The following is a 144179-nucleotide window of genomic DNA, read 5'->3' as shown; positions in this document are numbered from 1 at the left end:
CCTATAGTGTAGAAGATGATTCCGTTGTGTATTATGTGGTGTATTTGAACAGAAAGGAACGTGCGTTGCTTTGAAGATAAGGAACGCACAAGGACTGAGTTGAAGAATTTTTTTCTCTACACTCTAATGTGTTGGTTTTCCACTATTGTATTACATGGGAACAATGTTCAGGATTTCCTGTCTTTAATTTATCGCTTTTAGAATGTATTTAGGAGTTCCTTTGTATACATCTCGTGTACAAGGATTATGCCTATTTCATTCATATATATAATATCTCTCTTTTTACTGATAAAAAAATATATATATAAAATTAATTTATATACATTTTTTTCCCAACCGGTTCGGTTCGGTCCCGGAAACTACAGAACAGAAACCAGACCAGGTCCGGCCGGTTCTAATAATATAGGAACTGGTCCCGAACCAGACTGGTTTAAAACCGGACCAACCGATCTGGTCCAGTTTCCCGATTTAAATTTACACCCTTAGCAATGATTGTATAAAAAAAACACCTTTATGGTAGTTCCATCCTTACTTCGTTGAAGAATCTGAGCCTAGACCATATAATAAGGATAAGGGTAAGTGGTGTATGATATCCCACATTGCTTGGGAATGAGAAGTTCTTGTTTTTTATAGGATTCTAATTGGGGCTCCAATTGTATCATTGACTAGTCCTTTGGAGTATAGGCCATGTGATTTGGGTCTTCCATTGGGGTGTTACAAATGATATATGAGCCTATCCCAACCAGAAATATGGGATTTTAGCTGTGCCACCAATGACGACGAACCCGACGAGGACATCGGGAATTTAAGAGGGGAGATTATTTTTTTTATAAGTAAAAATATTATATATATATATATATCAATAGGAGTAACCAAGTACACTAAATGTATACAAGAAAATCTCTAACCCATACTAAAGAGCTCCTATTGCCCAAAAAGCCCACAAAAAACTACCCAAAATACATCAAGCCTGAGTTAGAATAAAACACACCTCCCCAACCCCAACCCAATGTATCCCGTAGCCCATATGATTGTGATACCCCATATGATGAGTAAGATAGGTAGTGTATGGGATTCCACATTACTTGGGAAGGAGAAGTTTTTACTCTTTATAATATTCCAATAGGGCTTCAATTATATCATTACCTAGTCCTTTTAGAATGTAGACCAAGTGGTTTGGGCCTTCTATTGTGACGTTACAATTTGAGCCTAGACTATTTTCCGACTCCATGGGCCCTTTTTTTCTAATTTCTATGTATTGTATTTGTTGTAAAAAGATATTTTTTCAGGGCCCACCCTCTTCTTTTGCTACAAAATTGAAAGACGTGGAGCCAATGATGCCACAAGTAATGGTGGCATTGAGAGTATAGATGGGAATGGGGGGTAATGATTGCAGTGAAGATGGTGGCAGTAGTGGCAGCAGTGGCAGCAGTGGCAGCAGCTCATTTGATGAAAACAAATGTATGCTAGAGGTAAACCATTAGCAGAACAAAACGAGGTAAAACCAATGATGCCATTAGTTATGGTGGCATTGAATGTATAGGATGGGGATGGGTGGCTATGATTACCGTGAAGATGGTGCCAATGGTGGCAGCAATTGCTATGGCATCAAAACATGGTTGATGCCATGGTTGCAGGGACCATGTTGGTGATTCAAAGAAAAGGAATAGCCAGGCAGTGGAAACCATAGTAGTGAAAGTGACGAAGCAATAATTTTGATGATAGAAAAGTGGAGAAGGTGGACGCAACAGCGATTAAGGTAGCACAATAATGGTACTGCCGGTGGTGGGTCCTTGGTGGTTACAGTGTTTGTAATATCAGAAATGACAGCAATGGCGGTGCTGGTGATGCGCCAGTTCGGAGGCACAAACTTGCGGGGTAAAGTTAAACAGTGAAAATGGTGACTACTGTTATATATAAGGGAATCACCGCCTAGCAGTGCCAGTGTGGTGACAACATATTTGAGCTCGAGACGACGAGACCCAGGCAGAGTGGTCATTGGCATTTTCGAGGAATTTTACCAAACAGTTGGTGCGCTATACGGCTTTGGTTCCATTCTTTGGGGGAAAAAAGGATTAAACAGACACCAAACAATTGACAGCCATGAATTGACGTAAGAACAAAAAAAAAAAAAAAAATACCACTTAGAATTCCATAAAACCTAGAGCTGGATGTAGTAGCCTCAGAGAAGTTCATTTTTACCAAGAAAATGCTGCAAATTAGATACCTGCCTTTCCCGATTAGCTGCAGCAAATATCATTGTCGTTGTAACTTGCAAGAGTTTCAGCCGTCCTACTGGTCTGCTTCACCCTTTGCGGTTTTACCTTTTCGGCCTCTCATCGGTTATTATGAATTTGCAGTATTATTTAACAGTTTTCCTGGAGAGGGGCCAAAAAATTTTATAATTCTCTTTACAATCTTGTTTTAAAAAAATAAAACGATGATATTTATTATTTATATAAAATAATAATATTTTTTATGAATTACTTTATAAAAATATTCATAATTTAAAAGATAACTGTATAAGAAGTTATAAAAGAAATTATATCATTATATGTCTATTATTTTGCCAAAATTCAAGCAATATGAGGGAAACCTACAAAAAAAAAAAAAAAAAAAAAAAACATAACCTCAAAATTTAAGTTTAGGAAAAAAAAACCAGAGAGAAAATTTTAAGAAAACATAAAATTTCAAGTGAAAAATAATGTTTTCAGCACTTTTTAGATTTCATTGCAAGGCAAGTGAAAGTTCTTTGGCATAGATTCCCATTAAATATAGCTTGCATGAGCTAATGACTGATCTACCCCTTTCTAGGTCTCTTTGCCGACATAGTTTCCGTTAATTGTCGGAAGATCGACGGAAATTTTGAAGGATAGTGATAGAGTTATTATTCATCTACTATTTAAGGGCATTTCAAATTTTTTATTTTTTATTATTTTCTTTTAAGTATTTTTTTAACATCCTTAATCATTAAAAAAAATTAAAAAAATATATAAATTTATTAATACTCACTTTCTTAATCATTAAATAAAATAAAAAATTAAAAAAATTAAATATAAAAAGAATAGTAGATGAGTAGTAGTACAATAGTAACTCTATCATTATTCAATTCCGAATTGTAGATTTTTCATATTTATGTATCAATTTTGCAAAAGATAAAAATTGATACCTTGAATTACAAAGAACTTAAAATTTAATTATACTGTTCACTTTGCCTCATTGACGTGGAACTATCACATAATGTCACGCAGTTTATTAAAAATTAAAAAACATATATATTCAAAATAAAATGACATTTAAAAACATTAAAAAAAAAGATTAAGGTTGTTTAAATTCAAAATCCAGCTCAACTCATCTCATCTTCATTATTATAACTTTTTCAAATTCTCATATAAATATAATAAATAATTCAACTTTTTAAAATCTCAAAACAACTTTTTAAAATTTCTACACAAAATATAATAAACAATTCAACTTTTTTAAATCTCAAAACAATAATAATATTAAAAAATAATATTCTAAAAATATTTTATTCTACTATTCACAAACCATCTCAACTCATCTCTAAATCCAAACCGTTCCTAAAATCTTAAGTTTCCTCTATTTTTTTATGTTTGTGTTTTTATTTTTATTTTTAACAAATAATCATATATGTGATACGTTGACAAAATGAACGATATAACTGATGAGACTCCTTTTGAACCCTTGTGGATACAAGTCATATTATCAAACCGCTTATTAATATTATCTCAAGTTTTGTTCAATCAATTATGTTCATTTATCTTGTTAGATTTTTTTATTATATGATACCTTAATCTCCACTATCTTTCAGGCATTCAACCATTGTTAACTGTCACGTCCAACATCCAAATTTTTTTTTTTTAGTTCACTGATTAGGAAAGTAACTATTAATGTATCGATATATTTTTATATTTTTTAAAAATATTAAAAAATATTAAAAAAATATGAATAAAAAAAAGAATTAAAGAGAAAAATTTTGTCTAGAGACACACCCAACAATCACTGCTAGGTGGCACTCTAGTAGCACTCAAATTTTATATATCACATTATCATCCTATTTTCGTTCCACTGTGATCAAGTTACATTATCCATCAATTTTTAAATTTTTCAGAAGATGGCGCAGACATACAAATTAGGTATATATGTAGCATTTATGATTATAACTCTTCCCTATTTCTTTTTTGCGAGTACTATTCAATAGCAAAGTGAGCTTAGGGAGGAAAGGAAAATCAGTTCATAAATTATATTTTTAAACTATATATGGAGAATCGGAATATTTTTGACGTGGTGGAGATCTACGTAGACTTTAATTTGTAGATCACACCCAGGTTTCCTAATTATGATCATTTGTATGGGAAAAAAAAAAAAAAATCTTAAAGCTGTTGCGTTTGGACAGTGAAATGATTTCAGATATTCTGTAAATAATAATAAAAAATAATAATAAAATAATAATAAAATATTGAATAGAAGTGAATAGTAGTTAAAAAAGTGAAAAATAATAATAAAATAATAAATAGTAGTAGAGTGTTCTCAAAATACTTTACCACTCAAATAAAGCTTGTGCTCGGTAAGTGAAGTAATCTTAGAATATTTTACTACTATTTATTACTATTTACAAAGTACAATTCATTATTATTGATTAACTATTCACTATTTTTTACTACTATTTGTTATTTTTTTAATTATTATTTACATATAATTTGAGATTAGCTAAACATTCAAACGTAGCCTAAAACAAGCATGCAGGCGCTGTAGAAATTGACTGGTCCACAGTACTACTTGGTGAAATGAACATTAAGCGTATACGGCTTGTCAAGCAAATGAGACAACGAAGAAAAACATGTAGACTGTATCCCAACAGCCAACTAGACAGGCATGGAGTTTGGCCTCATCCGCATGCAACAAAACAACATGAGGCAAAGTTCTCCGGCCGGCCTGTTCTCACGCAGCAGTTGAACATATACACACATAAATATCTATAAAATACGTATGTTTGTCTCATGCACGCGTGGTTCCAAAGTAATAAATACATTATCATCTATGTTGTTTAATTACCTATATATGATCTTTTGTAATCATCCAAGACAGGAAGAGTTGTTTCTTTTCTCAGGGGAAGTACGTACTGCAGATAAAATTATGCAGATTTCTGGGTCTTCTTCCCAGCTAGCTGCTTGTTCTTTCTGGCCGTAGAGATCATAAATTAATTAATGTTATCTTAAGCAAATAAAGAAGTAAACATTATATATATATATATATATAGGCGTGGAGTGATGGCGCAACAGCTAGCAACTGGGACATTATAATCATGACCACCTTATCATAAGCCATAATTAAATAATAAAATTAAGGAAAAAAGGTACAAGCATATCATGATAGCCATGCAAGTCGACATTCGTTTCAACTTTCAGGTTAACAAACCAGGAGACAACTCATGCGCGAACATGTCAGCAGGCCTCCCACAAAACAATCATTTCTTTAATTTGCATGAGTTTCTTGTATTTTGAATAAATGTTCCCTTCCAACATCCAAATTAAAAGAACGATATATATACATAGAAATCACAGATTCCACGCAGCTTAAGCTTGACCCTCTCTCCCTCCCTCTCTCTCTCTCTCTCTCTCTCTACCGGTTATGCAGAGGATTAGCTCCTGTTGGCACACCTCTCTTATCTTCCAAAGTGACATTGCAAGAAACATTGCGAGAAGAATCCAACTCGGGGAAATTTGAAAACCCTCGAGCAACAGCAAGAAATCCATTGTTTACAAGAAGCAGCAGAACCAGTACTAGGACAGCAAGCACATGAGTACCCATGATCACGACCGATATTAACGCAGATCTTGAACAACTCAATTACTAATTAACAAAAATTCAGGTGATCATCGACTGGACGATGGAGAAACAGCTCTAATACGTACCAATTAAGTAGTAGTTTCATACATAGCAGCTCTTTACATTATATATATGATGCTAGGCGCTCCACCTTTGCAGAAGTGAAGCATCATTAACATGTACAGATCAGACAAGCATGCATTATATATATCTGGCATACCAATAAAATTGCAATTAACCAGTAAAATGCAATGGGCCGGGGAAGCCTGGATGGAAGAGTATATATGTAAATTAGCAGCGCATGCAGACTTTTGAAGGAACGGGAAATCAGATAGAACCTGTGAATTTTGCAGATTGATCACCTTCTCAAGTATATAAGTTTCTTTGGACATAATACATGCTGCTCTAGCTAAAGTTTGGAACCCAACAACCATGTATATATAGCATGCAAGCCAGTTGAGAGAGAGATTATACACCAATATATATCTTGTCAGGCTAATAAGGGAACACTGATCACCTGAGCGGCTGAGCCTAATAATAATAATACGGTAACAGGACCCATGACCTCCAACGACGGTAGCACCAATCTCTAGACACCAAAGCTCTCTTGGAATTTGAAAAGGACCCGTATTTCAGAAAGACACTTGGAATCTGTTTTTAGGTTTATGTGCATGTAAAAAAAAATGATGAAGAAAGCGAAATCTCTAACCAATATGCCCCACAAGAACTTCCCTTTTTTCTTCTGTGTTTGAATGGTCCATCATCCTTCTGGCTCTTACCCTGGCCCTTAACATTAAAATAAAGAAATTTAATTCTGTATTCATGCAATAATAGAACAAAAAGATCTGGGATATTATATGTTTCCGAGTAATGATACCATACAACACATTTTTATAAAATGTTAATAGTTTTATAAGGTATTTTACAAAAATAGCCATCATTTTAAAACATTATTGTGTAAAATGTTGTGAAAAGTGACGTGTGTTTATTATTTTTCTATGTTAATATTCCTAATTGAAGTTGTCTGCATTCAAGTAACAAGGGTTTTGAGCGTACTGCAGATTAATGAATATAAAAAAAAAATGGCGAAAAAGGAGTTCAAATGTACAAATTAGTTAATTTTCATACAAAAATAACAATGCATCGACCATGTATCAATCAAATTGGGCTCCATTGTTTTCCATTATGGGCTTTAAGCCCAATCCAAAATGCCCAATACCAACATCTATTTACGTCACGACATGGGCCTTAGTTTTCGGGCTTCTTAATCATCCCCACCTAAGTTAAATAAGAGTGACCGATGGGTTTTTATGCTATACCCGAAATGGGATTTTGCATTTTGCTTCATAAACTATTAAAACTGACACATCGCACCATTAAACTATTAAAAACTAATAAATTGCACCATCAAATTAACATTTCTAATCTTAATGGTCGAATCTTAATACAGAATTTAAAGTGTTTTTTTTTTTTTTTTTTAATAGTTTAAGTGCATAACGTGTTGATAGTACTATAAGGGCTCGTTTGGATGGTAAGATGAGATGAAATAATTTTAGATAAGTTGAATAAAATATTATTATAATATTATTTTTTAATATTATTATTATTTTAAAATTTGAAAAAATTAAATTATTTTATTATATTTTGTATAGATTAAGAGTATTTCTATATTCAAACAGAACTAAATATGCAAAGCGGGAAATAATTTGGGGGTGTAAAATTTATTCATATCTAATCTCAATAATCCATGCAATCGGATAATAGTGGGCCCAGTTGTGGATTTTTTTAATTTTTTTTTTAATAGATCCAAGTATGCGGCCAGTTGTGTTACCAAACTACGTTATTGTCGGCTCCAATATCGACAAGGTAAAATCTTGGGCCGTCCATACGTTATCTGTTGGGCTTAGAAATCACCGTCCCCACCATTTATGCTACTACATGGGCTGTCACGGGCTTGGGTTCCATCTACTGCTTAACCTTAGGCCCACACATTTATGGTCGACAAAGACTCCTCACATGAGGTGGTCGAAAACAAAAATAGTGCGGTCTTTGTTCTATTTATGAGTCCTATTTTTTTTAAAATTATTAAATTTTGGTTATAATACCTTTCATCAAGTTATGTTAATAATTTAAAGTTCCTATTAGAAATATATATAATAATTAGACAGTCTTATACACTATACAGTGTCGTAAATATTTTTCGAAAGACCTAATAATCGGACTCGATTTCAAACTGGACTAACCGAAAAAGTAAATTCCGAACACCATTTGCATCCAAGTTATTAGATAAATGCTTAAAAGGATTTATATTCATAAATTAATGTGGTACGTCAGATTGTAATATTATTTTTATCGTAAAATAAATCTAATATATCACATGAAATTATATAACTAATTTGTGAATTTACTTTTATAAAATTTCTTTAGAGCTATTGTAGTTCTCGAGTTATTATCTTTACGATCCAATATATCCAAAATGTACTGCATTCCATCCGAATCAATTTGAAAGTTTATTTTTAATATGGCCATTTTTTTATTAAAAAAATGTATATACAGGAATGTCGCCTCGGATGGAGTTGGAGGTGTGCCGAAAGGAGCATTTTCAGTTTGGTTTCTGCTCACACTATGTCTGACTCGGAGGGGATAAATGATGGAGTTCATCTCCAACTAGAGAAGGATTTCCATTCGGATTCGGAATATTTAACGGGCTGTAATGAGCATAAAGTGGGAAATAGGGTACGAAGTTCTACTAGGGCTAAAAGCAGGCATGTAGATTTGGACAGTGAGAATACTTGAAAAGTGTTGAGAATGTTTGTGAATAGTAGTGAACAAGTAATGAAAAGGTAAAAATAAAATATTGAATAGTAGTAAAAGAATGTGTTTGCACTGGTTGAGCCTTTTGTTGATGATCAGCATATGGTTGGGCTACAAATTAAGGTGTCGTTTGAGGGTTGTATCTCTAAAAAGTAAAAATGAGGTAAAATCTGGGTAGTATGGAATCATGGAGTGCAAGTTTCTATGGTGAATTTATCTAAGCAATGCATTAATATTTCTACGATTTTGGATGGAAAGCATACGTTGATATCATTTATTTATGCGAAATGTCAATATGGTGAATGAAGAAGTTTAGGGAATGAAAATTTGAGTTTTAATCCTGGTAATGGTCCATGGATGGTTTTAGGTGATTTCAATATTATTTGATCTGATGATGAGAGAATTGGGGGAAGACGTAGGCCTAATATTGCTATGGAGGAGTTTAATTTCTTTATAGATGGGGCGGGGCTGCCGAGTTGCGATTTCTTTGGAAGAATATGTCATGGGGTATAATGGACATCAGGGGCGAGCTAGAAGCTGGTCCAGATTGGATAGGGCGCTAGTGAACCCTGCTATGGAATTGGCTTTTCCTTCAGGGGAGGGGCAGTACTTACTTGGATTAACATCGGATCATGCAGTTTTATGGATTATTTTGGCGCCTGAGAACTTGAAGTATGGTCATTCTCCTTTCAAATTCCAACAAAAGTAGACATCTCATGATAAGTTTCGTTGCTATGTATTAAGGGCATGGAATAAACCTCAGTTTGGAGGGGGGTATGTTTCGACTGTCTAGAAAGGTGAAAGGGTTGAGAGGAGAACTACGAGCTTGGAATAGGGATACCTTTGGCTAGACCACTAGTCATATTTGGCAGTTGGGGAGAGGGTTGGTCTCTTGGAGGAATGACTATAGGAAGGGTGTTTAGAGGATGCGGAGCTGGATCTTTTAGCTTCTAAAGTGGAGCATGGAAGATTTTAACAAAAAATTATTTTTGATCTAATTTCTTTAAGGCCAAATACATAAAGAGAAACCACACCTCTCTAGTAGATGGGAGTAAAGGGTCAAGATTTTGGAGAAGAATTCTGAAGTGTCTTCCGGGGATTGTTGATAACTCAAAATGGAGGCCAAAAGAAGGAGAGGTTTCCTTTTGGTATGATAAATGGATAGGAAGCAAACCTCTTGGTGTCAATCATAACATTTCTCAACCAATGCTTATATTGAAAGAATGTGGATTGGAGGAAGGGTGGGACATGGATCTTTTGGTTCGGTTGGTGGGGGTTCAAAAGGCGAAAGAGATTGTGAAGATAATGTGTGGAAAAAAGGAAGGGAAGGGATGGACATGTTGGTTTGGAAGGCTAATGAAGATGGCAAGTTCACAACAAAGAGTGCTCGGGAATGTGTAAGGGTAAGAGCTCCGAAACTTAGATGGGTAGATTGGGTGTGGCATCCTATTCTTCCAAAAAATATGGTGACCATTGTGTAGAAAAGTTTTAATAATGCTCTAAGTGTGGATGATAGAGTATGTCGTATTGGTATCCCGATAGTATCTAAATGCAATTGTTGTGTGTAAGGGGCTTATGAGAATTTAGATAATATGTTGGCTACTGGAGAAGTGGTACAACAGGTCTAGAAAATCTATGCTTTACATATTGGCTTGCTTCGATATCAATATCGTACGTGGAAAGAAACGGTATAGGCATAGTTTTATAGAGCCTCAAAATCTTCGACCAAGGGGCAGCTTATTGGACTTATCCCATTAGTAGTAACTTGGAGGCTTTGGATTCAATGGTGCAAAGCTCTAATGGAGGACATGTATGAGACGACAGAGGAGGTTTGGCATAGTGTCAAATTCTGGATTATTAAGCTAAGTGAGAAAATCACTGCCAAGAAGACATTGTCTTTGCGTGATGAACAAATTTTGGCTGCTTTGAATGTGACTAGCAAGGTAAAAAGGTGCAGGCCGACGCAGCTTGTGAGGTGGCAGAGACCGAAGGAGGGCTGGGTAAAATTAAACTTCGATGGGAGTAGTAGAGGTAATCCTGGAAAAATAGGGGTAGGTAGGATTATAATGGAACTTCGGGGTTTGATTCGGACTGATAAGTTCCTTATATAAGGAATGATCATTAGTTTGTTGTTTATTGTTTGGGGTTGTTGAGCTGGAGTTGATTTTTGTTTTCTTGATGTTGTTTGTTCTTTCCATGGAGTCATTTGTTAATAAAGTTTTCTTCCGCCACAAGTGATAGTGTAATAAAATAGGAGGTCCTGCCTCTTTGATTAATCTGATCTTTGTAGCTCATGATCCTATTATGGTTTTATAATTTTGGTATACAAGTAAAGTACGTACTGCCATTTTGGTTTTTCAGATTAATTTATCAGAATAAGAGGCTTAGGTAACTTATCTAGATATTAATGGTGTTTATTAATAAGTAGATAAGCCTCAATTTTTTCATATATCAATATTCGGTACTCTTTAGCTGGCCGGCCGCTTTCCAGTCAGAAATAGACTAATTATTTCATGCGTGGCTAATTCTAGTTACCTTCATGCATCATGTATCGACTTTAATCCAACTAGAATCCAACTATAAACCTATATAATTAATTATCATGATCTTAAGATCACGACAAGTACATGATGAACAACAGTTCTTTAGCTATATAGCGCCTATATATATATATATATATATATATATTTGATATTTTCCACTCAAATTAAAACTATATATATATATATATTATACAATTTAGTCAAATGGGTTATTTAAATAATCTCGAATAAATTGAGATTATTAATTTGTCAAAAAAAAAAAAAAGTCTGATTAATTAACATATATGATGGTATAATATATAATCATGTGGTCTCCATGAAAAGCAGCGAGTTGCTTTCAACCAGCGTGAATGACAACAGTAGATTAAACTAAGCTAAAAAATGATGCACAATAATGAATAAGATCAATGAAACTCATGAGACAGGCCGACAAAGTAGACAACATATTACATGTGTCTTTTGTTTTTATGTTTTTCTTAAACATAATCATATACGTGTGCGCGCACGTAAAGCAAGTCCATAATCATGAGGAAAAGGAGATAATTAAACAATCAAAATCTTTACTCTAAAGATCAATATCATATTATATGTTTTCTAATGAATATTAATGCAACTTAGACCATGATCTATATATATTTTGAATTATATATAAAAATATGCATATATATATATATAAAAGAAAATATATCACACGTACAGCTTTATATAGCACTTTGATCAAGCAGGGTTCAAAAAACAAATAATTAGTAGAGATTAGAAATTAAAGGGGCTGAAGAGTCCATATCTATCATGACGATCATGATGGAAAAATGATGATGAAAGTGATAATATGATGAGGGGGAGTTTTCCGGGAAAGTACCTCTCATTATTTATAATTTTTCTATATATAATTGGTCCACCCCATTATAGAGTGATGTGTGGAACTATATATTATTATTATTATTATTATAATTATGGCAGTTTCGTCTCATCTCTTTCTACACTAACACCGTCAATATTCATGCATTGTCAGCCCTAATTATGATGGCGTGCCTCTAACGTTTACATGCTTATCTTCTCTTTCCCCCACCCTCTTCAAAGAAAATGAATCTGGGCCGCTCATTCTTGACTTCAGTAGATCTCAACCTAAGATTTTCGTCTCCGCCATTATAAGGTGATGGAATATCTGGCTTTTGAACAGGATGGAGATTAGGAATTTTTAAGCAAAAAGCAAAGGGGTGGGACTTTGGGCCCACAAAATATATAGTCTGGTCTTGACTTTGATGGAGAAAAAAAAAAAAAAAAAAAATCAAAAATCAAAAATCAATCTCATTATGGAGATTTTGTGAGGAAAGGAGGGAGAGCAACTAGGAGATGGCCATTGGGACATCACGTGGGCGTTGGACCCACTAGTCCCCTCAAAGGGAAGAAGAGCATCTCAAGAGACCATAACACATGACAATCCTCTCATCTTTTATCTGAATTTTTATACTTTCTTCAAGTGAATCATCCATTCCTTTCTTTCTCTACACGCCTTGACCACCCATTTCTTAGACCATAACTCTCTCTCTCTCTCTCTACACACACAACAGAATCAGAGACATATACTCGTGAGCTAACCTCCTCCCCACATCTTTACCCTCCCTTTTACTTAATCATAACCTGCAACTGATTTATAACTATCCCATCTTATTTTCTTCCTTTGAATGACACTTAAAAAAATTCATAAATTAACCTAGATGTGAATTAAGACAGCTAAAATTATATAATATAAATTCACAAATTGACATGATTTTACGAGTGAATCAAGACAGTTGAGATTATATAACATAAACTCACAAATTGATATAATTTTACGAGATTTATTAAATTTACTTTATAAAATAACATATCATATCGAATCATATCACTTTATAATTTATTTTTATGTAATCATTACAATATTTCATAAGTTAGACTTTTGTATCTTCCTCAAAGAAGTGTAATATATTTGAGCCAGATAATTAGGTTAGCTTCTTTTATAATTTATGTATAAAGGACTCATGCAAAATCCTTCCCTTTACCCTCCAAACCAAGTTATCATTCCTGATCATCTGACCTTTCATTTCGAGTTGATTTTTGCGTCTGCAGAGATAATTACCTTTAGGAGGTTTTTAAGACACACAAATGAGTCTTACGTTCTCTATCCGTCATACATATATATATATATATATATACCCACCGATCAAACTCACAAACTACGTGAAAGGATGGAAAAAGAGGGAAGGGGAAGTGTTTGAACTTTCAAACAAAAGGGAAAAAAATTAAAAACAAATAATAGTTTTCCCTTCATAGATATAATGTTTAACGATCGATTTACAGGCATATATATAATGGAAAAAAAAAAAGGTAAAATTGATCAGTAAGTACTGCTATTTTCTACAACTTAATTACACTACTTTGACTACGTACGTACGTACAATCCCTCGACCAAAAAAATATAGGGGTTATCATGCGGATCTATTAATTTTTCTCTAATCCTAACACCCTAACAAGCAGCAGAAGGATTGTTGAAGGGATTGTAGAAATGAGGCTTGGGAGCCATTGAGAAGGGGCTCTTGGAACCAACGTTTTCGCCGACACCGCCAATCCTTTCGCACGATGGGCACATGGTGAGGGTGGCTGCCGGCATATGCATGTACAAAGGTTGGGCTAGTTTCAGTGCCTTGAGTTCTTGTAGCTCTTTCTGAAGCCTCCTATTTTCATCTGTCAGTGTTTCGCAGCACTTTTTCAGGAACTCGCAGTCCACCTCAGTTTGCTTAAGCTTTGTCCTGCAAATATTAGCAGTAACCTCATTTATTTCTCATGGAAATTTGTGACTTGGAAAGAAAAAAGAAACATCTTGGAATTTTGAACTTCTCTATCCAGAAACTGAAGCCCGCTAGCTACTGTTATTCTATTGTAGGGTTAAGGATGGTATATATATTATATATATACATACCTGGCTCTCCTGTTCTGGAACCAAACTTCAACCTGCCGAGGCCGCAGATTTAACTGCCTTGCTAAAGCTTGCTTTTGCTTCTGTAATTCAATTAGTATTAGTCTAAATAGCCATAACAAATCAACCGATACCCCTCAAAATATATAAGAATATACATATATATATATAGAGAGAGAGAGAGAGATTAATTACAGGGTTGAGAGTGCTATGTTGCTTGAAGCTTTCCTCTAAAAGAGCAGACTGTTCCTTGGTGAGCCTAAGCTTCTTTCTTGCATTAGGACCATCTTCGTCTTCATCACTGACTCTTGAAGAGACTCTCTCTGCCTCAACTTCTTCACTGCTAAGGTCTCTCTCCCTCTTGACCCTACCACTAGAGAAGGATGAAACAGCGCTGTGAGGGGAAGCTTGTCGATACAAGTCTACCGATTCTTCACAGCCTTTGTTCACATCAATCTTTTTGGGGACTTGGTTAATATAACTCTCACCTGAAAGACCCAAAGTCAAGGACAGCTCAAAATTATTAGGGGTCGTGAAGTTTGAGCAAGCTGGTTTCTTCGGTACTACTGCCGCCCTTGATGGAGTATTAATCTCTTGCGATGCTGTGAGGCCTAACCCTAGAACAAGGCCTGTATTACAAACATCATCAAAACCCATTTTTGCTAATAAAGAACAGCAAGCTAGCTAGCCCTTCTGGAGAAGACACAATCTGTGTTTTGTGAAATGGGGATGGGAGAAAATATGGTTGAAATTTATGGGAGCAAAAGGGTTATATGGAGGGGAAAGAGAATGAACGAGAGTTTTGTGGGGGCATTGGGTGGGTGGGTGGCTATGATTATTAATCAAAGGTGAGAATGAGTATTGAAACGAATCTCAGCACTGGGAAATTATGAAAGTCCCCCCATCTCTCTTTACATAGGTTGACCATTTGAACCCCCCTAGATAGCTATATACTACTACAGTTATCGCCACTATATAATATAAATATATATATATATATTAATAATATAATTACAAAAACTAAAAAGATCGCAAAAAGAAAAGCCAACAGAGAAAGTTCTCTCCCTCTGTTTGTGTGTGTCATGAAATACTTGGAATCCTACAGTACTACTTCTAAATGCTAGTGGGAAACACATCAAGAGGATGATTTGCCAGCCCCTTCGCCACCCATTAGCGTACCAAATTTAACTATTACGACCCACTTTCTCTTTCCTATGCTTCCTTGAGTGTAAAGTGGAACTTTACATGTATCAATTATTAGCTCACTTTTGCCTCGTTTTACTTATGTCCAAGCAGCCTGCCTTGATATTAATCATCTCTCTCTCTTTCTCTACCACTCTCTTTTCCATTTTGTTTTTTTTTTTTTTTTAAATTTCTTGAAGTTTCATGTAATTGCCAAGCCAAGTTTTCCCACTCATTTAAAGATTACTTAAGAGATTGCCAAAAAAGAAAAAGAGGATGTCAAAGCCATGATTGGATATTAATGAGTTCTTTTTTATAACAGGCCACATGATCTGTCTCCCACTGATCATTAATGCCCAATTCAACTAGCTAGCTAGATATCAGATGGGTACCATGCCATGACCTTGCTTGATTACCAATATATATTGCATTCTTTTGATTAATGAGGATGGGTGGGCCGTTTCTTCATACCCATTATGAATGCTAGCTAGCTGAGACTAGAAAGAGATGTGCACTATCTATCTCGAGTAGTACTTCTAATCAGATTGGTGTGGTTTTTGGCTTCCTATGTGAGATGATGTGTGAAAAGCAAGGTAATAAATAAAAAAGGAAAGTAGGTAGATAACACCATTGGAGTTTCAAAGAGCGATAATGGTGCCAGAATATGATTCATCAACAAGAATTGATGAGGGATCTTTGCTTAACTAGAAAGTTGATGTGAAGCGTTTGGGACCTACTACTCTGTACACGAACAACGAGCACTTTCAATAATGCTTTGTCGGCGATGCTGATGAGAAGTTAGGTCACCCACAAAACATGATAAACCTAAAATAATCGAAGAGATCAAAATAACAGCAATAATACCCACCATGCGCACACCTCAATCTATCAAAAATTTTTCTCATCATTTACTATTTATTACCCTATATTTTATATATTATAAAAAATATTCATATATATTAAAAAAAATATCCTCATACTCTATAAAAAAAAATTATAAGTCTAAACTGTGAAAATAAATAGTAATTAATGCATAAAATTCTTCATCTGTATATTGATTCTCAAGCCTTAACTGTTAAGTATTTGTTCAGAATTAATAAAAACCATTAATATGTGGAAGGAGTAATTTTACCTCATACAGCATTAATTCTGCTTGGTACCCCAGACCCACTAGTCGATTAGATTAAAGAGATCTGCTCATAAAGTAATGGCCGTAATAGTGAGATATCCTTCCAGCCGTTCTATTTAATTAAATTAATTGGACCAAAGTTGCACTTTTCTACTGATCAAGAGAATATATAATAATTTATCCTACTATATAATTAGTAGTAGTACTACTCGTTCATGAATAGCAAGCATGCATGTGTACTTTGAGCTTTTATATCTATAACCATTTTTATATTGAGTTGGAATGCATCATGATGCAAATCATGATCGGAAAGCGGAAGGAAACACCTAATTAAACCTTCTACTTGATATCAAAGGATTAACCTTTTTTCCTTTTTAAATCTTAATTTCTAAGCAATGATATAAAAAAGAACAGAAAAAAAATTGTAATATTTCTTTACAAATAATTGTAGATCGAGTATTGGACTCTCGTGATCTGTTTTTATAAAATTATCAATTGTTTCAAAAGTTTAAACTGATGGAAAGAGATAGATTTATTATTTATTTTATACCTTAACACTCTCTCACGTGTGGGCCAAACTAACCTTTAATGGGTGGCCTAACATGTCAAATATTTAAATAAATGTAGTAGAGTATAGAGTTAGAGTTTGAACTCAGGACCTCTACTGATCTGATACCATATAAAATCATCACTTATCTAAAAAACTTACAATGCCAAAAAAGGCTGCTAATTTATTTTAAATATACATCACTAGAAACCCTTTTATACTTTTATTATTCTTATATATGTATAGAGACCGGCGGGGAATTCATAACATTAATCACATCGATCTTGTTCAGGTATTTCGATAATTATGTGTATGAATTATAATATATATATATATATGAAGATCAATATTATAATGAGGGGCCTTATAAAAATGAGTTTTAGATACTATTGTTATATGATATTATAGAGCATTGGAGACAAATATAAGACATAAATTTTAAAAAGGAGGTTATCCAAAGTTTTTGTCTGCAAGTGGCTGCTTAGCACAAAAAGTAGGTAGATTTCTTACACACATATTTTTGCACCCAAGTGGATATATAGATGTTGACTTTGACACAGTTGAGAATATTAAAAAAAAATATATATTAATGGTGCATAATAGCCAACTTTCTCTTTAATGGATGATGGGCATGATAATCTACGAATTCATTAAACAAATCTCCTTTCTAATTAAAAAGCAAGTAAACTCCAAATCGATCTCATCGATCCTCTCATCCATCCATGTACATTAAACCAAGTTAGTAGTGGTTCTCATGTGATCATCACCAGCCTCATCTCTCTCTCTCTCTCTCTCTCTCTGATTAATTAGTTAATTTCTCATATTAAGTTTTTTTAGAAACGTGTCGTGTGGAGAGAGGGTGACACGTGGATGGCTAAGAGAGGGAGAGATTGTGTGAGACACGAGGCCCCCACCAATGATTTGGCATGATGGGCATTCGATTCCGTGGGGATCTGATGATTGTGGAGCGCAGAAGTTGGCAATGACGGAGGTGATGAGGAGGAGAGAATATCATGAGATAAGGTTTTTGTTCGTGATTTTTTTTTTTTTTTTCACCCTTTAATTAAAGGCCATCCGACCATATATGCATATAATGTTTGGAGATTTGATATAATATTGTGTGTTAGTTACAAAAACTACATGAATTTGGGTGGTGCTTAATTTTTTTCTTTTTCTTTTTATCTAAATATTGTGTGGGATTTTTCTTAGTCTCTCTCTCTCTATATATATATATATAAACGAAAAAAATTTATTCATCATCAATTTTCTCATCAATATTTCATGATGTGACATTAGATGATAGGTTTACAAGTGAAATACAATAAATAAGTTCTAATCATAATTTAATACTACATCATAGAATGATAAAAATTAAGATGATAAATAGAATTACTCTATACCAACCGTCATAATCAAGGAAACCAATTAATCTGGCAGCTTGCTCGATGTCTACGTCGATCATGATATTTATACGTACATAACAACTTGAGTGATTTATTATATTTATACGAACTATTAATTAAGAACATGATGATCACATGATCCATCAACATGCATACATCTTACAAAGCCTCTCTCTTTTTATCTCTCTGTGGTCCAAAAATAACCCATTGACATAAAATAAACTTTATTAATTAGTCTCTTAATTGTAATTTTTCTGGGGTTTAATTATTAGAGATAAGTACTAGTCTAATAACTATATATTAGTATAATTAATGTATCAGTATACTGAGTTTGATTTATATGCAGTACTAGCTAGAGACCAACTTATAGTAGTACTAGTAGTAGAGGGGGGGGGGGGGGGTGATGATTTGAACAACCCATTAATGACAATAGGGCTAATAATTTACAGTACTAATATTATATTGTACGCAACTTGCAATTAAGTTCAAATTTTGGGTACCACATATATATAATATCATGCATGCCCTATAATTCATGTGGGACTATTACTTTTGTTATGTGACTCATGTCTAGTAGTACTACCTATTCTAGATAGACTAAAAAGAAGTATCAAATAGATCATGATCATGTACGTATGTGATTATTAAAAGCTCACATGAAGATAACTATTAATTACTTTCTGAACTTAAAGATCTTATTTATTTATATTATTCCTAGTACATTGGTACACAGATTAATTATCCTCTATCAGTTTACACCAGCAAAACACAAAGATCATTAGAAGCTGGTGTACTCCTCTCTCTCTCTCTCTCTCTCTCTCTCTCTATATAATATATATATATATATATATTCTGTGTGTGTGAGGTGTGTGTACACCCTCGTTCTCCGGAGAGAAGTGTACACAGTACATGAGAGTGTTTTAGCTGAAGGTTTTTTTTTTTTTTTTTGAAAAAAAAGGAAAAGCAAAGTACAAATGACCCATAGTTGAAAGAATAATACATAAAAAGTTCATGTCTAGAGAGAGAGAGAGAGAGAGAGTTGAATTTGGAGACGACAGAATCATAAGGCATTGGACAACACTGATCCTAGTCAGAGTAAAAACATAATCTGGTTTGATATATATATTTTATATTCATGAGAGGATAGCATCAACAAACGCACCGACTTTGCATAAAGCAAAAGGCTTTAGCTTGCCGCCTAGCCCCACTTGAACTATCTTTTCCAAGACTTGTTCGGGTGAAGCTTTCCTTTCATACACACCCATCATGCTTGCGTTTAAAAGTGGAGAAAGCTGAGACCCATGTCACCCCCACTATGGTGACTGCTGCCCCTCCCATCACTCAATGCATCAGAGAGAGAGAGAGAGAGAGGTACCCTAGAATGGACACTTGAGGTGGGGTTGCAGCAGAGCTCAAATTGACTTGGTGGTTGGGGGTAAGAAGCAAACAGAGTCAAGGCTATGCCGGCTATATTGTAGCACAAAGTTAAGGCAAAAGGGCCCCATCAATTAAGCATCATAATATACACATACATGTGTGTGTGTAACGTCTAGGGTTTCTGTTGGAATGGAGGTGGAGTCTCGTTGGTGGTGAGATATAGGTTGTTTCTGGTGGAGTAACATTAACATATATATATATATATATGCTTTGTATATATATATATATATATATATGCTTTGTGCACGTCCGATTCTTATGGTAATTATGAAGATGGGCTTAAAAATCTTTTTTAAATGCCTTATCAGTATCCTAGCAGCTAATTAGCTTAGTTAGATGAAACATTTTCCATGAATACGCATAATGGAATTGAATTTATGCTCCCTGAAAGTTATCATTATTGTACCCTTTAGCATAGTGGGGTCCACATATATTGGGACTGATATTTCAGCCAAATCTCCCATCATTTAACTTGGTAGACCCCTGGGGCTTCATGTATATGTATATGTGTGTATATATATATATGATGCAATTATGCTCAATTATTGTATCATTCTTCTAGATGGAAGGTTTGAAGAGAGAGACTTTTTTTTATTGAAATGGCTGGAATAAATATAAGCATGAGAGGTTTTGAGTTCTTTCCATTTGGTTTATTTTGCTTTCCTTTCATGTTTTTGGTCTATTTATTATTATTATTATTATTAGTAGTATAATTATGATATACTTGCAATATTTTTATAATTATTTTTCAACTCATTTTACAGTAATAATTATTGTTATTATTATTATTTGGTTTAGTGACGTTGAAGATATGATATTGGGAAATGATAGTTGTACTCGTAAGTGTATAAGCATCTCGCATTCACTTTGAAAAAAGTGAATATATATGAGACGCACGTGAAAAAAAAAATTAATTTTTTAATAATAAATCTCTCTTTTTCAAAACGATTGTACGATATTTATATATTCCACGACTACATGTAGCATTTGGTTTGGAGCACAAGATAAAATATAATATTCTCATCTCATCTTATCTCATTATTATACTTTTTTCAAATCTCTATATAAAATAAAATAAACAATTCAACTTTTTTAAATCTCAATTTAATTTTTTTAAATCTTAAAATAATAATAATATTAAAATATAATATTTTAAACTTTTAAATAAAACACAAAATTCTCATCTCACTCTCAATCAACAGAACTTAACATCTGAACGGTTAAAACTTTAAAAGGCGTAGAGAATCGGGAATCTGTTCATGAATAAGTAGCCTAAAGATTAGGTGCATGAGATCATCCACGGCCAAGAGATTTGACTTGAGCAAAAAAGCTGAAAAGTCCCAACAAATTAAGAGGTGCCCATCATCATAATGCAGGAGAGAATATATATGTGCATATCGATGAACAGTATATATCATAATATATATATATTCTGTATTTTGCTATTCAGCATGTACAGTTCGTCGTGTCCTCAATGTATTTATATATTTTTTTCTTTCAAACTTAAACGTCTTTAAATATTTAAAAAAAATATACAAAATTATTAGTAATGATCATTTTCTTAAATGTAAATTAAGAAAAAAAAATTAAAATACATAAACGATCAAATCCATGGAACTACCTAACAATTTTCTATGCTATATTTTCTCGAGAAATGATTTGTATAAGTCCCAAACAGACAAATCCCATACAAACTTTTATAAAAAAGTAGACTCCACCTTAAAAAAGTATAAAAAAAACTATTATTTATTAGTGAGATCTATTATTTTACAAAAGATTTGTATAGAACTTGTCTATTTGGAGCTTGTATATAACATTACTCTATTTTCTCGCCTCTCGTACGAATTAGTAGAGATCAATATGGAATATCAGTATGGCTTCGATCATCTCTCCCTGTTCGGTTGCATTTGGGAGCCGTTTCGTACTTTAGGTATGATCAAGTGGTTCATGACACCCACTCTAGTAAATGGGAAATTAATATGTATTTGCCATGCGACTTATACATTAAAAAGTAATTGGAAAATGACATGAAAAACACAATAATTTTTATAACAAATAACCTCTATTTAAAATAAAATTAAAAGGGTTCAGCAGTTGTTAGCCGATTCTAATTAGGGTGCTATGTCTCTATCATTACTACTCAAGTTAAATATCATGTGGGGGGAATAGATTTATTTTTATTTCAAATTGTCACTAATTTTGTAAAGTGCAATCTCCATTATAAAAAATTGTAGCAGCATACATCTTAAATACTAATAGGTTTTGAGGTATATTATATATGAGAAATGATATTTACAGTCATAAAGTACGCAAGCGCCGCACAACAATATTTCTATTAAAAAAGAGTGATATCCACTATTAAAAAATTAATGGAGTGTGTGGCGCTTGCAAAACTCATAACTATATCTAGCATTACTCATTCCCTAAAAATATTATTACATTTGTTACCAAACAAATAGAATAGAAAAATATAAAGCATAGAATCAATCATCTGAGAGACCAGAGAATAAGAAAGATTATTTTTTTTCTTTGAGAGTTCTATTAAAGCAATTGTGTTAGCTTCTTCAAAAGTTCAGCTAGATTTTAGCTAAAAAATTCACTTTCTCCATTTTAGCTATCCACCTTTCCAAAACACCATATATACATCTCTCTAATTGAAAATTTGAAGATGAGAGATAGGAACACTGAGAAAGGAAGGGGATGAGCTCCTCCCTCTTATCCAAAATTTAACTTGATAACACCATCCTAGAAGGCGATTGAGGATGTATCTACTCACTCAACCCTTCACCTCACATTGTATTGGAATGGATTGGAACTTGATAACACCATCCTAGAAGGCAATAAATCAACCCTTGGAATTCTAATTTCCACTTCTTCATTGATCTCTGCAGCCATTACACTAGATTGGACGTGACTTCTTCACAATCACATAATTCATCACATACAAGAAGTCCGGAAGTACTACATGATCTTGAATTGGATTATAGATCTAATCAAAAAACATTTATAGAACACGAAAGTGCATGGGCAACTACGAAGAAAGCAAAGGAGTTGGAAAGCTAGAGCACCCCACCACCAACACCCTCAAGCTAAATTTTGATGAACTCTACTAGATGTATGATTAACATAATATGATATTGATGAGCCTTTTGTTGGAGCTAGAAGCAGAAGCCTTCCTTCTAACTCACAAAAGAAATATCAATTTTGTTAACGTCCAAACTTTAAGCTACCTATTACAATATTGCAGGATTCCTGGCCATTTCAAAAACCCCCCTTGTGTTTTTACCTAAGCACACCATTTGATCGACCCCTAGCTATTCGGCCTCCATCTTATACCTTTTTTACTTGGAAAAAAATAAAAAATGTAAGAGGGGTGAGAAGTGAAAGAGAAATTAAAGATTATTATATTATAACATGTTAAAGTGTTATCTGATTCAACAACAACAGAGTCTACACAACAGGAACAAAGTTCAAATCCAAAACCAGCTCTGCAACTTATCTCAAATTCAAACGCTTCATAGTGATATTGTTTCTTATCTCAGTTTTGTATTTTAGATTAATTAGCCATGATTAGATCACTTGTAAATTCATGCTTATCTCATCTGTACTTGTCGTCTGTATCTATCTTATCATTTTAGTTGTAACAAACAATATCATCAGCCTATAAATACATTCATTGATGATTTCTCAAATTCACATGGATGTATCCTTTACATGCTAAATCTGATACATTTCAATGCTTTATAAAGTTTAAATTTTTTGTTGAACATCAGTTTAACAAGACCATCAAAGCCATTCAAACTGATGGTGGAGAATTTACCTCTAACCACTTCAAGGATTTTGTTCATGCTAATGACATTATCTATCGAATCTCATGTTCTCATACCTATCAGCAAAATGGTATTGTTAAGAGGAAACATTGACACCTAACTGAAACAGGCGGCCTCTCCTTGCTTGTACACTCGTCTTCCATTAACATATTGAGTCCTTTAACATTGTTTTCCATCTCATTAAACGTATGCCTACATGAACTAATCTTCACAACAAGTCACCGTATGAACTTCTACTTAATAAAGTACTAGTTCCTACATTCACCTACCACAACACATTTCACTGCAGCAAAATGGTTTCTTAGATATCTTAAGGGTTTGGTGCACCACAGTCTTTTCTTTGGTAAAGGCTCTTTCACTCTCAATGAATTTTGTGACTCTGATTGGGCAGGTTCAGTGGATGATTGCAGGTCCATGCTTGAGTATGCTGTCTTTCTCGGCCCTTGCTTAATTTCTTAGAATGCAAAGTGAAATTACCCAAGTACCCCTATAATGCAGCGGAAATATCTACCAATTCACTCAACAAATTGGTTAGTATTCAAGCATGCAATTAATTTAATAATTAAATAATAACATAAAATAAATTGCATAACACTAAGATTAGTATCGAAGGGAAACCCTTTAAAGAACTCTTTAAAGGTAAAATCCTACGGGGCATCCAAACCCAGGAAAGTCAATCTTATTATTTGAAAATCAATTACAAGTACTCATCAATTATAAAAACTTTGCAACTTAACTCTCTTACTTGCCCAGACAAACGACCCGTTTGTCTTCTACCACAGTAGCAACCAGAACCTCTGGCGATCTTCAAATATTGCATTTCCTCCTAGAACTCTAGGGGCTGAAGTCCAATCACACGATCATCCACGCTCGAAGCACGATCACACTCAAAGAGAGATCACAAATATAAAAATTCACTAAAGAATTTTCTCACCAAACAATGCACTAGAAAGTGCTCTAGAAAATATGTAGATCTGAATCCCTATGGATCCTAACCAGTAGGATCCTTTAAATAAACAATCTGAAAAGAGTCACAGTTGAAGTAGGATTCTGCTGACGGGCAGAATCTGTGGCGAAGACGTCTCCTGACAGATTGCTAACATGTCGCAATAACTCTTCTCTGCAGTAACTGATTTCTGTTCAGCTTCTGTTCTAGATAACTTCTTGATAGTTCGAAATTCTTTCTGCTTGATATCTTCTTTTTGAATCTTCTATCCAGATCACTTGATATCTTCTATCTTTTCAAACATTCAATCTTGATCAAAAGTCTTTTGAACCTTTATCTATTTAACCACTTATCTTAGAATTCAAATATTAATAGATAAAGATAAAGACAAACATTTATCTTTTAATCTATTTATCTTTGAATTTAAATATTCATAGATAAAGATAAAGACAAATTACATTCATCCACAAATAGGTCATAGTCATCTAATCCTAGCCAACAAACTGTCACATCAACAATCTCCCCCTTTGGCCGATTGGTGACAAAACCAACTTGATGAATGTAATATAAAACCTGTCAACAGCACAAACATTTGACCAAGAGACCGAGTAGAGATTCCAAGCAAAAAATAATGACATAGAACAATGACTAAGATTAAATTTCACAAGATTTAAAATCTAAGCATGTTCTAGTCTTGGAATTGAATTATATTGATATTTTAGTTCTCCCCCTCAATATTAAACTTTATTAATCAGAAAAATAAAAATTCATTCAACTCCCCCTCAACGACACACTTACTCAAACTCCCCCTAAAACTCACAATACGAATTTCGTAATACCCGAAGTAAATCAATCTTTCAATATATTTCCCACTTTTTGTCACTAATCTGACAAGACTCATAACTCCCATATGTCTCAACTTTTCATAGATTAAATGTACTTAATGTATGAGCATGAATGCAAGTAAAATCATGACAAAATGAATGAAATAACTTGGTTGAAACATAAAAACAAACACTTGGTGGGCACTAGTTAAAAACCGAGAGGTAGAATGCAGCAACCCACCAAAATCAACCTTAATACATGAATAAAATACTCTCATATGATCAACTATGTCAATGCCCACTCTACCCAATCAAAATCGCAGCCTCAACATCATAAATCAACAATCAAAATCTCAATTTTTAAATATTGATGTACCGAAACCTAGAATTGGAAAGAAAGAGTGATTTGAATAAACTCAAAATTTTACCGTGAATCCGTGATGGGGAGCCTTTAGTCAAGAAACTAAGACCCGAGTATTTCTCCCAAGTAAATCGTAGGAGATATGGAAGAGATGAGGAATGCTACGGCTTGTGTATAGAGAGTGTCATGAGCTGTGTATCGGAAGATTTAGAGAAATCAACTCAGGGGCTGGGCATGTGACTTAAGTCACTTAAGTGACTAAGGACTGTGCATGTGCTCTGTGCCTTAGAGTCCCACTGGGACTTAGAAACAAAACAGAGACCCACCACTGGAGTTATGCCAATATATTAGAAACCAAGTCTCAGACTTAAACCAACATCCAACACTTACCCAACCAAAAATTATATTTTATATTTTTATCACTTTGTTCATAAAAAAATGAAGTAAAAAAAATAGAAAAAAAATAATTTTTTTTTTATACATAAACAGTGAAGCAAGTAACATGCCAAGATGCACCTTAGTTCAAGCATAATGTCACTCACAAAATAAATTCAATAGAGTACATCCTCTTATTTGTAACAATCACTATGGATGTTCACTCCTCATAAGATCATCAATGTCAAAGTTCATGTGAGTGTGTGAGTAAGTAACCTTATATCATAGCACTTTTATATCTTCTTTCTTGAATATATTTTTGAGACATTTATTTATGGATGTTTTGCTTCTTATAGATGCTTAGAAGAGTTTGTTACTAACCTTAAAAGTTTTATTCTAGGGCCTAGATACATGAGCATCTCCTCCAAACACTAGTTTGCACAACCCTCTTTTTGTGTTCATGTTTGTTGCTCATCTTTTTCCATAATGATTAGAGCAACGATTATTTCTATAAGAATTTAAGGGAGTAGATCCGTGTAGGGTGTTTGTCTTTTTCTGCAATGATTAAACACCAACTTTTTATATATGGATAAACTCTTTGTGTTTGGCAAGGAGAGATCTATTTATTATTGTACTAGATTCAACTAGTATTAGTCAATTCAAGTCATGAACTCCCTCTATGGTGAGCATCTCAATATTTAATTATGAGGTACATATACATAAGCTTCTCAAAGTGTTTTGTAAATGAACTTTGTCAAGATGACTCATAGGGTTAGTATGCACAAAGCGAACTGCTCAAAGTAGAGATATGCATAAGTTCAAAAATTTACCATGTGAGAACACAAGTGTTCAAACTTTGACATATCAAGCATGCATTTTTAAAAAAAAAAAAAAAATTAACCAATCAAACTGATTTTTATTTTTTCTTATATAAAACTGCAAAACAAAATCATGAAGCAAAACAAAAATATAAAACAGAAAAATAAAATGCATGTCCTAAACTACTAAAATGAAATGCAAGGAATGCAAGAATATGCAAATAGTCCTATCAATTAATGTGATAGAACATCTTCTTTGACCACCCACTTTGCTTTAAATTTTGACCTATTATCTTCAATAATACCACTTTGTATGATCTTTTCTTTATTGAGAAAGTAAAATTCTGCTAGTTCACCAAACTTTAGAGTTATGAAGGTAATTTGTTGACTTATCTCATCAACTTGATTTTCTAGAGTCTTTCCCTTCTTTTTTAACTTTCTTTCACCTCTATTTTTCTTCACTTTATTCAAGTTAAAACAATATGGTCTTATATGACCAAGAATACCATAATGATGACAAGTAGGAATAAACTTACCTTTGGACTTACCTTGGTTGGGCCTCTTTGTCATTGATCTATCATGTGAGGCTCTTGGATCATGAGTTTTAGACACGGCTTTGTTTGGAACTTCCTGATCTCGACTTCCTTCAATAAAAATGATACCTTTTGATGAAATGGTAGCGGATGATGAGCTTTTAAGTTCCATACCTTGGGAAGTTGTATACCCTAAACCCGTGCGATCACAACTAGATCTTTGAAAATTCAATATCTCTTCTAATTTCTGTGTTGCTGTTTTTTGCTTGCACTCTTGAAACTTTTCCAATTCTTTTTCAAGTGCAGTATTTTGATCTTTTAATATTGATACTTCAACACCAGAAATTTTTAATGCCTTAGAGAGATTGTTTTTCTGATTCTCCACAGTAGTAAATTTATTGTACAACTTCTTGTTGAGTTTCTTTAGTTTGACCACTTCTTCACACACATCATTGTATGCTTCCTATAAACTTAGTTCTTGGTTAGCATCAACAAGTGATACATCTGAATCACTGAAATTACAACAACCACTTTCAGATTTTGTTAGTGCAATCTCAGGAAAATCATTCACAATAGAAGAAAAAACCATAAAAGATTTTTCATCATCAGATGATGAGCTTGATCTTTCAAAATCTAAACTATCACTAAATGTGACATTCAATGCTTTTCCTTTACTTTTCTTGAAATTTGGACATTCAATTCTTATGTGGTCATAACCAGAACATTCATGGCACTTTACTTTATTATTATTATCAAATTTTTCTTTATTCCAATTTTCAGAATAATTTTTCTTTGCAAAAAGTTCTTTATCTCACTTTTGTTTTCCACTAGCTTTATTGTTAAACAAGAATTTTCTAAATTTTCTTGCAATGAGATCTATATCCTCATTGTTAAAATGTTCTTCATCAGAAAAATCATCTTGATCCTCTTTTATTATTTTTAAAGCAATGGATTTACCTTTTCTTGTTTGAGGAAGTGAGGATTCATACGTTTGTAAAGAACCGACTAGCTTTTCAACCCTTATTGCATCCAAATCCTTACTTCAATGGCAGTAACCTTAGGCCGAAACCTTTAGGTAGAAACCTCAAAATCTTTCTCACGACCCTTGAATCTTCCACATTCTCACTGAAATTAAACCTGGAATTAACAATATCATTAAGCTTAGCATAAAAATCATTAAAACTTTCATCTTCAAGCATTTTAATCTCTTCAAATTTTGAAGTAAACAATTGTAATTTTGAGTTTTTCATAATTTTTGTTCTTTCATGTGTAACCTCCAAGATGTCTCATGCTTCTTTAGCAATCTCACCTATGGAGATTTTCTTAAATTCTTCCGGAGATACAGCGATGAATATAGCATTCAGTCCCTTGCTATTCCAATTATAGTTGTTGATCTCATCTTTTTTCTAAGCATCAATACTTGTCACTGGTTTAGTCCATCCTTTTTCAACGGAATATCACACTCGTTCATCCAACGATTTGAGAAAGGTCCTCAAACGAACTTTCCAATATGCATAGTTTTCCCCATCAAAATATGGTAGAACATGTAGCGACATAGTCAACAGGGGAACGGATTACACTCGAATGAGTGAACCACTCTCTAATGCCAATTGAAATTACCCAAGTACTCCTATAATGCAGCGGAAATATCTACCAATTCACTCAACAAATTGGTTAGTATTCAAGCATGCAATTAATTTAATAATTAAACAATAACATAAAATAAATTGCATAACACTAAGATTGGTATCGAAGGGAAACCCTTTAAAGAACTCTTTAAAGGTAAAACCCTACGGGGCAGCCAAACCCAGGAAAGTCAATCTTATTATTTGAAAATCAATTACAAGTACTCATCAATTACAAAATCTTTGCAACTTGACTCTCTAACTTGCCCAGACAAATTACATGTTTGTCTTCTACCGTAGTAGCAGCCAGAACCTCTAGCGATATTCAAATATTGTCTTTCCTCCTAAAACTCTAGAGGCTGAAGTCCAATCACACGATCATCCACACTCGAAGCACGATCACACTCAAAGAGAGATCACAAATATGAAAATTCACTAAGGAATTTTCTCACCAAACAATGCACTAGAAAGTGCTCTAGAAAATATGTAGATCTGAATATCTATGGATCATAACTAGTAGGATCCTTTAAATAAATAATCTGAAAAGAGTCACAGTTGAAGTAGGATTCTGCTAACGGGCAGAATCTGTTACGAAGACGTCTCCTGACGGATTGCTGACATGTCGCAATAACTCTTCTCTGCAGTAACTGATTTCTGTTCAGCTCCTGTTCTGGATAACTTCTTGATGGTTCGAAATTCTTTCTGCTTGATATCTTCTTTTTGAATCTTCTATCCAGATCACTTGATATCTTCTATCTTTTCAAACATTCAATCTTGATCAAAAGTCTTTTGAACCTTTATCTATTTAACCACTTATCTTAGAATTCAAATATTAATAGATAAAGATAAAGACAAACATTTATCTATTAATCTATTTATATTTGAATTTAAATATTCATAGATAAAGATAAAGACAAATTACATTCATCCAATAATTCAAATAGGCTATAGTCATCTAATCTTAACCAACAAACTTTTACATCAACACAAAGAAACAATCAATAGTATCTGGATCTTGCACTGGATCTGAATATCAGTCCATGGCCTTTGTAACTGCTGAATTATATTGGCTGAGAATGCTTTGTCTAGATTTAGAAGTTTATTTTCCTATGGCACCAATTCTTGGGTGTGATACTCATGGAGCCTTTCATTAGCTATTAATCCCATCTTCCATGCTTGAACAAAACATATTGAGGTGGATTATCACTTCATTCAGGAAAAAGTTCTAAACAAAGATATTAGTCTCATATTTATCTCCACTCAAGCTCAAATTGCTGACTTGTTTACCAAAGGTCTAACCAAAGCTCGCTTCCTTTCACTTCGAGACAAATTGTTGATTCGTGAACTCACCATCAGTTAGCAGGGGAATGTTAAAAGTTTTATCTAATTCAACAACAATAGAGTCTACACAACAGGAATAGATTTTAAATCCAAAACCAACTATGCAACTTATCTCAAATTCAAACGCTTCCTAGTGATATTGTTTCTTATCTCGGTTTTGAATTTTAGATTCAGCCATGATTAGATCACTTGTAATTTAAAAAGTCATGCTTATCTCATATGTACTTATCATCTGTACCTATCTTATCATTTTAATTGTAACAAACAATATCATTAGCTTATAAATACAAACAGAGGCAGGCTACTCAACTCACTTTTTTAGTTGCCATTTTTCTATATTTCATGTTTCCTTACATAACCATCATTTTGTTTGCAAAACGTACGTACATAGCCACTTCTGATCCTAATTCTAACTTTCACACGACTTCTGATCGTAATTCTAACTTTCACACGTGCAATGTGTCTATTAATGCATAAATTTGCACAACAGACTGTAATGGAGAAAGGAATTATTCCTAGCCCACGATGATGATTCAAACATCAATACGGTGATTGAACATTCATCCATGGTAGAAAATAATATGCAAAATATAAATAAGCTTATAAAAGATAAAATAGACACACATTCGGAGATTTACATGGTTTGACATAAAAACCTACGCCACAAGTCGTTTCGGGGCGAAATCCACTATGATGAGCGATTTTACAATCTCTCATAGTCTCACGTATCTTTCAATTCAATGTGAAAATTTAGGGTTTTGGGATGATCTTCAACCTCCTTGAGAGAAGATCCTTTGGAGTCACTATGTGCATAGAGTTTGTGCCTAGAGAAGTCGTAAAGAGTCTCCTAGATTTGGTTGCACGTGACTGTTTATCGCGAGTAATGAGCGTGTATTTCCGTTGATAGTAATTTTTTAGTTTTCTTATTGTGCTAGTGGATTTTTTGCCCCTTAAGGCAATTTTCTACTACTCATCAACCCCCTGGGTTTATCTTAGACAATTTTTGAGCCTATCGACTCGTTCCCAAAGGTAACCCACACAATGAGGTTATGGAGCTCAGGAGCTCGTTCCCAGAAGTAACCCATTGATAGCGACTGTGGCACAAGTTTTGGCACTCAGCGTTTGCTAAGGGCGGCATTCGTCTATGCTGGTGTTGATGGCTAGGTGTGAGTGCAAGGGCATGTGGCTTTAAAGGGCGAGGGTTGAAGTAGTCAAGGGATTGTCATAGCATGTTGTTCGTTGTGCGAGTTGAGAGACCCAGCTTTGTGGGCAAGGGTCAAAGCAATCAAGGGACTGTCATTGCTCGTTGTTCGCCGTGTGAGTCGAGGGAACTGGCTTTGTGGGCAAGGGTCGAAGCAGTCAAAGAACTATCATCCCGCAGTTCAACCTGCGAATCGAGGGACTCGACTTTATGGGCGAGGGTCAAAGTAGTCAAGGGACTTTCATCCCCACAATTCGCTGTGCTAGTCGAGAGACTCGGGTTTTTAGGCGAGAGGCAGAGCTCGATTGTGTTGCGGGGGTGGGAGAAGAAGCTCAATCGCACTGAGAGGTTTCTGCCAAAAACCAAACAGGTTAGTGTAGATAATCCAAAAGTTTGAGATTTACAAACCTGAGCCGTTTCGTTAGAGTATGGTGAACGCTTGAGGCATACATGCGAGGCTCGCAGGCAACCATGCTTTGGCAATGATAAAGATCCGAGATGCCCACGTGACCGAGTGATCTATTATGATGAAAATAGATTAAAATTTCCAAGCGGTGCTCGAGTGAGACTAATTTGTAGCCGATGTTTTGCGTCACGTGAGTGATTTCTAATGAAATATGCTCCAGAGGCTTGCAACCATTGGGATTCACGTGAGACATCAAGGATTTTTGTGGGGAGAGCCACAAAAAACCAAATTTATTAGTAAAAAAAAAAAAAAAATTAAATAGAGGTTTAAGAGTAGCAAACCAAGATCATTTAGCCGTTGCTTTCAATCCCTCCTTGGCTGAGATTGTTTTGAGTATTTGTTTTCTGGTTGCGTCGGGGCTTATGCACAAACACCTTCATGCTCATGGTGGAGTTGAGTGTGGCAGCCTCCCGTGCTTAGCAAAGCGGCAACTGGCAAGTACTGCGGCAGGTGGCAAGATATTGATCCTAAAAGACTAGCTAGTTACGTCATCTTGATTATAAATGACACAATGGGCATAGGTGATCTCCACGTTGCCCTGGCTTTGTGGATTATCATGTATAAGCACGCGCGGCCCCACTTCATCTTGTATATATCTACCAGAAACCAGATAAAGGCATATTATATGCATAATGTTGATATGGTTGGTTGTAACTCAGGTCCGATATATATCGAGACACTGCATGCCTAGAAAATAAGCTGGGAAATCAGCGGTGGCGATCTATATTATATAGTACAGATAGTTGACTCTCTGATAATTAATTAACTCATTTATAAAAGATTGTGGACCGTAGCCGACGAATATTTTAAGAAAGATCGCATGCATTATGCGCTATATATGCATGTCTCAAATATTATTTGGAGGTGTTTTTGGAGTCTTTATGAATCCATCGCAAGAACTTGTGTCTTAAATATTGTGGTATCTCATTCGCACTACAAGAAAAATAGTATTTGTGACCATTCTTTTGCAACGAAAAAGACTATTTACGACAAAAACATATTTATTTTAACTAGAAATAGTCATTTTACAGAAAATAACTGGTCATAAATAAGCAGTTTTCTTATAGTATCGTAATCTAGAATAGAGCAATACTCACAATAACTTTCTAGCACCTCGATCCAAATTTAGAGAATATGTGACTACTCTATACCATCTAAATTCTTTCTTTATGATTGCTTTTTTTTTTAATTTCTTTACTCTTTCTTTTTCTTAACCGTCATATATAGTTTTTTACAGCACGATCACTTTATAATAATTTTCATTATAATTTGTATGATAACATTATGTCATGAATATATTTACATAATTTTCATAACATGTTAGTACTCTTCCATTATTAATTCTCAATTTATCATGTGATACCATAAATTAATTAAGAATAATCCATCTTAGCGTTTGCACTATAGGCCGCAAATACCACTAATTGGATGCCAGTACTGCGTATGAAAGAGAAGAAAAACGAATAAAATTTATGAAAGAAAGAGGATAGAATTTAATTTTATATTTAATATACATGAATTAAGAGCCAAATATATATAGATGTCACTTTCCTCGATCGGTGTATGCCCAAATAATCAAAGTGCTCCACTGATCATTTCTTATTGTTGAAGTTTCAAGACAATTAAGCGTCGTGGGTTGTTGCTAGAATAATAATATTTCTCCCTATATATCATCATGACCCACGTACATGTGATTTGTCTGAATATCTGTCATATGATCCGATCGCGCTGCAACTTTGATCGCATCGAAATTATTTGAACCCAAAATCAATTGATGTGATAAGTCATAAGTACATGAGATCGATCGAATTCGTGAGTATTGCATGCAGTACTTTAAGGCAGCATTTAGATGTTTAACTGAATTCAGTTCTTTATGAATAATAGTGAGTTGAGTAGTGGATAGAGTTATGTGTGGTCTATCTAAATTGAATTTAAAGTATATTTAAAAATTAAGATGAATTTAGTACTTTTTATAGGAAATTGAAAAAGGTTGTAGGTTCCACGTATAAAGATGTGTTAAGTTGAAAAAAGGTTGTGAGTCTTACGTGTAAGGAGGTTTTGAGTTGAGATAAATTTAATAATTTAAAAATTGAGTGATTGGATTAGACTCAACTTAAAATTAAATTGAGTTCAGCTGAGTCTTACAATCAAACGCAGCCTAATTCATTATACGCGTAGCAATCAGATGAGATAATCATGCAGGGGAAAAGTCATTAAAAGGAAGCCATGAAAGTGCAGCATCTTGGATCCTACTTTAGATACAAGGATAATGCCCTCAAATGGATCAAAGTGCTCAGGGTATATATATTATAAATATATTTATAGTTTCTTTCTTCTTTTGGGTCGAGAATTTTGCAGCTTTCATTTTCATTTTCATGCACGCACGCACGCACGCACGCAGTTGCATGGGCGGCAAGAAAGGTTCAGAGAAGACAACTTATGTCCACGTGAGTAGCAGTACTTTAGCCCCACATACATGATCCAACGATCTCATCGATCTATACCCACGTACGTGAATTTGGTAATTAAGCTAATTTTGGTGTTTGAACTTACCCGTAGTTAGAAAATTGGAGCTGATCATCGATCATGTCTTTAACCAGCTTTTTAATCTCATAATATATATATATATATATATATATATATATATATATGTATCATGACATGTTAGATCAATGATATTGTCCGTACTTGAAAAGAAAATATCTGTAAAGAATAGTTTTCAATTTGGTTCCAAGATTCATGCCAAAATTCTGCACGTGATAGTGCATGCATGGTATCAAAAGTTGTCGATCGAGTTCTAATGACAATCACCATCATCAGATAATGTGAATATATATGGATGAAATACAAGATTGCCATGCTGCATGCATGTCAGATCAAGAGAGAGCACAAAGTAGAGACGTTTCTCTCATGGGTGAGGCTCACTTTTAGAAGCTGGAATCTTTTTCAGGTCTTTCTTCCTGAATTATGTTGAGCCCTTTTTCATAAAGAGGACGACCACTTGGTCGATCGATTGATAAGGGGATGCATGGTTGTCATGATCAAGGTCATGTTCGATTTGTAGAAGGAGAAAGTGACATGAACTAAACAGGCAAATTAAATTCAATTTACATAATATAAAGGTTTGGATCCGTAATTAATGTCTTAGATATATATATAATTTGAGTATACTATTTTCTTTATAATAATTCCAAATAACTTCAATTCTAAAACTGACTAATTTGTATAGAGACTAGCCCTAAAAGTAACTTAGTTGTTCTTTGAATCATTATAAGATCATTTGAAAGATACAATAAAACAACTTATAATATTAAATAAGTGTCATTAATTAGTACTTGGAGGAAAAAAAAGGTTGGAATCCACGTACGACAAATGATAGTTATTTCGGCCTTAGTTTCATATTATATGATAGTTGTAACTTTCAAGACCCATTTTATTTCCTTTTTGTCGAACTTTCGGAAAAAATATCAGGTCTTAGTAAGATAATTAGAAACACATGCAGATTTTTCATCAGACGAGTCCAATCCTAACAAAATCTTGATACAAATTAATTAAGGGGATATTCAGTAATATTGTTTTTCATCTCATTTCATCTTATTTTCTTCCTAAACATCACTCAAACATAAACACTTTCAAACTAATTACAACTTTTTCAAACTAATTATTACAACGTTCTCAAACTTTTAAACAAAATCCAAAAATAATTCATCTTTTTCAAATCTCAAAACAAATATAATATTAAAAAATTATATTATGACAATATTTTAATTTTATAATATTTTTATTCAAATTTTTCTCACTCATTTTTCAAAATTCCATAAAATATGATAACTCAAACTATTTTACTATTCACAAATCATTTCACTATTATTTAAAGATTTCTCATTTCATCTCATTCTCCAAACATCCCTAAGTCTATTAGTATTGAGGAATAATGATCAAACCAAATGAGAGAAATTCTACCCAGAAGCCTTACACCACACACATTCACCTAATTAATATGTGATTTATCATTTTTGTCTTTCTGATTAAATATATGTGTTTTTAAATAAAATGACAAAAACAACCACATATTGGTTAATTAGGTGGAAGAGTGTGATATAAGACTTTCTTATAGCATTTCTCAAGTACCAAATGATCTTATCCTACACACTACAACAGAAATGGCCTTTAGCATCTAAAGTATTTCTGTCGACACTCAAAGTAACACTAAAAAATATCATTTGCAACGAAATTAAACTCAACGCTAAATTTTGTCGCAAATAGTGTCATACGGTGATTCCAATAGTATATTTTTTATTGTGGCGAAATTTTAAGTTTTGTAATGTTTTTTGGTCACTGCAAAAATCACTACAAGAAAACTGGTTTGTTTGCGACAATTTTAATTTGATCGCAAAAAGCCAATTTTTGCATTTCCGTCATTTTATTTCTAACGAGTAAAAAATTGTTGCTAAAAATAATTTTTTGCGACCAAATTAAAATTATCGCCGAGAATAATTTGGATGGAAAAAATTAATTTTGACACCTTGATTTATTTTACAATGACATTAATTTGTCGCTAAATGGTTTATGTGGTATTTAACTATTTGTGACGACTATTTAATTATTTGTGGTGACATTATACCGCCGCAAAAGGTCGATTTTAAAAACAAAAAGGTAGAAAATCCTTTCTTCTTTCCCCCCCACCCCAGGGTCCGTGTCTCTGTTTCTTTTTCTCTCTCCCCCATTCTGTCGTTCAAATTTCATCTTGACGTTCTTTGTCTCTCTTGTATGCCACCGCTGTGCTCCAACACACTAGTAAACCGTCCTCTCCGATTTTGGGATGGTTTCTTTCGTTGCCTTTTTGTCTTTTGGGCTTTATTTTGTTTTCAAATTCAATTCTTGTATTTTCAGTCTGAGTCTTTGTCAGTCTCTCTCCCTAATCTCTCTCGCACCTCTCTTTCTCCATTTTACTCTCCACATTTTTCTCTTTCTAAAAAAAACTATGGATGAAGGTCATCTTCCTTGGTTTATCTCCACTTGAGACCTAGGTCCCAATCTCCATTGAATGAGGTCTTCTTTTGTGTTCATCTGTAGTTTGGAAGAGGATTTTTGTGCTTTGTTCTTCAGTGCGTTTTCTTGGTTTTCTCTTAATTTCTTCCGTTACTTTTTTGCTAATTTTTTTTTTTTAAAAGTTGTCTATTTTTTCCATTTGGGAACTTGTTTTGATTATTGTTTGTTTGAAAATTTCTTCAGTGAGGGTTTTGGGCTAGCTTTCTGGGTTCATGTGGGCATTGTGCAAATGGATTTGTCAAGATGTTTCAAAATCATATATGGATTTCTCTCTCGTTACCGAACGACGAAAGGAAATAATATGATTGCATTGCTTAGAGGCTTTTTTTTAATGAAACAAACTTGATTTAAAAAATTGGTTAGGACTTAGGACTGAGCTGTGGGGTGGATATGGTGAGTAGAGTGTTCTCCTGTGCTATATGCTTATTTTGTTCTTCAATGAAAGTTTCGATTATTCATTTTCTTTTGATCCAGGCATGTTGCTTCTTTCCTCCATTTTAGTTTGTATATTCTTTTACCTTCTTTTTATTAGGTGAGACATCATTTATATTAGATTCAGTAGCATTGTGAGTTTCTATTTTTATTTCTCGTATTAATTCATATGTTCTTGCTCTATGGTGTTCTCGATCTTTTGATGCTAAAAATTGTTTCCAATGTTTTAATGGTGAGTCTCGTGATTTGTTGAGGACTTTCACAATTTATTAATATTCTAACCTTGAGGACTAAGAAGTGGGTGGAATGGAGTTTGATAACTAATTTTGTACACGTCGCTTGAGTTTTGGGTTACTTTTGTGGGAATTTAAGTTTGATTGAAAAACTAGACACAAAACAACATATGAGGTGGGTGATTGGAGATGATTTTGTCCTAATAGCAGCAGTGTTCATGTTGAGATGATGCTTAAACTGTGTGTCCAACATCTATGTGGCAGATATCCATGGCCTTATCAGCCACATAGATGGATTGAGAGTAATGGAGATTATGGCAAGACTTGTCTATTTTTCTTATTGAGCAAGCCAAATGGGTTAATGAAATATGAGCATGATCAATTGAATGTCTTTTATAGACTGAGTTTTAATCTCCTACATTTATAAACCTTATCCTAATGTTACTTTTTTTATGGAGTTGTAAGAATGTGACTAACTTTAATTGAGGATATTACTACAGGGCACATTGCAACGACAAAGCAGCGCTTGGGATATTAAATCAAGGTACTTGGGAGAAAGTGGTTATTTTCACTCATTATTTACTCTGCACTCTAAACACAAGCATAAGCATTATGCATTTTTTTCTTAAATAATTTCTTTGTGTAGCTCTGAATCTCTGATGGAGATTGTATTTTATGTTGCGGGTGATCCTATGCTTTTCTTTGTAATCTTCTTCACCTTAAAAACGTTTACTCTCACTATATGTTGGGTTGGGTTTCTCTGTCTCTCACCTTGCCCCTCATTTTGGTGTACTAATGCTCTATGTTCATTCTTTCTTAGATGACAATTGAAGGGCTCAAGCACACTAGTCAACAACAGCTAAATGGGGCATTGGATGATCATGTTAGGTTTTGTACTTTGATGTACTTTGAGAAGTCTAAAGTTACACACTTAATATATAATGTAATTGTTTTATAGATTGTAATATAATGCAATTGGTTAGAATAAAAAGTAGTACTTTGTGTAATTTCTTTATGGATTGTAATATAATATAAAATGTGTAATTTTTTTTAAATGTATTTTGTGACAATAGTTTCGGAGTTAGCAATAATTTTTTTTGGCAAATTGTTTATATTTGCAGCACTACTAGTTAGTCATAAATGTATTTTTTGACTGCATAGTCGGTCTTTTTGTGTCACAAGAATAGCACATTTGTAAATATTTTTCTCGCCACAAATATTAAATACTTGCACCTATTCGCGACACTAAAAAAAACTCGAGAATGATCCTTTTTTACAGCGATATTTTTCAATTATGGCACAAAAATATTGCCGTAATTGTGTTTTTTTACCATCGACTCACTCTTTTGCGTCTAAATTTAATCATGTTTGTAGCGATAGAATTCGTTACAAATATTAGAGTTATTTGTGACCTACATTAGTTTCACCGCCATAAACCTTTTGAGACGCTTTAGTTGCGTCCACTTTGCGATTATTGGATTTGGACGAAATTAATTATTTACGGCCTTTTTTGATATTTTCATGGCGATTTGGTATACTTTCCTCCTTCAAAATCATGTGGGAAAGGAATGATACTTTTATATACCTCTTTAGGTACATTCAAAGAGATTACGAATATTTATTTTGGTCACTTTGAAAGGATTTGTATGTGTTCGACCCTTTATGATCTAAATATATTCTTCAAATTTTGTGAGATGAATATTCTCATTCTAGTTGCCTTTTGTATGGGGCACACAATACCTCAATCATTACAAAGGTTCCTCCACCACCCCCCCCCCTCTCTCTCTCTCTCTCTCTCTCTCTCTCTTCCCACAAGCACACTTGGAATACACGTGTTTTTAAAAGGTATGCACATGATTGCAGGATATTGAACAATATTATATATATACCATGTTGGAAAAAAATTCTTCCAATCTATTGTGGAGAGAAATTCTGTCATTTATATATATATATATATATATATATATATATATATATATATTACTTAACTAGCTAAATTATATCAAGATGTTTTAAATAATGCAACGCCAATGTTGGCCTAGAAAAAAAAAAAACATGGCATAGAAAAAACCTCCATTTCTTTCTTGGCACTTCTTAAAAAATCATAACATTATTCTTCGTCCCGTAAAGAAGTTTAAACAATTTTATAATCTGTACAAGAATAATAATAATAATAATTATAATATATTATCAAAACTTAAAAATGCATATATATAATTTTGTTTTTCTTTTCATTAAAATTTAAGTTCTGAGCCTTATAATTAAATAAATTAGATTTTCTTAATATAAATGTTTAGGGTTGAGCATCGACCAAGTCAGAGTCGAAATGCCCTACCTTCGACTCTGACTCTGACTTGCATATCCTCCGATCTGACTCAAATTTATCAAAGCGGAGTTAGATTTTGGTATTTGTTTACTTTTTTTAACTTCATGTTTGGCCAATTTTTTAAAGCATAATTTTTGTAGTCTTTCAAATTTCAATTTTTTTTAAAATTACAATATAAAACTAAATTACTCGCTACTAGTTACTTCAATTTTACTAAAAGATAACCAAAATTGAAAAAAATAAATCATTCACTACAAGTTAAAAAAAAAAAAACATATCCAAAACTACAACTAATCACTACTTATTTACTGCAATTTACAAGCCAAAACTAAAACATAAAAAATTAAAAAAAATTAAAAAAAAACCTAAATCATTCACTCAAAAATTAATATAAGCCAAAACTAAAACATAAGGTATATAACTGACAACACAAAGTAAAATCAATTACATGTTCTTATTCCAACAACAAATAAAACCAAATATTGGGGGCTTCTTCCCATTCCATGTTGTGCTGAAGCACAACTAGCCTCCCAAATTATCCAATCAGCCCATCATCTATCATGATATCATCTATCATAATTTTATTTCTTCCGTTACCAACTACAACAACCAATATTTTCTAAGTTATCATTTCAGCAACAAAAGAAACCTAACAAAAACAAAATAAATTTTTGTGTCAACCAAATTAAATGTTCTCGTTTCAAATTTTCAACAAGTTAACAAAATAGAACCAAACTCCAAGTGCCATTTCAAGTTGTGCTTGAAAAAGAATATGGCAAGATTAGTGAGGAAATAAAATAGGTCCACATAAGTTTATAAAAATAATGAAACAAAATTGAACAAACAATAGCTATTCAATTTCACAAATGCACATCAAACCTCAATCATCCTCATGTAGTATACTCATTATGCTGATAGTTAATACATTAAAATGTTAAAATATAAAAAATTAATATAAAAAATTACAAAATCAAGACATATAACAAAAACTAAGAAAAATCAAGATATTATTTGATTCTGACTTATAGTTATTTGCATCATCAATTATATTCGAATAACTTTGACTTAAGCATAGCTTCATATAGGAGTGGACTTCAACCAGTTTTGTACACACACAAGAGCCTCTACAGTTCTAAGAGCCAAAGAACTCCGAAACGGATCTAAGACATGGCCTGATGTGCTAAATGTTGAACCAAATGCTATGATGGTGATCAGAATAGCCAAGATATCTCTTACCATTAGAGCAATAACCGGATATTTGGTGGAGTTGACCCTCCGCCAAATTAAAATGTCGAAACTCTCCATACGAACCTCAACATCCTCCAACAAATACCGTTCTAGCTCTGACTTATAAGCCATCAAGGTTGCTGATTTTCACTCTTTATGAAAGTTTCTCAAAAAGGTCAAGAGATCAATTACACAACTACTCCCCATTGGTTACGAGTATGAGACATAGTTGACTTAGACCCACATGCGCACCTGCCACCAAACGTGACATATTGTTCATACAAGAACTCCATATCGCTATTGAGGAGTTCAACAAACTCCCCTCTCATTGCCCAATGTTTGATTGAACCAATAAGTTTGAGTAACCAATTTGTATCGTGGATAAAAAATGGCAGCAATAAACAACAACATGTAACACCCGGGTTCAGCAACAAGCCGTTATATAAAAGTTTTTTTTTTATTTTTGGACTTATATGTATGAAGAGCTTATTTATTTTTATTTTTTTTAGTATTTTTTTTATTAGACTACGGGCCTAAAATCTTTGTTTTGGCGAATTATAATTTTATTCGGCTTGATAATTAGGTTGTTTTTCTAAAGGGCCAAGATGATAATTAAGTTGAGAAATTTCTAGAACAAGTTGATTTATTTTTTTAGAAATTGAGTCGAGACTCATGACTCAGGAAAAAGCTCAAGACCCAAGCCCACACCCGTTTGTTTTTAAAACCATGAAAACCAACTATCCGTTTTATGATAATTTTCGCCGCCATGAACGTTCCACTCCCACACACGCCTCCCTCATTTCTCTAGGGTTTTTTTTTCCATCGCCAATATATATATATATATATATATATATATATATACATGTACCTGCATGTTAGTTTACCAAGCCTATAACTGCCGCAAAACTCCCACGGTAGTCTCCACCCACGCACGCACAGAAGCTCCATCCACAAACCATCATCCATTTCGATCACGTCCCTCCTTCCCTCATCCTCCAGCATTGCACGTCTCGTGAAGCCCAACAGCCGCATCTCTTTCTGTCAACCATGGGACCACCGTGGAACTGCCACCAGCAACCTCCTTGCCCAGACCTGCTTAAGCCCTCTGTCCGTTTGCCATACGACACAACCACCACCTTGTAGAAACCGTAAGCCACAACCTACACCACGTACCGAGAGCCACTCCACGGAGGATACGCCAACCATACCCCCATTTTCTCTTTTATTCATCTCAACCATCAGCCCTTTAAATCTCCGCCCTTCACCTTTGTGCCCAGCCCACGCGAGATCGGCAACCCTGCATAGAGAACCGAAGACCCCTATTTTTACCCTCCAAAACAGAGCATCTACCACTCCATTGTGAGCCCCTGCAACCACCACAACCAAGAGCCAAACGTGCCGAAAATGTCCACAACTCGTTCCCACTACGCACTGCACCACCGTTCTACACTGCTACCGCCCCAAACCACCACCCTCCCTCTCGGTAACATATCTCCCCCGCACGCTGTGACCCTCTAGCTCTCTCTCTCTCTCTCTCTCTCTCTCTCTCTCTCTCTCTCTCTCCGTGCCCAGCTCGCTAGCGTATCCCCCAGCCGCCGCGCCCAGCCACTTGCCGCCGCGTCTATCTACTTCGTGCCCAACGTCATTTTCAACGAAGTGCTCAGGACGACAGCTTTCTTCTCTCGTAAGCCCATTATCCTCTTATTATTTTCCGTTTTCGGTCCTTACCATTTGCAAACAAGTTTTCTTTTAATTACTAAACTACCCTTAAATCCTCTCTAAGTTGTGTAGCTTCCGAAAAACCCTTTCGATTAAATTATAGTTTGTTTTTAAAAGAGCCCAAGCTGCCATGCAAGTTATTTGTTTACGTAGGTTTTTTTTGGTTTTCATAGAATTGAAAGAAATTACATTAGTGCCCTTTTACCACATGTTATATTAATGTGCTTTTAAATTTTTATTATGTATGAGTACACTCTTATATAATTATAATTACAAAAATCACTTAAGTATTTTAACATATTATTAAGTAAAGATTTATTTTAAGAGTAAACAATATTGGAGTAATGTTGTTTTTACACTTTAGATATGATTTAGTCTATCTAAAAATAGTTAAGGTTTATTTTAAAATATTTTGGGATAATTATATCATCTAGTATTAAACTTTATAGTTTGTTTTCAATAATAAACAGGTCAAACTTTTAAATATTTTAGTCATAGTTATTAAATCAATATTGATAATTTTAGAAAGTGATGATTTGTAATTTTAGGTTTTGAGGAAGTAAATAGGTTATTTTATAAGCTTAGGATTAAATATCGAAATACATGATTAATTGGAAATTTACGAGAATTACGTGATTATTTTATAGGTGACGATTAATTATTGTTCGACATTTTTTAAGAAAATTCCGAAAAAGCTAAGAAGTTCAGGTAAGCGGGGTTCCTATGCTAGACTTTGCATTAAAATAAAATGAGCTCAGGTTATTTTTGGAAAATATACATATTTGATTATGAAAATAAATTTGAGATACCACAGTTATTTGTTCTGCATTGCTCATGAGATTCTGTTTAAGAAGAAATTATTTTCTGTCATGACTAGTGTAGACATGAGCTTATTTTTGACATTATGTTTCTGAACTTTGAAAAAGAGAGCGAATATGAAATTTGTGCATAAATTATGTTGTGATATGATGTTGTTCTATTCTGAAGATTTTCTGTACTCTAATATGATCTGATGTGATTTCTGAAAACCTCTGGCATAACATTCTGTTCTGTTTCTGTTCCGTTCTGACCTCACCACGGGTGTAAAACTGTGGCTTCTGTTCGGGTTGGTACCAACTTTTCTATTTCTGGTGCACCCACTTTGGAAACAAAGTGGTTTTCTGCGTGGTCTTTTCTATGTGCATACTCGGGGCTCCGAGAATGAATAAGGGAAAGATTCACATTCTGTTTCTACTCGATTAGCTATCGGGGTTTGTACAACCCTAACACTGGAGTTAAATATGATATTTGTTCTAATATGATAAGATAAGATGTGATGTGATGTTTATACTATGCCAAAGAGATTTTGATTATGAATATTTTTGAACTTTCGCTCTGATATTTTTAGATAACATATTCTGACGCTGCATTTTGAAACAATACTCTGATTCTGCATTCTGAAAGAAAATATTTTGTTCTGCATTCTGAACTCTGTAAATGCTCATGTTTACACACTAGTATATGTCCTCTGCTTACTGAGTTGTTGATAACTCACCTCTTATCTCCATATATTTTTCAGATGATTTTGAATAGTCCAGCTAAGGATCAGGATTATGGAGTATCGGTGAGATGATTATTTAAGCATAGTGGATTACTCATAGAAGATTTCTGAGAATTGGCAGATTTTAATAAGAGATTTTGTAGTATTCTAATGACTTTATATTTTGGAGTCTGTATATAGATTGATGGATTGTGAGTTTCAAGTTATAGGGAGTAACTCTTCAATCCCTGCGGGACCGGGGCGTTACAGAACATGTTAATCTTTTGAAGATTCTCCCAATATTTATCATACTTTATTTTTATTCTAAAATCCATTGAACTCAACCTTCAATTACTATTGTCACAAAAACTATTCAAGTTTGCAAGAATATTAATAAGCTCTTGAAAATACATATTCAATTTGACATATAGTGTACTAGAAATACTCAATGTGAAATTATAAAATACATGAAGAAACTTCGTAAAGTTTCTAATAGTCTCTCAATCATAAGACCCAGGAGCCCCTGAACCCTTTTTACTAGGCCATCTATTGAAAAATAAACTCTTGAGTAGGGATTCTCATCAAGCAGAAGTTGGACGACTTTTTGATACTTTTCAGCCAAGTCCAATATAAGATGAGTCGAGTTCCATCTAGTAGGCACGTCAAAACGCAAGAAACTAAAATATGAAACTTTTGACCTATCAATACAATATTTGAAAGTGGCAAGTTTTTCGGAAGAAGACTTCACATACTTGATCAAATTCCAGAACCTTATGATTGAGTTATCAACATATTTTAAACTTTCATTCACATAAAATTTAAAATGTGCATTAAACCTCATGTGAATAAATTCATGATCTGCAACACACTCCTCATTTCCTATTTTCTTTGTTTTAAACCAATCAATAGCAGTAGCATTGTCCACCGTAATTGTAAGAATTTTATTAATGCACCAATCAAGCATACACTCCTCCAACTCCCATTCAACCGTTGCCCCCTTGTGATCGCTAACCCAAGTAAATGAAATGATCTGCTTATGCAATTTCCAACTTCTATCAATAAAGTAAGCCGTGACACATGTAATTTATGTTGCGAATAGAAGTCCAAGTGTCGGTGGTCAAACACATTCTTTGTTTGATTGTCAAAAATATTTTCTTCAAGCCATCATTATCTCTAAAAAATAGTCTCATATAATCCCTCATTACTATAAAATGAGAAGGAATAAAAAACCTAGGTTCAATGGATTTAGTGTAGTCCCGAAACCCTTGGCCCTCAACAACCCTAAAAAATAACTCATCCACTATCACTTGCCTAGCAAGGGCAGTTCTAATTTTTTCCTCATTATACTTGGTCATCCTTAGATTCTTCTTCCCTTCCCCTCCTTCAACTCTTGCCTTAAGGATCAAGAATTTTTTACCCTTGTCCAATTTACTCTTATAGTTTTTAGGATAAAGATGGATGTGTGCTCTCATGACATTTCCACAACCTCCCACAATGGTTACAAGTTCCTATAGGTTTCAGGATCACAATCAGACACTTTTGTAAAGTGATTACATACCTCAAACATACTTTTGAGGTTTCTACTATTTGGTGGAAGGCTAGGGTTAAAACAGAAGGTTGCCTGCTAAGGAGTCTAATGGGTCACTTGACTCTTTGATTATGGAAGCCTCGATAGGCTTTTGTAGTTGTGATCTTTTTGGACAAGATGCAGAGGTAGATGTAGGAGTGATTGTGCCTTCACAATTCATAATTTAAAAACTAAAACACAATACACAAACAAAAGTGTATGGTTAATCACATAATACAAAAACAGCCCCAAACTTTCAGGTTCTTGACTAACAGCAAATTCACATAATACAAGTTCACACAACACAAAAACAACCTCAAATTCTCTGGTTAATCATACAAAACAGCCTCAAACTTTCAGGTTATCAACTAATAGCAAATTACATAATAAAAATTCACACAACACAAAAGAACCCAAACTTTTAGGTTAATTATACAAAATAACCCCAAACTTTTAGGTTATCGATTAACAGTAAATTCACATAATACAAGTCCACAAAATACAAAAACAACCCCAAACTTTCAGGTTATCAACTAACAGCAAATTGGGCCCATAATACAAGTTCACACAACAGAAAAAACAGCTTAAAAAAGTTCATATAATACAAGTTTACAAAAAATCACATTAATAAATTTGGTGTTATCTACTTAACTCTAAATCCTATTGCTAAAAGTTATCAATTATTTCTATATGCATGCTTGGAGGCACCTATAAGAAGAAGAAAAACAATTTGCATGCTTGGAGGCAACATAAATCTATTTTCTTGTGTGTATGTGCACATGTGCCTAGTGCCTACTTATGGCTTATAGATTACTAAGATAGCAAACACCCAATCACAAGCAAACATGGCGAGGGGCAATGGAGGGACTTATACTATAGACCGTGGTGATCCAAAAATTTGGAAGCCTTTGGGCATGCAAGTAAATCTCAAACCTAGTTACATAAACAAAAGCAAAATCAACCAACAATGAACAATCAACCAAAAAAAATTCAACCAAAATTGTGAATCGATGGTGGACAGTAAGGGGTAGTGGTGGTCGACGAGGGTGAGGGACTTAGGGTTAGACTGGCCAAGTTTGGATATTGAGTTAAGATGGTTTCACTAAAAAAACATAGCCTTAATTAGGGCTCGTTTGGGGAGTAATATAAGATGAGAAATTTGTGAATAGTAATAAGATAGTTTGTGAATAGTAGAGAAATAGTTTGAGTTGAGTATGTTTTGGGTTTTGAGAAATGAGAGAGAAAAAATTGAATAAAAAATATTTTAAAGTTAAAATATTGTTAGAATATAGTTTTATAATATTATTTTTGTTTGAAGATTTGAAAAAGTTGATTTATTTTTTATTTAAAAATTTGGGAAAGTTGTAATGATTAGTTTGAAAAAGTTGTAATGATTAGTTTAAAAATGTTTGTATCTGAATTATGTTTAGGAAGGAGATGGTATGAGATGTGATAGGAAGTAGTCTGCTGCCTACTTATGGTTTATAGATTACTAAGATAGCAAACACCTAATCACAAACAATCATGGAGAGGGGCAATGGAGGGACTTATTGTAGACCGTAGTGATCCAAAAATTTGGAAGCCTTTGGGCGTGCAAGCAGATCTCAAATTTGTTTACATAAACAAAAGCAAAATCAACCAACAATGAACAATCAACGAAAAATTAAAAAAAAAAAAATTCAAAAAGCACTTACTGTGAATCGGTGGTGAACAGTAAGGGGTAGTAGTGGTCGATGAGGGTGAGGGACTTTGGGTTAGACTAGCCAAGTTTGGATAGTGAGTTGAGATGGTTTCACTAAACAAACCGGCTCTTTGAGGAGTAAGATAAGATGAGAATTTGTAAATAGTAGTAAGATAGTTTATGAATAGTAGTGAGATAGTTTGAGTTGGGTATTTTTTGGGTTTTGGAAAATGAGAGAAAAAAAGTTGAATAAAAAATATTATAAAGTTAAAATATTGTTATAATATATTTTTATAATATTATTTTTGTTTGGAGATTTCAAAAAGTTGAATTTTTTTTTCTTTGAAAGTTTGGGAAAGTTGTAATGATTAGTTTTAAAATATTTGTATCTGAATTATGTTTGGGAAGGAGGTGAAATGAAATAAGATGAAATGAGATGAGAATTTTGGGATGGGATCTATTTCCAAACAAGCCCTAAAGTTTTGAAACTTAGAAACCCTAGACTAGACTTAGATCGGTGGTGAAGATGGCGGGATAAGAGAAAATGCCAAAATGGGATTTCTGAGAGACTAGACTTAGATTCGTCGGAGAAATAATCGTGCCGAAGGGAGGGGGAAAGAGCCAGGGGCGAGGAGCAGTTGTGGTCGACGATGAGGGACGGGTAGTGACGATGATGGGATAAGACTCAAGAGAAAAGGCCAAAAGTAAAAACTGAAAATAGTATACCAAATAAGATGAGGTGGGGGTGGTTTAAAGCCCTAACAACATAAAACGGTGCCGTTTTATCTGCTAAAAAGAGCATCGTGTTACTTGGTCTTTGACCCTTTTTTGCTGGACTGCTGGGGTTTTGGGCTTCTAAACCCTCTTTTTTTAAATCTTGTTTTGGGCCTTTTTTTCCTAAATCCTAAAGTAAATCCTAAATTAATTTTAATCTTTGTTTTAGCCATAAGGTTTTCTATTATTGTTTTTTATAATTTTTTTCATCACTAAATCTAATTGTTAGTATTGATAATTAATAATTACAATTTAAATAGAGTCGAACTATAGTGTTTAAATAAAATTGTTAGTATTTATAAATAGACTTGTACTATAGTATTTAAATATATTGATTATTAATAATTACATGTTATTATACTATATTATTACATATTATTAACTCATTATAATAGTAACTATTCTATACTAGTGTTTAATTTATTTCTAACTTAGTTATATACTAGACTTAGTATTACATGTTATTATACTAGTATTATCATATGATATACATTAGTATTAAATGTACTATAGTATTATTATATATTATTATAAATGGACTTGTACTATAGTGTTTAAATAAAATTATTAGTATTTATACTTTTTTTTTTAATAAAAACCTCGTATATCTTCATTTCATTCAACTGTAATCAAGTATTACACTTCTATCAAACTATAGAACAAGAAACACATCACCCAGATAATCCTCTATCCACACTATTTCCTCTCCTAAATCAATTGTTTTTTTAGCCAAACTATGTGCCACTTGATTGGCTTCCCTATATACGTGTTGTATCTTCCATCTGTTTGTATATGTAAAAAACTGCTTCAGATCTTCTATAATTTGTCCATACCAGACCCAACTCTCTTCTGATCTATTTACATCATTTATCACAGTCAAAGCATCACCTTCAAAGACTACATTTGTAAATCTAAGCTCAGTACACAACTCAACAGCTCGCCACAAAGTATGAACCTCTGCAATTATTGGACTACAAACATTTCCTTTTGGCATCCTGAGAGAAACAAGTACCTCTCCTTCCTCATCCCTTATTACTATGCCAACTCCCATTTTCATAGTTTTCTAGTTGAAAGCCGCATCCCAATTCACTTTAACTTCATCAACTCCAGGCTTCTTCCATCTCACCTCTCTATTTCCCATTACTCCAACTGACCTTTTCTGTCCACAGATGATTTCCTGAGCTTCCCTGTATACTTCAATGTCTTCAATGATCTTGCTTATAACTCTTTTTGGTCCTGTGAATTATTCTTCAAAGACCACCTTGTTCCTTCATAACCATATATACCTCATTGTGACAGCAACCAGTTCAATATCCCTTTGATTTAACTGCTGCACCATTCTGCTCCATGTTACACAAAATTCCTCCTCATTACAACACCACTTCTGGACAAGACTCTTCCCGTCAGCCCACACATCACTTGTAACACCACAGCTCCATATAGCATGACCCACTGTTTCAACTTCTCTGACATAGATAAGACATAAGGCATCCTCAACCATTTTCCTCTTTGCCAGATTTTGTTTAGTAGGGAGGCAATCATCTACAACTTTCCACATGAGGTTTTTCACCACTGCAAGGACATCCATCTTCCATATAGTGTTCCCTCCCACTCCACCGGTTTTTATGCTAGAGGATTCACCTTTACACCTTCTTTTCAGTTCCATATCCAAATGATAGGCACTTCGAACTGAGAAAATCCCAGTATTTGTGAAACCCCAAATCTGTTTATCACTGCCACCCTTCCTACTGATGGGAATTGATCTCACAATCTCAGCCTCTTCTTTTCCTAGTACAGCTTCTAACACTTCCTCTTGCCACTATCCCTTATCTATGAACTCTTCTACCTTAGTCATTTCATCTAATATCTACACAGGAGCTTGTGATAGGCACCAAGAAGCCCAAGAAGGTATCCATTTGTCTTTCCATACCCTAATCTGTTTCCCATTCCCTACCCTCCAAATCCCCCTTCTTTAACCAGCCTTAAAGAACTCCACAATCCCCTCCACATAACAGAAGGACACCATCCAAGTTTTGAGGACAATAGATCCTCTTCCTTAAAATATTTTTCTTTTAGAATTCTAGCTGAGAGAGACCCAAGGTTAGTCAAGATTCTCCAACACTGTTTAGCCAGCATAGCTGTGTTAAAACTGTCAATATCCCTAAATCCCAAACCACCTACTTGTTTTGCTGCCCCCATCTTTTCTCAACTTCTCCAATGTGTCCTTCTTTCATTTTATGTATGGCCCCACCAAAACCTTGCCATCATAGCAAAGATCTCCTTGCACAACCTCTTAGGAAGTCGAAAAACACTCATATGGTTTGTAGGAATAGCTTGAATAACAGCTTTTAGAAGTACCTCTTTCCCAGCTTGTGATAAAAATTGATTTTTCCAACTACTCAATCTCTGTCAGATCCTCTCCTTGATCCCTCTAAATGCATTATATTTTGATCTTCCAACCATTGTAGGCAGACCCAAATACCTCTCACTATCACTGCACAGTCTATCTCCGACCACTTCTATTAACTGCTTCTTCACCTCCTTGTTTGTATTTCCACTAAAGAAAATTGAAGTTTTGTGGTTATTCAAGTATTGACCAGAAGCTGCATCATATGTTTCCAAAATCCCCTTCATCTTCATCCAATCACTCACACTTGTCTTGGAAAACAGAATGCAATCATCTGCGAACATCAAATGGGTCACAAATGTTCCTCCTCTAGTAACTGTAGCCCCTCTTAACTACCTTCTTTCTCAGCTGCATCAATCATACTGCTTAGTCCCTCAGTACATAAAACAAACAGGAAATGGGACAAGGGATCCCCTTACCTCAAACCTCGTGAAGGCACAAAAGACTCACCTACTCTCTCATTCACTAGAGTAGAATATGATACAATAGAAATAACGTCCATAATCCACCTCACCCATTGATCACAGAAACCCATTCTTCATATTACTATTTCCAAATAAATCCACTCAATACGATCATAGGTCTTTGACATGTCTAACTTGACTGCCATGCTTCCCACCCTGCCTTTCTGCCTATTCCTCATCGAGTGTAACAGTTCATAAGCTATCAAAGTATTATCAAATATCAGTCTTCCTCTAATGAAAGCACTCTGTTGATCAGATATGATTTCTGGCAGGATCATCTTCAACCTATTTGCTAATGTCTTGGCCACAATTTTACACAGAACATTACACAGACTTATAGGTCGAAAATCACTAACAGTGATAGGTTCCTTAACCTTAGGAATTAAGGCTATAAGGGTCTGATTGATTAACCTCAAGTCACTGCCTCCTTTCAAAAACTCCAATACAGCCAAACACACATCCTCTCCTACTACATGCCAGTATTTCTGGTAAAAACAAGCTCTAAATCCATCCACTCCTGGAGATTTATAAGGCCCTATCTGAAACACAGTTGATTTCACCTCTTCCCTTGTGAATTCTCTTGTTAAAAGTCCATTCATCTCACTACTCACCCTAGGTTTAATAAACTGAGTTCCAGCTTCAATCTTCTCCACAGATGGACCATTTGAGGATAAGACTTCTTCAAAGTGTCTCTTAAAAACTCCTTCAATACCTTCCTGATCCTTCAAAACTCTGCCAGATAAATCAGAAATCTGCATAATCCTACTTTTCCTCCTCCTTTGACTTGCACAGGCATGAAATTACTTAGTGTTCCTATCTCCCTCTCGAAACCAACTCCTTTTAGCTCTCTATTTCCATTTTATATCCTCTTTCTCTAGCAGCTGGCCCACCTCACTTTTTAACCTCTTGACTTCCTCACACTTGCTTCCATCATCCACCTCCTGCAGCCCCTTTAGTAACTCAGTTTTTTCCTTTAGCTCATCTTTTTCTCTTTTGTTTTTTTGTCCCCCACCCCATCAACTTAGTGCTACATGTTACCAAAGCCTTCTGAATTCTCTCTAAAGACGTTCTTCCTTCTCTGCCCCTTACCCACTCCCCCCTCACCACCTCCTCACATTCCTCATCTTTAGTCCAGCAAGCTTCAAAACGAAACATCCTCTTTCTAGTTCCCCTTAGCCTGTTTGAACATATTTGCATTACTATGGGTTTATGGTCTGAGCATCTAGCAGGCAGCACCTCAACCTTCACTTCCTTAAACAACTCCTACCACCTACCATTTGCTAGATATCTGTCTAATCTCTCCTTGACAAAAGTGCCTTATGAATGTCCATTGCTCCATGTATATCTGTCACCACTATAACATACAACTGACTTTCCTCCGTAGCCTCCCTAAACAGCATCATCTGACTTTCCTCCCTTTGCTTACCTTCCCATTTCTCAGACTGACAGGTTATCTCATTGAAATCACCTGCAACACACCATGGGACTTGTCCTTCTGGTTTCAACTGCTGCAGCAAATCCTAAGAGGACTTCCTTTTTGCTGTCTCAGGATGGCCATAGAATCCTGTAAACAGCCACTTCTTTCTCAACTCTTCATCCATCACCCATGCACTAACATGCCATCTGGAGTAGTTTACAATCTCCACTTCCAACTCATCCTTCCACAATAAGGTCAGTCCCCCTCCCTTCCCAATAAGATCTACTACAAAACATTACTCAAAACCAACTTTCCTTCGAATGCCTTCCACCCTTTTTGTGACAATCGTAGTTTCAATGAGAAACATGATTTTGGGCCTCTTCTCCTTTGCCATAGATCAAAGGTCCTGAATTGTCCAAGGGTTCCCAAGCCCTTGGCAGTTCCAACATAGGACACTCATTGGGATTGGTGGGGCTGATTCACAGCCACCACCTCAACATTGTAGAGTTCAAACCCTTCTGCTTCCTCACCCCTTTTAACTCTTTTGGATTTTTTTTCATTAATCTCTCTCTTCCCATTTCTTTTTTTGTCAACCTTTCCCCCTTCATCTTCCCTTTTTTTTTTTTTTTTTTTTTTTTCTGTTTACCTCTTGCCCTTCTCATCCACCTCCTTTCTCTACACAATGTGCCTTCCATCCCATCAAATACAAGCATCTCATCAATCCCAGTAGCCTCCCTTCCCCTTCACCCTTGGACCTATTCCCATCAACCTCATAGAATTCCTTGGTAGCCTCATTCATTACCATCCCACTCTCTTCCCTAGCCATATCCTTTCCACTAGTCTCCACCCTCACATCCTCACCCTCTTCATTTTCCTCCCTCACTTCCTCACCCTCTTCATTTTCCATCCCTTGCTCATCCTAATGCTTCTCCCTCCTCTCATCTTTTTCATCAAACACCCTTTTCCCCCTGAAAGTTCCCCGAGGCCTCCCACTCGCCCTTAACCAAGGACCAAACTGGTTATTCTTGTCACTAGTTAGATTCTTTGCCAGGACACATCCCTCCTCCCCATGAACTATACAGCCACATTTAAAGCACATCTTGGGAAGCGTCTCATAGCTAAAGGGCACCCACAGCTTCTGCTCATCCACTATTATAGGTCTTCCCCTCGCAACAACCTTCCTTAGATCTACCTCCACCTTTACCCTTAGATAAGTCCCCCAACCAACATCATCCTTGGGTGCATTAACCTCTTCTACTCTCCCAAGGGAACTCCCAATCTGCTTTCCAGTGCCATATGTCATGCAAGATAGAGATAAGTTATGCATATGTACCCAGAGAGACGCCAAATCAAAATTAATTTTAGTTGGTTGAGTCAAACCATCGAATGGTTTCAATACAAACATTAGGTTATCGAACAACCATGGGCATCCATCCAGTACTCTCCTCTTATCCCCTGGATTTGCAAAGGTAATAATAAACATGTTTTCACTTATCTCAGTGAACACAGGTGGTCTACTAACCTTCCATATCTTGATCATTGTTGTTCTTACCACCTCCTTCCCCTTCGTATGATTTGAACATATTTTCCCAATTAGGCTACACTCTCCTCTGCTTTTCACCTTCCCCGAGCCTCCTGCACGTACATTAATGGTAGCATTCTCCTCCTTATTTAGGCTCAGCTTCTTCCAGATACTCTCCAGATCTTCCATCCCCACCCACTGTACCACTCTCGTGAACAATAACTTCACTACCCACCGCCTACGGTGGGACTGGTTGCTTCTCTTCCTTTCCGCACCCTCATGCCGTTATAGAGAGAGAAGAGTTCTTCAAACTTAGTATTTATACTTGTACTATAGTATTGATTATTAACAATTACATGCTATTATACTATAGTACATGTTATTAACTCATTATACTATTCTATGTTAGTGTCTAACTTATTCCTATTATCGACTCGTATTATAGTATTTAATTATATGTTATTATACTATAGTAACTTATTATACTAATGTTATCATACATTAGTATTACATGATAGTAATACTATGATGTTTACATGATATACTAAACTATTATTAGTCAATTTAGTCTATTTATATTATAGTATAAGTATATTATTTTAAAATAAATAGTTCATATTAGTATATTATTGAGTTAAACTATACAAGTTCTAGTTATATAAATATATAACTATACTAGTATATATTATCAATATATAGATAAATACGTATATTTTTATAACCTATGTTCAATATCAAAGTCGAAGTCAAATCTGAGTCGGATTGGATTTGAGTCGAAGTTGGTCCAGCGACACCTCCTACTCCGACTTTGACTATAAAATGAAAAAAAAAAAAAATCCGACTCTGACTTTATTTGGTCAAATTCGAATTTTTTATTTTTTGCTCAATCTTATAAAATCTTATCCTTAAAGATTTTATAATATAAAAAAACATATTTTTCCAAAAATAAAATACTCATAATGTGCAATCTTTCTTACTCTGCGTTAATTCCTTTTCCAAGTTTTTTTTTTTTTTAAATTTCTTATATAACTGATTAGCTACTCTGCACGAGTTTTTATCAATAATCCTTTCAGTTTTCTTTAATATTTTTACTTGGGGGTGTAAAAAAAAACTGGTTAAACCGGACCAGACCGAACTGAACTGATGGGTTCGATCTTGATTATAGTCAGTCCAGTTCTGTATCGAATCTTAAAAATCAAAATCGTTCCTAAACCGATTTGATATCGATTTTCATATTTCGAAAACATGTTTGAATCGAACCGAACTAGTATATGTATATATATATATTTTTTCTATTATATATAATTTTTTTATATTATATATATATGCTATAAATTGCTAATTAATATAGCATGAAATTTTAATTTTATTATCTAAATTTGTTAATCTTATAACATAAAATTAATATAACATTTGATATAAGTTAGACATGACTACTCATACTATACTAGTATAATTAGACACAAATAAATTAATAATTATTAATAATAAAAACTAAATTCTAACAATTAAGTTTAGTGTTGAAAAAACTATAATACTAAACTTATGTAGTGCCACACGTATAGACGGTAAATTGGAAAAGCTGGATCGGACCGAAACTGAAAAAAATGAAAGTTCCAATTTCGGTGATGAATCCATCCATATCAATTTTTAAATTTTTAAAATCGGTGTATACCGGTTCGGTTATAAAATTTGTCAAAAACCAAACCGAAAAGGACTGATTACACCCACACTTTTACTTATTAGTACTAAATATAAAGTTGTTGATCAAAGACTAAGAGGGAAAAACTCTTGTTTTTGTTATTTTTATCAAAGAAATCATGATATTTTATTAGTTATATTTTTTTTATAGGTAAACAATATTTTATTAATCATAAGAATAGACAAAAACCAGGTATACAAGACATATACAAGAGCATCGCCTGAGCGTGCTAGTTCAGTGATATAAGAAATTCATGGAAACTTGCTCCATTAAAATCAATCACAGCCGACCAATGACGTAAAGTACTGAAAAACAATTTCCTAAACTCTTCCATTGATCTCTTTCAATCTTCAAAACTTCTATCGCTCATTTGCCTCCAAGTGCACCACCATAAACATATTGGGATCATCTTCCATATTGCTACAATATGAGAGTTATCCTAAGGCCTCTCCAAGAAGCTAAGAAATCGATCACCTTTCTCAGCATCTACCTCGTGAGTCTCACCCTATTGAAGAAGTCATTTCACAAGGTTGTGGCGGCAATCTCCAGTGAAGTAATAAATGATCAACTAACTCCCCATTTTTTTTGCACATGCAACACCACTATACGACAATGTATTGATGTTTTCATAAATTTCCAAGTGTGAATATATTTTGCACGAGAAATTATATTTGTAATATTTTTATGATATACCTATAACTTTTTTACAATTATCTTATAAGTTATTTTAAAATAATCCATACAAGCATTCTATTTAACTAAAAATAAATTTTAATTTTATAAAATTATCTTCCGTTGTAAAACTAAAAATAAGTAACAAGAGAATTGAAGGATTACAATATATGAAACTAATTCTTTGGAACTCAATATTATTTCTCTCAACTTTCTTACTGTCTCTTTACAACAAATCCTCCTCAAGACTCCCTTTATAGACATGGGAGGATACATTACATTAAATAAATACATGAATTTAGGGAATGACAATATATGAATCAAGGGGATACATGAACATTGAAAATAGGAACACATGAATGGGTCAAAATTCTAATGGTCATCTATTAAATACATGAAATGTATTTTACTACATTCATGTATTTACAACACTCCCCCTTAGATGACCATACACAAAGAACATGTCTCGTTAAAACCTTGCAAAGGAAAAACCCAATGGAAAAAAAACCAATGGCAAAGGAAAAAAAGTACAATATTTTTGTATACCTTGGGATACTTTAGCATTGCCTCGTTAAAACCTTACAAATGAAAACACAGTAGGAAAAACCTTAACGAAGGAAAAAAAGTAAAATCTGTATGATCATTTTCTCCCCCTCAAAAGTATGTAGAGTTTCATTGTTTACAATGAAAGATTTTTGAGTTAACGCATTCCAATGCCGTACACCAACTTTTTAAATATTGCAGTTGGTAATGCTTTATTGAATAGATCTACCAAATTTTCACATGATCATATTTGCTTGACATCAATATCGCCGTTCATTTGGAGCTCATGTTTAAAATAATTTTGGTGAAATATGCTTGGTTCTATCACCTTTCATATAGCCTCTTTTGATTTGTGGATAATTCACACTTATATTGAATGTGTTAAATTACTGATCTCAACCAAATACATTCATTGCTTGCTTCATGCATTGCAATAATATCTAAATGGTTGGAAGAAGTAGTAAATAATAATTGCTTGACAGGTCTCCATGAAATAGATGTACCTCCTCAAATGAACATGTATCCTGTTTGTGATCTTCGTTTATGCGAATCGAAAACGTAATTTGAGTTTGCATAACCAATTAATTGAAGATTTGATCATTTTGGATTAAACAATCCCCTGTCAACCATTCCACGAAGGTAGTGTAGAATTTGTTTGACCACATTCTATTTGCTTTTGAGTTGGTGCAAAATTATATTTTGCTTGTAAGTTAACTGAGAATGCAATATCTTGGTCTTGAAACACCATATCTAAGTGCAATTGGTGTTTTGATGTATCTTACAATTTGCACACGATGAGGTTTGTCCATATAAAAGTGCTTTAGGACTTCTTCTTGATATATTGACTGATGGACACTAACTCCATTTGAAAATTCCTCAATTTGCAGACTAAGACAAATTTTGTTTTTCCAATGTCTTTCAGTTCAAACTAATCTTTTTTAAATAATTTGCGACTTATATCAGCTCTTCTAGAGTTCTAACCAAATTTAAATCATCTGCATAAACCGCAATAATAACAAATCTAAACTTTACTTTTTATGAAAACACATGAGTAAATTGGTTTATTCTCAAATCCTTCTTTTATTAAACATTCACTTAGACAATTATACCATATGCGTTTGTATTGTTTTAATCCATATAAAGATATTTTTAGTTTGATAGAATAAATTCTTCAGGAATTTGAATTACATGCTTCATGCATTTTATATCCTTCAGAGATTTTCATAGAAATATCATTATCTAGTGATTCATATAAATATGCTGTAACAACATCCATTAAATGCATATCCAAACTTTATGTGACTACCAAGCTAATAAAAAATATTAATATAATTGCATCCACTATAGGGGAATATGTTTCTTCATAATCAATACGGGTTTATGTGAGAAATCTTATGTAACAAGTCGTACTTTGTATCTCACAATTTTATTTTTCTCATTACGTTTACATACAAATACTCACTTATATCTAACAGACATCACACTCTTAGATGTTTGGACTACAATTCCAAATACTTCATGTTTTGCTAGCAACATCAATTCTGCATGAATTGATTCTTTACTTTTTGGCCAATCATTTCTATGTCGACATTAATCGACGGTTTTTTGTTCATTTTCATCATCACTTTTTGTGAGATCAATAGCAAATTTAAATGAAAATATGTTGTCGACAATCATTTTATTTTTATCAAATAATTCTCCTGTACTTTTATAATATATTGAGATATCGTCATTTTAAGGTACATTTTCTCTTCAGGAGATAACTTTTCAGGAGATTTCTCTTCAGGGGATTCCCCTTCAAGGGATTCCACTTCAAGGGATTATGTTTTGGGAGAATTTTGTACAGAAAGACAGAATGTTTGGATGGATCTATAGCTCTTGTTGCCTATTTTGTGGGTACGACCTCGTTAGGAGCACCGATTTCTTTTCTTTGTGCTTTTCTCTTCCAAGGAGTGTTATATTTTGCACAAATAGGTCTTCCATGCTTCAGGCTTATTTTAGACTCATTAACTGTTGCATTATTTGATTGTCCTACTGGGATATCAATCTTTATTGGAGTATTAGCAGTTGGAATATGAGACCTTATTATTTTCTTGTTGTCAGTAAAGACATCCGATAATTAATTTACAATAGTTTGCAAATGAATGATCTTTTGAACTTCTAGTTCACATTAATTTGTATGTGAATCATGATGAGATAGCGTCAAAGTGTTCCATGTTATTTGTTTTTATACTTTTGACAACGTTTCTCCCCTTAATGGTAAGAAGACTATTTCATCAAAAACACAATCTTCAAAATGAGCCTTAAAATCTCTAGTTAAGGACTCGAGATATCTAATGATGGAGGGAGAATTAAAAACAACATAAATTCGAAATCTATATTAAGAACCCATCTTAGTGCGTTGGAGATGTGCAATTGGAACATAAATAATACAACAAAAAATACGAGGACAAAAAATGTTTGATGGTTGGTCAAATACAAGTTGCAATGCAGAGTATTTATTATATGCAGTTGGTTTTATTCAAAATAATGATACAGCATGCAAAATTGCATTTCCCCAAGTCAAGACCAGTAGTTTTATTTTCAGAAGTAATAGTCTAGCAATTAATTGCAAACAGCTAAACCATTATGAGTATGTATATGAACAACAAAATATTCAATATTAATCCTGACATACAATAATCATCAAAATTTTAAATTTAATTATCCTACATTATCCAATCAAATAGACTAAATTGGATAATCAAGAAATTGAGTCTGTAATCTAGTAATTTGTACAAGAAGTCTAGCATATGCAACATTTTGAGTAGAAAGTAAACAAACATATGACCATCTAGTTTATGCATATATTAATCTAAATAACCTACATGGTGGATGTATAGGTCTACATATATCTCCATGGATTCTTTGTAAAAATGATGGAGATTCAATAATTACCTTGAAATGAGATATTCTAACAATTTGCTTTCTTTTGGAACATGTTACACATGGATAATTACTTGATAAAAGAATCTTCTGGTTCTTTAAAGGATGTTGATATGAATTCTCAATTATTCAAAACATCATGAATAATCCCGAATGAACAAGACGATTATAACAAAGCATAAACATTTTTGGATTAGAGCACTTCTGCTACATTACAACATGTGATTCAATGATTTTTAATGTTGTATAATATAACCTAGAAGAGAAATATGACAGTTTTTCAAATATGAGCTTTTGGTCCAAATTTATTGTTTTAATTTAAAGATATTCATCACTGTCTTCATTCGTGATTTCAACATGATAACCATTATAACAAATATCTTTTAAATTCAGTAAATTTCTTCTAGACTTCGAAGAATAAAAACTATCATCAATAAAAATCTTATTCCTTTTGGCAACAGGATGTCGGCTCTTCTGGAGCCTTCAATTAGTTTTGATGACCTAGATATTGTATTGAAGTTGACTTTATATAATGTCCAATATTGAAAATATTTATTGTCCTTAAGATTTGTGTGTGTTTAACTGTCAGCCATACACATATATTTACAAATCATCTTAGAATTCATCAATGCATCAATATAATTAGTCTCTTTATAAACAAAAATATGTATAAAACTTTATTAATACAATAGAAAGTATAACATGATGTCTTAAGAGATAACGACTCAAACATAATGCAATAAAGAAATAAAATTAATTGTCATAGTCATATGTATTACTAATTAAAATATTATTTTCTCTTCAGGAGATTTGGAAGATAGCAATGTAAACTTAGCTCTTCAGGAGCTCAATATCATCCTCTTTAAATTTCTTCTGCTTGGATCTACAAAGAAATCAGTAATATCGAGATGATTTAGGACCATCATATTTAGATTATCAAAATAAGTTAGATGATTTGCTGAATTTTTGTGGTCAGCAAAATTCATTTTGACCCATTTTTCTTTTTCCTCAATAGATGCTTGATATAGGTTCACTAAATGTTTGGACGTACGACAAGTACGTAACCAATGTCATTTCATACCAAACTAGTGATATTTAGCTTCATATTTCTTTATAGACTTATTCAGCTAGTCTTTATTTTCATCTTGCTTTGTCATGGTGTGGTTTCACTTCCGGTGGTATGAAGCACTTTTCTTTGAGAAATCTTGAGTACACGCTCCATGATCTAGATAGTTTTTTTTTTTTTTTAATCAAGTCTCCGCAACCACGAAATCCTTTGATGAAAAGGTCATTCGCTTCAAGGAATGGAATAGAACCGATTGGACGAGACCGGTGATTTTTTATTAACAGCTCGTTTTATTCAGCCACTAGTAAACAAGATATTAGTTCAAATACTTAGTAAACATTCGCACTTGATATTGCTACTGCAGGGGCAAATTTGAAACGTAAATATGTTATATGTTTCATTTCAAACATATCATCATTGGTGGATTTTGTTTCTCTACAGATTTTCAAATGTACAACTTCAGGTATATTTAATCATCACGGTCTTCTAGTACACATATTACTCTCTTAAACTACCTCATAGAATCAATGGATTTTTTATTATGAGATACTCAATTTTCAATAAAATTATTGATTTAGAGTGATCCTTCAGAGATGCTTCATTTCTTTACTTAATTGTATTGGCTAAGAAAAAAATATTTAAAATTGAACTAACATATAGAAGACAAGAATATTCGTTGCATTGATATGAATATTATACTTTATATAATATCACATAGATCATATCAAAATTTTATAGAATGATTTTTATCGCAATAAACAGATATCAATATTTAAAGAATAAAAACTTATAGTGGTCCAGAAATGGTTCACAAATATCTTATCAAAGATCAAGAACACATTGGTTGGTTAGAGTCTCGTGCTGATGACGTGTTATAAAATTAAAGAAAAGTAACAAAAGAATTGAAAGATTACAATATATGAAACTAGTTCTTCAACAACTCAATATTATTTCTCTCAACATTCTTACTGTTTGTCTACAACAAATCATGCTCAAGACTCCCTTTTATAGACATGGGATGATACATTACATTAAATAGATACATGAATGATAAATGTTATTTTATGTGATTTTTATCACTCTTTTATTTATGAAAAGTGTCATTTTCCCTTCAATACTATTGATTTCATTTTATTTTTACATATTTTTATTTATTTTCTTGGATTTGAAGGAATGAGAAGATTTAGTGCAAAAGGAGAGCATTTTGGTACAAAAGAAGAGACTATAGATCCAGACTGATGAGAGGTAGCGAGATCTGAAGAGAGCTGATGAGATTTGGGCGAGGAGCCTTGTCCCTTGAGCAGCAAAAAGATTTCTCTCGCCCAAAGGTGAGAAGACTTGCCTCTCGGTGGGTGAGGAGACTCGCGACCAGGAGGCTCGAAAACTTGGCGACAAGACTCTAGGTGATTAGATTGAACGACTAGTCTAAATGACTAACTTAAAAGACCAACCTAGGTAACAACTAGAAAAATGCGAGATGAGTCTTTCATTCCGGTAGGGAGTCTTTCCACTCGGTAGGCGAGGAGAGGGTCGTGTGATCTTTGTGACCTCTATGCCCATTCATTTGTGATCTTCACGCCAGTTATATTCAGCGCACACAGCAACCACTCGGTGAGATAATTCATCCCGGTCGAGATCAATATGCTACTGACCACCAAATTCGAGTTCCGCAATCAATCTATTGGCAACCAAATCCTTCCAAGCTCTGCAATTCAAACCATATATCACTGAATCTTCCATTTTAGATAATCCCGTTATTCTTGAGATAATTTCTTTTATGTTAACATTTATTTTTAGAAACTATTTTCCAGATCTTTAGGCTAGATTGTAGCCGTAGTTATCTTGTTTCCAGATTTGAATTTCGACATCTATTTAATCTCGACTTGTGGGATGAACAAATGAGAGTTCTGAATCGGAGTCGAAAGTTTTTATGTTTTAGAGTCTGGGTTTAAGTCTGAGTTTAGAATTTCAGAATTTATTCTTTATGTGTTCTTTCAAGAAGGCAGAACTGGAGGGCAGAGGTGAGAGCCACATGCTTCATCAACCGACTTCAATGAAGAACACCAGTTTTATTCTTTTTCTTTTCAATTCCATTATGAACTAATTCTATTTTCTAAATCTTTGATGTAGCCTAGCATTGAACACATAATTTATATTCCAAGTTATTTTATTTTCAATATTTTCATGATTGAGTGTTTATTCATTGTTCTTAATGCTTACCATTTTCTAGATAACTATTGTTCGATCTTTTGGATTACAATGAGACTGAGAGGTGATTTGTGATTAAAGCTCTATAATTAAACACCATTAGTTGAGCGAAAGTAGAGATACTTTACTGAGACTAGTGTGATTTTCAAGAAAAATCTAAAAAACTTAATGACTTTTCAATTAGTTAAATTCACATAGAGATATGAAATTATTGGTTGGAGATATTTTTGGTAGAGTTTTGCTAGGTACAACCGAGATGTGCAAACAGGGGTAATCGGGCTATATCTGATAGTTTATCTGGAATAAAATATAATAGAAAGGACAAAAGGAAAAAGAAAAAAAGAAAGAAAGCTCATTGTAAACAGACCGATATGGTTCTCTTTCTTCTTCCATTTCTTCTTTTCTTATCTCTCTCCTTTTTTATTTTTATTTTATTTTTTCTGGCATATAGTTTTTCTGGATAAGTTCTTTTTCTTTCCTCTTCGTCCACTAGCCCATGCATTTATCACAAGCAACTTTCTCTCTCTCTCAGCTCTCTCTTGCAACCTTTCTTTTCTCTCTCGCAACTTTCTTTCTCAACTCTCTCTCGTAACTCGGCTCTCAATGTCTCCATTAGAACCAATGTTTCCATCAGAACCCCAACTTCACCTAGTTGCAGTAGATCTTCTCTCGTTTAGGAATTGTTTTTTGTTTTTCTCATGTAATTTTATTCTTTAATTGTTTTTTATTTGTTAAGCATCATTAATAACAAGTTAGCAAGTTGAGCGATACCTGAATGAGCAGCAGTTGACGCAGAATGGTGGGTTGAAATGCCACCTCCAGTAACACTTCCTGTAATGCCCGTCCTTGTGGTGAGACTTTTTACAAAATGATTTTAGAAAAGACGATGGGAATTACAGTTCTATTTAAAACTTTTTGCGTCATACCCAGGGTGCAAGACTTTACGTTATAAAATAAAATGTAATTTGTGAATAAAAGAGGTTTACAACATAAATCATCAATTTTAACAATAAAAATGCCTCTCATACATTTAAACGCTCATGCCTAGACTTCCGTGCTCTTCCCCAAGGGCCGTGTCCGCCTGACGTGTACTTCTCATTCAATTCCTGTGGGGGGAGGGGCATAAATAAAAACTAAAATAAGTCGATGACTCGTAAGCATTACTTCATACAGTTAAAATACAACAACATAGGTTTTCATTCATGCATTCATCATTCATACATAATATACGTACATGCATACGTGCATTCGTTTGAAAACATCACTGGACAGGATTTTTCTTTTAAAAAAATAGATTTTCTTTTCGTAAAACGTGTCTCCCGTCAGTGCCTTCATTTCTTAAAAAGTTTGTGCATTCATGCGTTCATACATTCATACTTTCTTATCACTTTCATTGGTCAGTACACACTGTTACGCCCCTTGTGTTGGGGTTAGCGATCTTCCTTTAGACCCGGACTCCACCCATGGCCATGGGTTGGGAATCCATTTTCAGTCAGGGGCAACATTGGGTGCACTTCCAGTACTACTTACCCGGCATTGCAATATGCCCATTCATTATTACCCTTTCCGTTCATTCATATGGTCGTTACATATCTTCATACATTAAACGTTCATTTCACTTCAGTCCTTTCTTACAGTTCAATCCTTTTCATTTAATAGTTTGTTCATGGAAAAATATTTTTTAAAAGCATGAGCTTAAACATCATCTTTTCATGGTATCCGTAAAACATCAGTTCATGGCATCATAAAACATCAGTTCATTGATATTCTTAGAAAATATATACAATAGATACTGCGTATACTCATCCATTCACATGCGTACAATTAATACTTTTGGGTGTGTAAAAGTAGGCTGCCAAGGAGGGGCCGTACATACTTATACCTTTGAACATTTAGCATTTTCTTTCGTAAGGCGTCTTTCGTGTCCTTTCGTAAAGCAGCGAAAAGGAAAAGCGTTTGTATATTTTAGAAAACTCTAGAAGAGTATGAACTTAATTCTTATCTGGACTCCATGCTACTTTCATATCATGCAGTCCATTCATGTGCGTGTCAGATGGCAACCTACATGCATACACATAACCTTGATGTCATTAAGCAACTTAAACTATAAATAGAGAAACACTTCACTCGGAACGCACTCCTTCTATCTCGTGCTCGTACATGTCCTTTACTATGCTAACACCTTTGGGGACCATTTAGGGTCACAATCTCTTCCCAACTCGACGTTCTTGCCTTGAGTGCTCATCTCTTCCCAACCCGTGCGTCGAAGGAGCTCCGTGCAGCTGAGGAAGAGGCTACGGGCCTCGGGTCAAGTGGAGGAGGAAGGGGAAGGGAAGGGGGAGCTCGTGGTGGTGTTCGGTAGCTGTGGGTAGCTGCGTACGGCGGGGGAGAGGCTGCGCACGGTGAAACCATGCGTGAGAGGCTGCGTGCGTGCGTGGGAGAGAGTGGCCTTGCGGTGGAGGCTGGCTTCGACAGTGGGAGGTCGCCGGCGTGAGGGGAAGCTGCCAGTGGTGGAGGTGAGACTGGGCGACACACGATGGTGTTGGGCTGAGCAAGGGAAGAATCGGGGAGGAGAGGGACAGCGTGTAGCATACGCTGGGGGGAGAGGGAGGAGAGAGAGAGGGTCTGGGCATTTTATCCAGTCCCTTCGTCTTGGGATCCTCAAAACGATCTAACGATGGAGGATTAAAACACTTACTTGAAAACGCGTAAACATTAATTTAATTAAAAGCACTAAAAGGAATTAAGATAGAATATTATTTAAACTAACTTTAGTTTATAAAATAATATTCCTTCATCATTAATAAAATGATGAAGTCTTATTCAATATCTTTAAAAAATAAAATCATTTAATTTAATTAGAGTTTTAAATATAATTTAAATATCATAATATTTTAAATAACTGAAATCATTTTAATAATAACATTAAAATGATTTCCAACAATTATAATATTTGTGGAGCTCTTCAAAAATATTATAATTGTCGTATTTAAAATCAAGTTTAGTTCAATAACACTGGAAATACCTCATATAAATATTTTCAGTGCATTTAAAACACTGGATGTACTTTAGAAATCACATAATATCTTTGAAAACACGCCATTAGGGTTCGACACACATAACGAGGCTCGCAGTAGTTAGAGAGAAGGGGCGGACTATTGCATAATTTCCGCCCTTAGAATTTGCTAACATCAGAAAGAAAGAATGTACGTCAGAAGGAAGGAGCAGGGTATTACATTCTCCCCACCTTAAATAAATTTCGTCCCTGAAATTTGCTTAAGGTTCTAGGAATTTTGCTTAGTACTCTAGGAATTTGCGCAGTGTTCTAAGAATTTGTTTATCCTTACTATGGGCCCATTCATACTAGTCTTCGCGTTGTCTTCACACGTCTCCGCACACGTTCAACATCTCAATCACGTCTCATACAGAATTTCATCCTCACGTCTTGTCATTCCTCCATCAGCTTGCTTAAAGTCAGTCTGAAGTAGTCGAGTCCATCCATCGCGTAACGCTCGTACCTTCCATGATAAGATTCTTGCCGGCAAGGCTTGAAGTTGCCAGCTTGTCTTCTCAGTTCAGTCCTAGTTTAGTCTGTAGTCGTTCATGCATTTCTTAACTATTACAGTCTTTCTAACGTTTCTAGTTCGTTCCTCAATTAGCAAGCGTAGCAATGGTTGCTTGCTAATTTCTAACGTTCCATCGTCCATTCCTTATCCTCTAACTACGTTCAGTCTCTGATACCTCTTACATTCTATGCACTTAGCATTACTACCTCTTTCTAGTTGCTAGTCTGACATGCATGCATTAATTAGGTTATACTTTGAAAATATCATAGCATAAGAGTAAAATACTTTTTTGTACTTATTGCAGGACAAGACATGCCTTGGGAAGACGTCAGTCTAGGTTCTTCTTTCACTTGCAGTTCTCTTTTCAAAAGTTTTCTTTCTTTGGAAAAGAAATTTTCTTTCTTTAGAAAAATTTTTCTTTCAAGAAAAATGGTTTTCTCTATTTTATTTTGAAAAGAATGCTATAGAGTCTAGCATAACTTGGGCTTTGCTCTGATACCACTATGTAACGCCCGTCCTTGTGGCAGGACTTTTTACAAAATGATTTTAGAAAAGACGACGGGAATTACCGTTCGGTTTAAAACTTTTTGCGTCCATACCCAAGGTGCAAGACTCTACGTTATAAAATAAAATGTGATTTGTGAATAAAAGAGATTTACAGAGGAAATCATCAATTTTAACAATAAAAAGACCTCTCATACATTTAAACGTTCATGCCTAGACTTCCGTGCTCTTCCCATGGGACGTGTCCGCCTGACGCGTACTTCTCATTCAATTCCTGTGGGGGGGAGGGTATACATAAAAACTAAAATGAGTCGATGACTCATAAGCATTATTTCATATAGTTAAAATATAACAACATAGGTTTTCATTCATGCATTCATCATTCATACATATTATACGTACGTGCATACGTGCGTTCGTTTGAAAACATCACTGGACAGGATTTTTCTTTTAAAAAAATAGATTTTCTTTTCGTAAAACGTGTCTCCCGTCAGTGCCTTCATTTCTTAAAAAGTTCGTGCATTCATGCGTTCATACATTCATATTTTATTATTACTTTCATTGGCCGGTACACACTGTTACGCCCCGTGTGTTGGGGTTAGTAGTCTTCCTTTGGACTCGGACTCCGCTCGTGGCCATGGGTTGGAAATCCCTTTTCAGTTAGGGGGCAGCACTGGGTGCACTTCCAGTATTACTTACTCGACATTGCAATCTGCCCATTCATTGGTACCCTTTTTGTTCATTCATATGGCCGTTACATATCTTCATACAGTAAACGTTCATTTCATTTCAGGCCTTTTTTACAGTTCAGTCTATTTCATTTAACAGTTCGTTCATGGAGAAATGTCTTTTAAAAGCATGAGTTTAAACATCATCTTTTCATGGCATCCGTAAAACATCAGTTCATGACATCATAAAACATCAGTTTATTTTCGTAGAAAATACATACAATATATACAACGTATACTCATCCATTCACATGCGTACAATTAATATTTTTGGTGCGTAAAAAAGGGCTGCCAAGGAAGGGCCGTACATACTTATACCTTTGAACACTTAGCATTTTCTTTCGTAAGGCGTCTTTCCTGTCTTTTCGTAAAGCATTGTAAAGGAAAAGCGTTTCGTTTGCTTTTTCGTATATTTTAGAAAACACTAGAAGAGTATGAACACAATACTTACCTGGACTCCATGCTACTTTCATATCATGCAGATCATTCATGTGCGTGTCAGATGGCAACCTACATGCATACACATAACCTTCACGTCATTCTCTATCTAATGCATAAGCAACTTAAACATAATTAGAACTGCACTTCACTTGGAACACTTTCCTTCTATCTCATGCTTCTACGTGCCCTTTGCTATGCTAACACATTCAGGGACCACTTACGGTCACTATCTCTTCTCAACTCGACGTTCTTGCCTCGAATGCTCATCACTAAAGTGAACCAGTGATTCACCTTAGGATTAAGACACTAAGACATTCGTCTTCCTTTTCCTATTAACCGCAATCCGACGCATGTTTCCAACCGACGAAATCACTCATCCCAATCCTAACAATACACCCGTCACTGCCTTCATGCACCTTAGCCCACACTAAATCCTCATTCTCATCTATACAAATCCCACGGCTCTAAGCCAACTCTGAGGCTTAAGCATCGTGTAACTATGTTTAGGACAAATTACCCATTACATATGGTGAATCCGTCCGGCACATGTGTCTAACCAGATTACACATGTACCTTACCCCCTTATCACTTAAGACCAACATATAACACGTTGATCACCTGTTTGTGTAACAAGCACCATACTCCAATATCAACCTTCTTTTAACTCGGCTAGCATGACTCTTTACGCTACCCATCTCTTTTGACAGTTCATCCCCACACTTAACACGACAAGACTCCGTTCGCAACCATGCCTTATGTCACGTCATATAGCTCGAGACTACTCCCAAGTTACATCGTGACCTTGTCACATCACCTGACATCCCACTATGTCATTCTTACGCCAACTCCTAACTCATCACTAGTACGGTTCCTCATGTACTCCTATCACATTGTGACATCTGGTCACGATCCCGTTACGCCATTCCTACGCTAACTCCTCACCTATCATAAGCACGACTGCTGAAAATCATGTCACTTTGTAACATTCCTCAGTCATGTTTCCGCTGCGCACTCTTACACTTGTTCTACTACTTCACCCATACTCCCAGCCGTGAGTCAACTACACGATGACACCCGTCACCTCAGACTACAAGCTACACCATAACTACTTCGGTACACTGCTCCACAATTTCCGACACTACTCATCACGCTCTTCGCTCATCGACCACACAATCATCCTTATCTCTTCAACACGCGACACGGTGTGTCGTTGTACCTCTTGGAGTACACTCCACGTGTACTTCCTTCACACACACTACTCCACATCACCATTATGACATACCCACCATATGGTGCATTACTCCATCACATGGAGTACACTCCACGTGTACTCCCTTCACATTAAGTTACGCCACACAGAGTATACTCAGTGCGTACTCTTCCCCATTCCGCAATACGCTAGAAAGGTATATTTTATATATACTCTCCTTATCCCACACTATGCCACGAGAGTACAGCACACGATGTCAAGCCACCATTACAGCACAATCCACAACACTACACAACATAGTCCACAACAATGCACAGCATAATCCACAACACTGCACAACATAATTCCCAACTATGCTCCACATTTCACTACACAAAATGCCCAACACTTCACTACACAGCACATTACAATATAGCGAATTCCACAATACTAACAACACAGTCCACAACCTAATTAACATCTAACATAAATAACGAGGGATAGAGGGTTATAACATCGACGGGGTAACCCGTGCGTTGCTCGTTGATCATCACAGTCAATGATGTCGGAAGGGTCGTAGGTGGCGGTTAACCCACGTACAATGGTTGTTTTGGTGTTTGGATAGCTAAGTGTGATCTTGGAAGGGTTCATGGTGGCCTCGTGGTGACAGTGAGGGGCGGTACACAGCGTATCTAGCCATGTACAGTGGCTGTCTTGGCCATTGGAGGTGGCTAGAGGTGCGGGTCTAAGTGTAGAAGGGTCGGGTTGGGTCGTGGTCCTGGAGTTGTGGTCTCGTGATGGTGCCGAGGTGGCACACGTCGGAGACAAGGTGGCTCGTGGAGGAGTTAAGGCCGTGGGTCTCAACTATGGAAATGGAGAGGGAGGGCTTGGCTAGTCATGGCTGGCCATGGAAGAGCTGAAGGAGGTGCGGTGGAACTTGTGGTGACGCTGGGGTGGCGCCACTGTGGCCTATGGCGGCAGATCGAGCTTGGGAAGGAGGGAGAGTCCGTGAGAGAGTGAGAGAGAGTAAGGGAGCTAGGTGGCTCGGCTAGACCTGGGAGTGGCTAGGGGAGGTCGCCGGTGGAAGGGAAGCTCTTGGTGGTGGTGCAACGGCCGTGGGAGGCGGAGCTCCGCCGTTAGTATGGAGAACCCGTGTGTCGAAGGAGCTCCGTGCGGCTGAGGAAGAGGTTACACGCCACGGATCAAGTGGAGGAGGAAGGGGAAGGGAAAGGGGAGCTTGTGGTGGTGTTAGGTGGCTGTGGGTGGCCGCGTACGGCGAGGGAGAGGATGCGCACGGTGAAACCATGCGTGAGAGGCTGCGTGCGTGCGTGGGAGAGAGTGGTCGTGCGGTGGAGGTTGGCTTCGACGGTGGGAGGTCGCCGGCATGAGGGGAAGCTGCCGGTGGTGGAGGTGAGATGGGTGGCGCACGGCGGCGCCGGGTTGAGCAAGGGAAGAATCGGGGAGGAGAGGGACAACGTGTAGCATACGTTGGGGGGAGAGGGAGGAGAGAGAGAGAGAGAGAGAGAGAGAGGAGGGAAAAGTGAGGAAGAGAGAGAGAGAGAGGGTCTAGGCATTTTATCCAATCCCTTCGTCTTTGGATTCTCAAAACGATCTAACGGTGGAGGATTAAAATACTGATTTGAAAATCCGTAAACATTAACTTAATTAAAAGCACTAAGAGGAATTAAGGTAGAATATTATTTAAACTGACTTTATTTTATGAAATAATATTCCTTCATCATTAATAAAATGATGAAGTCTTATTTAATATCTTTAAATAATAAAATCATTTAATTTAATTAGATTTTTAAACATAATTTAAATATCATAATATTTTAAATAACTGAAATCATTTTAATAATAACATTAAAATGATTTCCGAAAATTATAATATTTTTGGAGCCCTTCAAAAATATTATAAATGTCGTATTTAAAATCAAACTTAGTTCAATAACACTGGAAATACTTCATATAAATATTTTCAGTGCATTTAAAACACTGGACGTACTTTAGAAATCACATAGTATATTTGAAAACAAGCCATCGGGGTTCGACAGCATAACGAGGCTCACAATCATTGGAGAGAAGGGGCAGACTGTTGTATAATTTCCACCCTCGAAATTTGCTAACGTTAGAAAGAAAAAGCCTTACGTCAGAAAGAACGTACGTCAGAAGGAAGGAGCAGGGTATTACACTTCCAATATTGCTCAACCATTCTGGAAATAATGTAGATTTACTTCTTTCCATAAGGAGTACTGAACATGATAAAAAAATGGAACAAACAACACTTCTCACCTTCACCAGCTCCACTCTTTGTACACAATTTTTCAACGCAAAATCACAAAGTTTTGATATCTAGTTGTTAGTGACATTTTTTTAGGTTGTTTTAAACTAGTCGTTCAATCCATATTCGTATATAAACACTCAGACCTGATTAGAAAAAGAGAGGGAAGGATTACAACAGATAAAATTGATAGAGAGAAAAGAAACGAAATGGAGAGAGAGGGAGGGAGAAAGAAATGAAAATTTTTATTATATAGAGGCGCCGGTTGCACCAGGTGGTTGCAAGAAGTATTTTTTGTTTTTGGTATTATTCGAGAGAAAATATTGAATAGTTAAGAGATTTTTATCATCAACTTGAGATAATTGAGATTCTATAAAAAGGAAGAATAAAGTGTGTGAGATTTGCTAGGTGAAGTCAAATGCTTTAGATCTATTCTTATTATTTCTAAAATCTTAATTTTAATATTCTTTTCTTCAATTTAATTTAGATAAATCATTCTTCAAATTTCGGTTTTCCAAATAGTAATTAATTTAATCAATTTCAATACTCAATAACATAATTATTCCATATGGATTCGATAACCATTTTCTTTAAAACACTTTACTATTTGTTACGATTCTGTGCATTTGTAAATATATTTGTATGCAAACAATGAACTCAGAGAATGACAATACATGAATCAAGAGGATACATGAACATTGAAAATAAGAATACATGAATAGTTCAAAATTCTAATAGTTATCTATCAAATATATGGAATGTATTTTATTACACTTATGTATTTACAACATCTTCTATTTAATATAGAGTTGTAAAATAGCAAAAGAATATCAATTTTAGAACACCCACACCTGTTATGGGATAAGGTTGAACCTTAAACCGTTGCGAGCATAAGCCCGACCCAAGACTAGGTCAGAGTATTCCGACTTGCCAATCCATTACGGCCGTGAAAACCAAGCACAGTACCCACAAGCAGAAGAAAGTCATGGATATGGCGATAAAAGCCAATCTATCCGTTCTCGCCTTATCTCTCCTGATCATCGGTATCTTTTCATCTTCACCTTCGATCGCATTACAGACCTCCCGCCCAACCTCCTCCAAATGGACCCCACGCTTTCTCGGCGGACACTCAAAGCCACTGAGTCAGAATCGGCAGCAGCAACCACAATACCAGTACGAAACCCGATATTTCTCTCAGCCACTCGACCACTTCAGTTTCTCTGACCTCCCGAGTTTCCCTCAGCGGTACCTCATCAGCACCGAGCACTGGGTGGGGGCGCAGCGCCTTGGCCCCATCTTCTTCTACTGCGGCAATGAGGGTGACATCGAGTGGTTCGCCGCCAACACCGGTTTCGTCTGGGAAATCGCCCCTCGCTTCGGCGCCATGGTGGTTTTTCCCGAAGTAAGTGCTTCTTCTTCTTCTTTGGTTGCTGTTTAACAGCTTAATCAATGCAAATTTAGGTTTAATTTGAGGCCGCCGTAGACTAATGTTAATTTTTACTTTTTACATTATTGGTTTCATACAAGTAGGAAAATGGTTAAATTGTGAGTCTGGAATGTGTGAATGAGCTCCAAACTTGTTTGATTGATGGGCAGCACCGATACTATGGCAAGTCGATGCCATATGGAAGTAGAGATGAGGCATACAAGAATGCCACCACATTATCCTATCTTACGGCGGAGCAAGCCCTCGCGGATTTCGCGGTGTTGCTTCGGGAACTGAAGCGAGATTTGTCCGCCGAGGTTTCTCCTGTGGTGTTGTTTGGTGGATCCTACGGGGGAAGTAAGTGTTGCAGACACATTGCTTGTTAATTAGAGGCCACTCTGAACTTTGGCTTTTGCTATGTAGTAAGACAGATTGATGTGGTAGACGTGCATCTGAAATTAATGAACCACTATTTTTTTTTTTTTTTTTTTGCTGGAAAGAAAAATGATCTTTGCTTGTTTGTGTTTATTTGTACAGATATTTATTAGTTTGCAATATGAATAGGAACTTATCAAAAAAAAGTTTGCAACATGCATAGCGTTAGTTTATTGGCTAGTGGCATTCTGTCTGTTGTGACATGAATGTCGTCTAAGGTGAGGTTTGAATAGTGAGTTGAGATGAGATGAGATGAGTTGAGATGAAAGTTGAAAGTTGAATAAAAGTCCCATTTGGATAGTGAGATGAGATGGTTTTAGATGAAAGTTAAAAGTTGAATAAAATATTATTAGAATATTATTTTTTAATATTATTATTGTTTTGGAATTCGAAAAAGTTGAATTGCTATTATATTTTATGTGGGAAGTTGGAAAAGTTATAATAATTAGATGAGTTGAGATTAATTTTGAATCCAAACGGGGCCTAAATTTTCTTGTATTTTTTCAATTGAAACAGTGTTAGCGGCATGGATGAGGCTCAAGTATCCTCATGTTGCAGTTGGTGCGCTTGCTTCTTCTGCTCCGATTCTTCAGTTTGAAGATATTGTGCCACCAGAAACATTTTATGACATCGTTTCTGGTGCTTTCAAGGTGTGGAAGTCTTCATCTTTCACTGCCATCTCTATTGTAGTATATTACATATAGATATACATGTCCCGTGTTATGACAACGTTACTCTCTTTATTAGCGTGAAAGTACCAGCTGTTTCAATACTATTAAGGAGTCCTGGGACGTCTTAATATCTGAGAGTCTAAAAAATGATGGCCTCCTGCAACTGACCAAAACATTCCACTTATGTCGGTAAGGAAACAAAAAATGAAAGAAATATGTTTGCTGTTGCTGTATCAGCTGATAATTACTGAACTTGTTTTATACAGGGTATTTTTTTTCAATTTGGTTTGTTGGGTCTTAACTGATCAGTGGCAGTTGACAGGACCTTAAAGAGGACTGAAGATCTGAGAGACTGGTTGGACTCTGCTTATAGTTATTTGGCAATGGTGAACTACCCTTACAGTTCTGATTTTTTGATGCCGTTACCTGGACATCCAATAAGGGAGGTTAGTTAGGATTATAATACAATTTGTAAAATTTCTCATGGGCACATACATATAGGGAAGATCTGATAGTCTAAATTAAATTCCTTCCAACAACTATTATTTGCAGTATATAAGATGCCAATCTTCGCATTGCCAAAAGCGATCTGGGAGCTGAGATTCTGACATTTGCCTCTTATTTTTGTTAGGCTTTTGCATTCAGATGTACCTATATTCATTTGTTTGAGCCTTAACCATACTTATAAAAATAAAAAAGATGCCAAGTATACTTTCTGTGTACTTGGACTATGCCTATTTCCATATCAATAAAATATCTTCTTATTTATAAAAAAAAAAAAAAAAAAGATGCCAATGTTCTGCAGTATAGTTTAGATTTGTCTAGATCCAGCTGTACTGTAGGCTAGAATTTCTCACTGTCCCTCTTCTGTTCAATTTACCCTGTATGTAGAACCTGTATGCTTATCGACTATTTCTGTTTCATAATGCTCTGAGTCTATTCTTCCATAGCTGCATCCACTCTATATTGATCTATCATCCTGACTTCTGTACTGGCAGGGTATGCATAAAAACCCTTTGCTTCTTTAACAAATTTAAATATGATTTAACTCTTCTTGTAGGTTTGCAGAAAGATTGATGGTTGTCCTCTTGGCACTAGCATTCTGGAGCGCATATTTGAAGGAGTTAGTGTGTATTACAATTATACTGGAGATTTTGACTGCTTTCAATTGGATGATGATCCTCATGGCATGGATGGCTGGAACTGGCAGGTCTAGAGTTTTGTAGTACTTTCTTATGTCATTGTTTTATCTTAAACGATACTTTTTGGGGATTAAATTGCTCCCACTATTTCCTTATAATAATATAGGCATGCACCGAGATGGTTATGCCAATGTCTAGTAGCTGGGATGCAAGCATGTTTCCAACATATGATTATAATCACTCTTCCTTTCAAGAGGAATGCTGGAAGGAGTTCAAGGTGAAACCAAGACCTAGATGGATAACAACGGAATTTGGTGGACATGTGAGTGAATGATACCTGCGCTTTTAAGTACTTTTGATAGGTAATCAAGAAGTTTTATTCATAATAAAAGGCATAGCCAAGTACACAGGACGTATACATGAGATACCTAACTAGGATTTACAACCGAAAAAAGTGGTTTAAGTACTTGAATCGTAGAACCTATTAATCTCAGTGGATTGTATGAGAGATTCGTATGTTCAAATCAAATGCAGAAATTTCGGAAACCGGTAATATGTTGCAACACCATGGTCCATTTCCTGGCTGTTGTCTCACAGTCCTTTCATGCATAGTGCTTTACTTTTCAAATGTGATATAATGACTGCATCTTTGGATTTCGTTGTGAAGGATATCAAGACTGCCCTGAAAAAGTTTGGAAGTAATATCATTTTCTCCAATGGCCTATTGGATCCCTGGAGTGGTGGAAGGTAGCATCTTTGTTAAGCTTTTCTTATGTTTGTTTTTAAACATTCATTGTTTGGGTATATGTCCCATGTAATTGGGCTATGCCTATTTATATCATCAATAAAATCCTTGCTTTACGAATAAAAAAAATCATTGTTTGAGTGCTAATCATTGGAAGTGACATCTATTGCAGTGTTCTGCAGAACGTATCTGAAACTATTGTTGCTCTTGTTACTGAGGAAGGTAATTTTCAACTGATACCAACTATATTCCTCTTCTCTTTTATCTGTGTGAGGGCTATTTTTTTTTACACCAGGTGTTCAGGAGCAGCACCCCGACTAGACCCAGGGGTGCACTGGCCCTCGTCAAAGAGTCTCCCACAAGTGCACCTCGGGTAATTCAAGGGAAAAATCCCCCAGTCCAATAGAGCCATTTAGTGGGTTGACATTGGTTTTATGTCATATACAGAAAAATACCAAGGCACCCAGGGTATTTACATGTAATCTACATTAACCCCTAGGGGTTGGCTCAAGTGGTAAAGGCCTTGGGCTTGGGGGTATTCTCCCTCAAGGTTTAAGGTTCAAATCCCCTTGGGTGCAAACAATCTCTAGGAGCCATCGGACTGGGGGATTTTCCCCTTGAATTACCCGAGGTGCACTTGCAGGAAACTCCTTGTCGAGGGTCTGTGCACTTTCGGGATTAGTTAGGACGCTGTTTCTGGACACCTGGTGCCAATAAAAAAAAAAATTTACTTGTAATCTACATCTTGGATGGATAGGAATTTATCTAAAACCTACCTTGCAGCTTTTCGTTTTCTAAAAAGAAATAATGGTTGGTCGATTCCTTTCAACTAGTAGTTGTCAAAAGATATGGCATTATAGATAATTTATAAGAATAAAAGCCTACTGGCCTAGGCATCCTAATGTCTTTGAGCTCCAATGCATGTCTCAATTCAAATATTATTTTTTTGATAAGTAAGAAAGAGATTTTATTAATCCACGTAATTAGGCAAGGCCATGTACACAAGAAGTATACAAGAAAAGCCTAATTACAAGCTAAGCGCAGTGAAAAGCAGCATAAGTCATTAAAACTTGTTCCATTCCATACAATAGATGATGCTCAAAGTAGCAATGTATGAAAGAAAAAGTCCCTAAACCCTTCCGGTGAGCACTAAAAAACATAGTAATTGATGCACCAGCTGGGAAACGAAAAAGGGTCCAGTGGCCCTTCAATATAGTTGGCCCAAACAACTAAAAGTGTCAGGTTTCAGGTCTATTGGTTTGATTGGCTTCTTTTCTCACGTTTAAAGATTCTGTACACACTTGAATTAAAACAAAACCATCTCACTTACCATTTCTATTTAACCGCATTCTTCCTTTTCACTAAATGCAGGAGTACTTCACGTCTTTTTGACTTGGAATTATCTTTTTCTTGGCCCTTCAATTTGAGTTATATTATGTTAGTTGAATCCTTAAGTCTTTGTCTTATGTTATGAAACTTTTTTATAACTCCTCTCACATTTTGTTCTCATATGACTTATACTCCTTAAATGACTTGGGATGCACCAGTTTTTGTTTCTTCTGCACCACCCTCGTCCACTAATTACTTCCCAATTAGAATAAATTTAACTCCATCTGTGTACGTTATGTGCTTCATATAGTTCTTCAACACCGGTTTTTGTTTCTTCTGTGCCATCCTCTCCCAGGATGGGATGCTCCTTGGGAGACGATGGGACAGAGAAACAACATATGGTGGGAAATAAGACTATCCTTTCAACTTTTACCTTGGTTTTGATATTCCCATTTCAAGGAAATTCTTACAAAGCACGTAATCTAGACCATTCTAGATAATATTACCAGACATATATAGTTTATGCATTGGTGATCTCCAACATTCTGCCTGCTTATCTCGATGCCTGTGAGTTCGCTTTCAAATTTGATTTAATCCGTCTGCTTCCATGTCTATTTGTTTTAAAGAAGTGATTGCTAGAATGTTCAAACTTGTTTCATGACATCCCTTGCTATTAGCTACAACTATTTGCTAAATTCTGCGTGTTTCTTATTACTTATACAAAAAAAAAGTCTTCGTGTCTGTGTGTGATGTAGGATCTTTAGGAATTCAGTACTAGATTAGGTTTCTCAGTTAGCTTCTGAAGGACTCTTGGATGTGATTTGATATTTAAGGACTTACGAATGAACGGATGCTAAACGCATTTTATCATTTGATTATCAGGTGCCCATCACATAGATTTACGTGCTTCAAGTTCAGAAGATCCTGATTGGTTGCTAGAGCAGAGGGCAACTGAAATCAAGTTGATTAAAGGCTGGATAAGTGACTACTATCAGGAAAAGAAAGCAATAATCGACATGTAGTTGGTGTATGAAGATCTTTCTTGTATACAGTTCGAACTTGCCTGTGTTTTTCCTTCGGACATCATTGAATGAACAGTGTAAGACCTCTCCTTTTCCATGTCAGTGCCCTTAAAAAGTAGTCTCCACTAAAGATGTGGGGAACATTGTAAATATGTGTATAATGAGATGGCAATTTTAAGTGTAACTGGATTTTTTAGTGCACCAAACATTTACGTGGTATGCCTCGTAGTATTTCCTGAATATCACTTGCCCGTTATTTCTCCTCACTCCTACTTGGAGCTGGTAATGGATAATGGTTCTTGATATTATTATTTTTTGGATAAATAGTTTATTGAAATATTGGCGTAAATAGTTGTGCGTTGGGTTGCAAAGATTTAAAATGTAGTAGTCATGATTCATTGAAGTTCCTAGCTTCCTACCCAGTGTTGTCATGTCACTTCCTTCTCAAACGGTGACCTCAATTGTTAGGGGGAAGTTGCCTTTTAACCGGCTAAACTTGGGCTATTGTATCTGATGATTTGGTTGGTATAGGGTGTGCCCTTTTCTGCATTGACTTTGCCAAGCAGGGTTCTGCACATCACATCGTAGCTGCTGTTATTAGAGAAGTGCTACAATCACACAGATATTCTATTAAAATAAATTTGATATGATTTTATATGATATATTAAATTTACTTTATAATAAAAATAATTTTACAATCTAATGTACTATATCAAACTACGTTAATATGTGAATATATTTTTGTAGGATCTCTTTATGATTAAAACATTTCTCTTACTAATATTCAGTCAGTCATGATGAATATGCAGAGCTAGTTTTTGGCTTGTTCAAGCCTTTGCAAAACACTTTTTCTGGCTTTCTACACGATAAAGGAGGTTACTACCCACCACGCACGCGGAATAGAATCTTTCATTTTATTTGAAGTGGGTCCTATCTAATGAAAAATATTGGAGATTTTAATTATTGCATTTCTAAAAGTGATTAGATTAGTAACTAAAATGATCATAATTTCTCGTACTTCGATTCACTGATGAAATGGAGATGAATTAATCCAATCATAAAGCTATATATTGAGCAGCCACGGAGATATTGGGCTGACAGAATGAAAGGTCGGTAGCGCCCCCCCCCCCCCCCCCCCCCCCCCCCCCCCCCCCCCCCCCCCCCCCCCCCTCTCTCTCTCTCTCTCTCTCTCTCTCTCTCCCTCTCTCTCTCTCTCCCTCTCTCTCTCAATATGCACTTTTTTCTCCATCTTTTGGGGCCAAAAGAAGGGTTCATAATATTAACATAAAAAGCAATACAACTTCGACATCAAGCCGGTGAACTAATAGAATAAAGTGTGAAAAATGGTTGGAAATGGCAGTCAATGTGAGGGTCGGATATATAATTAGACAGCACTATATATAGTATTTTGCTACACATTAACAACTGTTCACATCACACATTTCACACATAATGTAAATTTTTTTTTTTTTACAGGGTATGAGAGTGTTTTTCATAGGTGTAGATATGTCTTTTATAATATGTGGGGTGTGAAGTGATGAATAATAGCTGATGAGAAGAATTATATATATATAAAAGCCAGCAACATGGGAAGGACGCTGTCCTTTTCTAGTAAAGCATGTAGTCCCCTTTGGTCCGACGATAACCAAAATTTATAGAAGAAAGCAAATACCGTCTGTGGCTTTAAGTAATTATCAAGATTTCTAAAAATAGTTATTCTGAAAATAAACCTTTTTCCAACGTACTGCCATTATTGCATGGAGAAAAATCAGCCGAAACTGTTGAGAATGTGTGTATTGAAATAAACTCTTCCAAAAGACAAAACTGCAAACCAATCCCTATATATATGTGTGTGTATATACATTCCCAATAAAACCAGTGACATGGTTTGCAGTGCAGACAAAAAATTGCTACCATGTCAAAGTACACCATTAACTGCGTTTTCCTTTGTGTTCTGGTTATAGCCCAGCTGCAGGCTCTTGTTTCCCACGCCCACCACAGCGCCGCAGCCTTCATCGCCTTCCACAACATGGCGCGCATGGAAGTCGGGGTCGGTCCCTTGCAGTGGAACACAACCCTACAGGCATACGCTAAGAAGTACGCTCGGCATCAGAGATCCATGGGCTGCAAGATGATCCACTCCAATGGCCCTTACGGAGAGAACCTTTTCTGGGGCTACGGCTTCGGCTTCATGGATGCGGTGGCTGCCGTGAAAGCGTGGGTTGACGAGAAGGCATTTTACGATTACGGGACCAATGACTGCTTGATGGGAAACCAATGTCTGCATTACACGCAGGTGGTGTGGAAGGATACTACTCAGTTAGGCTGTGCTCGATCCTTTTGTTCTAATGGAGGAGTCTTCATCACCTGTAATTATTATCCTCCTGGGAATTATCTTGGAGAGAGGCCTTATTGATCATTATAATTAATGAAATTAAGGCCTTAATATTAGAAAAACTATTTATATATATTATCAAGCATTCTGGTTTTGGGAAATGTAGATTCATCTAATGTCACTTTGTTTCTTTAAATCTAATATAAAGAAAAAATCTATTCATCCTCCCGTCATCCCATGATGTAACATTAAATAATAGGTTTATAAGTAAAATATAATAAATAATTTACAATCACCTAATACCACATCATAGGATAATGAAAGTTGAGATGACGAGTAACATTACTTATAAATCTAATATAAATACTCAAGCGCGCTTTTTTGCGAAGATCTTTTATTTTATAATTTTTAATTATCCAGTTGAATTATGGTCGACATCCTATTCAAATATAAAGGTCAAAAGAATAATAACTTATGAGTAGTTTGGATTCAGAAATGAGTTGAGATGGTTTGTGAATAGTAGAATAAAAGTTGAATTATTTATTATATTTTGTGTGAAAATTTGAGAAAGTTGTTTTGAGATTTGAAGAAGTTGAATTGTTTATTATATTTTGTGTGGAAATTTAAAAAAATTGTAATGATAAGATGAAATGAATTGAAGTAAGTTTTGAATGCAAACGAGATCCTTAAGGTACAAAATATTATGTATCGTTTGGATAGTGAAATAAGATAATTTTAGATAAAAGTTGATTACAATATTGTTAGAATATTATTTTTTAATATTATTTTTATTTTAAAATTAAAAAAATAAATTATTTATTATATTTTATATTAAAATTTATAATGAGATGAGATGAGATAGGATGAGATAATTTCTTTATTCAAAATCCCAATATGTTGTAAAAACAGAGAATATTGAACTAATTATAAATCATTTTCAAATCATGACAAAACATAAATGTTGGAACCCCAATTATATATATGACAGAGTGGCTATGACACTAGGACTATTATTGCCTTGTCTTATAAAGCTTGTGAGCATGCACCCCTCTTCAAAGATGGATCATGCACGTTGGCCCACAGTTTTTTTTTTTTTTAGAATTAAGTTATTTATGGACAGGGCAATAAAAAGAAAAATCTGCATTATCTGCATTCGATCTCAAAAAAAGATAAATGTTGAGTTATAAAATTATTTAATTAAACAAATAAAGTATATATGTATGGATGGATGTCACAATCCACCTTCGTTAATTGTAGTTTTCTATTTCTAACGAAGTCTGAATAATTATTAACTAATCTTAGAATACAAAAACGCTATACTAATTGAGAAATAAGACAATCCTAGTGTATTTCTTTTTAAAAAAATAGGTAAATTTGAAATTTATATGAAAAAAATTATTTTTTAATGATAGACCTTATTTTTTTTCAAATAGAATACGTGAAACTTATATACCTTAAAACTGTATCTAATATTATTTATGTTAAAATTGTATCACAAAATACACAATAAGATGATAGATCGTCCTATCCAATAACATAATAAATTTTTAAAAATAGTATGGAAAATGATAGATACAAAATCCCTTTTAAAATTATTTAAATAAAAGAGACATTCTTATAAAATAACTTATAAATATAAGATCATTTTAAAAAATATCTATATTTTAAAATATAATTATAAAAATAGAATAAAAATATTTGTGACAATCACTATTATCTTATGGGATGTAATGTCTCTCCTTCATTAATGGCGGCTTAGATTTTTAAATTTTAAAACCCGTGCAAACGTCGTCGTATAAAAGGTGGCCGTCATCACCGATAATTTCCACCACTGCTGGCTAAGTTTCCAACTCAGGCTTCGAAGTGAAGTAAAAGCACTTTCAACGCCGTAAATTGAACTAAAGAAAAGCATAATTGGCGACTTTACTCTTACAGACACCACCGTGTGTTTTATAGAGAGAGAGAGAGAGCGCTCCTAAAAGGCAAGAACTCCCGAAGTGGGAGTAGGACTTTCGCAGATCAACAGTAGCCGTAGCTCAAAAACGTTAAGGGTGTTTCGGAAGCGGAGATGGCCACTCCGCGATCGGAACGCCTCGCGATCACTCCGGCTTCTTCTCGGCCTTTGTCGATAACGCCCGGTTCTAGGGTTTTGAAAACCCCTCTCAGCGACGAAGCCATCTGGAAGCGCCTTCAAGGGGCCGGCTTGGATGAGGAATCCATTAAACGGACGGACAAGGCTGCCCTCATAGCCTATATTGCAAAGCTTGAAGCTGAGGTTTTTTTTCCCCCTTCTCAAATCTTTTTTACTTCATTTGTTTATAACTCTCAATTTAATTTTTGTTTCCTTATTTCTTTTGAAAAATATAATTTCGATTCGCAGTTATTTTGGAATTTTTATTTGCTCGTTTAGGTGGGCTTGGGGGATTTGTGGGTCGTTGGCTTTCTCTTGGTTACTGAAACGACGTGGAAATATATCAAGTCTTGATATATCTGAAATTCTCATTAGCACTTCAGAATGAATGTGTTTCTTCCGAGTTATTGCATACTATTTGGACTTGTTGGGTTGATTCTTTTGTTTTCCATTTCCTTTTATTCTGTGTCATCGAAATATAGGGCGAAGGTATTTGGATTGAAATGAAATGAACGTGATCTGTGCTTCACTTCTTTAAGTACGTGTACAACTTTTTTCACTCACTAATTATATATTTGATTTTGAATAATTCCTTATAAATAAATGTTGAAATTGCATAATTTCCATCTTTAATAATTTTAACAAGAAATAACGTTAATATCAATGATTCTAGCACGTCATGTTTACATTTAGTTTCAAAAATTCTTAGTGACTTGAGTGCGTGGGTGGAAATCAACATATATAGGACGGGGTGTTTGCCGCGGGTAAGAGCGCACTTATTCGTGCTTTTTTAGTGAGCTTAAAGCACAAAAAGTGTGCTTTCATAGTTTTTTGGAAAAAAAATATAAGATATCAGTTTGAACTTTGCACCGTTTTACGGAGCCATTTGTTTGTGGTAAATATCTAGGACTATGTGCTTTAGACTTTCATTTTATTGCTTATGTTAGCATAGAAGTCAATACCTACAATTCTAGTGCTTTTTTGGTTGTTACCTTTTGGGTAATTTTGATTCAACCATGTAATTTATTTTGATTATGTCTATGCAATATCATGGTTGCGTTATGTTGTAAAGCACAAGAAAATTATATAAATGCTATGTTTAAGTTTAATGTAATCTGTTGATCATTTGATTGTTGCGCTGCTTAATACTTTTTGACAAATTGAGTTAATGTGCTGAATATACTACCATATTAATTCTTTGGATTTTTTTCATAATTTTGAATATTCTTTAATTATACATTACTTTTTTAAAAAGTGGGCTTCATTACTTACCAAAAAATAATGCAATCAGGTGCGTGCTTCCATTTTGTGCTTTGTGCCTAGGCTCTAGGCACACTTATGCTTTAGTGCGCTTAAGTTGGTTATTATTTGGCAGAGAATTTCAAACAGAGGTTTCTTTATTAAAATTTATGTATATAATATATATAGTTGCCTAGTTCCATTTGTAATCATAAGTGGACCTTATGATGGTATCTCATTGATTGCAGATGAGTGACGATGGAGATGGTGCCATTTTATTTACATATTTGTACATGTAGTTTTTTGGTGGGTCATACTTTTTGGATTTGGGGAAGCTGAATTTAGATCTCTTTCCTATTGATGGCGTTGATTGTATAAGATACTAGGCAGATGCATATTTTTTGAATGCTGATGTTTTTTCAGGCAATATGGTTGCCTGAATAACTTGACAATTTTCTTGTTGTTTGGGAGATTAGGGTACCAGAAAATGAATACCTTGTATTTGTGCACATAAGTATGTGCATTTATTGGGTATCAACTTGTGTAGCTGGTTGCTACTGTGGTACATGAAGTCCATCAAAGAGTTACAGGTTGTGTGAATGCTGGTGTTTGCGGTTCTAAAACTGTGGATTGTCTTTCTAGATGGTTCCTCTAACTTGTTTCACTGATTTTATGATGTCATCTTGGGCTAGCAAATATCAGTACTTGAACATTCTTAATATTCTGTGATGTTTTTAAAATACTGTCTAATTGATTCTCCAAGCAATTTTACCCTATATTTTGTTGTTAAAGTTTTCCATGCTTGCTTGTGATTTGGGCCATACTTGCCCTTATCAACACTAGGTGTGTTTCTTTAATGTTTGCAACATATGATTTTCAATTAGCTTATTCTCATATTGCTTGTCCTGTGGAATTGTTTGTTATTGGGTAATTAAGTTGCTTTTGATCTCATTTCACTTCCCTCTATATGCAAATTTATGTACCCGCGAAGTGCAGTTTTACTGGGCTTACGCATCGAATGTTGCTACTCAATCTGGGCCCTATTGTCTATTCTTTACTACATTTATACCTCTACCATGAGTCGCATCCCAGTTATACCCACTTATAAAAAAAAAAAAACATCCTAGCTGTGCTTTTTTTTTTTTTTCTAAGTATATCTAACTTTTTTTTTTATAAGTAATCAAAGTATATCTAACTAATAATATTATCTAGATCTTTGACCACCAACACCACATGGGCCTTCTCCTATTGGAAAGAAAAGAACTGGATTCCAAGTATGAGCAAATCAAAATTTCTGCTGACACAGCTGAAATAATGCATATGCGTGATCAAGCTGTGCATCTATCTGCTTTAGCTGGGTCAAGGAAAAGAGAAGAGAATCTGAAAAAGGCTGTAGGAGTGAAAGACGAGTGTATAGCAAGTGTAAGCTTATCAATTGCGGCTGTCCTTTAAATTAAAGAAAATTTGCCTTTCCATATGACCCCTATATTATTAATGTTTTCTTGGTGGTTGTCCAATGGATTTCTTTAGCTTGAGAAGGCCTTGAGTGAGATGCGTGCAGAATCTGCTGAAATAAAGGTTGCAGCTGAGAGCAAATTGGCTGAAGCATGTGATATGGTAGAGGAAGCTCAGAAGAAATTTACCGAGGCTGAGGCAAAGCTGCATGCGGCAGAATCTTTGCAAGCAGAAGTGAGCCGCTATAACCATGCCTCAGAAAGAAAACTGCAGGAAGTTGAAGCACGTGAAGATGATCTTAGGAGGCAAATGATATCTTTCAAGACTGAGTATGTTTCATACTCATTTATATTGTGTTTTTGAAACTGCTTTTGTAGACTGCCTGTGTACAAGTGGAATTTGGTTAGTTTCAACTTGGGAAATTTGCCAAAGAAAAATGCTTAAAATCTTTGAGCTCTTATTTTATAACGTCATGATGCTCAAAGCCACACTAAAAGCCGCAAAAGGTTAGTAAGTGAGCTGCATAATGGTGCTTTCCTTTGAATTTTGTGGCTAAGTTGATTAAAATGTCTCAGATTCCCTAGTCAAGTTTCATGTCACCTCTTCTTTGACTCTCTTAATCTATGCCGCCTTACAGCTTTCAGCCTTTCAATATATCACGTGAGCAAATGATGCATTTTAAACTGCTCTAATGCCACCTTACCCAACCAGAGGCCCTTTCACTCTTTTGATCAAGAGTAATGTTCTTTTCATCAGTATTGAAGAATGCAGAGTGATACTCAAAGAAAAATGTAGCTTTCACATTTTTACGTTTTGGTGCTAACCCTTTTTCTGAGATGAAGGTTGAGTCGTAATTGTTATTCTTTTTCTATTCTCTAGTAATCAAACCTTGTGCTATATGTAGATTTGGAATTAGCATTAGTCCCCATGCCATTCATAACTTAGTTCATGACAGAATTCCATGTAAGACCATGCGGTTGCTCTTCTTGTGGACTTAACCTTTATCTTGACTTACTGATGAAAGCAGACGCTCTCAACTTTGCATTAACACAGAATAATTTTCTCTGTTGTCTTTCATATATAGCTATAGTCATCCAATGGTCATAGTTTTTGTTCAGGACGTGCAGCTTCAGATGTATAAATTTGCAGCAAGGAACCTGCTTCTGTAGCTTTATAATTTCTTTGTTGTCTTTATGTTTTAGCTGTGATGAAAAAGAGAAAGAGATCAGTCTTGAGAGGCAATCTTTAAGTGAAAGGCAGAAAGCTTTGCAGCTTGAACATGAAAGATTACTTGATGCACAAGTTCTGCTGAATCAGAGGGAGGATTACATTTTCAGTAGATCTCAGGATCTAAATCGACTTGAAAAAGAGATAGAGGACTCAAAGGCAAATATTGAGAAGGAACTTGGAGCTCTAAATCATAAGAGATCTGATCTAGAGCTGACTAAGGCTTCCCTGTCAGAAAGGGAGCAGGTTCGTATTTTTACTTCTTGATTTTATGTTGATGTATGTAATTTTTACTCCGTTTATGGAAAACTTCATTTATGTAGTTTCTCTTTTAAGTTCATGCAGGATGTCATTAAAAAGGGAGCTTTGCTGAACAAGCAACAGCAAGACCTACTCGTTTTACAGGAAAAACTTGCGAGTAAAGAATCCGTGAGTTGTTGTGTCTTATCTTGCAGTTTGTTTTCAGAAAATTAAAAAAGTTATAAAGCGGAAGATTGTGTCAGCTATATCTTTGTATTTATTCCATTCTGAGTATGTATTTTTTCTTGGAATGCTTTCAGCCTTCATGTAATGATCTTTTGCAATGCAGGATGAATTACACAAAGTCATTGCCAATCAGGAAATTGCTTTGAGAACAAGGAAGTCTGAATTTGATGCTGAGCTGCAGCTGAAGCAAAAAACATTTGAAGATGAAATTGAGGCTAAGAGACGGGCTTGGGAGTTAAAGGAAATGGATCTTAGGCAGCAGGAGAACCTAATATTGGAAAGGGAACATGACTTGGAGGTTCAGTCAAGGGCAATGGCAGATAGGGAGAAAGACGTGGCAGAGACATTAAATCTACTAGATGAGAAAGAAAAGCACCTAAGTGCTCGTGAGAAGGAGTTTGAGCTGAAGAAAGCTCGTTTTCTAGAAGAAAAAGAAGAGATTAAAAAAATGAAAGCAGAGCTTCAAAAGTCACTGGATTCTTTGGGTGACGAAAAGAAGTTGGTTGATTGTGCACACGAGAAGTTAGAGGCCATGAAAACTGAAACAAGGGAGTTATCAGTTCTAGAGGTGAAACTTAAAGAAGAAATAGACATTGTTAGGGCTAAAAAAATGGAGCTTTTGGCTGATTCTGATAAGTTGAAAATAGAGAAGGCTAAGTTTGAAGCTGAATGGGAGTTAATTGATGAGAAAAGACAAGAGCTACGGAAAGAAGCAGACCACATAGCTGAAGAGAGATTGGCATTTTCCAGATTTATTAAGGATGAGCGTGATAGCCTTAGACTGGAAAAAGTTGCAATGCGAGATCAATGTAAACTTGAAATGGAGGCACTTAGCCGTGAGCGGGAAGACTTCATGAATAAGATGGTGCATGATCGCACTGAGTGGTTTGGCAAGATGCAGCAAGAACATGCAGATTTCTTACTAGATGTTGAGATGCGTAAGAGAGAACTGGAGAATTGTTTTGAAAAAAGACGTGAAGAATTAGAGAATGATTTGAGGGAGAGAGAGAAAGCCTTTGAGCAAGAAAAGAAAACTGAACTTCAGTATATAAGCTCTCTTAAGGAACAAGCAGAGAAGGAGCTGGAACAGGTTTCTTTAGAAATGAAGAGGCTCGAAACCGAGAGAATCGAGATAAATTTCGAGCGTGAGCAAAGAAACAGGGAGTGGGAAGAGTTAAATAATTGCATTGAGGATCTTAAGGTCCAAAGAGAGAAATTAAAAGAGCAAAGAGAGCTATTGCATGCAGATAGAGGAGAGATTCTTTCCCAAATTGAAGACCTTAAGAAATTGCGGGATTTGAATGTTGCCTCAGATAGCATTATTGTTGCAGAGTTGCAAAATTCAGATCCCGAACGAAGCCAGCGGAAAGTTTCTGCAAAAAGAATTTTGAAGCAGCAAGCTCTTGTACAAAATGCCGTGGACTCGCACAAAGAGATAGATGTTACCGACATTAGCAATGGGCTCAATTCTCCATCTATGGGTGATATGAATGGTGCTTCTGCTCATAACTCTGCTCGTTTCTCTTGGATTAAACGCTGCACAGAATTAATATTCAAACATTCTCCTGATAAGACTCCAATGAAGTCTGAAGAAAGGCCTCCTGACCATGAAAATGCAAGCATCGGGCATAAGTATGCGGGAGAGAAGTCGAACATAATTTTCAGCGAGCGACAGCAGGTGAGATATGCTCTTGGTGAGCCAAAAGTGATAGTTGAAGTGCCCACTGTAGGTGAGGTTGTAAAAGCAACACATCATACTGCATCTGAAGTTGAGGGGCATTCCAGTGAAAAATGTGCCCCTTCAATTTCTGAGCAAGGGCTTCAGGCTGGAAGGAAAAGAAGAGTTATACACTCTATATCCAATGATGGTGTTAATTTACAACCAGAGCAAAGGCGGAACAAGAAGAAAAGGAGGCAACAAGATGATGGTGCGGCAGCTCAAGGGGCCTCTACTGAGAGGTTAAACTTTGCAAATTAAATCCTGTCATTTTTATGGCGTAGTGTTCGTATTGTGTTTCTTGGGATGATTATTTGAAATGCTCTACTGGTTCTTAGAAAGTATAAATTTTTTTATTTTTATTTTTTAAATTTCTGTTAAATATTTTTTCCCCAAGCACTTCTGCTAAATGTTTGTTTATTTGGTTTCAGTGCAATTTCCACCCAACAAAATGCTCCAGAGGATCAGCATGTATCGTTGTCATCCTCCCAAACTAAAGAAGGTGCTGAAGAGGCTGGTGCGTTTATTTTAGATAAAATCATACAAGTCTCAGAAGTGACTCTGGAGAAAACGGAGACTCACAACTTCACGAATGAAGACGAATTAGACAGTCTGTTGAATCCTATTGCAGAAAAGGAGCTGGATGTTCCTCCAGATGAAGGAATAAATGGTCTTACGAATTCTTCACATGTAAAGAATGGTGTCTTTCCCTGTGGCCCCAAGGCACCAGAAAATGTACAGTAAGTACACAATGTTGGACAAGATACTGGGCATTATCAGGTGACTGCTGTTATCTCAAATCTTGCTTGAGTTGACGTATTTGCATGCTGGTATATAGGATTGTTATGGTTTTTGTTCATTTCATTTCATTCAGGTGGCTCAGAAATTTTTGTTTCGCGTTCATTATTTTCATTTGCTGTTATAAATATATTTTGTTTGTAGTTGTAAGACTGAAAGTCTCAATTTATGGGGGGTTTTTGTTCCATGGCTACCAGGTTATAATATTTGTGATTGCTTATTCTTGCTTGTGTCTTGTCCTTACTGATGCCACGGAATGTGCTTTCCTTGAGTAATTAGCCATTTATACTGCTGCATTCTCGTTTTTTTTCTTATGCACATCTTTGTTTTGCAGCCTCAATGAAGAGAGATGTCAAAATATAGTAAACCAGAAGTTGAACATCATGGTGCGGCCAAGTTATAAAGAGAAATTTATCCATAAACAGCAGTAGTGGACAAGGTCAAAACTGAAAAGATTTTTGGCTTTTTAATGGATGCATCCATTGTTTACTTACTACCCCAGTCTTCTTCACTCTTTTTTTGAGTAGTTTTGGCTGGTGACGTCTCTTAAAGCTGGGCTAAATATGTAAATGACTCCACTCACTGTGATCATTTGAGAAATTTGTATATGTTTGTGCATCTTTTGTCGGCTTTGTGAGTGTAGCTTTCATTAGGGGCAGGTGATTGTTGGGAATATTTGCATTAACATAGGGGTGGTGTTTTAGGCTTCTGAAAGATGGTCTCCATTTATGGCTTTTGGGTTGTCTGGTTTGCTGTATTGTGAACTGGTAGTGTAATTCTTGTGGGGTGCAATTTTCAGTCATCGTTCCGTTTGACCTTCTCTCTTCCCCATCCCTCCCTCCCTCCCCAGAAGCATAAATAGAAAAGGTGAGCGTATATCAGTGAATGGATATATGATTTTCTGATTGCGGGGTGGGCAGAGGAGACATCCGAGTATCTGTCCGACCTCGTTGAGTTTGGTTCGGTTCATATGGTAATTTACCAATCCTTCGATTTACTTGATTAAAAATAAGTCTCAACATGTGGTAGCGGTAGAGGGTGACACGTGTTTTCCGTCAATTGAAAAAAATTATATTCAAAACTTGTGTAATTCTAAAAAACAATTACACAAGGCTCAATCCCAATCAAAGTATAGGGATTATTGTTGAAGATCTGAAATTAATTTTGTAATTTAGGATGCTAATCAATAATATTAATTTTCATTTGTACAAATTATTTTTTAATTATTTTATTTCTCATTAAGGTTCCGTTCAGATACAAAAATATTTTCAATTCATTTCATTTTATTATTATAATTTTTTTAAATGTTTATACATAATATAATAAACAATTTAACATTTTTAAATCTTAAAATAATAATTATATTACAAATAATATTTTATTCAATTCATTTAAAATTATCGCATTTTATTCTATCTCATTTCACAATCCAAACTAACATACAGACGTGAAAAGAAAAATATATCACTGTTATTATATTATATTAAAAATGATAAATACATCTAATTTTTTACAATATATTATATAATTATATTTTTAAATAAAAGATGATTTTATAAAATATTTTATAAAATTAAACTCACTTTTTAAAAATATCCTTACTTAAAACGTAAAACGTGTGTTGTGAAAAATAATAGATTTTTGGGGTAGAGTGTACTCTCCGCACACTTCAATGCAAATTTTTATTTTTATTTTTAAACGCAGCACACACTTCAACCCAAAAGCCTAGGGTAAACACTGGGGAATCTAGCGAAGAGCATTGGTCAGCAGACTGCATCCATCCCTTTCCCACTTTTATATAGCGGACAGAGGAGATAGAGAGAGAAACACGCACGCGCAAAGACTAGAGAGGCACTCTGTTCCCAGAGAGAGAGAGAGAGAGAGAGAGGGCAGGGCAGGGCAGGGCAGAGCATAGCAGAAATGGAGAGAAGCGCCGCCGCCTTTGCTGGGCTTCAGCCAAATCACCTATCGTGCCCCTCCTTCCGCCGCAATTCTTACACTTATATCCCTTCCCCGTCGCCCTTCGCCGACGGATCACTTTCCTCTCCTTCCTCTCTCAAGGTAAACTCTCCATTTCCTTTCCCTCCATCCTTCGCCGGGTTTATTTTCTCTTGCGCATGCTTCACTTTCTGAGTTCCAAATTTTATCGAAAAAATGCTTTTGAATTTTGGTTCCTTGTGAGAAAATGGCTTTGTTTGCAGCTCCAAAAGCAGCTTCCCTTGGCTTCTTATACAGCTCTTCAAGCACGTTCTCCCTCTATGCGTGATGCCGTTTTATCTGATACTTACAGGTTTGTGTGGTATTATAATATTATTGTTGTCGTTCAAAACTGAGTCGCGCCGACTATTGCTATGAAACCAGAGTTATCGTGGTGAAATCATATGCTTTGTTAAATTTGGCCATTCATTTTTTGAATGACGTTAATTAGAGACAATTGTTCGAGTTCATGATGATCTAACTTGTTATGGGCTTTATAGTACATGCCAAGTGTTTGCTGGTAACTTTTAGTGACAAACACACAGAGATATGAGTTAGCTTGAAAGCCATAACCATAAGCTAGTTTCACACCAGTTACATCGGCAATCTATCTCTCTGTTGTGTGAATTCATTCTAGGCCATTGACATGCTTTTTTAAACGTCAGTGAAACAGCCGAATTAGCCAACATAGACTGGGAGAACCTTGGATTTGCATTTCTTCCTACTGATTATATGTATATCATGAAATGTGCTCGAGATGGAGACTTCTCTAAAGGTGAATTACAGCGTTTTGGGAACATTGAAATGAACCCCTCAGCCGGAGTCTTGAATTATGGTCAGGTGCGATCTTAAATCTTCATATGCATATGCTATTTATCTCTTTACTAGATAAATAATCATGTTAATGTCAGTGGTATTCATTGTGAACTGGTTTCAATTTTGAGCATGTAGCACGTTATCGTAGTTTAAGGATGTAGTTAAGAAATCTCACTTGGTTTTCTATACTTTTTAGGTGACACTTGATTCATGGAACCCAATATACCAAATGGTATTAGATTTTTAGGAATATGATGCCCGAGAATCTAAATGATTGGTATGTTATAAATGCAATGCTTGGTTTGATAAAGAATCTGATTAGGTTCCAAGGAATATTAGATTCTCATATTGTCTGATTCTTGGGATATTGGAGGAATTACTTTTCCCAAAAATATTCCCATGGAAGATAAATTTGGAATATGAGATTTATTCCTGTTATTTCGTAATAAATTGGAATTTTTTTTTTTTTTTTTTTTTTTTTTTTTTTTTAAGTAGGAAAGATTTTATTCAATGTTTTGAATACCGTACCGGATAGCGTACCGGTCAAGGCACTGGAACGAAATATTTCGGTACCGGTACCGTTTCGGGATAGCGTTTCGGGATAACGTTTCGGGATAGTCGATCTATAAATAAATTATATATATAAATATATATAAAAATTATATTCTAAAATAATAGTCTATATATAAATAAATTATATACAAATATATATATATAAATTATAAATAGTCTAGTCTGAATTGAGGGTTAAAAAATAAGTTTGTAGTTTGAAAAAACCGAAAAAACGAAAAAAAAAAAAAAAAAAAAAAAAACACAAGCCGAAATATAGGCCGGTACAGGCCGAAATTGAGGCCGGTATGGCCGGTACCGGCCGGTATTTTGGCCGGTACGGAACAGGTATAGTACCTGTACCGGCCGGACGGCCGAAACGAAAAATTTCGGCCGTACCGGCCGGTACGGTACGAAATTTAAAACTTTGATTTTATTGAAACAAGTAATAGGCAAAGCCCAAGTACATAGGAAGTATATGAAAGCGAAAACCGAATTTTAAGTTAGGAACTTAAAAAAGGTACAAGAAAATCATGAATGCTAGTTCCATTTAATACAATAGTCAAAACCCAAAGAAATAAGTTATGGAAAAAGAAACATCTAAGTTCATACTCATCAGAAAAGAAATATATAAGTTCATCCAATGATCGTTAGATCTCTGAAGCTCGGTCGTTCCTTTCAAGCCAACTGACCACGTGAGACATAGAGGGATCAAATTCCAATGGAAGCAATCTGAAAATTGATTCTTATTTTTTCAGCCCTAAAACATATGATTCTAAAAATATAAGTATTTACCATTTAACTTCCCATGTTACCCTTAAATCTGAACCTACCTTTCTTGTAACGTTGAAGGATATTTTAGGAAGACTTTTATGTTTATTTATTTTAAAATGCATGCTGTTTGGGAACTTTATCCATTTTTGGATGGGGAACTATTTAAATGATGGCTGAAAACACTGATAGTATTATGTAACAAGGGAAGGCAAATTAAGACGTTATAGTAATATAGCATACATGCCTCCATTACCGATAAAACACAGGAAGGCATTTTTCACCTCTTATGTACATTACTGGTTTAATCCAGCATCTATAATCATGGGCATTGCTTGAGTTGATTGCAACCGAAATTCTCGTGCAACTTTCTTTTAATTCTTAGTAGTTAAACGTACTTTGTTACCCCTAAATCTTTGCTTCGTGTGAGTCTGAATACAAATCATTTGTTTCATCTATCTTAACTAGGTATCAATATAACATATTGGTAATCCACATATATAAGAAAAATTACCAAGCTCTCTCTCTCTCTCTCTCTCTCTCTCTCTCTCTATTATATGTATTCTTGTTTATGATTGATGAAGATGCCTCTTATTTGGATGCCTTTGATCTGATAGCCCATGGACTCAGGGTGTTTCCTTCCATTTTTATTGTGGAGTATATAAGAGGCATAGTCTTGTGCAAGGGAGTTGAGAGTCACTTTGCCTTAGTAGAGCATTTCCCAGGCACAGTGAATAACACCTTGCCAAATCCCCTTTTGTTTTTATATAATACTTATAAAAAAAAAACCCATAAGAAAAATATGAATCGTGAGTTGACAAATAGCCTTAATAGAGATTTTGATAAGTCACGAATAGGTGTTGCTCTCGTATATGCCCCGTGTACTTGGGCTATGACTACTTTCTGATTAATAAAGTTCTTATATACTAATAAAAAAAATGAAATTTTGATAAGAATATTGTATTACTATAAAATTAAAAATTGAAGTGAGATCATGTGGACCAAAATTAATAAGAAACAGAAATTCAATATTGAATATGGGAATTTCTTCCACAATAAAAACTTGTGCATAATATATCCTCTCAGCATTAATGCTACTCCACAAGTTTCTAAATTCCTTTTATAATTTCATTCCCCATGGAAGAGTATTTGGAAGACTAAAGCACCCTTACAAGGAACTTTCTTTGTATGTACGGCTTCCTTGGGGAAGATCCTCACCTTAGATAATTGAAGGAAAGGTCAAATTGTTATAATAAATTTTTGTTGCATGTGCAAGAATAGTAGGGAAACTGCTGATCACTTGCGACTTCACTGTGAGGTTGCCATACACTGTAGAATGAATTATTTGCTAGCATGGGATTAGCTAGGTTATGCCAAGAAGGGTGATTAATTTATTGAAAGAAAGGTCAAATTGTTATAATAAATTTTTGTTGCATGTGCAAGAATATTAGGGAAACTGCTGATCACTGGCTACTTCATTGTGAGGTTGCAATGACACTGTAGAATGAATTATTTGCTAGTGTGGGATTAGCTAGGTTATGCCAAGAAGGGTGATTGATTTCCTAGTAAACTAGAAAAGCCTACGTTGTAATGCGCAACTCGCAACAATACGGAAGGTGGTCCCAATAATGCGTGATTTGACTATAGTGGTGTCTTTGGAGGGAGAGGAGAGGAGAGGAATGAAAGAAGTTTTGAGGAACACGAGCTATCAATAGACAAGCTTAGAATTTTCTTTTTAGTACTTTATTCCATTGGTTGATTGTAATAGATTTTAATGGCTTGAATATCCATGACTATCCTGTATCACTAGATACTTATGCTTAGGTTTTGCTCTTGTATATGTCCTGTGTACCTAGGCTATGCTTATCAATATCATCAATAAAATTATTGTTTATTGATCACGAAAAAAATAATAATTGCATTCCCCTATGTCCCAAAAAGCACACCCACTCATAACAACACTTACCTATTCCTTGTATTTCTCTGCCCCTCAACCAACATTAAGACAAAAAAAAAAATGAACAATGAAAAATAAACAAAACCCATGGTAAACATATAGAAAGAAGCAATTGAACAAAGAAGAGAAAGCACCTCCCCACACACAGTGAAAAAGTTCTGTTGCTATCAATTGACTCAAGTACTTGAAAGTGAATCCCGCTTCCTTGACCTCCCCAACACAATACCACATGATCCATAATAATTAATACACCAAAATTGAGAGGGGGGGGGGCTGGAATCCAATGTTCAGACTCATAAAAGAGAGCCAGAAGTTAAGCTTTCGAGTGGAAGTTGCTGGTAGTGGTGCTTAGCTTCAACGGGGGGAAAGGGAGCGATCAGGAGGGAGGGAGGGAGGGCACCTAGATTACCTTAACTATTTTCAACCAAAGAAGGAAATACTTGGAAATCCTTCCCATAATTCTTGAACTATGTTGTCAACCAAATGCTACCATAGATTCTTAATCATATAATTTGTGGAATTGCCAAAGTAGTTGTTTATAGTCCTTATTTCCTAATTTTGGTGAGATTGATTCCTATAATTTAAAGAAAATGTAACATACTTATAGAAAAAAATAATAAAGAAAATGGAATTTATAAACTTGACATGGAGAAGGCTTTTGATCATGTTAATTGGGATTTTTTTGGTGTACATTCTTGGCAGGTATGGTTTTGGGGAGAGGTGGTGTAAGTGGATGAAGCACTGCATCTCTACTAGTAGATTTTTGGTTTTGGTTAATGGTACCCCATCGGGTTTTTTTAATAGCTCCCGGGGATTGAAACAAGAGGATCCTTTGTCCTCTTTCCTTTTTGTTTTAGTAATGGACGTCTTGAGCAGAATGTTGAAGGCGGCGGATAGAGGTTTTATCTCGAGTTTCTAGGTAGGTAGCTCTTCGCATGGCATCATTAATGTCTCTCATCTACTCTTTGCAAATGACACCTTGATCCTTTGTGAGCCGAACCCAGACTAGATTTGTTCGTTACAGGCACTATTGCTCAAGTTGTTTCTGGCTTAAAGGTGAATTTGTCTAAGTTTGAAATGGTCCCTGTTGGTTTGGTTAATAACTTAGGGGATTTGGCTGATATTTTGAGTTCTAAGGTTTATAATTTGCCAATGAAGTACCTTGGTTTTCCCTTGGGGGCATCTCATAGATCCAAGGCAATATGGGATGGGGTCATTGAGAAGATTGAATATAGATTGGCTAGTTGGAAAAGGATTTATTTTTCTAAAGGTGTAAGAATCACTTTAATCAAGAGTACCTTATCTAACATTCCAACTTATTTTCTATCTTTATTCCCTTTGCCTGTAGGAGTGGCCAATAGAATGGAAATGATCTTCTATGCTTTTTTGTGGGGAGGTTTGGAGGATGAGAAAAAATTCCACTTGCTTAAGTGGGACAAGATTTGTACTCCTTTATCTTTTGGAGGTTAGAAAGTTGAGAACTTTTATAATTAGGCACTTTTAGGGAAATAGTTATGGCGGTACTATCAAGAAGGGGATGCCCTTTCGAGTATTGTAATTGATGCCAAATATGAGAGTATTTGGGGAAGTTGGTGCTCAAACAAAATAAGAGGGGCTTATGGCGTGGGAGTGTGGAAATTCATTCGAAATTGATGGGGGGATTTCTCTAGAAATTTTAGATCTGAGGTGGGTAGGGGTACCCTGATCAGATTTTGGCATGACTTATGATGTGGAGATGATGTTAGAAGAATGTTTTTCTCTTCTCTTTTTAGGATTGCCTTCGATAAAGGTGCTTCTGTGGCTGATTATATGGATAATTATGCTGGTTTTATTCAGTGGTCAGTAAGATTTATTAGAGAGGTCCAGGATTGGGAGGTGGGGGACATCACATATTTTTACAGCTTCTTATATGCTCTAAACATAAGGTTAGGAGGGGATGACATATTGTTTTGGACTCATCCTGGAAATATGAATTTTTTGGTTAGATCTTTGTACAAGGTCATGGTGATACATACTGTGGCGCCTCCAGCCCCTGCTTGGGATTGGACGGTGATTGAAATGCCTGGACTTACAACACAAGGCTACATACCCATTGTACATGATAGATAAGATGCAATGCACCTATGTATACTTGTAGTATGCAATAAATCGCAGTGGAATAAGTCATTTAAATGTTATATTAGAATAAAACTAATATCCCAACTTCTTCATTCATAGTTTTGAATCACACTTCTTAGTAATGGAGTATCAAACTCCTTATTTACACTTACATAACAAGTATTGTCTAAAAAAGTCTTAACAAAGAAATCATTAAAGAATCTTTCTAATCTTAGCTATCTCCAAGTAGGTTATGACTAAATATGTTCTTTTCTCTAGGTTGAGTTCATCCTTAGCCTTCATCATCATCCTGACTCGCTACTCCTGGTCCTGCTAAAGGTTCTACCATTCCGAGTTGGGAATGGTAGTAGAAACTACTATGGTGAGATTTCGAGAAATCTCAGTAAGTAAACAAACAACATATAACAGATAACATAAGCATATAATGGTAAACCATGAGATGAATGCATGGACACGTACTTGACGTAAAACTTGATGTATGCAACTTGACCTTTTTCAAAAGATGTGACAGAATCCGTAGACTTTTTCAGAAAACATCTTTGACATCATTTTCGTGTTGATCTTTAAACATTCATATCATATCGTATCTTATCACGTGATTCATATCATGTGATCCGTATCATGTGAGCTCATTGTCTTGTTCTTATAACATGTGGTGGATACATCACGGCTCCCCTAAGCACCGTGTTCCTGCTAGTTACCGCACCACCAACGGTCCGTACACTGTGGTGAATACGTCTTATTCATATTCATCATAACACGATAGTACTTCGTCGAGTTATTTGCCTTAGTCATGGTACCTACTAGCGTTAGGTGCTACCTCGCTCCAGCATCATTTCCAAAAAGATCCATTTGAGGCATGCCGACGGTTCTTTGTCAACTCAGGGGTTACCATTCCGTTCTTAAGCACTCCGGGTTGGACAGAGGAGTTCCACTAGGACATTCCCCTGTCCTAGCATTTGGGGTCGTGATAAAACATTTACAAACACTTTTCTTTAGAAAATCTTTTGTTCCCAAATGCATGTGACATGAGACTTAAGATATATTCCTTCTTACACTTGATATGTGACACATGAAATGCCGTGCATAAAATAATCAAGCGTAACATATTCAAAACCTGGCATGATAACATAGAACACATTAAATATCAAAACTTACAAAAGCATGTTGCAAATCATCATCCTAACATAGAAGAACATGACTTGGCCGAAACTTTCAAGACTTACGAAAGCATGTTGCAAATCATCATCTTAACATAAGAGGAAATCTGAAACATCATAGACCATAGATCATGACAAAGTCATCATATAAAACCAAAACATTATACACATTTGATCATGGCATGGTCATCATATAAATCCAAAACATCATACACATTGAAACATGAAATAACGAGCATACACGATAGCAACCAAAGATACAAAGTTTACACAACATATTCGAATATTATCCGGGGTAAGTTGAGGGTCTACTTACAAATTTTTCCTTACTTACAAAGAGTATAATATTCATGGGCTGAAATAAAAGCGTACTAACATAATAACATTAGAGAGATCCTCAATTGAAACATAAACTTATAAAATCTAGCAAGAGTTTTATTTTAACCCCTTAGAATTTAAAACTTTGAACATTAAGTTCTAAACCTTCAACATTGCCATCAAATCCAGAATTTCTCCAAGCTTAACAACTTTGCTTAGTATCCATTCTAGACTCGTTTCCAATTTCAAAATATGTTTCCTCAGTCATCTTACCACAGAAAATACCTCCTTAGAAGAAACCTAAAATCATTCACTGCACTTGGTCTAATGTCATACTTGAAATCACCTTACCCGAAATTAAGTACTCGATCTAACTCTAGGATAGAACTCCAAAATGTGTTCATCCTTTTGATTCACGTGACATATGACCAAATCTAAGAGAAAACACCATCCAACACATGTTTGGTCATCAACCTTAAAAACCAGAACTTTATTTAAGGTATATTGCTTCCTTTGTACTTGTGATTCTTAAAACATCAAAGCGTCTAAAGTTCTTCTAAACATGGTCATGATCAAGATCACATCCTAGGATATCGAGTCCACATAAACCAACATACCTTTAGAAAGAAAACTCGAGACATGCATTTTGACAGTTTTGAATGTATGAAATTCTTAATCTTGATTTCCTCATAGTTCATAACCAAGCAATTCATTTCCAAGCGTATTCTAAGTCCTGAAGCATCACATTATCCAAAAATCCTATTATTAGGAGATCAACCTCAAATCAATATTCAATCATCAAGATACTAATCATGACATGTATTATTGACTCTAGATGGCATTATAAACCCTAATACCTTGAATTTCATGCAAGGACCTTTCACCCAAATAACAACTTTGTTCCAAGCTTATACAAGATTCATATATACCATAGAAGTCATAAAAATCCAACTTTCTTCAAACTTAAACTTGGCTAACAACACCAAATGCATTGTTGTCACTCGAAACTCACAGACATCAAAGACACCATAATTCAACTTTTTTCTTGTAGAAAAAGTTTCCACTAGAACACTAACACAACCCTCTAACATCTATTAAGAAAATATACAACGAAAGATTACTCACGAAGTCGAAAATCTTAAAGAGGAGGCTCGATTTGCACTGTTCTAACCAACAGCTCTTGGTTTTCACCATTGTTGTGTGTTATGCTCTTGATTCGAATGTGGTGCAGCCGAAGCTTTGGGTGTGTGCGTGAATAGAGAGGAAAATAAGATAAGAGTGAGTGATTTTCGTGTAAGCCCTCAAATCAGAAGGTAAATGGGTATTTTTTTACTAAAAATAATCCAAACTCTCTTCTTGCTCCAGTTTTATTGCCAAGTGGATGGCCTTAGATTTTGACTATTGCATGTTGGACAAGTGGTGTATGACAGGTCTTTAGCAGGTGCATGACAAGTGGCGTTTAGCTGATGCATGTGGGACAAGTGGCGCACTAGCTGATGCATGTGGGACAAGTTGCGCACCAGGCTAGGGTACACAAATCTGAAGAGTGTTCTTGAAAAGAATTATCTTGCCAAGTGGCGTGAGTCCTTCAAAATTCGAAATCCTCTTCATCTTCCTCATCATTGCTTTCCAAGGAAATCTAAGAATATCCTTGCATAGTCACCATGTGTCAAAGCCCTGCCATTTAGAATTGTCGTTGGTGCCTCGTGTGGGGGAAGGTTTAGAGTTGGGAGTGCAGTCGGGTACTGTGGCTGGGGATAATGTCGTTCTCCTGGTTTCTCTTCCTCCGATTAACGATATAGCGGATTCAACATCAAATTGGATTCTGATTAAAGATAATGGGTTTCTACAAATCTTGGGGCTTTCATATGGAGAACATGGCGAATATGAAGACCAATTTAAAACACTACTCACTGCAATTGAGGTGAGCCACGCGCTTGAAACCAAATCTAAGTTTAAGAAAAGCAGGGAGTTAAAGAATATTTCATGGGCAATCAACTACGATGCTAAGGGAGCTAGTTCAAGTCAAGGAAAGGCTAAAGGGAGGGCTTTCGGGTAGAGGATTTTACAGAATCTAGGGGCTGGGGTCGGGGAGGACAATGTTGTATTTTGGGTATTGATGTATTTTGGTAGGTTTTCATGGGCTTTTGGATCATTAGGGGCTCTCTTGTATGAGCTAGGTGTCTTCTTGTATACATCTAGTGTACTTTGGTACTCGTATTGATATATATATATATATATATAATATTATTACTTATAAAAAAAAAAGATCCTCTGCATGATTGGACATGTTGCGTGATAACTTGTCAAAATCCGAAACCTTAAAAGGCTCTTTGGGCATGCTTCTTCATGTGGTCTAGGTTCAATGAATCTCTGGGGCATAATTGTCTTTTGATAAATCCTAAACATAGCTTTGAGCCTTGTAGACTTGTGCATGCTTGCCATGTGGCAAGTAGCGTGTAGGGTGTGTGTGTTTCTTTCCCTTTGCCGTCTATCTCTTGCCCTTTCCTCACAAAGATTGTTCTAGAACCTCGGTGGGTGGGTGTGTGTGTGTTCCCCATGCATCATTCCCTTTTTTCTATGCGTTTTTTCGTTTTCCCATGCATTGCCTCCTTCTAGAAAGTCCCAATCCGTGTGCATGCATGACACTTGGCTAAGTGTTGGTTGGTCTTTCCTAGGTAGGCGTGAAGCTCCTTGACCAAAATCCTAAGGCCTCTTGGGAACTTGTGCAGGTAACTCTTGACATCTCCCATGCACCTCTCCTTCTAGAAACTCTCAATGCATGACAAGTGGCAAAAGTGGTGGTTGGCTTTTGTGGTTGGACGTGTAGACCCCTTGGCCGAAACCCTTGAGTTTTTCTGATTTTGCACCTTCCCTAGGCGCCCCACATCATTGTCTTCTAGGAACTCACACACAAGTGCATGCATGTGGCGTGTGGTTCTTAGGGTTCCGAAACCCTCTCTCTCTCTCTCTCTCTCTCTCTCTCTCTCTCTCTCTCTCCCACTTCTTCCACTTTCATGTCCAAGTTCAAAGTACCCAAGATGTAGGTTTGCATGTTTGCCATGTGGCAGGTGGGTAGGTGAGATGGGCGTGTGCCCTAGGTGTGTGCTGAACCCTACATCCGCTTCCATCTCTTGAGGTTCTTCTAGAAACCTTCAAGCATGTTTGCCAAGTGGCATCAATGTGCTAACCAATGTGCTTATTCCCTAGGTTCCTAATGATCGAAATTCTAAGGAAAGTTAAAAGCCTTTTCCTCTTTCAAGTAGATGCCTCCCATGCCAAAATCCTAATTAGGATTTTTTTTTCCCTAAGGCCAAGGCCCTTAGTGGCCAACTTTCACTAGTCCATGATGGGCCTCTTAGTGGGCTTGGGCGCCTCTTCTCTAAGATGACAAGGCCCTTGATGCTTTCTATATTCTCTACATGCCAAAACTTGGACAGATCACTAAGAGCACTCTCATTGGATTAACCTAAGTTAAAGGACATTTTTTAAGAATGTAAGAGAAATTTGACTTTTAGCTATTCCATTCACATAAATTTTCACATTGGAATATCTATTTTTCCATTATATAACAATAAAATAATATAAGATGAATTTGGTTTTGGTTATTCACATCAAGTCTCCACATTAGATTATACATTTATTCATTATATAGTAATGAATAACTAATAATTTCAAAAATATTTAATTTTTTTAATTATTAATTTATTTTATTCATATTTTACTATTCTACCTATTATATATTAATTAATAATTATATTTTTATTAAATTAATATATCAATTGTGATAAAATATGTGATAGAAAGAAATTGAGAGAGAAATAATTAATAAAATATGTATTTGATGTATGTACAATAACCTTCAAATTTAGAAAAACTTTTGAATGTCACTGTAGCTAAATTCCAAATATATATTTTGCTCTCTAATAGCTAAATACTCAATGGATTTAGCTTTTAGCTAATCCAATGAGATTGCTCTAAGTGGGTTAAACTAAACATAATGAAAGTTAATAGACGAGGACTTGGCTAAGTCCGGGTTGTCACACATACTCCTACTGATTTTCCTTGGAAAAATCTTTGGAGAAGCTAAGTTCCTCTCAAGGTGGATTTCTTTGGTTGGCTTTTTATGGGAAAATTCTTACTATTGATAAGCTGAGAAAGCGCAGTATAGTTGTAATGGATTGGTGCTTCATGTGCAAAAGGTTTGGAGAATTGGCGGATCACCTTCTTCTCCATTGTGATGTGGCTAAGGCTTTGTGGGATGAGTTTTTTTTTAGTCTTGGCATTGCTTGGGTCATGCCCAAGAGGGTGGTGAATCTTTTGGCTTGTTGGAGAGGTAGTCAAGGTAATCCACAAATTCTGGCTGTTTGGAAGATGGTGCCTCTATGCCTTGTATGGTTATTTGGAATGAGAGGAATGGACACTGTTTTGACAATAGAGAAAATTTGGTGGGAGGTATTAGAGATTTTTTCTTTAATACGTTGTTGCTTTGGGTTTCGGTTATTGTATTGGATGGTAGTAGTCTTAATGACTTTTCTGCTGTTTTTCTAGCTTTTGTTTGTAATTAGATGTCTTTCTCTTGTATACTTCCTGTGTACTTGGACTATGCCTAATTATGTGGATTAATAAATTTTCTTAGTTATAAAAAAGAAAAAAAAAAAGAAAAAGGAACTTGAACTGAATGTATAGATAGAAGAAGGGATTACCATTAGTGAAGGTTCGATAATTCCATCTTGGATTAGCTAGATAGCCATTGAATTAGTGGACAATTTGTTTGCTTTATGTTAGTGGATGTTGTATTGTAGTATATCCCCGGGATCCTGATCTATATCCTTTATACGCCATTTCATTTTATTGTTTCAGTTGCTTCAGTTTTGACAACTTTTTCCATGTCTCTCTTGCGTGCACTTGTAGGGATTATTTGAAGGTTTGAAAGCCTACAGGAAAGAAGATGGCAATATTTTACTGTTTCGTCCTGAGGAAAATGCATTGAGGATGAGGTTGGGTGCAGAGCGGATGTGCATGCCATCACCTACAGTTGAACAGTTTGTGGAAGCTGTAAAGGCTACTGTTTTAGCAAACAAACGTTGGGTAACATACCACATTAACTTGCAGTATAATCTTCTTGTTAGTGATTGGCTGTATATGTTGGATCGATAAATCTTTTAATGTCTCTTTTCAGATTCCTCCTCCAGGCAAAGGTTCCTTATACATTAGGCCATTGCTAATGGGAAGTGGAGCTGTTCTTGGTCTTGCACCTGCTCCAGAGTATACCTTTCTGATTTATGTGTCACCTGTTGGAAACTATTTTAAGGTTTATAATCTTTGCTCGCATTGTGATATCAATTATACTTTGTTTTCCACTTAAAATCTGATGTCTTAACCCTTGTTTCTTTTTTATAAGTAAAAATATTATATATATATATATATCTTAATAGGAGTAACCGAGTACACTGGATGTATACAAGAAAACACCTAGCCTATACTAGAGAGCTCCTAATGACCCAAAAAGCTTGTGAAAATTAGAAATCTATCCGAAATGCACCAAGCCCGAATTGGAATAGAACACACCTCCCCATCCCCAACCCCTTGTTTCCCTTAAGATTAATACTAGAGAGCTCCTAATGACCCAAAAAGCTTGTGAAAATTAGAAATCTATCTGAAATACACCAAGCTCGAATTGGAATAGAACACACCTCCCCATCCCCAACCCCTTGTTTCCCTTAAGACTAAGGCTACGTTTGGATAGTGAGAATACTTGAGAAGTGTTGAGAATATTTGTGAATAGTAGTGAAAAAGTAATAATAGAATAATGAATAGTAGGTAAAAAGTAATGAATAGTAAAAAAGTAGGTGAAAAGTAATAATAAAGTAAAAAATAGTAGTGAGAGTACTTGAGGTACTCTTGGTACCCAAACGTAGCCTTATACTCCTCCCGAAACTCCCTCTACGAGAACATATTCATAAAGCCCTCCCTTTGGAGCATTCTCATTGGATTGACCAAATGCATCTTCAAATTTTAGTTAGTATCACATGAATTTACATTTGTCTATTCCATTTAAATTCAATCCTCACATTGGATTATTCATTTATTGTCTCTATAATTATAAAATATTATTAATTTAATAATTAATTAATTAAATTTATTTTTATCACATTTTGTAGTTCTACCAATTAATGTTAATAATAATTATATTCTAAATGTTAAATGTTAATTATATTCTAATTAATTTAATTTATTTGCTTGGAGTGAGAAACTAGTATTTTAATGTTTGATGAAGCAATTGTAGTTAGCTATATTTGGTGAAGTACTGTAGCTAAAATCCAAATTGTTTTAGAGATGCCCAATCCAATGTGGGGTCTTTTGGGCACAGATTATCTAAATTTTAGTCATCCTTCAACTTTGGCCAAGCCAATGAGGATGCTCTTAGTCTTCCCTCGACTTGAGCTACCTCCCTTAGCGTCGTAATTGATTGCCCAAGAAAGACGCTTTAACTCCCTGCTTTTCTTAAAACTTGATTTGGTTTCAAGCGAGTGGCCCGCCTCAATCACAGAGATTAGTGCTTTAAATTGGTCTTCACATCCTCCACATGAAAGCCCCACAATGTGCTGAATCTTGTTAACCTTATGCAGAACCCAATCCAATGGTGAACCCACTATATTGTTTATTGGAGGGAGAGAAACTAAGGGAACAACATTATCCCCAGACATAGTTCCCAACTGCACGCCCGACCCGAGACATTCCTCCTCACAAGGCACCAACAACAAACCCATAATTTCCTCCCCGCCATATCCTGTGTTCAAATTCCGAACCTTCTCAACAGTTATATTGTTGTTGTCCGATGTTGTTGTCACCATTAAAGGTTCTTTCACCTCTGGCATAGGTGTCGTCGTTCCATCGATGAGGACATTGCTTGTAGGTGCCTCCCCCCCTGACGATCCTTTTTGTGCCACTTTGTCCTACTGCTCCCTCGGGAGGCATAGAACAGGTAGGGGAAGCACTACCTTCTGTTACCCCATTTTCATCTTCTGAAAGAGGCTTGTTTGCTTCTTTCAAAGTACTCAAAACTTTGGAAGGACCCCCATCTTCAATTGAAAGTGAACCCTGGAAAAAGGTACCAACCCCACTTGCAACTGGTGACTGATGGCAGTCAGATGGCAAGTTGCCGATGTCCTGAGTGATATCGGCGTCCAACGACCCTATCTGTGACGGTGTCGAAATGCCCTATCTAGGCGCACTTGAGGCCTTCAAACCTATAGGATCTACCCCCCAGCCCCTTTCGTCTGTTTTCGACCCACCACCCAAACTCGTGACCAGGTCCAGCCCCTTATCCACTTTAATCATAAGATCTCTCACATACTCCATAACTCCAGTCAATTGAGCTCTTACAGTCCACAAGACCTCCTCCACTTCTCCCACCCTCAAACACCCGACAGAGGCAGCCATTCTACCCTACAACACATGGTGCTGACCTTCCACTTCTCCCAATGTCACCTAACAGCATTTGTCTCCTCCAAGTGCCTTACCGTTTCCTATAGTCACGAAGCTATTCTCTGTAGGACAACCTATCGGTGATCTCAACACAGAGGTGTACGAGGCACCTTTGATCGAGGGAGACCTTCCCATTGTCTTTCTATCAATAAACTCCCCTTTGTTTGCATGCTTTAGAATAGCGGCTTTGGACCCAGTGATGCTTTGAATGGAATGCAGTAAACCCTTCCATTTGATGCCATTTGCGCCTTTCGGGATTACGAACAAATCTTTCCTCCTTCCATTTCGAAAATTTGAGAGTTGCAAAAAATTGCCCCTTCCGTTAATATGATGTTGAATGATGATAACTCCATTACCCATCCTTAGCTCCCTAAAGAATCCCTCATGACAGATGAGTTCTAAGCAATCCTCTATCCCCTTAGCCACCCATAAAGCTGCTGTCCCACATAGACACATGAACTTAACCATCATTTTACTACGTTTAGAGATCTGAAAACTATTTCCTCCCTCTTTCGTAAAAGCGAAAGTTTTTGATTCCACCTTCAGCCACCTCTCACCATCCATCTAAGACGAATCCGCGTCTTACATCGTCATCCTTTGATCCCAAGTCACAGGATCAATTTGCTTTCTATACGGGAATATAAAGCAGATCACCCTTCCTCCATTAGAACAACTCTAGAAAATACCAGAACAACATGCAACATTTACATGCACAAGCCTTCTGTGCATCTTTGAGGAAATTGAGAGGAATACGACTGAATAAGAAGGATCTGCCTTGTCGCCGGAGTGTGTTGCCAAAGCTTGGCCTTGTCTGTGATGGACCAGATCTGCATCGCGCACCAGATCTGCGTCGATGAAGCCTAAAGGAAGGCTTTCTGTGAGGATCCCGGTCACCGGAGGGAGGGCCGTCGTTGGGGTGTCCTCTGAGGGGTCACTGGAGCCCGTCGGTTTTGTTTGTGGTGGCTAGGTCTGATGGTGTGTGGTAGATCTCGTTTCTCTCTCACGTCTTGTCTTGACAGTGTGTGAGGACTGCATGTTCAGACTTCCTTGGGTCTGATGATGACAGCGATGGCACAGAGGGGTTCAACAGCACAACAGGATTGAGTGGGTACGTTGGGTACGACAGCACAACAGGATTGAGTGGGTTCAGCATGAACCCTTGTGCTGAGTCTTGTTTACATTGTCTACTTTTTGGATGCATAATGCTGCTAAGATCTAGAATGACTAAGTGATATTTTTCATATCTTAAACATCTTTTATTTTTTTCCTCATGAAATATTGGCTTGTTTTTGTCTCTCAATTATCATTCATAGGGATGTTGAAATTGAGGTGGAACTTTTGGAAATGAGAGCTTTCTTTCAATTTGAAGCTACCATAAAATGCTTGATATTTTACTCATTATGCCCACTACACTTGCAATATAAATTAATGAATTTAAGGTTGTGTGGAAAATCATATATATTTTGGTAAGTCGGATATTATATTAATGAGCAAAAAGGTGCTACCCAAGTACACAGAATTACACATTAGAACACCAGAGTAAAAAAGTAAAAAGGTAAAAAAAAACTCTGAAAAACATTCCTGCTTTTGATATTTAGCAAAATTTTATTGATAAAAACAAATGGCATAGCCCTAGTGCACAAGGCGAATACAAGATAAACACTTAATTATAATATAAAAAGATACAAGGAAATCGTCAAAGTTAAGTCACAATTGCCCAAAGGAACAGAGTATTGAAAAAAAAAGGCTCATCCAATGTCCACTTTTGGTCTTCAAGATTTTTATCTTTTCTTTCCCTCCAAATGCACCACAGTAAATAGATGAGAGCCATCTTCTACATTGCTGCAGTTTTTTTGAACTCCCAAATAATCCTCTCTAGTTTACAAGAAGGTCTAGTAACCTTCAGGCATTACCCACACTAATGCAAACCATCTAGGCTCACTGGCCAGTCAATCATTTTGGAAGCTTGTGTACTAAGAAAAGTATGACTTGCAACGGTGGCTATGATGTCTTTTGGCCCCTTTATCAGTAACAGAGGCAAGTAGCTAAGTGATGAGATTTGAGATTATATCATTACACACTTGATGTAACATTCAGCTTTTTGGATTTTCTTCATATATCACTTATCAAAAAGTTAAAAAAAAAAAAAGAGATTATTTTCATATATTGTGTAGTCTAAATACAATTACATTTTCCCATTAGCTAAATTTTGAGGGATAAAATTTTGTTAAAATTTGTGTCAAACACAATATTTGCATGCATTACACTTAACATTTATATTCCTCCCCCCCTTCCTGTGCACCCAGAGACAATGTAAAAGTATTTGTTTCTTGTCAAGCGGTGTTAATATGAAAAGCAAATCTGTTTGCTTCCTCAGTTTCTGTTAAAAGAGAACTATGGAGTCGGAGAAGTTTCTCATTTCACTTTGGGACTGTGTAACGTCCTAATGGAAGGCCCAAATCACATGACCTATATTCCAAAAGGACTAGTCAATGATATAATTGGAGCCCTATTGAAACCTTATAAAGAGCAAGAACTTCTCCTTCCCAAGCAATGTGGGATCTCATACACTACCTACCATTATCTTTATCATATGGGGTATCACAATCTCTCCCCCTTAAATTCCTATTGTCCTTGTTGGGCCTGTTCATTGTAGGTGGCAAGGCTCAAGTCCCATATTTCTGGTTGAGATAGGCTCTGATACCATTTGTAAAGCCTCAATGGAAGGTCCAAACCACATGACCTATACTCCAAAATGACTAGTTAATGATACAATTGGAGCCCTATTGAAACCTTATAAAGAGCAAGAACTTCTCATTCCCAAACAATGTAGTATCTCATATACCACCTACCATTTTCTTTATCATATGGGGTATCACAGACTGGAAATATGATGACTTGATAATAATTATAGGTTTATGTTCTTTGTGCTTCTACATGAGAGCAGTTGTTTTTAGTAGTAATTTGATTTATTTTTTGTTTATGCATGATTTTCTTTCTTCCTTGATCTTGGAAATCGTATTCTATTTATTTCTTCTTGTTCAAATATATTGTCATTTGTATCTGGTTTACTCCACGATGCCATCTTTTATGCATTCCATTTTCTATGCATGGTTTTGGTGCATTCCTGTTCTGCAGTTAAACCTTTTAAGATGTTTTATATGTTTGATGCCAGGAAGGTGTGGCACCAATACATCTTATTATTGAGCATGAATTGCATCGTGCGACTCCTGGTGGTACTGGAGGTGTAAAGACCATAGGCAACTATGCTGCCGTAAGTTGACCTTGCAATTGCTTGTTAAGTGTTATGTCTGTGCTGGCTCGCTGGCTCAAATTGTTATTTTTCCATCTCTTAAGGTTATATGGTCGTATTATTTTAAAGTGTAGTTTCTAAGCCAATGAGCTGTGTCTCAGATAGCACGTTCTTTGCAAAAAAAATGGAGCATGAGATTGTGGGTTCACAACCTACTGGATGTGTTCAAACTTGCAAGTAAAAATAGATAATAATGCATCAAGGATCTGAATGCGGTATATGAAATTTAGTATATCATTTTAGTGCTGTAATGCTGTTTGATTTAGAGCTATAATTTGAAGAGGCTTCATTGTGCTTAGAAATGGGCCAACGACAGTTGCGGGTTATCCAAATTAAATTCTCCTTTTCTTTTAACTTGTGCATTTTGACTTATCGTAAAGACTTCTGAGAATTTTGACTGAAGTCAAACACTGTAAAAGCCATTTCCCAACTTTTTGGTGCATTTAATATTTAAATTACCTTTACCAGCCACTATTTGCCTGGTTAGTGAAACTTAGGCAATACCTAAAGACTGAATTCTCTCTCTCTCTCTCTCTCTCTCTCTCTCTTATAAGTAATATTTAAATTTTTTTTGAATTCTCTTTTTATCCTTCAAAATATGTGTAGGTTCTGAAGGCGCAATCAGCTGCAAAAGCCAAAGGCTATTCTGATGTGCTTTATCTTGATTGTGTCCACAAAAGATATCTAGAGGAGGTTTCCTCTTGCAATATTTTTGTCGTGAAGGTAAGTGACTAGTGACTTAGCTGATCCTTAACTACCTTTTATGGATGCCACTACTGACATTGCTGACCGGGAGAAAGGAGGGGGGGGGGGGGGGGGGGAATAATTGGCATCAATTATTAATGCAGAAGAAGAATTAGATATAAACTTTTATTGTAGATTTATGCATCTACCTCATCAAGTTTTCCTTTTAAGTTGTGTGCACCGTGGTCCATATTGGATAGACGAGCAATTACCAGACTACTACTTGTTTCTAAATATCTGAACTATGTTGAAGAACGTTGTCATTAAAGAAGGTCACAGCTGATATAATCTCATTTTTATGTTGTTTTAGGATAATGTTATCTCCACGCCTGCAATAAAAGGGACGATTCTACCTGGCATCACACGAAAGAGCATAATTGATGTTGCTCGAAGCCAAGGGTTTCAGGTACTTATCAGTAGGCATGGACACATTGATTTGCATGCAATATTAAAGGAAAAAAAAAATATTTGTCATAAAGTAAGATCAAATTACACTATCGAAGTACATAGGTAGTATACTACAGATAGAATCATAGACCTAACTAGAGTTGGTAAAGAGATCAAGAAGTTGTGGGAGCTAGACTTAGAGAAACATAGTGCAAAGCATCCAATAGAAATGGGTATTTGATAGAAAGCTATGATCATTCCTTTCCTTTACAGCCATATGCACCAAATTAAACAGATCGGGATCATTTTCCTCAAAAGCTTATTGTGATTGGTCTCAAATCTTCCTTTACAACATGCTAATAAATCTGTCACCCGTCTAGGCATCACCCATGGTAGGTCAAGGAGACCAAAAACTACTTGCCTCAAAGTGCTTGCTCACAATGGAATAAGGATGTGGTCCAAAAAGTGCTTTTCGTCATAAAAAAGATATGGTCACAAATTCCCCATCCCTTTTACATGTTAATTTTCCATAAGTTTCCGAGGTAAGAATCTTCCCTAGTGCAGTTGTCCACTCAAAGAAAGCTGGTCTCGAGTGGGAGCTTGCTCCTCTAGATGGACTTCCATGGAAATCTAGTACCATGATGAGTAAATGCATAATTAACAATTCACTTATAAAAACTCTCGTTTTGACATTACCAGATGCATTGTCTTCCCCAATTTGTCTCAACTGAGTTTTCTCGACATACTAGAATTGTTAATACTTTATTTCATGACCTTCTTGTCTCCTTCCTCCTAACCAGTGTTACCTCTTGTGTACTCTATGTGTACTTGGGCTATGCCAATTCTTATTAATATAATCTTTTTCTTATCAAAGGAAAAAACTTGTCTCGAGATTAGATTACTCTTTGTTAAAACTTTATTCCATGGGCCAAAGTTGTAGATTTCAATGGCCTAGACTTTCTTGATTTTCTTGTTTCTGTTTCTTCTTCTTAAAAAAAAAAAAGGTGTTACCTCTTGTATGCCCCCTTGTGTACTTGGGCTATGCCAATTCCTATTAATACAATCGCTTACTTGTAAAAAAAAAAACTTGTTTCAACTGAGTAGAACACAACCGAACTTAGAATGAGTTGAAGAGATCCATCTACCAATCATGTACCACTTTGATAAAATCCATTTGAAAGCTTAAGTAATCTGCCACCTATTCATACATCTGCCCTCTCCAGCACCTCTACAGTTTTGAAGATTGTGGCTTTTCCTGCCCAATCTCCATTGTATTACACTTTTAGGTGGGGTGTTATGCCCTCTGTTAGGAATGAAGGCTTGCTGAGGTGAGAAGTTCTTAGAGTGCAAATACACTTCTCTCAAATCCCTGTTGAGTTGGGTTGACTTTGACTATATTCCTTCTTTCTGAGCCTATAGGCATGTTTACAAACTTCCATATAGACAGGAACCCTTCATTATTATTTTGTTCCCATCCCCTTACTAGGTTTTGGTTCCCAAGTAAAAGGCATTAATCTATTTTGTGGAAATCCTCCAATTTGTAAATCAATGTTCCTTTAATGAAAACTGGCAGGATAAGTTCATGCAAATGTGACTCCTCTATAAGGGATATCTTCATTGGTAGTTAGTAGTCGTTGTTGGTAGCATATACTGAAACTAACTTTTACAAATGAATAATTCTACTTATCATCTCCACACACCACACCTATTTTAATTTTTTTTTTTTCATTTTTCTTATAACAAGTATGCAGTGTATGGATGATGAATAGAACAACTAAATTAGTTTAACAAGAATAAAATAAAAAAAATTAAAATATATAAAGTGTGTGTGGGGGATGATGTGTAGCATCCCTCTTTACAAATAGCCAATATTTCTCTCCAAATTTTGGATTGTTGCATTAGTCTTTCTAAAAAAACAAGAAGAAATCCATTGTATAGTTTTTCTCCACCTTCCAGATTATACAAATGGTATTTATTTTTTTAAAAACAAAATCCTGCAGGTTGAGGAACGCCACGTGGCAGTAGATGAATTGCTTGATGCTGATGAAGTGTTTTGTACGGGAACAGCTGTGGTAGTATCACCTGTTGGAAGCATTACTTATATGGGCAAAAGGTACTACTATATAAGTGAAAGATTGATCACCATATTCCATTAATTATAGGCCCGATCTGCTTAATGAATAAAAAAGTAACAATAATTCATTCCCATCTGAGCTTGTGCTAATAACAATAGATGGTGGAACTAACAAACTAATTGATGATGTATGTAATAAAGATGTAAATTCTGAAAGCATGACAGAATTGCAACATGATCAAATCAATGATATAGAATTTTTCTAAAAAGTCATTTCAGTCTATGCGACAGATTTGAACTTGTTAAGCTGGAAAGTTAGATCAGTGTCTGCTAAGCCTAGTGCAAATATCAGTACTTTTGACGAGTCACAACACAACTTATATTGATATATCTACTGTGACACGTATCAATAGGAATTTGTCTAGTGGCACCAGTTAATAATTATTAGTGTGGTTTGAAATTACTGATTTGTTCAGATTTTATGCCACATGGGTTGAAGCTCTTGTGAACTGCATAAAGCCTCTTGTTTTTATTACTTACTGCCCACTACACGTATTCTAGCTGCTTTGCTCTTTGGGTCATGCCATTGGCCATTGTGATTTCTTACTACGTTCCTTTTGGCATTTTCTTTACTACCTAGTTCCTTGCCTTAACTTGAGTCAAACTGCCTGTTCACGTTGGTGCGGTTATTTGTTTTTGTGACACAAGTCCGTGCATTCTTGGATGACTCATTTTAATTTGTGCATGATTGTGAAATACCTCTGAATTTTTCTCTTGTAAATGGATTAATCGAGTCAAGTCAAATTATCAGTTGGGATTGTTGCTTTGCAATAAAATAGGAAATGGATTTGGTACAATTATTTTCACTGTTTAACTACCCATCTTTTATTGTTTCAATCATTCCTCTAGACTCTGCTTAGGGAAGAAAAATATATGCTGTCGACACTCATCCATCTTGACTTCCTTGTTTTTGTTCATTTGCTCATATTTCTTAAATACCAAGGTTTTGGTACAATACCATGAGGGCCTTGCGTGTTCTATCATAAGATCCCTACAAACCAAACATGGGCAAAGGACTTTGACCAAATGGCACCTCCATCTCCCATAAGAATTGGGGTGATGGGTTACAGCAAGGGTGCAATTTGAATAATAATAATAATAATAAAAACATGTATAAACCAAACATGAGGATGTTGTGCAAATAGTTGGGGATCTGAGAAAGTGTATGTGGAATAAACGCTTATCAAGAAAAAGGATCAGGGAATCAGATGACAGTGAAGTGAATTAAAATGGCACGTAATTACAATCTTCTTTTCTGTTTTCAGGGTGTCCTATAGTGATGGCGGTGTTGGTGTTGTGTCGCAACAACTCTACTCTGTGCTTACCAGACTACAGATGGGACTTATAGAAGACAAGATGGATTGGACTGTGGAGGTGAGGTAGGCATTTTCGAAGGAACATGTCTAGTTTGTGACCTCTATGGAGTGCAGAAATTGTTAAGTTTGCTTTTGCAACCAGTGATCTTTAGATTTTTTTTTTTTGTTTTTTGTTTTTTTTTTCTACGGAGTTATTTCTTTCTTCTAATGTGCGTTTCATGACACTAATGATTGTCTTCATCCAAATCTCTCAAAATCCAACCAACCCCCCCCCCCCCCCCCCCAAAAAAAAAAAAGAAAAAAAATCTGAAGCATGTGAAATAAATGAAAGGGTTTGGAGCCCCGGTAGTTGATCTTGTCTGAGTTAAAAAGAAAAAAGATAGCAATTACATGGTCGCTGGTTAGTTTTTTTTGTTAATTTTCTTCACATTCTGAAATGCCACACTTACCATATGCACTTGTGCAAACAAAGCGTTGATGACATGGTGACTGGGTTAAAGAAGTGGGAACCCACAAAATAGTTGCTTTATTTTTTCACTAGTTTCTGTACATGGCCTTCTCGGGCTTAATCAGTAGTATAGCACTCGGTTCCAGAAATACATAAATTAAATACGGTGAAGGAATTTCTGCAAATCTAGATGCTCTTGACATACCAGACATAGAGCATGCAGACGTCCTAGTCATGAAGTGCACAGCTTTCAACTATTCTCCCCTTTTGCTCCACCCATGTGTTATTAATCTGAGGTGCATTACTGCTAGGCACGCATGCACGTTCTGTATCCTTGGATTCCAATTAAATTTGGTGTTAAATAACAATCCCACTCTAAATTGAACAGGAATGGTGGTTCTTTAATCAAGGAAAAAAACAAAAAATGACCCACAAAGGAGATCTCATATACAGAAAACCCAGTTTTATCATTGCCTTTCAAACATTAAAATGTCGTCTTCATATATTCTTATCATAAGGATTTGCAAGAGTCTTTTATGACGACAGAATATTTGCTTTTAACAGTTATCTTTTGATCTAACAAGTCATGACATGAAAATTGGAGATGTAACAAAATGTTTTTGTGTTGTCGTCGTTTTGCACAGGCATTAGAGAGAGATTGCTAGTCTTAGCCTAGCCCTAAATAAAAAATACGACAAGGATTGTCCGGATCGATCATCCAGATTTTGATATATGGTTGCGTTTGGATGTTGAAGTGAGTTGAGTTGAATTGACAAAATATTATTAGAATATTATTTATTATTATTATTATTATTATTTTGAGATTTGAAAAAGTTGAATTGTTTATTATATTTTGTGTTAGGATTTAAAAAAGTTGTAATGACGAGTTGAGATGAGTTGTGTTTCCAAACGAAGTCATAGTGTCTCCAATAAGTGGAGTATCATCTTGCCCACTTGAGTCCCCTCCTCCCTGTCGATTTCGTGCACACACTCTCAACTTCAAGTGTGTCAACCTAAAGACGATCAATGTACGGTAGCATAGTTGTCTATTACCTAAATTTATCAAAAAAATATTGCCCATGATTCTAAATATAATTTGCTTTTAGCTCCGGAATATTTGCTTTGCCACATGTCTTTAAAATGCCATTAAAATTGAAACACTTCTTCTAGGGACAGTCGGGAATTGCAAACGGCGTACAGTCGGCGTCTAAAATAATATTTTTTAATTGTCACGTGAATAAATTAAAACAAAAATGAAAAGACGAAGAAGAGAAATGCGGGAAAGGCTTCTTCTTCAAGCCACTTTTCTCCTAATGTTTTGAGATTGGCGGTGCGGAGAAAGTGGAAAAAACTTACTTTGCTTGTTGAAAGAAAGCGGGAAAAATACTAGGAATCATCGTCGGATTGCCGCTTTGCTTTGGTGGTCTGGTCAGTCGTCTTCGGCTTCGTGGTGTTGTTCCTCAGATCGTAAACTTGCTCTTTGTTGTGGTCTTCGGCTTCTTGCATTGTGGTCTTCAAGTCGATCATTGCTTACCCATTTGCGTGGGTCATCTTCCTCGTGTGGGTCTTCGGCTTCAAATCAGCGAGACGCCAAGCACGACAGCTTTGACTCTCTCTCGAAAGCTCTGGGATTTACACACTTACGACTAGTAGGAGAGGTTGGTGTCCGGGATTTACACATGGATCTATGCTCACCCATTTGCGTGGGTCATCTTCAAATCTTCAAGTGTGGGTCTTCGTCTTTCTAAGTGCAAACTTCCATGAAAGCTCCAAATCAGTAAAGAGTATTTGTTCATTGTAGATACCCAGTAAAAAATTGAAGAAATGCCCAGTAAAGGGTATTTGGTCTTCTCCTTCGTGTGGACTATAGTCATGCGAAATATCCACTAAAAATTGAAGAAACTGTACAATGGTAAAGCACATTTTTTCAGTTGCTCCTGTTTCATGATTTCTTGGGAGTTGTTGTTTTAGGAACAATGTTAACAAAATCTGTTGGTAGGAACAAAATTGCACATTGGTTGAGTTTATTGGTGATGAATGAAATTCATGCTTCTGCATAAAAAAAAAAAAAAAAAAAAAAAAAAAAAAAAAAAAAAAAAACACCCCAGAATATTGCAAGTTTCTCAAAACTCACATTCCATTTATTTTTAGGATAATTGTGAATGGGAATATATGCTGAAGTTCTTTTGTGGCCATCTTGTTTGCCTTATCCACTCTAACTTGGAGCTCTAGGAATGAATGAATTCTACTAATTAGTTATTAGAGTATGAAAATTTGTTATGGCTTTCAATATATTGTCTTGTAACATCTTATATTAAAGTATACTCCAAAATCTACGAAGAAGTTAGTCGAAATTAAGCTATAATTCACATAATCATAGTTCGGATGGAGTTAACTATTTGAAGTAAAGGAGTGTTAATTTTTCGACTTAAGTAAAAAGATCTGAAAACAGAGAATTAAGGACCACAAACTTCTTTCGGTAGAAATGCCTCATTGAGTCATTATGCTTAAACAATTGAACATAAGCCAGTCTTTCAATTGGAAATTGGTGGGGTACTGGGAGCTAAATTCACAAGCCGAAAACAAAACAGAAACATCCAAGGTATAGTCAATGTACAAAGGAGAGAAATAATGAGGGTGGCATTAATTAATCGATCAATTAATCAATTAATTAATGGATGCTATTCAAACACCTCTGTGCAGTTGTTTGCAAACAAATACTTGAAAGCCAAGGAGAGCTACCATCTTTTTATGCATGTAGGTACCCCTTCCCTTCAAGGTAAGAAACCGCTAATGCTTATTAATGGCAGTACTTCTTTAGGAAAGTATTACAAATGCTTATTAATGTTGCAGTTATTATGTCATTTTAGTAATACAGCTAAACAAACTTAAGAATTTTGTTTCACTTGGGCATACATACCTAAAGACAAATCATGAAAATGCAGGAATTTAAGAGTACTGATGGGAGTCTCTTCAAGGGACTAATTCTAAAAAGGTCATCATGTTATTGGTTTTAGTTATATTCAACCAATTCAAAACTGCTAAAGTATATATTCCCTAGAAAGAGCTGCATGCAAGCTCAATATATTCTATTTGAGTTTAGAAACAGCACTAGAACTCGTTCTTCCTCTTAGAAGCTTCAAAATTCAGATTTCAAATATTATACTCATACTTCATACTTCATATCTTTGGGCTAGCATGTTTCTAATATTATATTCTTCTCAAAAACTGACCTTGGATATTGAACAACGTGTACAGGGCATTGGATCATGCCCGGTGCAATGATATGGTTAAATTTTAATTTCTACAAAAATTTTTTTGAAACTTTATGGATGTAGATAATTTTTTTTTTTTTTTTTTTTTTTTCGGGTGGGGGGGTTGAACACCCAACCCAATCATGGACTCAATATATGGCATGATGTCATAATAAGTATGTGCATAAAAATCATCTATTAAATATGCCTTCTCATTAAATATTCTTATTTTAACTGCAGGAGTATTGTTTATGGAGGCTGTGCTGCTTAGGACATGTTGAAGTTGCAATGGAGAGTAGCCACACTTTGAGCAAATGCATTTATGTTTAATTGTATATGTAATTTAGCTTCATTCCCAAACTGGCAGAATAGAAGTGGGAAAATGAGTTATTCCCATGTACTGTTAATTAGTCTCTCTTATTATAGTTTGTACCATTTGGCACTAAGATAAAATGTTAAGAGTCTTGTGGTTTTGTATGGTCAAAACAGATAGGTACATTTATTTATGTTGGAGTTAGTCCCCAGGTTTTGTCTCTATTGTTTTTTTCTTGAATCAGACCTTCAAGTGGTACTCTTATCCTTTAGTTGGAATACAGGTTTTAAGTAATGAAAATGTCATTTTTTGAGTTTTGGTATTTTAGTTGAATGCTTGGTGATTGCAATAGGGATAATTGCAGGACACGAGTCCCATTTCAATCTGCAGGTGTCTTTTCTATTGTTCATTTTCTCCCACTACAAAAACCAACAACCACATTACAGGTTCACTACCAATGTACATTTATTGATTTGCACTCCCAGTACACCTCCATAATCATAAAAGCAGTAGCTTGAACTAAACCCAAAAACACACACAGGCACTTGCATTTCCTGAAACAAACAGAAGTTCATATATATATATATATAAACTTGCAAATGCAGAAAACTATTAAAAATGCAAACCCTGCCTCAATAGTTTGAGTGTCCAATACATGAATTACATTCATTACATCTTTTCTGCTATATAATCTTGGAAATGAGTGTTACAGGAGTTACACTGCAAACGTATAACTGGAATAGTTTAGATAATACATTGTAGATCATCAGCTGCAAACAAATGTCTATGTGAGCTCCTGCTATAAATGTCTTCAGAATCAAGTGAAGGTTTAATCTTCTACACTTGTACTCAATGCCGGCTTGCCAAGTTTCTGCTTTTAAGCACGAGATGCCAGTCATCAAGAACTGAATTGTATTAATAAACATCAAGCAGATTATGAAATACAGAACTGAAACTTTATATCATGTATTCATGCCAATTTTTTTCTTCCAGCAAAAATATTGTCATAATTCTTATTATACATTACATAATAAGAATTTAATTTCAAATTGATCCATTCAAAACATTAACGAATGAGAGTAATTGCTTTTTCTTTTTCCTTTTTTGATAATTGATCATAAATAATAATAAACAACAACATCCACCTCAATTTGAAGTACATCTAGGAACTTTCTTCATATATATTTTGATAACAGCAGTGCACATAAACCCCTGAGTTTTCAATATCCAAGTCAAAGAGATGCTCTGCAACATATTCACCCAGTTCAACACGCCATGAATAGAACAATCTTCAAGAAAAGAACCTCAAATTGTCCCATTTTCATATTCTTATGGCCTCTACTTCATCAAAGATCCCAGCTTGGCCAAGAAGATCTAATTGTTCCTATTTAATTTGGTGAAATATTAAAATGATTGATCATTAAACTAAGATATTGGCGTAGAAGTTCTAGCAACCCGGCTTGGGTACAAACAAATAATAAACCCACAAATGTGATATCGACTTTTTTTTTTTTTTCAAGGAAGTAGATGTTGATTACTAACAAAAAAAATCTTAATCGGGAGGAAGAAACATTAACTTAGCTGATAATCTTTAGTAGAGCTGATAATATTGAAAGAATAGTAGTAATTGTTCCCCACCATAGAATGAGACACTGAAAACATACCAATGGAGTTGAAATCCTCCAATTAATCTCCAAAGAAAATTAAGGAAGTGACAGATCCAATGGCAAAAGGAAATGCCTCGTGGATAAGATGGCTCAGGTGGGAAAAGTGGACTCAAAAGGAAAACCCTAGAGAGAAACGTACGTGATGATTTCGCACAACTATGACTCGACATGCTTCCATGATTGTTTCACTAAAGAAGGCGATCTTAAGGGCCGCGCTAACATATAGTTTAACCAAAAACAAAAATAAAACAAAAAAAAAATTAAATTACCAGTGTAAGAAACCCATTGATTACCAGAGTCCTTGATCACCTTCTTCTAGGGTTAACGACGATCACAAAGGAGGGAGGGAGGCTTCTTGGGAGGGCTTCGAGGTCGAGAGAGGCACTTCAAGGGAGGGAAATGGAAACATAGAGGGATGGAAACATAGAGGGAGGGAAGGTAGGGGGACTTCGGCTTCAAGAGAGGAAATGAAAATGTAGAGAGGGAGGGAAATGAAAATTGTTCAAAACGGTGCGTTTTTTTATTTTGCCACATCAACCGCGCTTACACCAGCCGACTAGCTCTAGAGTTTTTCAAATTCAAAATGGTGAACCAACAGTAGCTAGAAATATTCTATGTAAACGGCAGCGCCATTATCGTTCTGTCGTTTTGGGTAACAAGTGGGACTGTCATTGAATTTTTCAAAACATTTGTCCCCATCTGCATTGTCTGTGTTCTTTGACCTTTACCCCTTCAACAATTTAGCTTTTAACTAAAGGAGGAAGAAACCGCGTAGCTGACTCAACTTTTAGTTGTAAGGAAAAGTTAAAAACTGATAACTATAACTTGCTTTCTTCTTAGAAAAGATTTGTAGCGGTCAATTTTGGGAATGCACATTCTTTCTTCGCTCATGCTTACTCTACAACTTTAAAAGTACACCCAACTTTAGCCACAGTAATTTGTGTTTCGATAACAATTGGTATAGTAATTATAACCCGTTTAGGTAATTATAATTTGTTTAAATTTTTATATAAAATATAATAAATAATTTAATTTTTTTAACAATAATAATATTAAAAAATAATATTATAATAATATTTTATTCAACTTTTAATTTTTATCTAAAATTATCTTATATCATCTCATTATACAAGCAGTATTTAAGAGGTTTATTCTTGTACATTTTGGTCGATGGGGACTTTGCAAAGTTTGAGTTCCATGAGAACGGTGCCTGAAGAAAGACAAAAGACTTATTTATATTGTTTTTACTCGTAGGCTTATGTTAGTATCATTTTCTTCTTGGTGGGGGGTCGAAGTCGGTTATGGTTCCAAGTTTGAGTTCCTGCATTCTATGCTGCCCCGCCTTCTTAATTAGAAGCAAGCTTTTCAATAAATATAGAATATTATGATCACGTTAACCTTACAATTGTATTTAAATGTTGAGCTGAGTTGAGTTGAATTTTTTATGAATAATAGTGAGTTGAGATGATTGAATTTTGTGAGGTCCATTTAAGATGAGTTTAGATGTATTTTGATGTTAAGATAAATTTAAATATATTTATAAGAAATTGTAAAATAAATGGATCTCATCATTAAATTCAACTCTTCATATGACATACCAAAAATAAATTGCCAGCATCAAATCCTATAAATGGCAAAAAAATTTCTTCAAGTTGTATTTGTAGCCATCCATCTCAAGTCAAGTAAGGGCAAAATGGACAAAACATGATTTTTTTTTTCCAACCTTCGGTTTGCAGGCACTATAATGCCATTACAGAATCTCTGCCACAAGTCAGAACCGGTTACATCAATATACAGTACAGACCACTGAACTTATTTACGATGTAACTCAAGTTGGTATTTAGATGGTAAAATATGCTTAAAAATGAACTGCATTAAACTCAGTTGAAGAACCAAACAGGGCATTAATCTCCCTCTTCTTATCCTTTTTCACCTATAATAATAATAATAATAATAAACCGGGATACCGCTTGACCACTGGCCTCTATGAGGTGGCTGCGAGCGAGTTTATATATTTATTTTATAATTTAAGTTTGTTTATTTACTTATCTAATTGAAGATGCTGGCTTTGCAATATTTGTTATGTCTTTCTAAACTGATTATGTATAAATATGATACGTGTCACCTTCTAATTGGTTATAACGTAATGAGTATATGTCACATCAACATTCTTTTGTCCTTGAAGCGATGAAATATCACCTTAAACCTAGGTATCAATCGGTTTAAAACTTTTTAAACCACAAATACTAGTTTGTAAAAAGTCTCAGAAACCTGAATAGTAATTTACCCTAAATATTAATTATAAGTAAGAAGAGATGGACAAAGGATAACTACACGTGTGTATATAAATATATATATATATATGAGGAATTATATTTATAGTCGTAGAATGTGCAAGTAATACATAATTATTTTGAAAAATATGAGTAAATATGTAAACCACGTGATAAAAAATTAATTTTTTTTTATAGTAGACTCTATATTTTTCAAAATAATTGTATGACGTTTACGTACTTTACGACTGTATAATATAATATAAATTGCCAAAATAACAATATTGTTCATCAAGAATAACAATTCATATGCTATTTGAGTTCATCTAGAATTCAACGTGAAACCTTTTTATGTTGGCATGGTGGTTAATTTTTTCTATAGTTCAAACCTAAAGTACTCAAATTTAAAATTAAAAAAAAAAAAAAAACAAAAAAAAACAGTCCTAGAAAAGTCTCTCACATTGTTTCGAGAATGTATTAAAATAAGTTTCTAGATGTTAATTAAGAAGTTTTCAACGTGATTGTTTGATTTACCCATGAAGCCGCCTTTTTCACCTGCCCCTCAATCGACTTCACCTATAGTACGTTACATTAGAGGCAGACTGGCAGAGGGAGGCTACGTCTCTTCTAATTGAATTGATCATATGGTTAGATATTGAGGTCTATGCATGGTCTGACCTCACCCATTTAATTTTGTGTCATGCTAGGCTGCCGGCCAGCAATTATAGTACGGTATGCCGCTTATCATAAATTTATATTTATATTTTTATTATTTTTTACATTTAAATATTTTAAATAAAAAATATATATCAATACATAAAAAGTCACTTTCTTAATCATTATAGTAAAAAAAATTAAATACATAAGTGATAAAAAAAGAGGATAAACTTAAACGACAAACTAGTATTTTCCTTTAATTTTTGACTACATCATCTCTAGGCACCAAAAATTAAGGCATCCCTATTGATTGTATCTTCAACAATTCATGCATAAAAGAATATTATATAGAGTACTACTCCATATACTTATATTTTTACTTATAATTTTACTTATCAGACTTACTTTGTTAGTTTTTTTTTAATTTAAATTTTGAATTTCAAATTTCATGATTTTGATCAGCATATCAATAACTGACATGTGGAGAAATAAGTTTTTTTTCAAGTATATTTTTCTCAAGTATATTTAATATTTTCCTATTATAATTAATCAAAACTTTTTATAATTGTTGGTATATAGTTATCATGCACATTATTTGTTGTTGAGACATGCATTACGAATGGACAAGTACAGTACATAATATTATAACATCTATATGTTGCATCTATCTCTTTTCTAATTATAAAAAATATTTTAAGAGAGATAATTATAGAGAATCTTAGTGCATGTTGGGAATTGTGGTGGGAAATATAGCTTATAGTTTTAGAGCTTATAGCTTATAACTTAAATAATAAGCTCTATAGTTCAAAAGTTGTTTGCTGTTTGATAAACATATATCTAAAGCACTTTTAAAGTTAGTTACATTAATTTTTTAAAAATATATAGTTATCTACAGGAGCTTTTCTATAAAAACTTCAATTTTGTGCTTTTTAGAAAAAGTAGACTTTCAACTTTTTTAGGTGATTAAAGCATTTTTTATAAATTTACCAAACATATCATTTTTTCTTTAAAAGAGCTTTTAAATAGTTAAAAGCATTTTTTAAGCTTTCAAACTCAATCCCAAACAGGCACAAAACACGTTTGTAGTCTAGCTTAAAATATGTAAAACTTGAGAAATTGATAACTTACCTCTTAAGTGAGATACCTATTTTTTCTATCACCAGGGTATGATCCTCATCCATTCCTTAATACATCAAATAATGAAAATGCCAATACATGAATTGCTACTTCATATGTAATTTTTCTTTTGGAAGGGAAACTATCATCATTCATTTATTAGAAAAATTTACAACCATGACCGGATACATTATGGGATGTCCCCATATCAAACATGACATCATGAACCAAAATAATACATTTGGAGCTCCACCAGTATACTATTTCTTTTTGTGACTGGTCTGGTCTTCAATATTGTTGATATTCTCTACAGACAAACGTCTAACAGACAATACTCTCTGTCTAAATAGAGACTCAATCTCACCCTTCATAGAAAGATATGACTCAACCTATATAGATAACTGTTCAAGAGACGGTACTCTTTTTTAATTTTAATTAATAATAAGGAAACTAAAAAGGAAACCAGTAAGATAGATACGAAAAAAAATAGATTATAATTTGGATCAACTTTGATAGACTTCGAAATCTGTGACGGCACTTGAAGGCAACACACTTATCTCTTTTCAACCACAAAAGTCAAATCTGAAAGGTCTGGTGTTGGTGAGTCCGATAATCTGGCGCGTGTGTCCAAAATAGCTGTCGGAAGGGGTGGCGCGTGAAGACCACACATAGATGTGGGCGAAGCGTGAGAACAACGCATGGTAATTTTTGCAAAACCACAACTTTCCTCTGAACGATTTTGGATCTGTGAATCTGTTTGTACCGCATGTCTCTTGAATTGTCGAAAAGCTATAAATATGTTTTTTTCTACCTTGAAGAATTAAAATAAAACTAAGTAAAAGAAACCTTGATAGACAAGGTGGATGAATGGAAGAAGGAGGGAAGGAGAGGGAGCCCTCTGGCGAAAATTAGATCTGGAGTCCTTAATTTTTTTTTTTTTTTTGGGGGAGGAGGCACATAAGGTTTTCAACTTTTCCTACTTTATATGTAATTAACTTATTTTGCGATTCTAATCTCACTACTTTCCATAATCTTAATTTAAGAAAAAAAATTTGGCATGAAAGAAACACCTTCCAAACAGTTGATATGCTAGAATTTGATTTATAAAAAAAATCAATTTTAATTTTTTTTTGCAAATGAGAATCTATATATCATGTCAATAATATAAAGTGTCTCTTTCGTACCCACCTATAAAGATAATTAAATACTAAAAAAATTGATATCAGGCCAGCTGTATTGGCCCAAATTAAACAAACCGTTGATCCAAAGACTGATTCAAAGCAGGCAGGCAGCTTTGCTAGGTCGACCAAAGCTATGCTCACAAACCAGGTTGGAGAGAGAAGACCGATTTCTTCTTGCCACGTTCGAAAAGTAGTACTAGTGTACTTTCTACACTTAATTCGTAAGCAAATAATTAAATATGCATGAAAGCAAAAAACACTGTGCATCAAAAAAATCAACAGTCGATCGTTATATATAATGGCAACTTTGACTTTTTGACGTTTCATTTATGATCAATTAAGTCAGCCTCTCTTTATTTTCTTTTGACTTTGATACTTCATCGCCTAAGTTCATGTATAAATTGAGTGTTCCAATTTGAAGGCATTTATATATATTTACTTTATATATGTCTATCTCTCCTACTTGAGATTCTTTAATTCAAACAAGAAAATGAATATATCTTCTTCTTCCTGATAGCTCTCTAGATATCTTTACAACAAAACCTATTGCTAGATCTCTAACTTTGAGGTGACGCTGGCCGGGTTTCCTCATTTTCGACTGCAACTAGCTAGCAAAGTTGCAAATTGCATCTTAATTATATAAAATATGGGTCCCAAATTGCATGTGCTTTATGTATAATTGGTTGAGGGCATAAAGTCTTTCCCCTTAAAGGAGCAATCTATTATTTAAAGTGGACCTTCGTTCGGGTTATATTAAATAAGTATTTATGAAAAAGGTTTCCATTATTGGTGCTGTAATTTGAAAGTTTTGGAATAAATTATGAAAAAAAAATTGTGTTTTGATGATGCATTGAAAGCATCAGCAGGACATAAGTCATGCAGGCAATATCAAGGTAATTTCTTGTTAGTGGCGATTTGGTCACCTACTATAACGAAAAAAGTCCCTCATCATTTCCACATGATTGCATTAATAGTCGTACTACTACTACTACTACTTGACAGCTTCTCCACTTCTATATATATATATATATTGCTTCAGAAGGTTCTCACTAATTTTTGTTTGTTGATTTTATTTTATTTTATTTTTTTTTGGTTAATTTCATTTTGCAACTCAAAATTATCACTTTTTTTTTAATCATCGAATTACCCTCCAAATTATCAAAACCATCTAATTTCTAATCGATCCGTTAACTATAATAGAGTACTTAAGTATAATATTGCTTGTATTACTAGATTTTTCTAGTTACAAGAAACACGCTTAAAAATGGTCAATTATTTGTGACGAAAATAATTATTTTATATTAAAGTGAGTTAATTCTCATCATAAATAGGCGCAAATAACTTGTCACTAATAATTATATTTCTTATATATATGTGTGTGTCTATATATATGCTAAGGTGGGATTGGAGTTGTTTTGGGATACGAGGTAGGCCGATAAAACAACGTGTTTATCAAGTGTTTGAAGATTCTACTACTAAGTGCAAGATGGTAGATGGAGATAACAATTAGTGACAATCGAGTTGTAGAGTTTGTGGTTGTAGAGTTTGTGGTTGGGGATTTTGCGTGGTTGTATTGATAAATGACCAATTTCTACTAAGCTAGTTGTGAGTAGGGAGATCAGACCATTAGAGACTGTTATATAAGAAGATCGAAGAATCTATTGATGTTAATTTGCTGGTTAAATCTTTCACGCCACAACAAGATATTGTTGAGTATTGTGGAATCTGGTCCATACCGCTCGAGCAAAGTATATAGTCGCTCGAGCGAAGACAAGTCAGAGAGTTCGCTCAAGACAGCTCGACAGACCGCTCGAGCAAACGCAAGTCAGAGAGTTCGCTCGACACCGCTCGACACTCCACTCGAGCGGAGGGAAGTCAGAGAGTTTGCTCGAAGAGCCGCTCGACACTTGGCTCGAGCGATTGCGGGAAACAGGTTCGCTCGATGCGGGCTTGACACGCCGCTCGAGTGAACTTGACTATTTCTGAAGTTTTAGAGTTTTCGCCGCATGAAGTATTTAAAGATGATTTTTTTTTGACTTGTACTGTATCTGAGTGAACAGTAGCCGCCCCATACATTGTAGTGTGATTTCTCAAGTAATAAAAATCATCTGCAGCTCCCGTGGACGTAGGCAATTTGCCAAACCATGTAAATACTGTGTGTCGTGTGTGATTGCTTATTTTCCCGTGTTTTACTTTTACTTCATTGTCATCGTTTTTCACAACAATTGGTATCAAGATCCAAGGTTCGGGTCTGAGAAAAAATGATGGCTGGAGAGGAAGTGAAGGTATCGGGGATCGAGAGGTTTGATGGCACGGATTATGGGTATTGGAGGATGCAGATAGATGATTACCTCTATGGGAAGAAACTTCATCTTCTACTATTGGGGAAGAAGCCAAACAGTATGTCAGTTACTAATTGGACCCTGTTGGATCGACAAGTTCTGGGGGTTATTCGGTTAACCCTGTCGAGATCCGTTGCCCACAACGTCATTAAGGAGAAGACGACTGTGGATCTCATAGCGGCTTTGTCAGGTATATATGAAAAGCCTCAGCGAATAACAAGGTACATCTGATGAAAAAGTTATTTAATTTGAAGATGGCAGATGGTACGTCTATTGCACAACATCTGAATGATTTTAATACTATCACAAATCAATTGTCGTCTGTTGAAATTGAATTTGATAATGAGATACATGCATTGATACTATTGGCATCACTGCCAAATAGTTGGGAAGCCATGAGAATGGCTGTTAGTAATTCTGCCGGTAAATCAAAGTTGAAATATGATGATATTCGTGATTTGATTTTGATTGAGGAGGTGCGCAGGAGAGATTCAGGCTAGACCTCAGGTTCGAGTTCAGCACTGAATGTTGACTCTCAGGGGAGAGCACAAGACAGGAACTCAAATAGAGGCAGATCAAAATCAAAGAACAGGGACAAGAGCAAGTCAAGGCCTGGTCAGTAGGCAACTTGCTGGAATTGTGGCAAAGTTGGCCACATTAAGAAGAATTGCAGAAATTTCGAGAAGGCCGAGAATGATAGTGCTAATGTGGTAACTGAAGTAGTACATGATGCACTATTACTTGCAGTTCATAGTCTGGTTGATGACTGGATACTTGATTCAGGGGCTTCCTTCCATACATCTTCCCATCGAAAGATAATGCAAAACTATGTTGCAGGTGATTTTGGGAAGATGTATTTGGCTGATGGAGAGGCTTTAAATGTAGTAGGGATGAGAGACATTGACATTGCACTTCCTAACAAGAACCAATGGACCTTGCAGAAGGTCAGATACATTCCTGAGTTGAAGAAGAATTTCATTTCTGTTGGGCAGCTTGATGATTGTGGCCATTCACTAGTGTTCTCAGACAGCATCTGGAAGGTCACCAAAGGGGCATTGATACTGGCTCCGAGTAAGAAAACTAATACACTCTATATGACTATTGGTTTGAATAACATTATTGCTACTACCGTTGCAGAGAGCACAACAGATTTGTGGCATTGCAATGTTGGCCATATAAGTCAGAATGGCATGAAAGAACTTCTGTCTAGAGGTAAGCTACCAGAACTGAAGTCAATTGATTTCAGTATGTGTGAGAGTTGCATTATGGGAAAACAGAATAAGGTCAGTTTCTTGAAGAGTGGCAGAACACTGAAGTCAGGGAGACTAGATCTTGTGCACATTGATGTGTGGGAAACTTCCCCCAGTTGCATCTCTTGGAGGTTCTCGTTACTATGTCACATTCATTGACGACCACAACAGGAATGTATGTGTCTATTTTTTGAAGTATAAATCTGATGTATTTAATGTGTTCAAAATTTGGAAGGCCATGGTTGAGACAGAGACAGACTTGAAGCTTAAATGCTTGAGGTCTGATAATGGTGGTGAGTACATTGATGGTGGGTTTAATGAGTATTGTGCAACTCAGGGTATCAGAATGGAGAAGACCATTCCTAGGACACCACAGCAAAATGGAGTTGCTGAATGCATGAACAAAACCATAAATGAGCGTGCTAGAAGCATGAGGCTGCATGCTGGGCTACCACCTACTTTCTGGGTAGATGCAGTTAACACTGCAGTATACTTGATAAACAGAGGGCCATCAGTTCCACTGGATTGTGGATTGCCTGAGGAGGCTTGGAGCGGGAAAGAGGTCAAATTTTCTCATCTTAAAACTTTTGGTTGTCTTTCTTATGTTCTTATTGATTCTGATGCTCGTAGTAAACTTGAGGCTAAGTCAATGAAATGTTATTTCATTGGTTATGGAGACGAGGCATTTGGCTATCGTATTTGGGATGATCAGGGTCGGAAGATTATAAGAAGCAAGAATGTGATTTTCAATGAGAAGATTATGTACAAAGACAAATCTAGTACAGTTGCTGAAGCAGCTCCTCAGGAGTCTAAGTTTGTGAGTTTGGATGACCTACCAAAGGTCATAGTGCAGTGTAGAGAAATGAGTGACGGGGAGAGTGGGTCTAGTACACCCATTCCTATTATTCCATAGTCAGATCCAGAGCCGTCTACTCCTACAGCTATAGTTCGCAAGTCAGTTAGGACTATTCGTCCTCCACAGTGTTTCTTACCTGCTTTGAATTATATTCTGTTGACAGATGGTGGAGGACCGCAGAGTTACCAAGAAACCTTGCACGATGAAAATTCTAGCAAGTGGGAGTTGGCCATGAAGAATGAGATGGATTCCTTGCTAGGGAATCAGACATGGGAGTTGACAGAATTTCCATCAGGGAAGAAGGCATTACACAGCAAGTGGGTGTACCGGGTGAAAACTGGGCATGATGGCAGTAAGAGGTACAAGGCCAGACTTATTGTAAAAGGCTTTCAACAGAAACAGGGCATTGATTACTCTGAGATCTTTTCACCTTTGGTAAAGATCACAACCATCAGGTTAGTTTTAGCTATGGTTGTTACTGAATATCTATTTCTTGAGCAGTTAGATGTGAAGACAGTTTTCCTTCATGGGGATCTTGAAGAAGACATCTACATGCATCAACCTGAGGGGTTTGTGGTACAGGGAAAGGAAGGTTCAGTTTGCAGACTGAAGAAGAGCTTGTATAGCTTGAAACAAGCTCCTAGACAGTGGTACAAGAAATTTGACAGTTTCATGTGCAGTGCAGAGTACATCAGATGTCAGGCAGATCACTGCTACTATGTTAGGCAGTTTGACAATTCTTACATTATTTTGTTGCTATATGTGGATGACATGCTTATTGCAGGAGCTAGTATTGATGAGATCAATAATCTGAAGAAGCAGATGTTAGAGCACTTTGCAATGAAGGATTTGGGAGCTGCAAAACAAATCCTTGGCATGAGAATTGTCAGAGACAGATTCAGAACCACGTTGAGACTCTTACAGGCTGAGTATGTGAAAAAGGTACTCAGCAGGTTCAATATGGACAAGGCCAAGTCAGTTGGCACACCCTTGGGTAGTCACTTCAGACTCAACAAAGATCAGGCACCAAAGTCAGAAGAGGAACAAGACTATTTGAGTAAGGTTCCTTATGCCTCAGCTATTGGTTCACTTATGTATGCTATGGTCTGCACTAGACCAGATATTGCCCATACAGTGGGAGTTGTGAGTAGATACATGAGTAACCCTGAAAAACAACATTGGGAAGCAGTGAAGTGGATTTTGAGGTACCTAAAAGGCTCCTCAGAAACGTGCTTGTGTTTCTCAGGAGAGGGCTTAAAGGTGCAGGGCTATGTTGATGTTGATTTAGCTGGAGATACTGATAGCAGAAAAAGTACCACAAGGTTTGTTTACACTCTGGGTGGTACTGCAATTTCATGGGGTTCTAATCTATAGAAGACAGTTTCTTTGTCTACTACAGAAGCTGAGTATATTGCAGTTTCAGAAGCTGCAAAGGAGATGGTTTGGATATAGGGCTTCTTGGAGGAATTGGGTAAAAAGAGTCAGAATGGCACTCTCTACAATGACAGTCAGAGTGCCATATTCCTTGCCAAGAACTCAGCGTTTCATTCTAGGACTAAGCACATTCAGATCAGGTATCACTTTATACGATCATTGTTAGATGATTGACAATTGTTACTTGAGAAAATTTGTGGAAGTAAGAACCTTGATGATATGTTGACAAAGGGTGTTACACTTGAGAAACTGAAGTTGTGCGCAACTTCAGTTGGTCTTCTAACATGAAGACAGGGGCAGTGAGTTGCAGAGGTAGAGGATCTCATGTTTGAGGCAGAGGACAATATTGTGGGTGTAACAGTTTCCAAGTGGGAGAATTGTTGAGTATTGTGGAGTCTGGTCCATACCGCTCGAGCGAAGTATATAGTCGCTCGAGCGAAGACAAGTCAGAGAGTTCGCTCAAGACAACTCGACAAACCGTTCGAGCAAACGCAAGTCAGAAAGTTCGCTCAACACCGCTCGAGTGGAGGGAAGTCAGAGAGTTCGCTCGAAGAGCCGCTCGACACTTGGCTAGAGCGATTGCTGGAAACAGGTTCACTCGATGCAGGCTCGACATGCCGCTCGAGCAAACTTGACTATTTCTGAAGTTTTAGGGTTTTCGCCGCATGAAGTATTTAAAGATGATTTTGTTTTTGACTTGTACTGTATCTGAGTGAACAGTAGCCGCCCCATACATTGTAGTGTGATTCTTCAAGTAATAAAAATTCTTTGCAGCTCCCGTGGACGTAGGCAATTTGCCGAACCACCTAAATACTGTGTGTCGTGTGTGAATGCTTATTTTTCCGTGTTTTACTTTTACTTCATTGTCATCGTTTTTCACAACAGATATATACTATGTTTATATAATGTCAAGCACTTGGTTCCTTTTCGTGGGGATTAATTCGAAAAAGACATGAATTCAAGGATGATATAGATTGAATTCAAGAAAACTGTTTATTCGTGGTTGTTTATTTAACGAAAATGATTATTTCCTGTCAAAATGAGTCTAAATAATTCCTTATAAAATGCTCATTTTTCTTGTAGTAAACATACCAAGATCGCTCAAGTTGTACATTAACATCTCACGAGTGCTCATTGAACAATATTCCAAATTGAAAGTTCATAATATACGAGCTAGTGAGATAATGCAGGTCGAGACTTTGCAAGACTCGCCTGAGATCCTTTAGTTTAGCAGTATTTGTTGCACATGAGATATCTATTTGGACAATTCTATTAATTTCAAGATTTCCGAATTTTCTTAGAATTTGATTTTGGTCGAACAAATTAATTGTTATCTAAGAGAATTATTTCTTTCTATTTAAGTGATCTCAAGATGATTAGTTTTTTAAATTTTACAGAGAAGAGGAGTTGTAATATCTAGTATTTTAAAATTTTAATTCCTCCCCCAATAAGCTGCATGCAGCTAGCCTCATTGCCTTTTGACTCCAAATAGAAAAAGAATTGAAAGAAACAAGACCAAATCATGTAAACAACTCTATCTGTCATGCATGATTAATCAACGTCTCCTCTCTACTCAATGGTTTGCTTTAGAGCCGTTTCTTCATAGGACATCCATGATATCACAATATTCTCTCTCAAGTGGGAACCCGTCTAGCCTCCCCCTCCATCCAGGATCTACGCTTTGCATTATATCTATCTGAGCTACCGATCGATATTGGACAAACTGATGTCTAATCTCTTCAACCATCTGGTCGGGTCCACTTAATGCACTATCATGATCATCATATATACAAAATAAAAAGATATTGTATATAGCAGACATTGATGAGAGAGAGAGAGAGAGAGAGAAAGAGTCAAGGAGGATGGCGGACAAATGTCTAAATTCTGGTTTAAGAAAGACAAATGAGAAAAACCCTGGTCTCCTATTCTGGCATTTCCAAATTATTTCATTATTTAATTCATAAATTCTCATATTTTTCTCATTTCCCTTTTGAAATCCTGTGACCGTGCCATGCCTCATGTTCTTCTCCAGCCATTATAGTCTCCCTCTTCCATTCTCTCTCTGTCTTTATTGTTTTTTTATATATATTGCATTATCATTATCACTATCATCGTCAAGTTAAATAAAGCGGATTGAAGCAGCTTAATTATACCTGAGAGAAAAGAAAAACACCTCTCATCAACACACAGAAATCAAAACATGGGAAGAGCTCCTTGCTGTGACAAGACCAACGTCAAGAAAGGCCCATGGTCGCCTGAGGAAGATGCCAAACTCAAGTCTTACATCGAGCAGCATGGCACAGGCGGTAACTGGATAGCTTTGCCCCAAAAGATAGGTACTAACAAATATTCGATGAAAACCTCTTACTTATAATTTCCATTACTTCTCTTCTGTGAATCAAAACCCAGATGAACTTATGATAATTAATTTGCATATTTCCTTGTTGCGTTCAGGTCTTAAGAGATGCGGGAAGAGCTGTCGCCTTAGATGGTTGAATTATCTCCGGCCAAACATTAAGCATGGTGGGTTTTCAGAGGAAGAAGACAACGTTATTTGTAGCCTCTACCTAAATATAGGAAGCAGGTAATTGCTCTTGTTCTTGTTCAGGCAACATCTTTAGCCCTTTTCTCAGTGACAAGATCACGGGGACTCCGAATAAGCAAAGATCATCTTGGTGTATGTAGGTGGTCCATCATAGCAGGGCAATTGCCTGGACGAACTGATAATGATATAAAGAACTACTGGAACACAAGACTGAAGAAGAAGCTCCTCGGCAAGCAGCGCAAAGAGCAACAGGCTCAAGCTCGGCGAGCGAACAGCCTGAAGCAAGAGATGAAGAGAGAGAGCTGTGAGGCCTTTATGGTTTCTGGGGTCATAAACCAGAGCCCGTACTGGTCTGCAGAGCTACCTGTAGCAGTGCCAGTAATGGGTTCCACCCAAGACCCTACCCTGGAGGACCAAGCAATAAGGAGCTTGCTGATCAAACTAGGAGGAAATTTTCCAGATAATCAGCAACCAAACACCACTAATTTTCAATTCCCCATTGATATTATATCCTCGTCTCATGATCAACTTTATGTGAACTCATTGAGTATTCCTACTTCAGCAGCGATCGTGAATACAATTGACAGTACTTCTACTCAATTTCCTAACATGTTTCAAAGGCTTGAAAGTTTCCCAAGCGAGCTTTGTGAATTGGGATATGACAACCCACCACAATTAGATGGGTTGGAGGGGCTTTATGGAATGGAGATGGTGAATGCTAGCACTGGGACTAGTACCAGTACTTCTGGAGAAAGCGCGAGTTGGGGAGATATAAACTCTTTAGTTTATCCCCCTTTGGTTTCTGATCACTACGAAGGTTGCCAACAAGGATTGCCACAACTACAAGATTCTGCTTTTGAGAATTTGAGGTACTTTGCGCCGCCGCAATAGCTAGCAACATTGTACATGGGCAGTGTAAATTTGTTCCAGCAGAGAATATGCTGTCAGGATCTCACTCAGAGACTTGTTTACACTTCCAAGCTGACTGTTCTTTCTCATATATTTTTTTTTTCTGATGTGTTCTTTCACATCTATGGTTGTTCTTTAATAATTCTACTCTTCTAGTTTCATTTAATTATTTTTCTATGATTTTGGGACTGAATTTCTCGCGGGTGTTGTTGAGGAATCATAGGACGTACGAAAGTTAACTGCATGTGAAAGTATTGTTACAGTGCTGCACTTGGGTTCAATTCTCCTGGCACTTTGGTCTTTGGGTGCGCTCGCTCTTCTTTAGATATATATCTCGATCGAGTCGATCCCATATACACTAGTGTCTACCCCACGCTAACTTTATCCTCTACTTCTTAATTATAACTAAAAAGGTAGTACTACTCTTCCATGCTTATTATTTCTCTTTCCAACACATGGGTTGAATTGTAGCTTTCACAATACACCCTTGAATCCTGCACGAATTAAAAGATAGTAAAGTAGCCTGTAGGAAACGTGCTTTGACGTTTTGGCTGTGACTTGCACGACTCTAGCGGTCAGCAGGGCATCAAATTCTTTCTCTTATTTGTTTCTTCATGTCTGAAATAGCAGTCAGAGCAGTGAAAGCACATCTTATCATATAGATCCAACAAGAACGAGCAAAATTTAAATTGCATGCCTAGGACTTTCTACATAATGGGTATCTCTGGTGGATCGATTGAAGCTATTTTGTTATGGAAAATGATCATTTATGTATAGCCCCATCTCAACAAATCGTACCAATCCAAATCAATCCTCCTTTCATGATCTTGTTTTTCCTTTTACCGGGGCTCTATCTGTGACTTTTTTCAGTATATATATGCATATCTTAGACTCCCACTACTTTGGGAATAGACATTGATGAAAATCACATTCATATTGTACCCCCACATATGGTTCTTTCTTTTCTTCAATTTTATGAAGGTTGTCCGACATTATTAGACAGAAAGTACTAGTTGTCCACGAAAGATATTGGGTAAACGGAATATTACTCCAAAATGAAGTCAATTTGAGATAGTTCCAGTCATATTAGAGATAGTTCCAGTCGTATTACTCAAATAACCAAATACAGTTTTCTTTTCATAAATGGAGATGTTTTAGTAAGGGCGCTTTCGCTCTCATTTAGATCATGTAGCTTACAATAACAATCCAAATGAAAGTCACCAGAACTTGATCAATGTGTATCAGATCCAAATGTGGATAGAAAAGTGCATGTTAAGATCCAAGTCCCATGAGTTGTCTATGTTATGTGAAGCTAGCTTATATAAACAGGGAGCAGTAATGGTGATAATTGGTCCTTTTGAAGTATATTGCATGGATGTTGCTAATATAGTTGTATATATCCTATCACTTCTAAGTATAGATGTGTAGAAGGATAGTAAATTAAATGATCGTCCACAACACCAAATGACCCATGCCCCAACCCCCCCCCCCCCCCCCCCCCCCCCCCCCCCCTCTTCTCCCGGCCGGTGGGAGCACCTACTCAAACGCTGGAACAATGTTGTCGCCATTGCAAGTCCTCCATGAAAGTGGACCCTCGACCAGAAAATTATGAAGAAGTTATACTAGCTAGAAGGGTAAAGTTCCTGATACAAATTCTTGAGTAACACGACCTCTGTTAGCAAATGTTCATCATAGCGATCTGATCCCTGAGGTTGGACATGATGTTGTTGGGGATTCAGGGCCGAAACAATACGTGAAACTTGTTGGCCAGCAAGATGATCGACAAGTTAAGATATGTTAACCAAGGTTTTCTGGCAAATCAAACCTGAAACGATTGGGATTGATTGCATATAATGGCTTGTTGAACATCTCCCTCTCTATTGACGCAATTCTTTCAAGCTCATTGAATCTCAGATCAAGAACTTGAGCTACTGGAGATTTCAAATCCCATGCAATCTAAGAACCTACTACTAAAGCGGTTGTTAGTGAAATGTGGGCCGGGTTTTTGTTTTTGTCGAAGTAGACAACGTTGATGATGAAGTGAGAGGCAAAAGATCACTGAAAGACGAGGAAGATATAAGATAATGGCACTTATAAACTAGTCTCCACTGGTTTGGTTTAGTCTGGTTTTTTATTCAAATTCTGGATTTTCTCAGGAGTTGTAGGTCGTAGTGTGCGGCAGATTCCAGCATTGCTCCTTTTTTTCATCCACTAGTTTATGGGTTTAGGTCGATCTTTTCGGTGAGGTAGTGGATGAAGATTTATGATACCAACAAAACTCCTGATTTTCATATTTCAACCAAATAGTGAAAACTCAATGATTTTCTTGGGAAATATATAGTTTCAATCTCGGAATAAAGCATGAACATGGAAGTTTATAGGTGTGAAAGCACGGTCGATGAGGTACGGATCAGTTGGAAAGCACGACGTATATACTCAAAGTGGCTAGCTCACTCATCGTGTTCTCTTAACTTTTTAACCTTTGCTTGGTGAGATTGTAGACATGATAATAGTTGAAACTGGTCCACGCCCGGCCATAACTTGTATCTACTATTGGACACAATATTAGTGGAGAGAGAGTTGTCTCGATCTGCCCTCTCGGATCAAATTAAAGATAAAGGAGACATCAAGAAGCTGCTAAAGTGAAACTAACTATTTAGGAAAATTAAATATGGATATTAAGATTAATGAAAATAGGTGATAGTGGCATAATCTTCGTGATCATATGTTTATGGAGAGGGTAAAGTATCAACATTTGATAGCGTAAAATATTGATAGTAAAGTGCATGTAAACTGTTTGGTAGTTTGAGAGTGTAAAATGTAGGCCAGCTACCTGCCCAATATGGGTGGGCAGGCAGCCACCCCACCCCCGCACCTACTTGGGTGGGGGGTGGCCTTCTGTTGGACCTGATTCTTAGCCCCGTCCCTCATGGACAGGTTGCCCTGCCCGATTGTCATTCGGGCAGATTAGCCTACGACCGTCGCCCAAATGTGCTCCACCTAGCCACCAACAAATGTCGATCGTCAACAGAATGTATCCCACCTAGTTATCAACGTGTGCCGACGCAACATCCCTCAAAAGAACCCAATTGTCATCAAAGCAAAGCTCAGTGACTTTGAGTTGGATGCTCAGCGTGGTCTTAAGGTCCTCAAAAGAAGAAGAAGAAGATCATCTAGAGAGGAAGACGACGATAGAGGAAGAAGAAGAAGAGGCTGAGGAAGAAGAAGAAGAGAGGTGGGAGATGCGGTAGGGTTAGAAATTAGGGGTTTTCTTATTTATAGGTGGGTAGAGCGGGTGGGTAGATATCTACCCGCATCTACCCACCCGCCCGCTCGCCCATTTAACCGAGCAAATTGTCTGCCGGACATCATGCGAGTCGGGTAGGAAGCATGGATGACCCCCATTGCCCAGTCCTAATAAATTCTATTTATTTCATAAAGTTTTTACTAATAAGTTGAAGAAGAGAAGGAAGAGTGAACATCAAGAGCATCAAGCAATATTTTATTGTCCCCTTAATTAGGGATTGCTAAACCTAGCTAGAATGCCATTTATATTATGAGTAATGCTACATACAATCATGGAGTGCGCAAGCGTCGTGCAATCGCTTTGAAAAGAATGAGATCTATTATTAAAAAAATAATTTTTCTTTTCATGTGAGTCTCGTATTTATTTATTTTTTTCAAAATAATTGCGCGACGCTTGCATACTCACGACTACAACTATCATTTCTCTTATATTATATGTCATTGGCTTATAAAGTAGAGAAATTTAGCTCGCAATATGCGGGTCGATCATTGAAACCTAATTGTTTATGCATGCTCCTTATATGTTGTGATTAGAAAAATACTATAGCCACAAATAAATTTTATAAAACTAAACTCACAAACTTAATACATGAATTCATATAATAGTTAGATCTATTTTAATATAAAAAATAACTTTACAATATGATATAACATACCAAGCCCCATTAATTTGTACCCTTATTTTTGTAAAATTCTTTTGGGGCCAAATCAATTCTCTCATGATCATTGCCATGATAGCATAATGAATATACTATGGCAGCTAACAAAATCTACTGATACTGTTTTCATCAGTACTGTTGATTTCATGCTCAGTACCTACTAAAAAATTGAAATCATGAAATCCGTGTTTGAAGTTACAACACATCATGCACTCTTGTTTACTGTTACAAAATGTTTAATTAACAAGACAGAGATGCCGGATATATAAAATTATATATCTAGCCAGCTAGGGTTATACTTTCAGGTACACGTACAAGTGCTCATACAGACCCATCGCTTGACAATCCGCATGCAGCCAAGTAAAGAAAAGAACAAAAGAACTTCTGGAGTGATATTGGTTGTGTTGCATGTTATTCAGCGAGATGATTTTTTTAAAAAAAAAAGCATATAAAAGTAGCAAGAAATTAGTACTTTCCTCTGAAGTCAAAGCTATACCGACACAATCACTTCGAATTTATAAGTTGATGCCAGACATATAAGATTAATGTTAAAAAAGTCGGATTATCAGATCACTAATTTTCATGATCTTGACTTTCTTTCTATCTTTTGTTTGGTAGCCCAACTTTATAAAATCGAGCCAATTGATATGATTTGGAGCTTCTAGATCAGGATTTACGCAATACCTCTACATTCACATGGCACTTTAATTAAAAGTCCATTGACAAAGTTAGTTGATCGATCCACTAATCAATCATCTCTCTTCAAATTGTGTAATTATTCAGCAATATTAATTATGAGACCATTTATACCCCAATTGACTCTACTTGCAAGATCAATTCTTTCTCATTTTTACATTATAGTGAATATTAAATAAAAATAAAAACCCGTGTTGTATAAACGTATTGACATTCTCAACAACAGCAAGAAAACAAATTCAACAAAGGCAGATCATAGCAGTCTGCCAGTCAAACATAAAATTTTTCTTAAAGAAACAACATTAATCACTATTTAATTAATTTCATATATATGAATAATACTATTATATCTTTTTAATTTGCTTTCTCATTTTGACCGTTCATAATTTTAATTTTTTTAATGATAAAGAAATTAACTATTAGTTTATTTATATATATTTTTTATTTTTTGAAAATTTTTAAACATATTTAAAAAATATTTGAAAACAAAAAAATAAAAAAAATACAACTTACATCAGACGATACACAAAATGGGCATGTGCAGCGACAAAATATATATATATACCCACACATGTTACATGTGTCACAGAGAGAGAGAGGTGAATGAGTCTGACATGCATGATCAAGGTGATATATATACTACATGTGTCACATAGGGACTGGGTAGAAAAAAAAGCTCCATGTGTCAGATCAAGGTTTCTTGTCTCTAGAATGGTGCCTAAAAAAGTTTGAATTAATGACTGTAAAAAAACAGAAGGAGAAGCTTCAAAGAAGCTGCATGTAGCCTGGAAAATCGTTGAAGATCAAGAAAAATAATATCTGCAGTTCAAAAGGTGTTTATGTTTCGATTAATGAAATGATTTTGTGTAAGCAGTGACATCATATCACGAGAAGAGAAAGGCAATATGAACAACTCAATATATATATATATATATATATATATAGAAAAACAAAGGACTCCAGGCCAGGCAGACCATCCGCGCGCGCTACTATCGATGCATAATGTCAGTCAGAGTCTGTGCTTATTTTGGAACTTAACGAGAATCTACATCTGTCCTCTTGACACTGCAGTTTCTTCACATATTTAGGGCACACTACCAAATTCTATATTCTCCGTTATTGGAAGACTATAAAACAATATTACGTTAATTCCTCTCACCTCTACTTCATATAGATAGAATGCATATGTTCCTATATTTACATAGAGAGAGACAAATAAACTTATGCCTGCATATATATATATATATATGGTCAGTTCGTGTTCATCTTTTAAAAAACATTTCATGATCAAATGCATACCCAAACTTGAAAATTTATATAGTATATCATCATAACCACAAAGGATTAAACTTGCCTCTACTGTTTCTTAGGATTTATAAATGTCTATAAGTGTGTGCTATTCTATGTGGGATCATAAATTTATAATGAGTCATATGATATAATTAAACTCTTCTAACTGTATTTTGAATTTCCATCAAAAGTTTAAATTTTAAGTACTTTGTTCAGAATATATCTGTAACGATTAAAATATAACAGGCTCATGGTGTTTCTTAGGCCTAGTCCAACGGGAGAAACTCATCAAAAGAGAAGAAAAAAAAAGCGAATGATGAGACAAAAGGCTGAGAAGGGTGTCATGAGAAAAATATGAGAGTGAATATAAAGGAGTGATGATGTGACATAAATTAAAGGGAAATGACACAAAATAGAGGGGGTGAGAGATAAAAGGAAATGGCACATATGACTCTAGGGACTTTTTGGTCAGGCTTTTAGTCAAAGGTTTCTTCAAGTTCACGAAAGGAGTTCCAGCGACGTTATCTCCTCTATAAGACAGACCTTCAAGATCTATTGTATAGTAGAATAAGAGACCATGAGAGACTGTAAAACAAACTTATTATAATGGATTCTGTCCTTCTCAAACCCCCATGAGCGTAGGTCCAGTGCTGAACCACGTAAATTTGTATGTCTCATTCTCTTTATTTTTTCTGCATTTATTTACTATTCATCGCTATAGATGTACGTCAGATACCATATAGCCGCACCGGACCACTGCTGGGGGCTCCACACAATAATGATGCAGGCCCAAAACAACCTCAACGGGGCCGAGAATTGATCTTTCTCTCCTTCCGGATTGTTGCGCTATTTTTAAGCGTTAAAATATATCATGAGAACATCTAGGATCATGTGTCTTAATTGCCATTAATCTTTATGGAGTTGTTCTTATAAATATTTTTGGCATGTATTAATTTATATATACGTGTGCATTATAAATGGATGGTGCTTACAATGATCAAGCTGGGCTAACTGGTTAAAATTGATAACCATGTAAACCGTATAATATTACTAACATGGCTGAACAATTATTATAATTATCAACAAGAAGTTGTAGCATGAAAGATAAAAAGCCGCAATCAGTTTGTAAGGCCAAGTAGTTTTAAGTATAAAATCTCTTGGATTCGTGAAGAAGGCTGCAGACAAGTTGTAGATTCTGAATGGCAGAAAAATATGGGGGGTCTGACTCAACTAGATTCTATGCAAGTAAAGTTAAAACTATGTGGCAAGGGCCTCAAGAGGTAGAGCAGGAATATTGACCAGAATAGGAAAAAAGCTTTAAAGGAAAAGACAGTAGCTCTAAATCTATTACAAAAGGAAGAGGGACTAAGCAACATGTTGGTTGTTAAAGACCTGCAAAAGGAGATTGAATTTTTAATGGAACAAGAAAATGTTAAATGGAAACAAAGGGCAAAGAGACTCTGGCTTGAGAAAAGGGATAGAAATACCAAATTTTTTCATGCATATGTTACTCAAAGAAGAAAGAAAAATATTATCAAGTAGATCCGAGATGAAGATGACTTGTTATTGACTGCACACACAGATATTGCTCATGGTTTTGGGCAGTATTTCTCAAAAGTTTTCCTTTCTACCTATCCTAAAAGGGAGAGTATTGATCATTGTTTAAGGGGGATTGAACCTAGAATTACTGAGGAAATAAAACTCTGTTTGGATAGGGAGTTTCAAAGGGAAGAAGTGGAGATAGCTTTGAAACAAATGTCACTTTTTAAAACCTTTGGACCTAATGGTTTTAGCGCTGGATTTTCCCAAGATCATTGGGAGGTTGTAGGTGGTGATGTCTCCAAAGCTATGCTGAAATTTCTCAGAAGTGGCAACATGTCAACAGGTCTTAATCACACCCATATTGAACTAGTTCCTACAATAAATTCTCCTACTTCTATGCATGATTTTAGACCTATTAGCTTATGTAATGTCTTGTATAAGCTAATTTCTAAAGTTCTAGCTAATAGAATGAAGGGGTGTTATCTAAAACCATCTCATGGAATCAGAGTGCTTTCATTCCTGGTAGATTTATTTTTTAATAATATTATGGTTGCCTATGAGATACTACATTCTATGCAGTCAAGACAAAAGAGCAAAGTAGGAAGCATGTCCATCAAATTAGACATGTCTAAAGCCTGATAGGGTGGAATGGGATTACTTAGAAGCTATGTTGCTTAAGCTAGGCTTTGGGATAAAGTGGACTAGTTTGATTATGACTTGTGTCAAAATTGTTAGCTACTCAGTGAAGGTTAATGGGGTTCGTGGGGAGTCAATTTTTCCTTCAAGATGATTACGTTAAGGTGATCCATTATCTTCATACTTGTTTCTATCTGTGTAGAGGGGTTGAGCTCTTTGTTTTAGCAAGCATAAAGAAATGGTTTGA

The 144179-nt window shown here is 35.6% G+C and overlaps 6 protein-coding genes across 6 annotated transcripts; 5 read left to right on the top strand and 1 right to left on the bottom strand.

Moving 5' to 3' along the window:
- Positions 1–13489: 13489 nt before the first annotated feature.
- On the bottom strand, positions 13490–15105 carry LOC121260880 (homeobox-leucine zipper protein HAT22-like). Its single transcript, XM_041162942.1, has 3 exons — positions 14359–15105; positions 14167–14246; positions 13490–13996 (listed from the first exon to the last, which is right to left on the bottom strand). Exons 1-3 carry the CDS (start codon positions 14818–14820, stop codon positions 13714–13716), a joined length of 825 nt encoding a protein of 274 aa, XP_041018876.1. The 5' UTR covers positions 14821–15105; the 3' UTR covers positions 13490–13713.
- Positions 15106–73244: 58139 nt separating this feature from the next.
- On the top strand, positions 73245–79359 carry LOC121260385 (lysosomal Pro-X carboxypeptidase). The gene is made up of 10 exons (XM_041162241.1): positions 73245–73751; positions 73946–74132; positions 74727–74860; positions 74958–75070; positions 75204–75327; positions 75942–76091; positions 76190–76345; positions 76691–76770; positions 76941–76990; positions 78980–79359. The coding sequence occupies exons 1-10, from the start codon at positions 73335–73337 to the stop codon at positions 79117–79119; spliced, it is 1551 nt and encodes a 516-aa protein (XP_041018175.1). The 5' UTR covers positions 73245–73334; the 3' UTR covers positions 79120–79359.
- Positions 79360–80175: 816 nt separating this feature from the next.
- LOC121260626 (pathogenesis-related protein 1-like) lies at positions 80176–81631 on the top strand. Its single transcript, XM_041162564.1, has 2 exons — positions 80176–80228; positions 81084–81631. The coding sequence occupies exons 1-2, from the start codon at positions 80222–80224 to the stop codon at positions 81533–81535; spliced, it is 459 nt and encodes a 152-aa protein (XP_041018498.1). The 5' UTR covers positions 80176–80221; the 3' UTR covers positions 81536–81631.
- Positions 81632–83354: 1723 nt separating this feature from the next.
- LOC121259247 (protein CROWDED NUCLEI 4) lies at positions 83355–91320 on the top strand. The gene is made up of 8 exons (XM_041160753.1): positions 83355–83729; positions 86037–86246; positions 86355–86608; positions 87482–87752; positions 87852–87935; positions 88096–89951; positions 90141–90489; positions 90842–91320. The coding sequence occupies exons 1-7, from the start codon at positions 83523–83525 to the stop codon at positions 90451–90453; spliced, it is 3195 nt and encodes a 1064-aa protein (XP_041016687.1). The 5' UTR covers positions 83355–83522; the 3' UTR covers positions 90454–90489; positions 90842–91320.
- A 902-nt stretch (positions 91321–92222) lies between these two features.
- Positions 92223–115766, top strand: LOC121259745 (branched-chain amino acid aminotransferase 2, chloroplastic-like). Its single transcript, XM_041161469.1, has 10 exons — positions 92223–92568; positions 92709–92797; positions 93150–93324; positions 105088–105264; positions 105356–105487; positions 110840–110938; positions 111584–111700; positions 112032–112127; positions 114109–114221; positions 115508–115766. Exons 1-10 carry the CDS (start codon positions 92428–92430, stop codon positions 115623–115625), a joined length of 1257 nt encoding a protein of 418 aa, XP_041017403.1. The 5' UTR covers positions 92223–92427; the 3' UTR covers positions 115626–115766.
- An 18422-nt stretch (positions 115767–134188) lies between these two features.
- LOC121259115 (transcription factor RAX3-like) lies at positions 134189–136084 on the top strand. The gene is made up of 3 exons (XM_041160607.1): positions 134189–134685; positions 134804–134933; positions 135035–136084. Exons 1-3 carry the CDS (start codon positions 134550–134552, stop codon positions 135783–135785), a joined length of 1017 nt encoding a protein of 338 aa, XP_041016541.1. The 5' UTR covers positions 134189–134549; the 3' UTR covers positions 135786–136084.
- The last annotated feature ends 8095 nt before the right edge of the window (positions 136085–144179 follow it).

The sequence above is a fragment of the Juglans microcarpa x Juglans regia genome, chromosome 4D (genome assembly GCF_004785595.1).
Source record: "Juglans microcarpa x Juglans regia isolate MS1-56 chromosome 4D, Jm3101_v1.0, whole genome shotgun sequence".
Classification (NCBI taxonomy): Eukaryota; Viridiplantae; Streptophyta; class Magnoliopsida; order Fagales; family Juglandaceae; genus Juglans; species Juglans microcarpa x Juglans regia.
Note: the sequence above shows the minus strand (reverse complement) of the source record. Positions and strands in the feature narration are given on the sequence as shown.

Coding starts and splice junctions, on each gene's coding strand:
- LOC121259247 (XM_041160753.1), top strand. CDS start 83,523: ATGGCCACTCCGCGATCGGAACGCCTCGCGATCACTCCGGCTTCTTCT. Junction 86,609..87,481: donor ATGATATCTTTCAAGACTGA/GTATGTTTCATA, acceptor TTTATGTTTTAG/CTGTGATGAAAAAGAGAAAG. Junction 89,952..90,140: donor CAAGGGGCCTCTACTGAGAG/GTTAAACTTTGC, acceptor ATTTGGTTTCAG/TGCAATTTCCACCCAACAAA.
- LOC121259115 (XM_041160607.1), top strand. CDS start 134,550: ATGGGAAGAGCTCCTTGCTGTGACAAGACCAACGTCAAGAAAGGCCCA. Junction 134,686..134,803: donor AGCTTTGCCCCAAAAGATAG/GTACTAACAAAT, acceptor TGTTGCGTTCAG/GTCTTAAGAGATGCGGGAAG. Junction 134,934..135,034: donor TACCTAAATATAGGAAGCAG/GTAATTGCTCTT, acceptor TGGTGTATGTAG/GTGGTCCATCATAGCAGGGC.
- LOC121260880 (XM_041162942.1), bottom strand. CDS start 14,820: ATGGGTTTTGATGATGTTTGTAATACAGGCCTTGTTCTAGGGTTAGGC. Junction 14,247..14,358: donor AACATAGCACTCTCAACCCT/GTAATTAATCTC, acceptor ATTGAATTACAG/AAGCAAAAGCAAGCTTTAGC. Junction 13,997..14,166: donor TTCCAGAACAGGAGAGCCAG/GTATGTATATAT, acceptor TAATATTTGCAG/GACAAAGCTTAAGCAAACTG.
- LOC121260385 (XM_041162241.1), top strand. CDS start 73,335: ATGGATATGGCGATAAAAGCCAATCTATCCGTTCTCGCCTTATCTCTC. Junction 73,752..73,945: donor CCATGGTGGTTTTTCCCGAA/GTAAGTGCTTCT, acceptor ATTGATGGGCAG/CACCGATACTATGGCAAGTC. Junction 76,991..78,979: donor TGCTCTTGTTACTGAGGAAG/GTAATTTTCAAC, acceptor TTTGATTATCAG/GTGCCCATCACATAGATTTA.
- LOC121259745 (XM_041161469.1), top strand. CDS start 92,428: ATGGAGAGAAGCGCCGCCGCCTTTGCTGGGCTTCAGCCAAATCACCTA. Junction 92,569..92,708: donor CCTCTCCTTCCTCTCTCAAG/GTAAACTCTCCA, acceptor CTTTGTTTGCAG/CTCCAAAAGCAGCTTCCCTT. Junction 93,325..105,087: donor GAGTCTTGAATTATGGTCAG/GTGCGATCTTAA, acceptor GTGCACTTGTAG/GGATTATTTGAAGGTTTGAA.